Source organism: Myotis nattereri (assembly GCF_964212035.1).
Source record: "Myotis nattereri genome assembly, chromosome: 6".
Taxonomy (NCBI): Eukaryota; Metazoa; Chordata; class Mammalia; order Chiroptera; family Vespertilionidae; genus Myotis; species Myotis nattereri.
In genome coordinates this window covers 20581313-20715491 of record NC_138081.1, presented here as the reverse complement: position 1 = coordinate 20715491, position 134179 = coordinate 20581313, and the positions used below count along the sequence as shown (strand labels likewise).

At 39.2% G+C, this 134179-nt stretch overlaps 3 protein-coding genes across 3 annotated transcripts; all 3 read left to right on the top strand.

The window, feature by feature from the left end:
- Positions 1-9229: 9229 nt before the first annotated feature.
- On the top strand, positions 9230-16483 carry LOC308521369 (cysteine-rich secretory protein 2-like; the record flags this gene model as incomplete). The annotated part of the gene is made up of 7 exons (XM_081094367.1): positions 9230-9322; positions 10478-10594; positions 11927-12014; positions 12700-12845; positions 13263-13360; positions 14805-14893; positions 16356-16483. The coding sequence occupies exons 1-7, from the start codon at positions 9254-9256 to the stop codon at positions 16481-16483; spliced, it is 735 nt and encodes a 244-aa protein (XP_080950493.1). The 5' UTR covers positions 9230-9253.
- A 31615-nt stretch (positions 16484-48098) lies between these two features.
- On the top strand, positions 48099-64382 carry LOC308521583 (cysteine-rich venom protein TEL1-like; the record flags this gene model as incomplete). Its single annotated transcript, XM_081094647.1, has 7 exons — positions 48099-48152; positions 54605-54724; positions 57231-57321; positions 58457-58602; positions 59459-59553; positions 60339-60427; positions 64228-64382. 7 exons carry the CDS (start codon positions 48099-48101, stop codon positions 64380-64382), a joined length of 750 nt encoding a protein of 249 aa, XP_080950773.1.
- A 6387-nt stretch (positions 64383-70769) lies between these two features.
- RHAG (Rh associated glycoprotein) lies at positions 70770-95496 on the top strand (the record flags this gene model as incomplete). The annotated part of the gene is made up of 10 exons (XM_081093592.1): positions 70770-70926; positions 83921-84104; positions 84704-84854; positions 86708-86855; positions 87108-87274; positions 89723-89860; positions 90688-90809; positions 94329-94402; positions 94640-94713; positions 95422-95496. 10 exons carry the CDS (start codon positions 70770-70772, stop codon positions 95494-95496), a joined length of 1290 nt encoding a protein of 429 aa, XP_080949718.1.
- Positions 95497-134179: the final 38683 nt, after the last annotated feature.

The following is a 134179-nucleotide window of genomic DNA, read 5'->3' as shown; positions in this document are numbered from 1 at the left end:
CTTACCTGCCATTCAGGGCAGGTAAAGAACTGCGATATTATTATAAGTAAACAATGAGATATAAATTGTAAGAGGACAAAATGAAGCAAAAATCTGGAAAACAAGATAAGTATTTCCCAACTCAAGCTAATATCACCGTTTGCCAAAGCCAAACATCACAAGAAAACTATAGTCTTTACCCCTCATGGGCATAGATGCAACCTATAAAAAGGATCGTACACCAGGGCAAAGTAAGGTTGTCCAAGTATAAAAGGTTGTTTCAACATTCACAATCAACTAATGTGATATACCATATTAATAAAATAAAGACACGATCATTGGAAATGATGTAAAAAATTGCGATGCCTTTCATAAAAACAATGTTCAGAAGACTGGGAATAGAAGGTAACTTTCCCATCTTAATAAGGAACATCTAACAAAATCCTCCAGCTGACGTTATGCTCAGTGATTGACTGAGTGCTTTCTGGCTATATTACTTTGTGGGTGAGTACACCATTGTAGTACTTTTCAATCTGGAATCCACCATCAGGAATAAGGTGAGGATGTCAGCTTGCACCACTTTGCTCACATTTTAAGCTTACAGCCAATGCAATAAAATAAAGAACAAATAAAGGCATATAGATTAGAAAGGTAGAAACAGTCTTTACTTGCAGATTAAAATGACCTTTCCTGATGTTTCTACCTCTAATAGAACTCATAAACTAAAAGAACTCATAAGCAAGTTTAGCAAGGTCATGAGATTACAAGGTGGAACAGGGAGCACCTTACAAATAAAGCACCAGGGTAAGAAATACAGCGGGCTTCTCATCAGAATTCATGCAAGAACCCACTTCTTCCAACTCTCAGGCACCTAGGACACTGCTCCTTTCGGCTCAGCACACTGCCAGCGTCGGATTTTGTATAAGTACTTAGAGGTAACTGCACTGCCCCCGTCAATAATGAAGATGTGCTTTTCAGGTGCTCACCAACACGAGTCAACTCTCAACCTACAAGGTTTCTTTATTCTAGATTTGCCCTCCATATCAAACTCATCAACACTGCTTTTTTTTAAAAAAAAAACACACACAACAACAACAAAAAAAACCTCTTCACACCCCAACCTTTTGTTCTATTTCTACTGCTTTAAAATTAATACGATAAATTGTCACCACACTCATATTTTTTCCATCACCAATCTCTCAGCTCTGCAAATCACCCGCACAGTACGATCAGGTAGCTTTCAGGAAATAATATTTGATCGTGTAATTTCCCTTCTCTCTAAACATCAGTAAAATTACTTCCCCATGTTATACAAGGAGGCAAATCTCCTTAGACTTCTCTACAAAGCTCCCCACCGCATTTTCTACAGCCTAACATTCTGACGTACATATGCCTTAATGATACACTGATTTGTTTGTTTCTGCTCTTCATACCAAGCATACAAAACTTGTTTTCCTTCCTGATCAAATCAGATACATTTTCAGAGAGGTTCAAATGAAACGCTACCATCTAGTTTTTACCCAGATAATAGCAACTGAAAGAACTTCCAATTGCTGCATATATTTCCTGTTTCAACTACTTAGCACTAAACTGCACTACCTGGTAATGTTTATATGTATTTATCTTTCCCACAGCACTATACACCTTAAAGAAAAGAGGTGTCATGTCCTTTTCTCTAAATTCTCTAAGAATCTAAGCCAGGCTAATATTAAGTCACTGAACTAATATTTACAAACTGCCACCTATCTAGTATTGTGCTAAGCTTTGCAATTATACCGATAATCAAGAGAGACATAGTCAATTTCTCCAATACAGGGGGTGGGCAAAAGTAGGTTTATTGTATGAATACATGAAAGTTTGTTCTCATATTATTATTTATTATTTATTACATTATTTTCTATATGGACAACTGTAAGCCTACTTTTGCCCGCCCCTATATATATTTCCCCGGCAATATCTATCATTACAATATTCAAATTGCTCTCATTATGACGTTCTCCATGAGGACAAATAGTAATCATGGAGATATGGTGCCTCTGAGAATAAAAAAAATAGGACACTCACAGTAAATTATAGCATATTATAGGATAACAATGAATTGTTTTGCACTATAAAAAGAACACATGTACCAAATAATTCTATTTCTAAAAAGTGAGCAGCAATTTTGTGGCTATGTGTTACAGGGTAGTGAGAAGCTAGAAAAATTTTTAAGCAAGTGGAATAGGAAACTAAGCCAAGAAAATTGAACGAGGGCAAACAATTTAGGGAGCTTGAAGCTAGCTTGTAAATAACAAGCCGTTATCTTCTCCACTAAGGACACTTGAGAGCAAATACCCCTCCCCACAACTGAAAGAATCCAGAAGAGAGGGGGAAGGGGAGGGGGAGAAAAGGGGATTATTTTATTGTCTAAAGTTTTACATATGTCTCCTTTTCCCCCAATTGACCCCCACCCCTCACCCCCAGCCATTCTCACCCCGGGCAAGCCCCCACCGCCCCAGTGTCTGTGTCTATTGGTTATGCTAATATGCACGCATACAAGTCCTTTAGTTGCTCTATAACCCCCTCTCCCCTGCCATTTGTCTCTGGATCTATTCTTGTTCATCAAATTATGTTGATCATTATATCCCACATATGAGTGAGATCATGTGATATTTATCTTTCTCCGACTGGCTTATTGGAGAAGGGGATTTTTTAATGTCTCTTCCCCCCAAACAGAGGAAGGAAAGAAGAAGGAGTACTACAATGGGGGGATAAGGACACATTTTTAATACCTTAATCAATAAAGGAAAAAAAAAATCTGTCTCACTAAACAAAGAAGTCAGTGGTTTTGGAAAAGGAAAAACAAAAGGAGGGCAGTTTCTTTCATTCCATGAACAGTGAAGCCAGCAAAGTCCCTGGGCTTGTAAAGATACAATTGCCAGGCATTTCTCATAAATACTGGCAAAGTAAATGAGTTAACCAGGCCCTAACCGCTTTGGCTCAGCAGATAGAGCATCGGCCTGCGGACTCAAGGGTCCCAGGCTCGATTCTGGTCAAGGGCATGTACCTTGGTTGCGGGCATATGGAGGCAGCTAATTGATGTTTCTCTCTCATCAATGTTTCTAACTCTCTATCTCTCTCCCTTCCTCTCTGTAAAAAATCAATAAAATGTATTTTTTTTTAAAAAAAGAGTTAACCAGTACCAAGATATCTAGCAGATAAATTTTAAAATCTATAGTCAGAAAAGTATATAAGGCACACCCTCCCCACCCCGCCCGACCACACTCACTCCTCAAATTAGCCCAAGAGTCCATCCCCACTTTAAGCCGGATGATAGATTTCTTGCCTTACTCTTTACTCATTTGCATGGTTTACTTGCTTAATAAATTTGTTTTAACACAATGCAATTATCTGGAGTCACTCATTTGAATTGATTCCTACGAGTATGACAAGAATCAAGTGGGCTGACCCAGGGGGCTGTCCAGTAACGCCTCTCTGGTGCCTTGTGAGAAGCGCCTGTAACCTAAGTGTCCGAAATGTTAAATTAATAATCGAAGCAAGATTTGTCCAAAACATAAATATAGATGTGAGGAAGATCTGGGAATGGATTTATAAACCCTTAGAGAAACTCTCTGTCAGGAGTATCCTTTGATTTAATGTAACCATAAGAGTAAAGCAATATAAGATGACTTGTAAATCCCAAGACTTGTAAGCCAGTTGTAATTGAACTGAAAGAGCAGAGGAGAATTAAAATAATGTCTGTGCAGTTGTCACTTGGAATTTTAACATTGCAAAGGGAACGTGGCACTCAGCACCATGAAACAAGGCCGGCTTGTTGCAGTTGAGCCTTTGTGAGTTTCAAAGGGCTGGGGAGAAATTTCAAGCCTCTCTTCATGGGCACAGAGAGTTAGCAAGTGATGGGTGATAATCTTTGGTTTGACATCTTTAGATCCAACATATCCTCTAAGCCAGTGGTTCTCAACCTTCCTAATGCCGTGACTCTTTAATACAGTTCCTCATGTTGTGGTGACCCCCAACCATAAAATTATTTTCGTTGCTACTTCATAACTGTAATTTTGCTACTGTTATGAATCGTAATGTAAATATCTGCTATGCAGGATGTATTTTCATTGTTACAAATTGAACATAAGTAAAGCACAGTGATTAATCACAAAAACAATATGTCATTATATATGTGTTTTCTGATGGTCTTAGGCGACCCCTGTGAAAGGGTCGTTTGACCCCCAAAGGGGTCGCGGCCCACAGGTTGAGAACCGCTGCTCTAAGTAATATATTAACTCATTCCTTTAAATCTTAAAAACAACTAAGCATAGCAGAAAATGTATCTATTAACCATCTGCCCTCTGTGAAGAGAGGCAACACAGCTTCAAACCACACCCCATATACCTGCGGAACTTGGAAGCCAGCAGCCTGCCATCAGGAATTCTGGGCATTTTCCTAAGACTCGGTCCTGTGTTCTGTGACTGTCTTTGAATTTCCTGACAACAAAACAGGTGCGGAAAGAATAAAGCAGGACACGGACATAGAGTGTTTATGAGCAAACCCGCAAAATGCCAACTTGGTCTATGTAACCCTGAGCTCACTGTTCCCATCACGCTGGTATAGCACCGAAAACTTAGGTATCAATAGACTTTTCCAGTCTGTTCTTTAAATTCTGGCCCGCGCTGACTCAGGGGATCTTGTCTGTAAAGGGACACCTGCTTTTCAGCCAAGCCCTGGGCATTTTAAATCCTGCTACATCGCCATCCTCTTTGTACGGTCCGGGTGTGTGAGCAGACATGTACCTTCCTCATCATGGTAGTGAGAGAAAAGCCGATCTCTGCTGTTTACAAGGGAGAATGTGTAGGATTTTCTCCAGGGCAGCCCTGGAGGGAGCTGGGGGGCGTTGGGGGAAGAACCGGGTTAGCCTGACTGCACTGCAGCACAAAGCCCTGTGACGTGGCGCCCACGTGGCTGACTGGCCGTTTCACCCGCACAGCAGCCGTAGGAGGGGCCAGTTGCAGCCCGTCCCTGGCTCTGGCCCTGAAGCAGGAAGATCTGGGCCCAGGAGCCAGGGTAGGAAGTAGAACAGGCTGGGAAACTGGAAATGACCAGGGCGGGGGAGGTGGGGTAGAGAGGGGAGAGGAGGATCTGTGATGTGAGGGGTCTTGGGATCCCTAGTACTCTGTCCCTCTGGTACCCATCCTTGGCTGAATCAGTGCGCCCGGTAGAGTGTTTCTCTGTGTTGCTTCGTGCCCATTCGCCAGCGGCTTTCAATGTGCGTGTCTGTGTGAGTCCTATTGAAACTCTTTGCCTATCTTCACGATAAATCATTCTATTCACACGGTGCGCTCTGAGTCATAGCCCAAGCCTAAAGTCATTTCTAAATCTGGCCTTCCACGAAGTCAACTCGAGGAGTTTCGCTTCTTATCTTTTGAGTGCAGTTATTAGAAACTATGTGTTATCACAAACAAGTAGAATTGTGGTTGTTGAATCTTTTGGGCTTTCTGTCATCTCCTGGCTTCCACGAAATGACATGAAGAGAAATATAGGTGTGACCAAAATCTATGTTGTAAATGCCCATTATGTGGGTGTCTACTTACAGAGTTTATCTTTTAAAGAGCATATGGGTTACAGGCCTAGATGAGGAGTTCTGATATTCCAAGGATGTCGGGTGTGTGAGCAGACATTTACTTTTTAGTATTTGAATAAAATACAAGAGCATCAAAACAGTTTGATCTTAGAAGGCAATTATGGTCTTAATGATGAGACCAAATTAATATTAGAGAACAATACTAAACAGTTGTGTCGATGAGTTTGGAGATGAGTGATTCTACCGAGTCTCCACATCTTTATGTTAAATACCCTCTTTTGCCCTGTTTCAGGAATATGGAACCATACACCATGCTCTTCCTGTAGGCACCCCAGCAGAACCCTGATATCCTGGTTTTAAAACATCTGCAACAAAGGGCACAGTACTTTTCTGTTAGTAAGTAGTGGGGGGAAGGAGGGAATGGCAGCCAACCTTTCAACTATGTATGCATGTGGGTTTAAAGGAATAAAAAATGATCATTTTTCTTTCTGTAAGAATAATCTCAGGCTGATGTAAAGGATAAATTATTGATTGTACACGAAATGCTAAATCGAGGCCGGGGGAGGAGAGAGGGGAGCTAAGTACAGGCTGGTCATGATTTTATACTAAGGATAGTTCACTGAGTATGTAATAAAAGGAGCAAGATAAAAGCACTTTGAATTTTCTTTCTTTGAAAATAACTATTTTATGGAAAGGTGATTGAGTTTATAGTACCAAATATTAACATGGGTTTCCATTTTGTTAATGCAGGTTACTTAATCTTGTATTCTCTTTTCAGTAGTTATTCAAAATAAATACCTAACTTTGAACATAATGTTAAAAACACTAGTTACTGAATGAATTTTTTAATGTATTTGTTTTCAAGTGGCAATACCCAGTGATTACCCACCTGGCATCCTGGTTATGTCACTCCTGAGTGCCTCCTATGGGAGTTTCAGAGAGGAGGGTGGGATCGGGGGACAGATGGAGACTTAACCCTTCAGGGGCTCACTGTTAAATATTGTACAAGGTGCGGTGGCAGCACAATGAAAGTACTTGTCATTCACCACTTCAAAGTAACAACAGTAGAGCCGACAGTTTATCTTGCCTGTGTTGGCCATCTCTCTACCTACTGTGTTATTAGCCAACTTACAAAAGTAGAGTAAGAAACTAATTTTGAAAATATCCCTAAATATGTGTTCAGAACCTTAAGAGAGAGCTGAATGACTTCGATTAATAACTAAATGGGGGTAAGGAAGAATGTGTGGCCCATTTCAGATAATGCTGCTCTTAAAAACCTATGCACTAACTTAAAGAGTGTTTAGAAATGAATGACTGTGAATAACCATGTTAATAGCATTAACCTTTCAATCTTAAATGTATCTATATAAAATACAAAGAAACTTACAACATAGATACCGTGGAGCTATTATGGAACTGTGTAATCAATGAATGTGAGCATCTGGCCACTAAGTTCAGTATTTTAACTGAAATTTGAAGAACTTATGAAAGATAATTCTTCATTAGGAATCTTTGGTTAATGGATTCATGGTGTGGTGGTTCAGGTATGGCATGTGATGGCAATTTTTTAGTCATGGATATAAAATCTACATAATTTAGTGCTTAAAGGGTTAATCAGCAGATTATGTAATTAATGTCACAGTAAGTTATAGTTTGCCAGTAGCTCTAAAACATGCTAACCTGACGCTTCCTCTCTAATTTGTATTTAACTTCATTTAAGATAGTACCTGCAACTCAGATATTTGGCTATCCAGTGAAGGCATACATATCTAAAGGTGATCTGAATCTTCTCTCCCTAGAAAACTAGAAACTTTTTGATTGTAGTAGAAGATAATGACCTATGAAGGTTTCATGTTTCTTGAATTTTACTTTCTTCACTTGTCCAACAGTGGCCAGCTTGTAATATTTATATAGTTATACACTGTGCCTTAAATTTTTAGATTTTTATTTATGCAAACTATAAAATCCCCCATACATGCAAAAAATAAATAAATACAGGTATTAGAAACACTTTTGAAGTTAGAAGTTTAATCAAACAACATGCATTTATGGAAGCTCTTAGGAGCCCAGAAAACTACCATACAGTATAAAGAATAATAATGAAAATATTGATAATTTCCATTTATTGAGTATTCTGTGCCAGGCATTATATTAAGGTATTTTATGCCTTTCAGTTTTCAAAGCAAATAGATGATAAGATAATCCACATTTTACAGAAGAGAAAACTGAATTTCCAAGAGGGTTTCCCAGTACTGATGTTTTTAAAAACTATGTTCGCAACCAATAAGCTATAGAAAGTTGTTAACTAGGAAGTCAATGTCACAGAAAGCTGAGCCACAGCAGTTCAGCCACAAAGTAGGACTGAAATTACCTTTGAAGAGATTAACTTGTCTTGAGTGGTTATAAATATACTAGGCCAAAAGGGCGGCATCCAAATATTAGAGTGCCTAAGAAGAGAAGGTTGGTTAGGGAAGAAGGGCATGCTTTACTCAGATTAAAAGCTACATGGGAATCAATGTCAAAAACAAGGTCAGACAACTGGCAATGAAATTTTAAGCTATTGGTGTAAAAAAATTTGTTTCAAAAATTTATTGACTTAGATTTACTGGAGCAACCAGAATTTGCTGAAACACAAGTAGGTGAAATATATATGGTGCTCTGACCTTCTCTTCACCTCCCTTCTTCTACCAGGTAAAGCAGATCCTGCATCCTGCTCTGAGGACCAACAGTAAGTGATGACTCATGTATTGTAATGTGAACAAGTTGTCAATCATTTTTATTTTGCCAATGATAAAATGATATATTTAATCTATCCATGGTTTTCAAAACTTTATGGTTAAATTTTTATTATTGAATCAAGTAAATTTTACTCACTATATCAAATTGAAACTTAAATGAACTCTTTATATTTCATTCTAAAATAGATGCTTTAAATAATTCCCATGTTTATGACTTTGAAACAATTGAACTAGAACTATCTTTAATAGAAAAAGGTAAAAATGTGACAATATATATATATATATATATATATATATATATATATATATTATATGTACTTTAAGGGCATCAGTCATGCTTATCAGTTTATATTTTATTAGAGGCTCGGTGCACGAATTTGTGCGTGGGTAGGGTCCCTCAGCCTGGACGGTGATTGAGGCCTATGGGGGGAGGGTCGCTGGGGGGAGGGGCCCAGAGAGGTTGGCCGGCCAGCCCCCCCAATAGGGGCCAATAAAGGGATTGGGCCAGCCAGGGAGAGGGGCTGTAGGAGGGGGTCAGGCAGAGGGGAGGAACTGCGGGAGGTTGGCCAGCCAGAGGGAGAGGCTGCAGGAGGTTGGCTATGAGAACGCACTGACCACCAGTGGGCAGCTCCTGTGTTGAGCGTCTGGCCCCTGGTGGTCAGTGAGCGTTACAGTGGCTGGCCGACCGGTCATTCCAATTGTTCGGTCGTAACAGTCGCATATATATATATATATATATATATATATATATATATAATCTAACATTGTCCCTACCAGAGACAATGTTAGTTCCATTATTATTCTACTGTCACCATATGGCAGTCTTCTCTTGTTACATTACGAATTGGGGAGTCACAGTGGCTGTGAGATAACCATGATCACTACATTGATTTTCCCCTCTTGTTCATGTACTATTAGTTTCAATGCAGAACTACTTTGTTCTCTTTTGACTTACTTCCCAGCAATGGCTTTACTCTCAGTGGTGGTGTTTCTGGCTGCTGTCCTGATTCCATCTTTACCTGCAGAAGGAAAGGTAATGTTAGAGTGGAAAATTATGCCAGCCCTATCCAGGCAACTTTGATGCAAGACACTCTGAGAGTAGGAAGAGCGGGGGTGTCTGGCCCATCACAAAGTACTCACTGGTTGCTCAGAGCACTTAGCACCATTACCTAGATGAAAGTCCAAGGCTGCACTGTCCAGTACAGTAACTGCTAGTCACATGTGGCTATTGAATGCTTGAAATGTGGCTTGTCTAAAATAAGCTGTACTGTAAAGTGTAAAATACATTCCAGATTTAAAAGATTTAGTATAAAAGGAGAGGAAAATATCGCATTAATAGTTTTTATATTGAATACATGTTGAAATAGTATTTTAGCTACTCATAGATTTAGGTCATTAAATTACATAAACTTTATGGAACAATTCACACACCCTACTATCCCTTCCGACTTAGATCCCCACACACCCACACACAAAGATAAACCAATAAGTATTGGTGATTGATTTAATACCTTAATTATATTTCTGTTAATAAAGGAAACGAATCAGCAAGAGTCCATTAACTGGATGACTTTGCTCCCTCCAAATTACCTTGGAGATTTGTTAATATTGAAAAATTGTCTTTTGAGTGAATTCATAAAATCTGACCACAATAGGTAGAATGAGTTACGTAGAATTTTGAATGCATTTCAACTGAGACTAAATATTCTTTCCCTAATACATTTTAAATACATTCTGTCTCTAAATACAGATACCATGCCAGGTCAAAGTTCTCTCCAAATCTAGGATGAACCTTGACCTCCCCTTTATTCCCTTTGCTGCAGCCTGATCAAATGTAAATGAATATGTCTTAGGGTTCCTATTGTGCACCTTTGTGGTTATAAAATATTATCACTCAAATGTCATATTACGAATTCCCTAGAACTAGAAATGGGCATTTGTGGCCTTAAACGATGTTTAAAATTTTATCATGCCATGAATTACACTTCCATTCTCAAATCTTCAAGTTACTTCTTTCCTATTTTTCATAGCTTTGGCTGAGATTCATTGGCAATGCTTGACAACTAATATTGGCTTAACTGAACACTTTTTAATAGTGGTCCTTGCTTCCTTGAATTAACTTATTTACTCTTATATGTTAAATATTTTTCAAAAATGTTTTAAAAACACCGATTTTATTTCCCTTTAGGATCCAGCCTTTTCTGCTTTGTTAACCACTCAACCGAATATCCAAAAAGAGATTGTAAATAAACACAATGAATTAAGGAAATCAGTCTCTCCATCTGCCAGCAACATGCTAAGGATGGTAAGAAGCAGTAATCTAAGGAAAGTGGTGGGAACAAGCTGGTAGTTGGCATCTGTGGAGAACTTTGTGGCTTACAACATTCTGCCTCTGTTTTGCTATTTCATTTGAGTTATGTTATGGGAAGAAGTTCTTTTACTTTATAATGCTTAAACAACTCATCAAGTTTACAGAGTTAAAAATTTGGGAAGGCAGAATTAGAAACAAGACCATCCGGCATCAAATGTGAAGCTGTTACATTTTTTTCTTCACTCTCTTTCCTAGTCTAAAATAAACCCCCTTTCTTTAAGAATCAGTGCCATTGAGGGTAAATAGCACCCTTTCCAGGGCGCAGTCTCTGAAAACTAAATATCTCCTATATGAAAACAGTGGGCTACAAATGGAATTGGGACTAATCTAGACCAGTTTATTACTATCAAAATCTATAATAATAATCTATAATAATAAAAGCATAATATGCTAATTAGACTGGACAGCCAAACAACCTTCTGGACATCATTCTGGATGTCCTTCCAGACGCAGTCGTGGTGGCGGGGGCTGAAGCAGAGGTGGTTAGGGGCAATCAGGCAGGCAGGCAGAGGGGTTAGGAGAGATCAGGCAGGCAGGTGAATGGTTAGGGGCGATCAGTCAGGCAGGCAAGTGGTTAGGGGTGATCAGGCAGGCAGGTGAGTGGTTAGGGGCAATCAGGCAGGCAGGAAAGTGGTTAGGGGTGATCAGGCAGGCAGGTGAGTGGTTAGGGGCGATCAGGCAGGCAGGCAGGCAGGCAAGTGGTTAGCAGCAATGAGGCAGGCAGGGAGAGTGGTTAGGGGTGATTAGGTAGGCAAGCAGGCCAGCGGTTAGAAGCCAGTGGTCCCGGATTGTGAGGGGGATGTCCGGCTGCCGGTTTAGGACCCATCCTGCTACGGGATGGGGCCTAAGCTGGCAGTCAAATGTCCTCCAAGGGGTCCAGATTGCGAGAGGGTGCAGGCAGGTCTGAGGAACCCCCTCCCCATGCACTAATTTCGTGCACCAGGCCTCTAGTATAATTATAATACTTCACATGATGGTCAGTATTTAGAATAGTTCCATCACTAAAAATCCCAGGTGTGGCTGCTGTGAGATCATAAACAGTCATTGCTCTTGTTAGATACATCACCTATGGACTGTCTTTGTGGAAAATGGGCATTGTGGCAGATAAAGAGACATCAGAGATATTGTAAGAACAATGACAAATAGATAATACATCTACAGAAGTTTTGAAGTAGTGCAAATTAATCTTATCAATCAGATTACAATGCATATGTTTTGTTGGAGTTGAACTTTTAAGTGTATATATTTTTTCCTTATAATAATTAGGAATGGGATAGAGAAGCAACAGCAAATGCCCAGAAGTGGGCAAACAAGTGCACTTTAGAACACAGTGATCCAGAGGAACGAAAAACCAGTATGTGAATTAGTAAATATTTGCTGAATAAATGAAAAAATAAAATAATAGTGGACAAATAAAATATAATGGATCCTTCTGGTGTATTACATTAAGACTATGAATAAATGTTACTTATATTTGGCTTTTTAAAGTCACAGTATCTGTATATGGAGAAATAGTTATGATAAATGCCATTTTGTGCTTATTGATTATTTTTATGCAAATAACATCTCAAGCAGTATCTAATTTGTTCCTCCCAACTTGCTCATGAGTAAACTAGGATGTGGAAGGAATGACTTACCCAAGAACACAACCTGATGTAGTGACATATATCGGAAAGCTAACCAGGCTTTCTGATTTCTAATCCACTGTCCTTTTGTGATATTGTATAGCCATTTGGTGTTCTGAAATTATTTATTTTGTATTCACAAAATATGTTGAATTATGTGGAATTGTACCTGATTTATTTCTTTACAAATATGAAACTTTTTAAAATCAGGATGATATTTTGATTATGTTGATTCACTAAAAAAAATTTTGGTAACAGTCAAGTATTTTGTATGGACTGTGTAACTATAATACATGGAATCATATAGCCTATTCAAAAAACACAGAAGCCATATCAGGGATCCTGGTGTTCAAATAGCTGATTTCTTTTACCATTGCAGCTTTATTGCTTTCCTCATGATCTGTTCCTTCATAGATACAAAATGCGGTGAGAATCTCTATATGTCAAGTGACCCTAATGAGTGGTCAATTGCAGTCCAAAGTTGGTTTGAAGAGAGACACGATTTTGTTTACGGTGTAGGACCAAAGTCTCCCGGTGCAGTGGTTGGACATTATACCCAGGTAAAGGGAACAATGAAAATACTTCTACCATGAATGCTCTAATATAGAAAGCTTCTTCAAATTATGACCCATCCGAGTGTTCAATTTGGGGAAAAGAGCCTGAATAGGTACAATACAGTAACATTGGACTGGTACTTCACCCGCAGCTATCATTTTGTTTTGATGGCTTGTACAACTCTTGGTTGGAAAGTGCACTCTGTATTTTTCCAACATTACAAATGGACAGAGTAGTGAATGCACATAAAAATGTAATATTTTCAAAGTGTGTGACTTTGTTTCAATAATGTAAATATTTCCATAAAATACATGGCTGCAGGCTATAGTAGTAACATTTTTTCAAGTTTTCATTTGGCATTTGTCCTTTAATATTTTCCCTTTCTTACGTTATTCTTTATATATCCCCTTATGCATTTGTAGCTGGTTTGGTACTCATCTTACCGTCTTGGATGTGGAGTTGCTTACTGTCCCAATCAAGAGAGTCTAAAATACTTTTATGTTTGCCACTATTGTCCTGCGTAAGTATACACTCTAGAGCAGCCATGGGCAAACTACAGCCCGCGGGGTTTGATGATTAAGCAAGGGGTGGTAGTGCAGTGGCAAATTTGGGATCAAAAATTGTGATTTCTGCCTTTTCTGCAAAAATGTTTCTGCTCCTGTTTATCTACAAACCATTTACATTTTTACCATTAAAAAATGATTCCTTCTCTTGTGTTTCAATGGTTTTTCAAGAGATCTTTAATATACTTCAGAGTCCAGAAAAAGTTAACATCTTAAGTCTTTGTTTCTCAGCAGTTTTTTTTTAAACATATTTTTTATGATTTCTGAGAGGAAGGGAGAGGGAGAGAGAGACAGAGATAGAAACATCAATGATGAGAGAGAATCATTGATTGGCTGCCTCCTGCACACCCCCTCTTGGAGCCCACAACCCAGGCATGTGCCTTGACTGGGAATCAAACTGTGACCTCCTGGTTCATAGGTTGATATTCAACCCCTGAGCCACACCGGCCGGCCTCAGCAGTTTTCACACACAAAAACAACTCCATAATGAACCACCCCATACTGTCTTGATTTATAGCAGGAAACATGCTGTTTCAGCAAGCAATATGTTTGAAGTCATCCATAATAAAGCCTATGGACATATCAAAGACCGAATCTCAACATATCTCTTAGCTTTAATTCCTTATGACTAGAGACAGGGGCACCCCCAAAACCAAATCTCCCACAGGATTTATTTTGGGATTGTAGATAACCTGGGGATCTTGATCTCCCATTTGAGAAGTGTGGCCTTCACAGTCACTTGCCACTAGAAAGAAGTGAAAAGTCCTGGCAGAATGCACTCAGATTCACTGCCTGGCTGTGGGAGGGGAGGCATCTGAAGTGAGGGGTGGAGTGACTAATGAGGGGAAGCAGAGATGAGAGAACCGCCCCCCACCCAGACACGCCACTAACTATTTAAATATCATTGTTCCTGCCTAGAAGTATTTACTGTCCCTAGTACATATCAGAGAAATCATGATATTTTATCATCTTCCAAATGTACATGATATGGTAGCATTGAGTATTTCCTTTCATACTACAACTCCCTGGCCTCCAAGCCTCCTAGGTAGGAGATGTGTTCTAACCCTGGCCAGCACATTGGGGTGCACTGCCTCACCAATTTAACCAAGACTCGTTGGAGATAGAGTGTTGAAATATCCTCTGAAAAGTTGAGACTGCAGTTATCCCAATTTAGTTGTTCAACCTACAGAATTATAGTTAAGGAGATGGGTCAATGTTTGAGGTATTTTCTTAATTTGGAGGCCATCTGAATTACACATTGGGAATTGTACTTTTTCACTTTTTGGTAACATGTCTGAATATATTTAATAACTAGGTATATTTGGGGACTAATGCTACCCTCTGAGTATAAATGAAACAGCAAAGTGAAAAATATTTGACACTATGTTTTTTAAATTTCAGTGGCAATAATGTGAGTAAAAAGAGTACCCCTTACCAACAAGGAGAACCCTGTGCCAGTTGCCCCGATAACTGTAACAATGGACTATGCAGTAAGTTTGAAGTGATTTTACCTGCTGTTATAATAAAGAGTTGATATTTTCTTTTCTTTTTATGGATTAGGAATTCTCCTAGGGTTACCAATTTAAATACTATCTTGATGCAAAATACAGAAAGATTCCTCAACAGAATGTGTTTAAGGGAACATTTTATACACTTTTATAACTTACACTAGAGGACTGGTGCACGAAATTCATGCACGGGTAGGGCCCCTAGGCCTGGCTGGTGATCAAGGCTGATTGGGGCCTTCCAGCTGCTGGCCAGGGCCTTCCCTTTCCTGGTTGCTTGCTGCTGGCTGGGGTATTCCTTCATTCTGTGCAACCCCCTGGTGGTCAGCGCATATCATAGTGAACTATTGAACTCTCGGTCTCCCGTTCAAACTCCAGAGGGGACACTTTGCAAATTAGCCTTTTATATATAAAGATATGTTTTGTAATGAAAAGAATATTACCACTTCTAACATGATGAAACATCTATCACCAATGGCTTTTGTGACTATGCAGAGCTCATTAATATTAACTATACAAGTTTCTGGTAACCAGTTCATTTCATTAAAGTATCATTAGACAAATGGTGGTATTTTGAAAAAAATGAAAATTATAAATCTACAATGTGAGATGAATATTATGCCTCAATCTAGACAGGCAAACCAAATATTAAATTTATTTTGTGCTAATATGTTCATCATGCTGATTATCATATTTTATAGTATAATTGGAATCATAATGTTTGACTTGACAAATAATCACTTACCCTATAATTTGATAGTAGTTTTGTGTACTTTTTAATGACAAAAATTCAATCTGTATACAAAATTGGTTCATACTGTTGCAAAAGGAGAAAATAAAATAAATGTCATATATATCATTTCAAAGTTCTCATAAATAGAAGTAAAAAAACCTGTTGGTCTTTCATCGTTGGGATACTTTCATGAAAATTATGAACAATAGAGTTGACCCATTCACTGAGATTTTTACCTTTCAAATTCATTCACCTTTAGTTAGCCTTCTTTTTATAAAGCTATAATTCAGAATATTGATGGTATCAAAGCTATAAATCAACTAAAGAAGAAAAAAGTTGAATATACCACTGCTGAATGCTATTTGCTAAAGAGCTTGGAATTATCCTATTAGCATAAGCATTTTACTGAGATGAGAGAGAGAGAGAAGGAGAAAGAGAGAGAGAGAGAGAGAGAGAGAGAGAGAGAGAGAGATAGAGAGAGAGAGAGAGAGAGAGAGACTTTGATTTGTTGTTCCACTTATTTATGCATTCATTGGTTGATTCTTGTATATGCCCTGACCAGGGATCAAACCTGCAACCGTGGAGTATTGGGATGACTCTCTAACCAACTGAACTGCCCAGCCAGGCTCCCCCTACACCTATGCATTTTGAAAGTATGAATTGTTTTGCTGCTACTAAGGAAAATAACATGTAACTAATCTGTTTTTGTTACAGCCAATAGTTGTGAGTATGAAGATCTCCTTAGTAACTGTGGTTCCTTGAAGACAACAGCGGGCTGTGGGCATGAATTGCTCAAGGAAAAGTGCAAGGCTACTTGTCTATGTGAAAACAAAATTTACTGACATGTTCAACGTGCAATGCGGAAGATTAAGTGGAAAAGGGCTGCATTACTTAGACCTATATCTGGTCCAGGAGCTTAACTCTCCTATCCCCGCTGAATATGGCTTCCCAGAGGGGAAATTGTAAGCCTGTTAGTTACAAATTTGATTCCAAACAGTAATGCATCTTTTTCTCTAGGATCTTCACAGAAATCTCTCTCATACATCGATTTACAAAAGCAACATGATACCAACTTTGGACTTTCAGATACATTTGGTACTTTAAAGTTAACAAATTAAATCAAGTTGAGGATGTTTAAAGTTGTAACCACAGGATTTAGGTCACTAGAATTTTGGACTAAAATGAAGAAGCACATGTTCCATGAAACAACTTGGAGAGGAAAAAAAAACACCTGTAACATCATTGTCATTCCTACCACATGATTTTCTGCATGTATAAAGAATGAATTCAAAGATTGGATCTATCTTTGTCTTATGGTGTCCTTTTTTTTTTTAAGTAGTCAGCTTTTAGAATAAAGAACATATCTAAGCAACCACATAGATATGATTCTTGTGCAATATTTTATAGGATTCATAATTACTCTAACTAGACTCAGCCCAGTCAAATGATTATATTGCACAAAATTTCCAAAATATTTACCTATAAAATTAAACTTTAACAACAAAAAATATGTTCTTCTTTCTTTTTATTTTTTTAAATATATTTCTTTATTGACTTCAGAGAGGAAGGGAGAAGGAGAAAGAGATAGAAACATCAACGATGAGAGAGAATCATTGATTGGCTGCCTCCTGCACACCCCCCACTGGGGAACGAGCCCACAACCCAGGCATGTGCCCTCGGCCGGAATCGAGCCCGGGACCCTTCAGTCCCCAGGCTGACGCTCTATCCACTGAGCCAAGCCGGCCAGGGCTCTTTTTACTTTTTGACATTTTGATAATCCTATTTATTTAGTTGATACATTTTTCAAAAGAGGGTACCATCTGACAATATATACAAATATATCCTCCTCCTCAGAAGAAAAACAATAGTAATAAGTATTTTAGAGAGATTTATCATTGATGAGTCTTTGCCTACATTGTAATTTAAGATTGATAAAACAACAGTCAAGTCACGCTATCTTTTACAGGTAGTGATAAAAAGAAAAACGATTGCCTCAAACATTTTTTACTAAAAAAAATTAAAATAAGAAAAAGAACAGTAGAGTAAATCTAAAGTGAAGAAGAAAACGATAGTCAAAAACAGAAACTAATGAAATAGATAATAGAAAATCAAAGTATATAATTAATAAATCAAAATTCTGTGTTTTAGAATTAATAAAATAGACAAATGACTAGGTGGCTTAATACAGAAAGAAAGATAAAAAGAATTTAACAAGATGGCAAGGGAGAAACAGCTATTAAAATGTAAGAAATAGGTAGAGAAAATGGCGGAGGTTTAGACAGACGTGTCGGTGCCTTGTCCCGGAGCAGATAAGGGCGGGCAGCTGAAACGGGTAGCATACAGCCCGAATAAGCAGAGGAGATTCAGCTGAGACAGTCTGCAGCCAGGAAAGACAGAGAAATCCTAGATAAAGGGAACGGTTAGAGGCTGAGGCTGAAACCTCTCCAGGTGCGCCGGCACAGCCGCGGAGACCGTGCCATCTTGGGTGACTGTCACCGGCATCCAGAGACCAGCTACTAACCCGGCAACAACGGCTCTCAAGCAGCGCGACTACGTGAACTCAGAGGAACTCGGCTTCTCCCCACAGAAAGGTTAGACTTTCCCCAAAGGTGCGGTTTGCAGTTTAGGTTGGAGAGTGGAACGCGCGCAGGGGGGTGGGGGCTCTGCGCCCCACAAAGACCGCGGCCGTTGGAGCCAGCGTGACCCACGAGTGTGGAAGGGCACCCCCAGGGCTGCTGGCAGAAGGGAACGCTATAAATAAGCCCACAGTTGGACGGGACACAAACGGGCAGCCTCAGATTACGCCAGTTTGCCGGCTACTCGGTGCCAGGAGCCAGAGCGCGCGCAGAGACTTCGCGCAGATTTGGAAGGTGAAGCGTTGCGAGTTCGCACAACTTCCCAGGCTCTTAAATCTGTGCGTTTGATTGTTGAACCCAGTGCAAGGGACTACCCAGTTGGGGTCAGTCACAGAGCTTGTAAGGGAAGGCTGTTTTGGGGGAGCCTGGGAAACAGAGCGGGGAGTGACTACTGGAAAACCAGCTCTGGGCGGAGGACATTCCCAAACCAGCCTCCAGTACAATAGAGAACACCTGGTCAGAGAGGTCCTATACCCTCGGAGGTCAATCCCGACGCACTGCCACCCAGAGGCAGAGCCATGAACTGACTCTTCTGTAAATACAGATAAGGGCTGTCTGGGAAACCAATGTAGCCTGCCTTAAAATCAGGACTGTGGCTTACAACACAGAGGAACAGTGTATCAGAGGAAAATTCAACATTCTCCTGAATACCTGGTGTGCCAAAAAGAGGAGCAGAAGATCTGAAGCACCTTCATTACAGCCCATTTTTTTTTAATTATTTTTTTTAAATTATTGTTTCACCTTTTAACTAAGAAACCATTTATTTTATTTTTCATCACCTGATATTACCCTTTTAATTACTACATTTTTATTTTTAACCAGTATTATTACTGCTGCCATTTTACCATTTTTTTTTAAGTGTCATTTTATTTTCTCTTTATTTTATTTTGGGACTAAGGTTCTCCATTCTATTTTCATCATTCCTTTAGCATCATTTTCCTCTACCTCAATTGTGCTGCTGTGCTAAAACTCTCTTCCCCACTTTTACCCTTTTGCTGTCCTGTTTCTCTTACCCTATTCCTGCTTTAGATTTTTCCCATTCTTCATACGCCCTGTCTAAATTTCACCCTACTTATATATCCCTTTTCCAATCACCTGCTCTAAATCCTTATCCACCTCTCCCTTATCTTTCTTCACTATCCAAATTTTTTATTCTCTCCTTTTCTCTATTGTTCTGTTGTTGCTTGCTCGATTGTTGAGTATATTGTGTTTTTTTTTTCTTTTCTTTTCTTTAAGGATTGTATGTGAGGTTGTTCTGCTTTTTCTTTTTCTTTTTCTGTCTCCCATTCCCCCTCCCCACCCCACCCCCGGCCAGTTATTTTTGTGCTTCTGCTTTCCCTTGCCTCACTTGATATTATTGGCTGTTTGTAGTTTGTATTCACTCCAGAGATCCGTTGCTGGAATTTGTTGGGATTAGTGGCGGTTCTATTGGAGTTTTCTCCTCATATGAATAGTCTCCTCCCCTCTTCTACTTCATTCTATTTTTCTTTTTTTTTTCTTTTTCTTCTTTTTTTTTTCTCTTTTTTCTGTTTTTCTCTCTATCTTTTTCTCTTCTTTCTTCCTTACTCCCCAACTCTCTTAGCTTCGGTGGCCATCTTTATTTGGGGTTATTAATACCGTAATTCATTTGTGTTCAGTGCCTGGTACGTTGTGCCTTGTTGTGTTGTATTTTGTGCCTTTAAATCAACGCAGCAGATCCAAGCAACAGCGGCCTCCTGATCTCCACACGCTCTGTCTGAGGAACAGCTGCTGTGGGTGAAGCCTCCCTCCACCAGCCAAAAGAGTCACAACAGCTGTGAACAGCACCCATCAGAAGACCCGCTAACAACAGAGGAGCAGCTGATACCACAACCGCCCAAGGAGCAACCACAGCCCAAGGAACCACTGCCACCTAGGGAGCAGCCACTGAACGACTCAATATCTATATACGTCAGTGAGATCAAACATGGGTAGACAAAGAAATCCCCAAAGGAAAGAAAAGGAGGACTCACCAGAAAAGCAGCTAAGTGATACAGAGGCATACAACATGACAGAAAAAGAATTCAGAATAAGGGTCCTAGAGTGCATACACCGGATGGAGGAAAAAATCGACAACTTATCCAAGAAGCAAGAAGAAACAGATGAAAAAATCGACAACTTAACTAAGACCCAAGAAGAAATGAAGTGCGATATAGCTGCAATAAAGAACACCATTGAAAGTATCAACAGTAGACTAGGAGAAGCGGAAGACCGAATTAGTGAATTAGAAGACAGGGAAGCAAAACACACCCAAACTGTACTTCAGTTGGAGAAAAAAATTAAAAGACAGGAGGAGAGCCTAAGGGAGCTTTGGGACAACATGAAACGAAACAACATACGAATAATAGGGGTGCCAGAACAACAGAAAGAGGAACAAGGATTAGAAAACCTATTGGAAGAAATAATATCAGAAAACTTCCCTGAGGTGGGGAAGAAAAAAGTCACACAAGCCCAGAGAGTCCCAAGCAAGGTGAACCCGAAAAGACCCACACCAAGACACATCATAATTACCATGGCAAATGTTCAGGACAAAGAGAGAATCTTACAGGCTGCAAGAGAGAGACGGAAAGTTACATACAAGGGATCTCCCATTAGATTATCAAATGATTTCTCAACAGAAACACATCAGGCCAGAAAAGAATGGACGGAAATTTACAAAGTGATGCAAAGCAAAGGACTGAATCCAAGAATACTCTATCCAGCAAGGCTATCATTCAAAATTGAAGGGGAAATAAGAAGCTTCACAGACAAAAAAAGGCTAAGGGAGTTTATCACCACCAAGCCAGCAATGCAAGAAATGCTAAAGGGACTGGTGTAAAAAGAAGAAATAAAAATCCCAGAAAGAAAACAGCCACACACACAAAAAAAGAAATGGCTACAAACAAGTACCTTTCAATAATAACTTTAAATGTAAACGGGCTAAATGCTCCAACCAAAAGATATCGAGTGGCTGAATGGATAAAAAATCATGACCCATACATTTGCTGTCTACAAGAGACCCACCTCATTAGAAAGGACTCACACAGACTGAAAGTGAAGGGATGGAAAACTATCTTTCAGGCTAATGGAAAAGAAAAGAAAGCTGGGGTAGCAATACTTATATCGGACAAAATAGACCTCAAAGTGAAGGCCATAACAAGAGATACGGAAGGCCACTTCATAATACTAAAAGGATCAATACAACAAGAAGATATAACCCTGATAAACATATATGCACCCAATGCAGGAGCACCCAAATACATAAAAAATCTTCTGGAAGATATCAAAGGAGAGATCGACAACAATACAATCATAGTAGGGGACTTTAATACACCACTGTCATCACTGGATAAGTCCTCTAGACAAACAATCAGCAAAGATACAGCAATACTAAATGACTCACTAGATCAGATGGACTTAATAGACATCTTCAGAACACTTCACCCCAGTGCCATGGAATATACATTCTACTCAAGTGCTCATGACACATATTCAAAAATAGACCATATATTGGGTCACAAGCAAAGTATCCCCAAATTCAAGAAGATTGAAATCATAAAAAGCGTCTTCGCAGACCACGATGGCATAATATTAGAAATAAACTACAATAAAAACAACCCAAAATACTCAAACACCTGGAAGCTGAATAGCATGCTATTAAATATTGATTGGGTTACCAATGAAATCAAAGAAGAAATTCAAAACATCCTGGAAACTAATGACAATGAAAACACAACAATCCAAAACCTATGGGACACAATGAAAGCAGTCCTGAGAGGGAAGTTTATAGCTCTACAGGCCTATCTCAAAAAACAAGAAAAAATGGTAGTAAATCAGCTAACTCTACAACTCAAAGAATTAGAAAGAGAGCAACAAGAAAACCCCAGAGTGAGCAGAAGGAAGGAGATAATAAAGATTAGAGCAGAAATAAATAACATAGAGACCAAAAAAATAATACAGAAAATCAATGAAACCAAGAGCTGGTTCTTCGAAAGGATAAACAAGATTGACAAACCTCTAGCCAGACTCACCAAGAAGCAAAGAGAGAGGACCCAAATAAACAAAATCAGAAATGAAAGAGGTGAAATAACAACAGACCCCACAGAAATACAAATGATTGTTAAAAAATACTATGGACAGCTCTACTCCAGCAAACTAGACAACCTGGAGGAAATGGACAAATTCCTAGAAAAATACAACATTCCAAAACTCAATCAGGAAGAATCTAAAAATCTCAACAGGCCAATAACTATGGAAGAAATTGAAGCAGTCATCAAAAAGCTTCCAGCAAACAAAAGCCCAGGACCAGACGGCTTCACAGGGGAGTTTTACCAAACATTCAAGGAAGAACTAAAACCTATCCTCCTCAGACTACTACAAAAAATTCAAGAGGAAGGAACACTTCCAAGCTCATTCTATGAAGCCAGCATCACCCTAATACCAAAACCAGGTAAAGACAACACAATGAAAGAGAATTACAGGCCAATATCCCTCATGAACATAGATGCCAAAATCCTCAACAAAATCTTAGCAAATCGGATCCAGCAGTACATCAGAAAGATCATACACCATGACCAAGTAGGATTTATCCCAGGGATGCAAGGATGGTACAATATCCGCAAATCAATAAACGTGATACATCACATAAACAAATTGAAAGAAAAAAACCACATGGTCATATCAATTGATGCAGAAAAAGCATTTGACAAAATTCAACACCCATTTTTGATAAAAACTCTCAGCAAGGTGGGAGTAGGAGGATCATACCTCAACATAATAAAAGCCATATATGACAGGCCCACAGCCAACATCATTCTCAATGGACAAAAACTTACACCATTTCCCCTAAGAACAGGAACAAGACAGGGATGCCCCCTCTCACCACTCCTGTTCAACATAGTACTGGAAGTGTTAGCCATTGCAATTCGGCAAGAAGAAGAAATAAAAGGCATCCAAATTGGAAAAGAGGAAGTAAAACTGTCCTTATTTGCAGACGACATGATATTATACATACAAAACCCTAGAGACTCCATCAAAAAGCTACTAGACTTAATACATGAATTTGGAAACGTAGCAGGATACAAAATTAACCCCAAGAAATCTGAGGCATTTCTATACACCAATAGTGAACTTTCAGAAAGAGAGATTATAAAAACAATCCCGTTTACCATCGCACCAAAAAAACTAAGCTACCTAGGAATAATCTTAACTAAAGAGGTAAAAGACCTCTACTCAGAAAACTACAGGACGTTGAAAAACGATATAGAGGAAGACATAAACAGATGGAAGAACATACCGTGTTCATGGATTGGTAGAATCAACATCATTAAAATGTCCATACTACCCAAAGCAATCTATAAATTCAATGCACTTCCCATTAAAATACCAACGGCATACTTCAGAGATCTAGAACGAACTCTCCAAAAATTCATCTGGAATAAAAAAAGACCCCGAATAGCTGCAGCAATCCTGAAAAAGAACAAAGTAGGTGGGATCTCAATACCAGATATCAAGTTGTATTACAAAGCCACTGTTCTCAAAACTGCCTGGTACTGGCACAAGAATAGGCATATAGATCAATGGAATAGAATAGAGAGCCCAGAAATCGGCCCGAACCAATATGCTCAATTAATATTTGACAAAGGAGGCAAGAACATACAATGGAGCCAAGATAGTCTCTTCAATAAATGGTGTTGGGAAAATTGGACAGATATATGCAAGAAAATGAAACTAGACCACCAACTTACACCATACACAAAAATAAACTCAAAATGGATAAAGGACTTAAATGTACGACAGGAAACCATAAAAATTCTAGAAGAATCCAAAGGCAACAAAATCTCAGACATATGCCGAAGCAATTTCTTCACTGATACAGCTCCTAGGGCACTTGAAACTAAAGAGAAAATGAACAAATGGGACTACATCAAAATAAAAAGCTTCTGCACAGCAAAAGAAACCATCAACAAAACAACGAGAAAACCCACTGTGTGGGAAAACATATTTGCCAATGTCATATCTGATAAGGGCCTAATCTCCAAAATCTATAGGGAACTCATACAACTTAACAAAAGGAAGATAAACAATCCAATCAAAAAATGGGCAAAGGACCTAAATAGACACCTTTCAAAAGAGGACATTCAGAAAGCCAAGAGACATATGAAAACATGCTCAAAGTCACTAATCATCCGAGAGATGCAAATCAAAACAACAATGAGGTACCATCTCACACCTGTCAGACTGGCTATCATCAACAAATCAACAAACGACAAGTGCTGGAGAGGATGTGGAGAAAAAGGAACACTTGTGCACTGCTGGTGGGAATGCAGACTGGTGCAGCCACTATGGAAGACAGTATGGCGTTTCCTTAAAAAACTGAAAATGGAACTCCCATTTGACCCTGTGATCCCACTTCTAGGAATATATCCCAAGAAACCAGAAACACCAATCAGAAAAGATATATGCACCCCTATGTTCATAGCAGCACAATTCACCATAGCTAAGATCTGGAAACAGCCTAAGTGCCCATCAGTAGATGAATGGATTAGAAAACTGTGGTACATCTACACGATGGAATACTATGCTGCTCTAAAAAGGAAGGAACTCTTACCATTTGCAACGTCATGGATGGAACTGGAGAGCATTATGCTAAGTGAAATAAGCCAGTCAATGAAGGAAAAATACCACATGATCTCACTCATTCATGGATAATAGAGACCATTATAAACTTTTGAACAATAATAGATTCAGAGGCAGAGCTGCCTCAAACAGATTGTCAAACTGCAGTGGGAAGGCCAGGGAGGGTTGGGGGGCACGAGGGAGGGGAGTAAGAGATCAACCAAAGGACTTGTATGCATGCATATAAGCATAACCAATGGACATAAGACACTGGGGGATAGGGGAGGCTGGGGGACTGTCTAGGGCGGGGGGATAAAATGGACACATATGTAATACCCTTTGTAATACTTTAAGCAATAAAAAAATTTAAAAAAAAAAAAAAAAAAAAAAAAGAAAATAACTAACATTCCAATGTAATTATGAGGATGTTTATAAAGAACTGTACTAGAATAAAATTGGAAACACATTTTTTTTAACGTGGAACAATAATTATGATATATAAAAATTTTAAAAAGTCTTTAAAAAAAAAAAATGTAAGAAATAAAGAGAAAGAGATGTGGCAGGGAGGTAACTATTAAAACCTCTATACAAGTATATTTGGAAACCTAGATAAATAATTTGCTAGGAAAATAAAAATACAAAAATTGACTCTATTAGAGATACAAAGTTTAAACTGCCCATTGTCTATATAGAAAAAGCTATTAAGAAGCTATCACCTCTTAAAAAAAAGTGTGTGTGTGTGTGAGAAATATGATAAATGGGCAAAGAACATGAACAAATAATTATCAAAATAGATTAAAATGGTCACTAAACATAAAATTTTTTTTACTTCATTCATAAAAATAAATGTAAATTTAAACCTCACTGACATAGCACTTCACCACTCAAATTGTAAAAATAAAAAAAACCACATTCTGCTACAGATTTTATGGAGGGGTATTTGGCAATGTCTACCAAAACTACATGTGCATTTACTCTTTAACCTAGACATCTTTCTAGGATTCATCTTCAAATCCCTTCTAGAAATTTTATATTGTTCTTCAACCATATGATGATTCATATTGCAACATTATTTCTTGAAATAGTCTTTGTAATTGCAAAATATTGAAAAAGTCTATAGCCCACACACAAAAAGTTGGTTGAATAAACTATAGTTTATTCAACATATTGTAGTGCCACATATCTTTTATGAAGAACAAGAATCTTTATGAACTTATCTGGAGTGATTTCCAAGATATATCCTATATAATAAAAGCCTAATATGCAAATTGACCAAATAGCAGAACAAACAGTGGAACCAGTTGCTATGATGTGGAATGACCACCAGGGGGCAGACACTCAATACAGGAGATGCCTCCAGGCCACAGGCCCCAGGCCAACCAATGTGGGTGCCAGCAGGGGACCCCTGATTGCTCTGCTGGTCTCCCCACAGAGGGAGGTGACTGGTGGCAGTGGTAGGGCAGTCAGGGGGGGCGGGGCAGCACCAAGGGAGGCAACCAGCAGGGGTGGCAGGGGGCTGGGCTGGTAAGTGGGCAGCACCAGGCCAGCCAAGGTGGATGCCAGTGGGGGCTCCTGATTGCCCTGCCGGTCGCACCACAGATCACCCCTGATTGCCAGCCAAGCCTAGGAACCCTACCAGTGCACTGGGCCTCTAGTTGTTAAATAAAAACTAGCAAAGTGCAAAAATGTTTTTGATAGTATTCTACCTTTTGTGTTAAAAAGGGTAAATTCAAAAATACACCTGTACTTTCACATTTTTGCAACATAGGAAGAGTGCACTAGAAACGAAGGAAATTGGTTGTATCCAGTTGGTGGGTGAGAATGGAGTGGGCAGAGTAGAGGGTATCAAAGGGGTAGGAAAAATTGGTTGGAGGGAGTGACTCTTCTCTGACTTCCTTTTTGTATAGTTTTAACTTATAAATTATGTGAATGCTCACATACTCCTTCAAATAAAATATAACCAACAAAGGGGGGGAAGAAAAATCCAAAAATGGAATAAACACAAAAACAAATTAAACTATACTTTAAATAGTTTTAAAGTATTAAAAGTTTAAAAGAAATTTTATAATCACCCTAAAGGGTGAAAAAACACACACCACAGAACTAATTCAAATAATGTTCGAGTGCCATTTTGGACTATATGTCTTCTATATGTATGTAAACAAATGTTCAACTCTAATAAGATTTTCTTGTTTGTTTTTAACCTTAGACATATGGGTTAGTAGTTCTGGAACTACTATTTATGCTATGATTGAACAAATACATATAAACAATGGGAACCAGGGTTCTCACTGTTGGGAAAGGATTTATGCATATAGAAGAGAGGAAGGTGGAAATGAACCCTGTGTTCTTGTGTTAGAATTGGATATATTGCTATGAATTGATGGTTTTCAACGTATAGAAATAGATGCGGCTGTTAGGGAACTAAGCAGAAGGAATCCCTGCCCTCAAGAATGCACACTTTTTTTTAACAAAGGAGATAAGAACGTAAGGTTTCCCAGCCATGAGAGACACACACCATTCTTCAGGATGGTAAAAATTATTCCTAAATTGATATAAAATGTAACACCAAAGAGAGAAATGCTGGCTCACCACTTTTAAATGGAACACATCATGGCTTTAAATTAAAGAAAGTTCCAGAAAGGACAAGTTCATGCTGGCTTAATGAAGCCTCCATCCTTATCCCCCTGGCACTGGCGGCCAGCAGCAAAGATGAGGATAACTGATGAGTGGCAACTGGAGGCTTCCATGGAATCCAGCAAACAAACAGCTTTGAGATCTGGAGTTACTGGCAACACGCTCACTAAATATTGCCAGGTATGAGTCCTTAGAGCCCAGATCTGTCAAAGAGGCTGAGTAGAAGGGTAGGAAAAGAACAGATGTTATGGGGGAGGTGACAATATTTGTTAGTACACATGAGAAAATTCCTAGGGCCCTATGAGCAACCAGCAATGATTGGGTGAAAACTTTACAGTTTATGGCTCTTTCAAGAGCAAATAGAGGGGAGCACTACCTTTACCTGTCATACACATGCATGAGAGCGCATGCGCGCGCGCGCACGCGCGCACACACACACACACACACACACACACGAAAACATTTTATGGGAACTATTATAAAACCAAAACTCCTAATGTTGGGAAATATAATTGCAAAAGACACTCTTGATTTGTATATAAAATTTTAAAATGTCATCAGATATCTATTTATTTCAAATTGAGATGATTTTTCTCTTTTTTGATTAAGTGAAATAATGCTTGTAATGTACTTAAGAGTAAGAGATACTAATGATACTCAATACCTTTTAATGTACTTGTCTGTCTCCACTTATTGCTACCAAAGTTAATTAGAAACGTATTACATTCCAGATGGTATACTGAATTTTTTATATTCATTTTTGCCCTTTGCCTTCACAATAGTTCAGTGTCTGCATCTTACCGATGAGTAAGCGGGGATAGGAGAGTTAAGCTCCTTGTCCAGATATAAACAGTCAGCAAATGTCAGAGCGTGGACTCAACCCAGACAGAGCCTGGCAAAAGCCTAATGTTTTTAAGCACTGCACAATGCTAGGGCTTTTTTTTTTTTAATCTAGACTGAACTTATTTGACAGTTTGGACTGCAAATGCATTCACACTATTTCATTGGAAAAGGACAATTTTCTTTACATTAAGAACAAGTAATCTAATTGTTCTATATTTATGAAAATGTGTATATTTTTGACTTTGTGACTTTTAAGGCTTGTAGTTCATGGTAGTCAGGCATAAACTGCATCCTTTTAACTTCATAAAATAAGAGAGTGACTCGATTCTGTTGACTTCCATTGCCACTGTCTTAAAAAATTTGGCCTGTAATTATAAAAAAAGATGACAAGACATAGATTGAATCCTAAAGAGCACTGATTGCGTGAGGGCATGAGAAAGCCTTCCAGAGTGATGGATGCAGAGCTACATACATATTGGAAAATTAAATTGGCCATGGACCCTTGATTTGTACATTTGTACATACACTACATTGTATGCAAGTTATGCCTCAATTTAAAAACAATAACAGATGCAGAAAAGGAGGATGGGAAGGAGGGAAAAAAGAACAAGTTAAGAAAAGACAAAAGTCAAAATAGATTGCCATGATATGGCATGGAGGCACAGGTTTGGTAAGAAAATCAGGGTTCAGTTGGGGGCATATTAAAGTGGAAGTATGGAGTGGCAGTTGAGTTTCACTGTATAGATGACTCTTAAAATCATAACACTACATGAGATTCTCTGAGAGTGAGTGGAGCAGTTTGCTAAATCTCAGAATTTGCTGAAGCTTGTGAATGCAAGATCCACCGAAAGTGGCAAAAGTTAGTGTCCATCTCCCATTTTAATTTTTTTTCTGTCAAATAGATAACTCTTTAAACTCTACAGTCCATCACAATTAGCTGAAAGAGGAAAAGAATAATCTGGGAGGAAACAGTCACAAATCATCGACATGCTTGGAGAATATTGAAAATCTTTTCAAGTCATCATGGAATAAGTATCAGTTCAACTGAAAAATGAGGAAGGAGAGCAATGTGCAGTGACTGACATGTGGCAAATGGAAGAGCCAAAAAAATGCCTTGAAAGTTTGATATTAATCTTTGGCTAATATGTGTCATTTAAAATATGTTTCTTTTAATTTTTAGCATTCTTGAACCATGACTTCATATATAAAACAGAGTAATATATAAACTGGAACTTTTTGAAAAATTGTGCTAAACAAAATTTGCTTCTCTTTTTCCTAGTGTATGAATATAAATGGAAATCCCATTTTGTAAAACTACTTGCATATGTGCCCATAGTTCCTCTAAACTTTCAGCAGAATTTTATTCAATTCATATTAAACCATGGAGGCTATTTTTATTTTTTTATATATTTTTATTGATTTTTTACAGAGAGGAAGGGAGAGGGATAGAGAGTTAGAAACATTGATGAGAGAGAAACATTGATCAGCTGCCTCCTGCACGCCCCCGACTGGGGATGTGCCCGCAACCAAGGTACATGCCCTTGACCGGAATAGAAGCCGGGACCCTTCAGTCCGCAGGCTGACGCTCTAGCCACTGAGCCAAACCGGTCAGGGTGTGGGGGCTATTTTTAAATATAATGGGTATAATGGGTACTTGAAACAGGTGAAAAACAAGGCAAAATACCAATCTACTGTTCTCTGTACTGGATTTGTTCTGCACAAGATTCTGACCTTGATTAGAAGTTATTAATCAGTGGTTCCAGTGACTTCTATGGAAGCAGGCAATTAGGCAGTGCTTTGGGTCAGCAATGAGCAACCTCTCAGGAATTCGTAAATAAAATTTCAGTTCTTAGTTAAACCAAGTGATACTATCAACTTCAAGTGAAATGTTTGGGAAACCTCAAAATTCCAGGCAGGGTAACCTAGATCTGCTGCTGCTAAAGATAAGATTGGAATGTAATTGCAATTTATGAAGTGGAAACGAAAGGAAAGACTGTAATTAGACGGTAGATCAGTATAAGGCAGTGGCCCTTACAGAGTCATCTCTCAACTGGTAGTAGCATCACATCGAATCAGAAACTGGGGTAAAACCCAGAAATGTGTGTTTTAATATGCTCCCCACTATGCTCTAAAGTCCAGGCCAACTGTCCCATGGTGTGGGCTAGGGAGGGCAGACAATGCATTTGGCAGACTCCAGTGTGGTCATTGGAGGACAGTATTTCCCATAAGGCAAAGCTCTTTCATTAGTCCCATCATGACTGGAATGAAATGGCTCTCAAAATTCTTTCCCTTTGCTCTCCTTTTATGTGCAAAAACCCAACATTGTTATTGCATGCTTGGCCTTCGAATTACCCTGTCCCTGCAAAGGAGGAGCCCTTAAAGGGCAACATAATCATGCTAAACTTGGACAATTAGCTAATATTTTAAGTGACAGAACCAAGTGTAGCAAGCATTTGCAAAGCTGGACTAAGAGTAACTAAAGTCTCTCTTAGCTATTTAGTCACAGTAACTAAGAGAGACTTTAGGTTCAAAAATCAACTGTGGAAGAACAGGTTGAGCAATACTTGGCACATGAGTATCTTGTTTGAAAAAGACCTAGAGCTTTTCTTTCATTAATTACAAATGTGCCATGACAGCTGGATGACAGCATTACCAAGGTGTGGACACAAGCCTAGGGGCATTTATAGGAAAATGTTCACTCAAGGCAAATAAAAGGCCCATGCTACTGTGCATTGTGGAGAACACAACCAGAACATTAGAACATTCTATTCTTTCCGGATGTCAAACTTTGACAGGGTATTTGAATTGATGTCCAAAGGACAGTAATAAAGAGGTGAGGTGTGTTAAAACCATATCATCTATCAGGACATCTCACACCAAGCCTGCTGCAACCCACATCCATGCGCATGGCTGCCTCTCACCCAGTGATCACTTCTGGGAGTCAGAGACCTTCTTATGGTTTGGGCACTATGAAATATTGAGTGGCCAGTTGCCTCTCTTTATAAGTAACACACCTTGGTAGGAGGGATTCAGTGGGAAAGGTAGTGACACTGTTTCTGCTTGAATTGTGGTGCTCAGAGCATGTGGGGAAGGGCTGGCTCTAACGGTGAAACACATGACAGGGAGAGTCTGGACCCAGCAGGAGTCCTCAAACTATGGCCCGCGGGCCACATGCAAATACAAATATTGTATTGTTCCCGTTTTGTTTTTTTACTTCAAAATAAGATATGTGCAGTGTGCATAGGAATTTGTCCATAGTTTTGTTTTTTTTTAACTATAGTCTGGCCCTCCAACGTTCTGAGGGACAGTGAACTGGCCCCCTGTTTAAGAAGTTTGAGGACCCCTAGCTCTGGAGAGTCAGGCTGGAGAGTCTCACTTCATTTTTTAAAATATATTTTTACTGATTTCAGAGAGAAAGGGAGAGGGAGAGAGAGATAGAAACATCGATGATGATGCCCCCTACTAGGGATCGAGGCTGCAATCCGGGCATGTACCCTGATTGGAATCGAACCACGACCTCCTGGTTCATAGGTCAACACACAACCACTGAACCCTGCCGGCTGGGCCTTACCTCCTTCACATTAAATCTTGATGCTATCATATTTGCCCCCCCTCAATTGCAAATGTCCCAGCCATATAAAGAAAGAGAAGGGGCTGGGAGGGGGATAGAGGGAACTAGTTATGATATGAGACAGTAAGCCTCAACAAGTAACTTTGTTTTGCTTCTACTTATCAGTTGTTTTTTTTTAAAAAAATAGCAATAGAACTATCAGGATATTTTTTCTGGAAAAGATGGAATCAGGAGGAAGTTTTTATTCCCTAGAGGTTCAGAGGAGGTGTATCCCTATAGAAAAGCAAAATCTATCCTTAAAGTGAAGTTTCTTGTAATGTGGCCCCCTGCTGAGAGCACTGCTCATGCAGGTTGTGTGTGCCTTGTCAACCTGATTGTAGATAACCTCTTTGGGATTGTGGATGACATTTTGTTTGTGTCCCCTAAAGCACTTAACACCCTATAGGACAATATTTGATTTTCAGGAAATATTTGTTGTGTTGAATTGTTTCTAGTCACCTTATCTAGTGTCTTTATTTCGGATTCTAGTGTCCTTATTGTTTTTAAATTCTGGATGGATTTTTGTTATACTCACCCTTCAAGTGTGAGAAAAGAAAACATAAAAAGACCTTGAGAGGTCGTGTGGACTGCACTCTTCTTAGAGACAAGAACACTGGAACCTCAAAAAGCAAGGTTACTGACATAATTAATGGAAGTTACAAGTGTAACTGATTCTAAATCCAAGCTCCCAGACTTCAATTTTAGTAATTGTTCCACTAAAATGATACTCATTCTTCAATATCGTCATTTCTTATCTATCTGCCGTAACAATCCTTGCCTATTTCCTTAATAAGTATCAATCCTTTGATTGTCTGTTGGGCTTTTTTTTTGGGGGGGGGCACTTCCTAAAGTATATCTTTATTCATTATTAAATTTGGTGTGTGTTTAGCTAGAACTCTGCTCAGTATCCCACACACAGTGCTCTGCTGGACATTAGCTACTGAGTAGTAATTTAATGAATAGATACATGAAAAAAAGTAAATAAATGGAAGAATAACTGAATAATTGCATATGACTATATTTTGTGAGCTGACATAGACACTTTAAAAAGCCAAGTAATTCCAAAGAGTAAGTCTCTAACGAAGAATCCTTTGGCAAAGAAAGACATTGTCAAAGAAATTCTTAAGGTATTTTCTGTTAGAATTGTATGTGAAATAACACACCCGCTCTTTAATTTATTAAAACTAAAGAAGACAATCATTGTCATTTCCATGTCTTTGATAGACATGGAACATCACCTCTATTTCCATGGGAGGAAGAAATAAGAGCCAACTTCCCTTTGATACATGATAGATACAAGGAAGAAACATAGCTAAAAGAATCATGAGAGTTAATTCCAAAGTTCTCACTCTCTCTTTTTAATACTATGTTTATTATTGTAAAATGAGTTTTATGTATTGGTGGTTTTGAGGATGTAAAATTGAAAGAGAAAATATCTAAAAATTTTAGTGTAAAGAAGCATAGCACAACACATTTGATAGAATCTTATATAATAAAAGCTAATACAGTGGGGCCTTGACTTATGAGTGTCCCGACTAACGAGTTTTTTGAGATACGAGCCGTCTCTCGGCCGATTTTTTGCTTTGAATTGCAAGCTAAAATTCAGGTTATGAACCAGCTTCAGATACCCCACCACTAGTTGGCACAGCAAACATCACAGCGAACGCCACATCAGCCCAGCATCACGTGTCTCACTTGTTCACTTTAAGATTTGACATACGAGTAATTTGAGTTACGAGTTCTGTCATGGAACGAATTAAACTTGTAAGTCAAGGCCCCACTCTATGCTAAGTGTCCAGTCATGCAGTTGGCCATTCAACTAATCAAAGTATAATATGCTAATGAATGCTAAGACCTCTCAACTGCTTGCTATGACATGCACTGACCACCAGGGCCAGATGCTCAATGCAGGAGCTCCCCCTGGTGGTTAGTGTGCTCCCACAGGGGGAGCACCACTCAGCCAGAAGCCAGGCTCATGGCTGGCAAGTGCAACGGCAGTGGCAGGGGCCTCTCCCACCTCCAAAATAGTGCTAAGGATGTCTGACTGATGGCTTAGGCATGGGGAGCGGGCCTATGCTTTCAGTCAGACATTCCCCAAGGGCTCCTGGACTGCAAGAGGGCACAGGCTGAGCTGAGGGACTCTCCCCCGCAAGTGCATGAATTTCATGCACTAGGCCTTTAGCAAGAACATAAAAATAATTAAAAGGCAACTTTGGGCACTGATATATATCAAGTTGTATTCCTAATTGGATATATACTGGGTATCCAGCACCATTAAACATATCTCTTGTAAGCAAAAGATAGTCTTTCACTCAATCAAATATATTGAATGTCTAATGAGGATCTACTATTTCCCACATGTGCTTATTAGTTGTATTGGAAAATCCTGACTTCATGGAAAGTATGAATCTCCTGAACATCTTAAAAACTGTAAGTAGGTATTATAGTAATCCTATATAATAAAGAGGTAATATGCAAATTGACAGTCATGCCCTTGCACAAGATGGCCACCCTAATTTGGTCAAAGATGGCCGCCCCCATGTGGTCACAAGATGGCACCACAAGATGGCTGGCAGGAGAGGGCAGTTGTGGGTGATCAGGCCAGCAGAGGAGGGCAGTTGGGAGTGGCCAGGCTTGGAGGGGAGGTCAGTTGGGGGCGAATGGCCTGGCAGGGGAGGGCAGTTAGGGATGACCAGGCCAGCAGGGTAGGGTAGTTGGGGGTGACCGGGCAAGCAGGGGAGGGCAGTTAGGTGTTGATCAGGCTAGCAGGGGGTGATCAGGTTGGCAGGCAGAAGTGGTTAGGGGCAATCAGGCAGGCAGGCTGGCGAGCGGTTGGGAGCCAGCAGTCCCGGGTTGTTTAGGAACACAGGGATCGGGCCTAAACTGGCAGTCGGACATCCTTGAGGGGTCCCAGATTAGAGAGGGTGCAGTCTGGGCTGAGGGACACCACCACCACCACCACTACCACCCCCCCCCACAGTGCACAAATTTTGTGCACCAGCCCTCTAGTTTCTAAATATAAGGAACTCCATTACTAGAGATCATTATTATTACCAGGGAACCAAATTCAGTCCAATTTTTTTTTACTTGCAACTTGAAGTTAGTTATGAGTTAGGGTGCTTGGAGTTGAGAGTTAGGTTGAACTATAGCTGACAACATGAACAAATAAACTCAAAGTCAAGAAGAAAGTGACTAATGGGGTAAAGCCAACTCATTTAGAAAAAAAAAGAAAATAAAAAAAGGGAAGAAAGAAAAAAGAAAAAGCAGACAAAAGGGCTTTGATTTGGGCAGACTTTTGGGTCATTGAGTTAAGGTGATACAGAATTAGCTGGGAAATTAAATTAATTTCCATCTCCCTTAGTAGAATAAAATAGGTGCTGGCCCAGTCTGCCTTCTTTGAAGCCATGTGGAGAAATGAAAAGCCATGGATCTCTAGAGAAGAATGATCCTCACCTGCTCCCATTCTCTGAACTCACACCTGATAGAATTACTTAACTGTCTGTGCTGTTTTCCTAAGCTTCAAAATAAAAATTCTTGCCCATATATTTCAGTCTTGTAATATCACAGCATGATATTACTGAACATTTCATGACAGTAAAACATTATACACATATAGATATTGTTATTATTCTCAGATTTCATGAGTATTATTTTCTGATGCATTGTTCTGCATAGGAAACTTCAATAAAGAATGATTAAAGGAAAACCACTGAAAACTATAGATTATTATAAATTCTTGAAGCAACAAAGAAAAAAATTCAAGTTGTCAGGTTATGACAGCCATCCCTGAATATCATTTAACTCCATTCCTTGGACTATTAATTATGTGTCCTTACTTATCTCATCAAATCACCATATACGCTGCAACCAATCTGTACTTCCTAGAACATATTACTAGTATGTGTTTCCCTTCTGCTTAAAAGTCTTTTGACAGAATCTTTTTATATATATAAAAGAAAGCATTTAATTTGAAATGTTTTGACCTTTCATAAATTGGCTATAAACTCTAAACCCAACCTTTTCCCCTTCCCATGGTAGGATAATGCAATCCTCAGGGAGTCCCCAGAAGACAGCATCATAAGATTAAGTAGAATTTCCTCTTATTGTAATACCCCAAGCTATTCTGCTTCATCTTTGAAAGGGAGAATGTGATGTTTTACTTTCTTTTTTATGGCACCAATGTCACCAGTATGTAGAGCATACCTTGCATTTAATAAGAATGCAAGAAGTATAGTAAAAATACTATGCATTCTGATTCTTTATATTATTCATCAGAGTGTGCAATTTCAAAATATCTGCTTTTATGTATAGCCTTAATTAACTATATAAATATATCACTTAGTACTCTTATTGTAAAAAAATATTTTAAATCAATCCAAAATGACTTAAATAATACAAGGGCTTTTTTTTTTTTTAACTTATAGGACTAAAAAGACAAAGTAAGAAGATCACTGAAGCCAAAGGTTTTCAGTGTTCTCAAATGACCAGATTCATTTTTCTGGAGCCTTCTCAATTTGCCCTCCTCCATGTATAGGCTTTATCAGCAGGTTATGCTATAATCTTATTAAAAACTAAAGACACAGTGCACAAATTCATGCATGGGTGGGGTCCTGCAGGCCCGCCCCGATTGGGGCAATCAGGCTGGGCTGGCTGAGGGGAGGGGCTGTGGGCAGTTGGCTGGCTGGCCCTGCTCTCGATCGGGATGGGGTTATCAGAGGTAGGGCCAGCCAGAAGGAGGGATTGTGGATGGTTGACGGGCTGACCCTGCCCTTGATCAGGGTGGGGGGACTTTTTGGGGGTGGAGCTAGCTGGGGGAGGGGCCACAAATGGTTGGCATGCCGGCCCTGCTCCTGATCAGACTCCCCACCCCAATCATTTTGGGTGCCCCCGATTGGGGGTGGGGCTGGCCCACCAGCCTCCCTTGGCCCCTTTCCCCTGGCCCTGCTGGATTGGCCCCCATGGGGGTGAGGGCTGGCTGGACACTCCCATGCACAAATTCATGCACCAGGACTCTAGTTTTAAGTAATTGAGGGGGCACTTTGGTTGATCAAAGGGAAAGTGTTTCCTATTGAAGCTGTACATATAAGCAAGGCTAAGAATCACAAGGAGTTTCTTATTTGTTTGTTTTGCTTTGGACCCCTCCTCATTTCATTCACTGAACAAATACTTATCACTTACAGTGTTTCAGGCACCATTACTAGTGCTAAAATTTGTAAGTAACCAAACATACAACAGTCCTTTCTCTTGTGGAGCTCATATTCCAGTGGATGGAGATAGACAAGAGGACACTTCAGAAAATTCAGAATAAGGTTCATAGTAATGAGCCTGGAGTTGAGTAAACAAGGTGGAAAATAGTTGGAAATGGATTGAAGAAGTAAAAAGTGGGAGGAAAATCATGTAGGTTATTGTGGACCATTGTAAGGGCTTTGGTTTATCTTCGGTGAGACAGAAACTGTTGAAGAAACTATTGGAGGAAACATTGGAGAGTTTAGCAGCGGAAGGACATAATTTGATTGTTTAACAAGATTATTCTAGTGCTGTGAGATGGAACTAAATATGGGCAAGAATTGAAGTATGAATGTTAGGAAGTTATGGTAAATATTACAGATAAGAGTTGAAGATGGCTAGGTGGTTGCTGTACAGTGATGAGAAACTATAAGATTCTGGATATATCTTGAATGGAAGGCTTATGAAATTTGCTTGAAGGATCTGATGTGGGATAGAAGAGAAAGTGGAATCAAGAGTATCCATGAAGTTTTGGGGCTGAATAACTAGAATTATGGAATTGCTATTTCTTGAGATGGAGAAACTAGAAGAGGATCAGGTTTTGGGGGGAAGATCAGGAGTTCAGTTTTAGATAAATTGTGCATGCCTTTTATGTAACCAAGTAGAGATGTTGAGTAGGTAATTGGATATTTGAGTCTGGAGTTCAGGGGTGAACTCCAGAATTGGGACATACAGTTGGGACTCTTCAGCATATAAAAATGAGTATTTGAAGACATGATATTTGATGCAATTAAGGAATGAGTGTAAATAGAAAAAAAGACTAAGCCTAGCAGTGGGGTACTACAACATAAACAGTTTGAGAAGGATACTAAAAAGCAGCCTTTGAAGTGTGAGTTAATTTTACCTCACTGGAAATCATGTGGGTAAACAAAATATTTTAAGGTTGAAGGGTAAGCTGTCAATACATTGAATAAAAGAGGAGAACAAGTCATTAAGGTCACTGATGTCCTTGAGAAAGGCAGTTTTCATGGAAACATAGGGGCAAAGTTTTGATTAAAGGTAGTCCAAGAAAGAATGGAAGAGTGTGAAGGTAACAGTGACAATCGTAACCATAGCTATTCCAGCCACACATCCAGATTACATAACATCCAAGGAGAGAAAGGTAATTATCTTTATGCTGGCATGTAAACACATAGGTTGAAGTTCACTTGACCTGGGCCTGCTTAAGTCACCTGTATCAATCACTATGGAATGAGATGGCCTGCATAGTGGCCTGATTAGCTTAGCTGAAATCACGTGTTCTCCCCTCCCTGCCAGTAGTCAGGTGTGGAGTCATACTTCCCAGAACCACAAGAAACCCCAAATAGAAATAAGGACTGCTGGAAAGAATAAGGCTAACATGATATTGAGAGATGAGAAAAAATTATTCACAGTTGGTGTATTATAAATCTTAACTATAACAATATGAGTTTAACACAACACCTGACCGGTATATCTACACCAAAAATGTTTGCTGATTCTTGCTTTAACCATGTATAAAAGAATTTGTTCCTTTAGTTCAGTCCATTAAAATTTATGAAGAGAATTATATTTTCAGCATGAAATATCTTTTAGAAAAGTATATATAGCTAGCTATAAATATACTAAATTGTTGTACTGTTTCTGGCTATAAATATCAGAAGCATAGAATAACTCTTAGAACATTCATCTCTTATTAAACTCTAAAGACTAATTTTTAAATAATCCATAACCTAGAACATAAAATGATACTTTTATTTCCATTACCCATTCTTACTAAATGCTATCTACTAATGTTTTTTTCTTTAAAATATCTCATGAATATATTGAGTCAAAATCATAGTAAGCAGATAATTTAACTGCTTTGATTTAACATGGTAATGTGTAATTGGAATGTAAACTTACTTCTCAATTTAAGTTAAATTAAAATAAATCATGAATGCAAAATTGTTTCTTACCTTATTTTCTCCTATTCCTTTGCCAATACAAACAAATTTTCTCCAACTCACTATGAAAATGTGAATATACCTGTTGATTTATTTTACAGAACAAATTTTGCCTTAATCTTTCCCAAGCATGTGATCCAGGACAATTCTGACCATGAATGAAAAAGAGGAAGACCAAAAAAAATATATAAATTAGAGGAGGAAAAGAGGAAGTAACACCTATTGTCATAATTGGACACTGGCATTTACCAGTGTCCAATATAAGAACCAACATAAGCTTTGGAATTGCAGAAAGTATTGTCTGGTCCATTCCAAATTCATCACAATAAATCATTATACTTCTGCTCTAACACAACATTTGGATCACAGTTATTTAAGCATTTGTCACATTGCATGCTTAATGTAAAATTTATTTGATAATTTTACCTATAAAGGCGTGTTTTTTAAAACCACTTTATTAAAAAAATATATTTGAAAGCATAAAATGTTCTAAAACTAAAACTCTTATGGGGGCACAGAACATCCTTAGGAATGGAGTTATGAGATGACTAACAGGTCTCCAATAAGATTATTCTATTGGTGCCATAGCAGGTTTGTGGACAGAGCATTAGCCTGCACATTGAAGGGTACCAGGTTCGATTCCAGTCGAGGGCACATCCCCAGGTTGCAGGCTCAATCCCCAGTAGGGCATGTGCAGGAAGCAGCTGATCAATGATTCTCTCTCATCATTGATGTTTCTCTCTCCCTCTCCCTTCCTCTATGATTACTCTATTGGAGTTGATATTACTTGTTAGAAGTCCATGAAGTTTGAGGTTAATGGTAAGCTCATATGGATCTTGATTGAAACTCCACGGGCAGAGAAAATTCTTGGGCTCAGAAAAAGTTCTTACCAAGAGAGTGCAATGTGTAATTAAAGTTTTTAAGAAAGTACATGGAAAGGGATGTGGAAGCATGATGGATAGTGAAAAGGGTCAAGTTCAAAATCTATCTGATTTTGAAGCCCCATGGCATCAACTTCCTTATGTCATGAATTGTTAAGTCTACTGCAGATTTTCTCCATAAAAAAATAGCCCAGATTATATTACAGAAGCATATGACTTCCTCATGTTGTACAGTGCAAATTGTACCACAGCAATGCCCCTGCCCTGTTTTATTGAACTTAGTTTAAAAAACACACATGGTGGTATTTTTTCCCATTTTTTTACTTGAATAAATAAGATAGCAGCAGAGTGACTAAAACCTCACCGGAGTCATCAAAAGAGGAGCAAACCTTAGAAAACTACTCTGTATCAGGCACTTTCTTGTCTATCTTCTTATTTTAGCCTCTTAATTAAATTGGAAATAGGTAATCTCTTGACATATTAGAAAATTGAAAGTTAAAAAATTTTATTATCACACCTGGGTTTATGTATTTTTTAAGTTGGACCTGGAATATGATTCCAGTTTCTTTGTTTTAGTTACTTTGATTTTTTTAAATATTTTTTAAAAAGATGTCTTCTTATGACATCCGTGAAAATCCTTTGCATAGGTACTTTACATCTATAATGAAAGGTACTTTTATGTTACTAAGAAAGAGACCCAACAGCATGGATTGTCATGGCTTCTTTGTCATAAAACATCACAGTTTTACAAAGTATTACTGAAAAACCTTCTGGACTTAACATTTTCTTTCACATACAACTTAACCATGAGAAGGAAAACTATCCTCATTACTTTTTCTGGTGATTATTTTCATTTTTCTTTGGACTTTAGGCACGTACCTAACAAACACAAAAAATATAGTTCATATAATGACACAGCATCTCTTTCACCATTCTTTCGTTTGCTTGCACCCAGGAGCCTGTCTTGTAATTATGATTACTAGGTCATCTCTCCATTCCATGTGTAAGTATTTACAGAGTTATTCAAAAGTTATGACTAATAAACAGTCTCTTTGAAATTAAAGGCTGAAAATCATTTGATATATATTTGTAAAACCTAAGTTGTGGGTTACATTATCAAACCAGGAAATGAGAACAATAAAAAATCTTCAGTGTTTTCCAAAAGGTTGGGTAAGGACATCATTTTTTAAGGGAAGTATTAAGCAATCTTGCCCTGAATAGTTGCTAGTCTTAGGTGATGCATTTTAATTGCCTAGTTTCTGGAAGTCTTCACTCAAGAATTTGATAAAACTGCTTCTCTTGTAGCGATTCTATCATTCCATCTCCACAGTCTAACACAGGGCCAGGCACATTTACATGCTTGCCTGTTTCTTGATTATGTTTTATAATAACTAAAATTATGCTTGTATGGATCAGGAGGCTTTATATTCATGTTTAATGATATATAAGTATTTTGTTATAAAATACTTGTTCTAAATTAGCCAAGCTGTTTTAGAAGAATCAAACACATCGCATCTCCCTTATTCCTTATTTACCCCATTTCTAGATTTCTTTTCTTCAACATGACCGTAGTTATCTCTTGTCCATCTCTCGTTTCTGTTAGTCATGATTGGTTCTCAGCCTGCAGGTGCCTTTTCCAGAACTGTTTGCTATTGCTATCTTTGAAATATTGCCTCCTCTGATTAACTTTTACCAGTAACTTTTACTTTTCTCCTGTAGCTTTTATCACTATCTCAAGTTAACTTTCTTAGTGAAACACAGTATTTTCCATATAATGAATTCTTTCCCAAATTTATAAGGTCAAGCCTCATTCAACTGTGTGTGTGTGTGTGTGTGTCTGTGTGTGTGTCTACAAACAGAAGAAAGCTCTCTCCACATATTCATCTGTATTATGGTGCTTCTTGATTCGTATTTCTTCCTTCATTGTTTTCATTACTCAGGTCTGAGCTCTCAAACTAGATTGTAAACTTCATCAGAACACTTAAAGTAGTATTCATCACAATAGGTGCTCAAACTATATTGAAGTGTTTAATTAAAGTTAAAATATTAATTCCCCAGTAGATTAACTTGATCAGTCTGCTACTACAATATGAGCTGAGATTTTGATTCTCCATCAATAATGCAAAAATATGGAAGAGAACACATGTTTAACCTGCCTATGTAGAAAGGGGAGACTTAGTTCTTGGTATCTGATATACACACCGAGGTGAATGAATACCAGATATAATCTTAGGAGGAAATGATTCGCAGAGATGACCTTCTCTGGGAAACATTCAAATCCTCAGTACTGCTTTGTGGCTAAAGATGCTTCATCAGACTGTGAGGTTGAAAACTTCACACACAAGAAAATACTTTAAAAGTTTAAAGTACTGAATTAGAAGTTCATGAAGAGATACTTTATTATTGGTATAATTTATGGATTTGAGGTTATTGTTGTCATTATTCTTTGGCTATATTTGCAAATATGCCACCAAATGTCAAGAGATATGGAGCATACAATAAATTGCCAAGACCAGAGTCAACAGAGGTGACATTTCTTAGAGAGGGACAGGATCTGTCCCTCCATGGCTAACTGTAAAACCAGTAGATAGGTTACCTGACATGGAAGGTAAAAATAAGTCTCTTCCTTCCAAAACTAATATTTAGTAATCACATGGGGGGAACTGGATTTGCAGGCTCTCATGGAGGCAGAGCCCTTTGCCATGTACAGCTCATCTTGACTGAGAAAGAGAGAGGAAGGATCACTCAATTACAAATAACGAGTCCTGAAATTCTTAGTATTTTCATTTAAGCAAAACTGGGATTTTTTTCTTCTTATTTCATTTCTACTGTAGTCAACTCTATAAAGTAGAAGTGTAACATTATTTCCATTTATTCTAAAGTGAAAACAATATTCAACAAGATCATTAGAGACCCCATGTCAACAGACAGTTCCACATTACCTGACCAAGTGGTTTTACTTTTTTACATTCACTTTCTCTCTTCTCAAATAATCTTGCGGGGGGGGGGGGGGATAAACTAAATTCCTCAATGGTCCTCATGATTATTAGGACATATATAAATAATATCTCAGTGGAATCACCTTAGAACTCAGAGATAAGCCAATAGATGGAGGAGGAAGAAGAAATAAAAGGAAGATGAAGAGGAGGTACTATGATAGCTGATCTTATTGAGCCCCTATTTTGTGCTCTGTCCTAAGTGCTTTGTACCAAGTTACATCCTTTCATTTTAGCAACCTATCCTCTAAGGCAAAAATCATAATTATCCCATTTAAAAATTAGAAAAATGAAGCACAGAACTTTTCTCAAATCAGCTTCTAATTAATGTGGTTTCCCCATTGAGAATAAGTTCTGTAATCAGCAAAGGGCTCAAATGACAGTCTATTTCTATGTGAGGTGGCTCCACAACTATATTTTTGTGAGCATGTAAAGTTGATATTCTGAATGGGAGATGAAATTATGCATACTGCTGAGCAATAAGCTCTTAAAATGAGTTCCTTTTAAGAATATTTATGGTTATAACATTTTGCTTACCATAAATATCTATCTATATATATATTTGTATAGTCCCATTATCCCCAAATGATCTCATATCTAGCCATGTCAGACAGGTTTGGTGAGAACTAATAAGTACATGCAAACATTTTGCAATATTAAAGATCTAAGGAAAGAAATCTAGGCCAAATGTATCAGATTTCAGGTAGTTATATACAATATAATTTTATTCAATAAGCTTTACTGACTTAGAATATAGGAAAAGCAAAGATGGGCCAAGTTTCCTCTTTACTTCAAACTATCACACAAGGCATTTAAGTACATAATTTGTCTTCTTAATAGGCTATAATTTTATTATGTGTACAATCTCACATATACTTTTAAAAACACTTTTTCTTCTTTAAAAATCATATTTTGCCATTCTCAACTAATTTCTTTTTTAAAATTGAGATATAACTGCCATATAACATTGTGTAAGACTAAAATACACAACATATTTGATACATATATATTGCAATGTGATTGTGATTGTAGTGTTAGCTAATACCTTTGTTGAGTCACTTAATTATTTCTTCTAGTAATGGAAACAATTAAGATCTTGTCTCTTAGCTTAGTTTAATGTGCATAATACAGTTTTGTTGTCTATAGTTACTGCACTGTGTATTAGTTCTTCAGGACTTATCTACTAGTTGAAAGTAGGTATCCTTAAACAACAACTCTTCCATTCCCATTCCTCAGCCCCCAATAACCACCATCCCACTCTTTGTTTTTTTTCAGACTCAGTTTTATTTAGATTCCACATACAAGAGATATCATACAGAATATTTCTTTCTCTGTATATGTTGAATGGATTAATTCTGGGCTCTCTATTCTGTTCCATTGGTCTATATGTCCATTTTTATGGCAGTACCATACTGTTTTAATTACAATAGCTTTGTAGTATAACTTAAAATGGGAAACTGTGATGCCTCTGACTGTGTTTTTCTATTTTTCTTTTCCTTTTGTAAATTGTATCCCTTCCTTTTCATTTCCTGCTATGCTATCTCCCTGAATTGTGCTTTCCTACATGCATCATGGTAGTTGAATGTTCAACTTCATTTACCTGATGTTTTGATCTGCTGTTGAGAGACTGCTATAAATTCCTAATACTAGACTGTCCAACTATCTTCTGGGCCATGCTCTTTTATCTCATTATTGCTTTAGCAATTCAGGGTCTTTTGTGGTTCCATCCAAATTTTGGGATTGCTTTTTCTATTTGGGAGAACAAGTCATTAGGATTCTGATAGAGATTGCATTGAATCTATTATGTTTCACAGCTGATACCGAGGTTTATCAGTATCTTGCCAGCTGCACTGGTAGGTGAAATTCCTCACAGGACTGTTGGAGTAAAGTACTAGACCCCCAAATACCCATAATGCTGTTTTTGTTCAAGTATGGATGTCTAATCTATTGATTAAAAAGGGGGGTATAAAGGAGAAACATCTGTGCTGCCCTGTTGCTATCACTCTTTCTGTGGTAGGCAGTTAAGACCTGAGCAGAGCAAGGATGATGGGCCAGATAGAGAAGGTCACCCAGGAGGAAAGCCTTGGGTACCTAGCAAAGGAGGATTGATTGCAGGGTGGGACCCTTCCTCCCCTAGAATATCACTGGTCATGTGGTTTAGGACCCCCTGACCTTTCCTTCCTAGAGATGACATCTAGGCCTCCGTTGTATTTCAGTTCCAGGCCCAGAAAAGCAACGAAGAGGACATGGCTGACTTCAGGATCAACAGCATTGAATAATGACTCCTGCCCCGGTGCCGACCAGCCAATCAGTGGAGACCTAGACCCTGTAAGTATACACCTGGAAAGCTGCTGAATTAAGATTTTCCCCTGTGACCTCCCCTGAAATCTTCATCCTTAAAACCTTAGGACAAAGGATTCAGTGCACTCTCCCTCCCCTGGGAGCACACACAAGCTTTTCCCTTCCCTTCCCTCTCCCTTTCCCTCTCACCCCTGCCCCAGGTGCATTGCTATTACCTGCCTCACTCCCAAGCTCCAAGGGCCCTTCCGTTATGCCTATAACTTGTTTCCTGAGCCCATTCCTTCTACAAATTACTACCTGTGATTTACCCAATAAATGTTCCCTTATAGTTGGAGTCTTGGCTCTGAATTCTTTCCTAGCCAGAACGCAAGAACCAAGGTCCAGTCTGACGCCACTGGTCAGACACCAGGTGCCCTTCCCGCCACCTACAACACTTCCACATTTACTTCTTAATATTCTTCACAGTATCTTGCTTTGTTCAGTGTTATTAGCAAATCAATTAAAATTAGCAAAATATAATGATAACAATCATTAAGTGCTTATAACATTGCAAGCACTGGGTGTTTTAAATGAAATGCTATTTAATAATAATTTCAACATTTCATGGTTATTAATATTACCCATTTTACAGATGAGGAAATTGAGGCTTAAAGAGGATGATTAAGTTTTCTCAGTGAGTGGTGAAGCTGGGCTATGAACAAGAGTTGCTTGCTCCAAAGCCCACCCCCTAAAACACTGTGGCTACTTTTCCAATTTACATTAGCACAGTCGGAAAGCATGAGGAATTAACAGTAATTAGAACAAATTTATTACTTTTAAAGCTATTTTTTCCCTTTTGATATATTTGGGAGATATTTTACTAAATAATGACATTATATTTCTAAAAATTTACTTGAACATTTTGTTTTGATATTGTGGCATTTGATAATAAAAGTAGGTAAATTAATTTTCTGTTAATCATATCTCCTATTAGAGAGTATAATTAATTTTAATAATGGAAGATAGTGTTGGATTTTGTAACATGTATTATATAATCCTTAGATTACATAAAGGCAATTTACCGAAAGCTAATCAATGAGCAATTCCATGGAAGGCTGTTGAGAACAAAAATATACAAATCACTACCTAGCTAAATAGTGTGACACTCTCCAAACCTTGTAGTAAAGCTTAGTCCTTCCCTAACCCATCATTACTAACATTATTAAACCTAATTATAGCAGGACAGCAATTAACTTAGTTCCTTGTAGAATTAAATGATGGGCTTATTTAACACTTAAGCAGGTGATAAGATCTTTGAGGACGTTTTCAGTATAACATATTTCAGTCCTGTATAATTTAGAGTAGCCAAACAAGAAAGAGAAGTGATCTGAGTCCCTATATATACTGCCATGCTGAAGATCAAAATATGCTCATCTCCCTTGGGACGTAGGAACATCTTATCCCTCCCTTCTGCTTATCTCAGGTAAAACGTTTGCTGCATCATTTAATAAGAGGTATCTTTGGTGGGAGAAAAACCTTTTATAGCCTTTAATTTTATCCTCAACTTTACTACTAGTAAATGGGAGTGTATTAATTATTAGGATTTATTTAAAATACTTTCCTAGCGTTGCCTTGGTGTAATGCACCAAATAAACCAAAAGATGGCTCATGCATGGAATATTCTGTTTATAGTTGGCATACCACTTTGTAATGGGGTTGCAGGTGAACGGGAGTACATTCAGGACAAAGCCACTAGGGAGCTCAAGATACTCAAAGGCACATGGTAAATAAGTTGAAGGAGGCAGGTTGTCCAACTTTGCAGACAGGGGCTCTAAAGGGGCAGTGATAGCCAGTTTTCATAGTTGATGGTCATAAAGAAGATGTAGAACAACACTTAATAGAAACAAAAGGTATTTCAAAATTAAACTTTCGATGTAAAAGGGGGAATTATTAAAAGTAACACTTGGCAATTGTTTAATAATAATAATGATGATAGAAGAAAATTATAGGAACTAAAAGTGAAATTGTAATGGAACTACACATCCATCACTCTTTAGAGGTAGCCACTGTTATTACTTTGGTGTATAACCTTGCATATCTGTGACTTCCTTTTTTCAGTGGTGCATTGAAGGTTGAGCTAGAACAGTGGTTCTCAACCTTGGCTGCACATTAGCATCACCTGGGAATCTTTTTAAAATCCTGATTTCTGGGCCTCATCCTCCAGAAATTGTTTCTTTGTTATGGGGTGAGGCCACAACATTAGTAACAAAGAAACAGAGTTTCCAGAGGATGAGGCCCAGAAATCAGGATTTTAAAAAGATTCCCAGGTGATTCTAATGTGCAGCCAAGGTTGAGAACCACTAAGCTAGAGAAAAAATTAAAAAAATAAACAGGATTTTAAACTAACTTCCCTGCAATTGGAGACACTCATCAGTGATATGAACCATTACAGATTGAAGTTTTACTCTTTTACTTTGGTTAGGCCTCAAATGCTTGTCTTTCTAAAGTATCAAGGAACATTGCTACTATATTCCTGGTTTCCAGTCTAGGAATGGGTCACACAAGAATAAAACCTACATTTGCAGGTAAAGGATGACACTGATTTTTATCCTATCTGACCAAGATAATTTATTCTTATGGAAAGTTTCAATCTACAGAAAACTATACTAGTCTATTCCTTAAAATTATCATGTTTTTTTTATAAAGTAAGCTATTTTATGTACTCATAAATCTCATAAATGCTTCATTTTTTTTTTTTTCTCAGAGACAATGATGCTGGTGGGCATTTGCTTCATGGTACTGCTGCAACAAGCAGCCAGCATGGTAAGAATTCCCCTTATAAGATAGATTTTAAACTCTATTAAGAGGAGTATCGCCAAAACCGGTTTGGCTCAATGGATAGAGCGTTGGCCTGCGGACTGAAAGGTCCCAGGTTCGATTCCGGTCAAGGGCATGTACCTGGGTTTCGGGCACATCCCCAGTGGGGGATGTGCAGGAGGCGGCTGATCGATGTTTCTCTCTCATCGATGTTTCTAACTCTCTATTTCTCTCCCTTCCTCTCTGTAAAAAATCAATAAAATATATTTAAAAAAAAAAAAGAGGAGTATCTTACCCATAATTCATGGTGACTGTGACATCAGCAACAATGATGGTTGCAAATCTCCTGGGATGGGGACAAAAGCCTCAGTTCTCACTAATGTGTATTTTTACAGCAATCAGTAAATTTTTTTACTCATTAACACTACTAAGCAATAAGACAGTGGGCCAGCAATTACAGGAATTCATTTTTATCATGAGGAGCTTGTTCAGTGGAAGAGTTTAACAACTGCTTGGAGATTTAGTTTCTAGACCCTCAAAAATGTATTTGATATTACAATGTCCTAAACCAGTGGTTCTCAACCTTGGCTGCACATTAGAATCACCTGGGAATCTTTTTAAAATCCTGATTTCTGGGCCTCATCCTCCGGAAATTCTGTTTCTTTGTTATTGGGTGGGGCCACAACATTAGTAACAAAGAAACAGAATTTCCGGAGGATGAGGCCCAGAAATCAGGATTTTAAAGATTCCCAGGTGATTCTAATGTGCAGCCAAGGTTGAGAACCATTGTCCTAAACAAATATGAAACTATGATTTTGGCTTCCTAAGGTTAGCTTAACACATTTTAATTTCATTCAATTCATCAACCACTTATTTAGTGTCTCCTATAGGAGACATGGTGCCAGAAGCTGGGAATAGTGCAATAAATTAGATTAGCATGGGACTGCCCACATAACACCTCAGAGCAGTAGAGGATTTAATGAGTCAACAGGTAACTTGAAAAGTATGACAAGTGCACTGTGAAGGTTAAAATGGGGTTCCAAGAATGTTATTACTGAACATTGCTATTTAAAAAATATTCTAAGCATTTTGTCTTTTTCATCTCATTTAGTCCTTATGATAATATAATTAGTAGGATTTAGACCAATAATGAGAGAAGGTAGAGGTGTAGAAGGGAAAGTACTTGAGGAGAAAGTTGCATCTAGTTGAAGCATAACAGATAAGAGAGCATGGGAATTTGGGCATAAGTCAGTTTGGAGTAAGAAGAGGTAAGAGACAATATTTTTTGGTGTGGTTAGAAGAGATGCAATAGGCAGCAGTTCTCAACCTGTGGGTCGCGACCCCTTTGGCGGCTGAACGACCCTTTCATAGGGGTCGCCTAAGACCATCCTGCATATGAGGTATTTACATTACGATTCATAACAGTAGCAACATTACAGTTATGAAGTAGCAACGAAAATAATTTTATGGTTGGGTCACAACATGAGGAACTATATTTAAAGGGCCAGAAGGTTGAGAACCACTGCAATAGGGGATGAGGCTGGAGTAGTAAGAGCAGGCCCAGGTCCCAGGGGCCTTATGAGCAATTTTAAGTGCAATCAGGGAGGGTCTGAATAGAGGGTGATAGAGAGATTTGCATTTCAGGAAGATTACTCCATCACATGGCAGGGAGCAAGACTGGAGGCAGAGGCTAGTTGGGAACTTGTTCAGTAATGTAGGTGATAAACTATGATAGTGGCCTGTACTTAATTCTGAGAATGAGGAATTAATTCCAAAACACTATTCGGCTACTTTTCCAATCTATGTTAGAAGCCACAGGACAGACATGGGTTAGACACGGAATGTGAGGAGAAGGTGGCAATTTCTCACCTGTATTCCTGGGAGATTGGTGATGACATCACCTGGAATGGGAAGGACCTGATGATAATCAGGCTCTGAGAGAAGCCAAGGATGAATTCCTCTGGGGCAGGTAGGTTTCAGGTGAGGCGTGGATAGGATCTGAGCTGGAGATAAGAGGTTTAGGGATCATTGGCATACACGTGGCATTGAAACTACAAAAGTGGGGATGGAAAGAAACCACAAAAGTGGAAAAACAATAAAGTGAAAGAATTGTGCAGAATACCAAAATTTGAGGGTGAACCAGAGAAAGGGAAGCTGAAAAGGAAGGAGGGTGAGAAGAAAGAGAAGAAATAGCAGCATCACAAAGCCAAGGGCAAGAAGAATGTATGCAACATTTCCCAGTGCCACCTAGACAGGTAAGGTAAAGAAGGAGAAGTTTCCATTAGATTTACCACCGATGAGGTTGTGATGATCTTGGCAAATGCCAGTTCAGCGGGGCAGTGAGGACAAAAGACGGAGTGCAGTAGATTGAGAAGCAAGTGTAACATGAGAGGAGAAAGTGGAAGCTTTGAGAGGAGAAAACGATATCCTTCTCCTTAGTAAGTGGGGAAATTCAATCAAGCAGCGCAAAATTTGGCTTCTAAGGTTCCACTTCCTTTTATCCTCTTTGGGAGAGAAGTCTTGGCATGTGGACTATAAGACCAAGCAGGAAAAAGAAAGGCAGAATATTCTTATAATCTGACTTTGTATTTATTTAAAGGGATCATTTTTGCTTCTAAAGAACTGAATCTTTTTTAAAGACTAGCAAGTTATTTGAGGAAACCAAAAAGAATAATGCAACTTCCATATTTCTCAAAAGAAGATAAGTAAAAACAAGTTTCATTGAGTTGTTTGCCTACAAAGCTTTCTTAGTATAGTCACCAACCACATGGAGTGATTGGTATTCACACGTGGGAAGAAGTTGAAAGTTTGGAAATGCTGTTTCCTAGTCTAAAGTTTAGAAGTGCTATTTCCTTAGTTCCAGCAGTGCATTCCAGGGCCAGTTAGTCGACTTAGAAAGACCCTGGGATTTAGTTAGTGTCAGAGAATTTGGTTCAAGTTCTGGGTTTTTGGCTCACATGATTTTTTAAGTTTAGATCAGAGAACTTTAACATGCTTAATTTTCAGGGTCCTAGTCTCTAAAATGGCATACAGTTTTAGTCAATGTAGCCGTTTATTCTGGGCAATGCCAACTAAGGAGAGGCTTATCTGCTCTGGAATATCCATGAACCTTGTTTTTTATTTTTTTATTTCAATTCTCAGTGGGGATAATAAATCTTACCACAATACATTGCTTTGAGAACTGAATTCTATAATAGTACTTCCATGAAGTGTAAAAATTAAAATTATTTTACATATTAAAAGATGCAAAGAAAGAAAATGTGCCCTTATTATGAGCATCACCAGGGTTGATTGTAATGAATCAGCTACTTAGTACTCACAGTGTGTTGACTTCCAGAAAATCCATTGCACCCTCCAAGGATGTCAGTTATTCTTTGCTTTGGCTTCTTTTGTCAATGGTGTGAGCTACATATTTAAAGGTATTTTTGGCACTCAGCTCTCACTGTCCACACAGCACTTGAAACCATAAATCAATGTTTTTACTGCCGAGTTTGTTAATGTTGTAATTGGAAAGGCAATACTCGTGCATATGAGAAGATGAATGCTAGGTGATGTCTAAGTGAAAGGTTGCAGTAAGCAACCAGGGGTTAAAAAGATCATCAATAGATCCAAAAAGTAAGAAAGACACATGAGTGTACTAATAGCGAAGTGCTTAATGTGGAAGCTATTTTCTAAGGATATGATGGTAGCTTTCATATGTTGCTCTCATTATTAAAATAGAACCTATAAGCACAAGGGATATGTTGTCTGTTTATTAACTTGCACTTCCAAATTTAAAGTAATCAGCTTTAGGCTACAATGAAAAAAAGAGATCCTTACATAATTCAGCTAACCTTTCTGATTCTCGGTTTTATTAATGAGTGAAAATAAGAGAGCTTTTTTTCACTCAGAGTCTAGACAGGGAATTCAACACAGATGTCTTGTTTGGTGTTGTTCCAGCTTTATTGAGATACTAAAGGCCCAGTGCAAGAATTCATGCACCAGTAGGGTCTCTCGGCCTAGCCAAAAAATAGCTCTCTGACATCCCCCCAGGGGTCCCAGATTGTGAAATGGTGCAGGCTAGGCCAAGGGACCAAACTGGTGGATGATCAAGGCCAGGGAGGGATGTAGGAGGTTGGCCAGTTGGGGAGGGACTGTGGGAGGGCTCTAGGGCATGTCCGGCCCATCTTGCTCAGTCCCAATCAGCTGGTCCCCAACAGCAAGCTAACCTACCAGACAGAACATCTACCCCTTGGTGGTCAGTGCACATCATAGCAACTGGTCAACCAGTCAACTGTCTGCCCCCTGCTGGTCAGTGCTCGTCATAGTGAGTGGTTGAGTGGCCTTAGCATATCATTAGCATATTACGCTTTGATTGGTTGAATGGCCAACTGGACAGTTAGCATATTAGGCTTTTATTATATAGGATAATTGACACATAACTGTGTAAATTTTCTCAGTAATGATTTGATACACTTACATACTGCAAAATGATTACCACCATAGCTAATACCTCCATCTTATCACATAATTACCATTTCTTTCTTCAACACAGATGCTTTTAATGAATGAGCAGTAACAAAGCAATATTTATAGAGGAAGGACCAGGGTTAAAGGAACAAAATAGCTACTAGTGGCCATGGAAAGCCATTTAATTGCTAGGCCTGCTGGACTAAAGGAAGAAATAACACCAGGATCAAAATGGAGCTATCTCCTCCCAGAGATGGAGTGTGAAAGTAAGAAGGAAGTGAGCAGGAAACGCTGTGACCTCTGCTTCTTCCCACCCCCTGTTTTCCCTGTGCCTCGCTTTGGATCAATCCATCCAGAAAGCACAAGACAAGGGAGCCTAGGTGGTGTAAGCCAGAGGGTCAGCTCCAGGCCAGGGGATGGGGCAGAGAAGGGTAGAGAGGGCACTAGTCCAGTGGCATAGTAAACAGAGAAGAGCCAGAGTAGAATTTACTAAATGATTTCCAGGGTTTCTTTCAGCATATTTTTTTCATTAAAAAATACATTGCCTTCTAATTATGCTCTTATTAAGACAGAAAAGGATAATTTTTGAGGTTGGCTTAAACATAAGTGTGCACACAATTCATAATCTTTACAAGATACTGAATATAGTTGGCAGATACACCACATATTTAAAACACACACACACACATATTTTATTGATTTTTTACAGAGAGGAAGGGAGAGGGATAGAGAGCCAGAAACATCGATGAGAGATAAATATCAATCAGTTGCCTCCTGCATACCCCCTACTGGGGATGTGCCCACAACCAAGGTACATGCCCTTGACCGGAACCAAACCCAGGACCCTTCAGTCTGCAGGCTGATGCTCTATCCACTGAGTCAAACTGGTTAGGGCATATTTTTTCATCTAAATAATATATCAATATACTACAGTCATATATATAATATTATCTATATATATAAAAGCCGAAGTGACTGTTACATCCAGTCAACTGAACTACCAGTTGACCAAATGACCAGTCAACGAGTTGCTATGACACTCACTGACCACTAGGGGCAGATGCTCAATGCAGGAGCTGCCCCCCTGGTGGTCAGTGCACTCCCACAGCCAACCTCCCACGGCTGGCCAACCTCCTGCAGTCCCTCCTCCTGGCTTGCTGGCCCCAATTGGCCCCGATTTCCAGCCAGTCCAAGGGACCCCACCCATGCACAAATTTGTGCACCAGGCCTCTATACATATATCCTAAAATTTTCTGAAGTGTGAGTAAATATTTTTGCTGGATATCATTTAGCTCAAATTTTGGTTTTGCAGAATTCCAGGTACTGTTGTTTTGTCCTATTGGAACTTTCTGGTACTAATTAGGCTGCTGATATGGCTTTAAGTTCTTTCATGTTATCAGATAAGGTCATGTGTAAACAGCCTTATGAATCAATTAATCTATTGTTACAGGCAGAGCAAATGTTGATATTCAAAAGGACACTTTCAAGTTCCCCACAAAAATTCTATGACTTACTAGTAGACTACCAAATTATAGTCCCTGAGAACTTGTTGGCCCTACCTAATCTTCCTGAATCAAAAACTCTGAGGGGTGGCCATAGCTGGTTTGGCTCAGTGGATAGAGTTTAGGCCTGCTCTCTATCCACTGGGTCCCAGGTTTGATTCCAGTCAAAGACACATGCCCAGGCTGTGGGCCTGATCCCAAGTGGAGGGCTTGCAAGAGGAGGCCAATCAATGATTTCATCTCATTATTGATATTTCTATCTCTTTCTTCCTCTCTCTTCCTCTCTGAAATCAATACAAATATATTTAAAAACAAAAAAACAACAACTCTGCAGGGTAGAGCCCAGCAATCTGTATGCTAACAAGCCCTCTGGGTGAGTTTGATGGTAAAGTTGAAGAACACAAAACTCAACATTTTTTTAACTTCCATGTTGAAATAAATCAGTTGTTTCATTAACTTGATTTTCAATATTGTAACATTGTTCTTACTTTTTGCTTCATTTTAAAGTCAAATACCTCAGTTTTCTCTTTTTTGACTCAACGTCCATCTGTCCAAATGGAGATTGTTAATAAGCACAATGACCTTAGAAGGATGGCAAGTCCCAGTGCCAGGAACATGCTTAAAATGGTAAGTCCTGTCTGATTGATAGATTGTTATCAATTAGCATCTCACCACGTAACAATGAATATTAAACTATGATCTATCTATGTAAAATACTCTAATCTCTTTATTTCCCTAGAAAAGTCACCATATTGGTTGGTAGTTAAATGTAACACTGCATTTGAACTGGAAAACATTGACTCTCAATAAAGGATGAAAGTATAATTAATGGGCAGTGAAAGAAGCCTTGTAAATTATATTACTTGAGTAATTAGATGCTAAACGACTAGTAAAAACTTAAACTATATAATAAAATATGGTGGATGGGTCTAAACATTATATTCTTTCTGTTATTGGTGGGGTATCTCTGTGTCCCCACCTGCTACTGGTGGAAGTGGAATTCTTGTGATGTCATGAGAAAAGGAATTTTCTGAGACTCGTACAGGAAAACGAGTGCTATTTACTTGCATGGAATTAAACCTCTGGGTTTCCAAGGTCTCATTTCCCTTCATCTCACCATGGAAAAAGTCCAGCCTAATCTTCATCAGAGCTAGAATTTAAGCCACTGCCTAGCATTTCTGCCCCATATTAAAGCACAGTCCAGTGCAGTCCAGCACCTGGCTAGGTCAGCTTGTGTTCCCAGCTGCAGTCCATTGCCTGTAGGGTCCCTATGGCCATGGGCCATGCAGCTGATAAATTTACATGGCTTTGGGAGTGCACAGTGAGTGATGTTCAAGGAGCAAGAGAAAGCAAGGGAGCAAGAGCACAAGAGCAAACAAGCAAGAGGAACAAGAAAGAGAGAATTCTTTGTCTGGGGATTATAACCGGGAGCTTAACCAATCAACCCTTCAGGATTTCACTTGTTTGCAGTGTCTCTGCCTTTTTAGCCAATTATTTTTTCCCCAAGTTAGTACCTTCCCTACATCACCCCAACTTCACTGCACATGTGCCCAGCTTCCTTCCCCCAGTGATTTGCAGAGAATGGACCGCTGGCTCCCTGGGGAGTGTAAAGTTGCAGCTTCCTGGTTAAGCTGCCCAGTTGACCATGCCTATAATGTCTGACCTTCCCTTTGCTTTCTTCCTACTATTAATATGAATAAACATGTTAAGAGGGTAGCACTGCTCTTCAGCTATGGTCAGGTCATATGTTATAGAATGTGTATGGGTGTAGGCAATACATTATGAAAGGGAGCATACACAGAAAGTGTTGATTAGCATGGTGGGGAGCCTGGAAACTGAAAGGTGAGGCAGTCTGAGGTATTTAGATTAAATATTATCCCAGGAGAATATGATCACTGACTCTAGGCTAATTACTTAATCTGAAGGAGCCTCAGCTTTCTTAGCTATTACTGGAAATGATCATTAAACTTTGCTAACCTTTGTGAGGATCAGTATAGAAATGCTATTGTAAATAAAATTCCATTAACATATGAGATGTTCAGTAAAAAGTAGTTACTGTTTCTCTTCCCATTCAAGTACTTAAAGTGCTATCATATGATGAATTAAATGTGTTCTGAATTTCCTCAAAAGGCTGAGCTAGAATTAACAAATTATAGGTATTTGGAAGTTATATTGTATATACCTCAAGAGATTTAAAAAAAAGTCTATTTAGAAATTAGCTGTCTTAGGAGGTACTGAACATATACTTCCATTGCAGACAAAATGTATATTTTTTTGGAAGAGAGTCCTATAATAAATGAGAAATAGAATCCATTATCTTTCTGGTTCATGCCATTGCTGAGACACTGTAAAAGTTGTTGCTAAATCTAGGCTATAGGAAGGAATTTTTCTACTGACCCGTATGTTTAGCTTTATTTCTGAGGAAGTATGTTGTGCCCAATGTACAGGACAAATACCTCCTGACCATAATAGCTAATTGACATTGCCTTCTCAAAGGTACAGGCTGCCTGCTCTGTTCTGAACATCTCTTCATCTTAGACTGGAACTTTCCCCCCTCTCTCTAGGAAGTAATGTATAGTAATTTTGGTTTAACTTATCTGAATTATGCTAACAATTCCTATTTGGATTTATTTTCCTATATCTTTCCTATTTTTGCATATGGGATAAGGGTAGACATTTATTTTTCCCCATATTTTGTACTTCACCTTGTTTTATTTTATTTAGTACAGCACAAACTTATTAATGCTTGTTATAGCATCTGGCAATATATTAATGTATATGAAGACTGGTGCAAAGGCAACAGACATTTTGAGAAAAAACAGCACATACTTAGTTCTCATTTCTAATTAAATATCCATAGCCACAAGCTGTGCTTATCCACTTAATTGGGTTTAAAATATTTTTTCCCTAAAATATTTAATCTGTGACCCCATATGGTAATGTGCTTCCTTATAATTAAGTGCTTTAGAAAGGCAAGAAATGTATCTTTTGGTAGAACAATGGAAAAATAAGAAATACTAGAAAACAATTCATCAAGTAGGCATTTGTTTTAAATGTGATCATATACATCATGATTGTGTCATGAATACCTAATATTTTTATATGTTTTCAAATGTTTGTCATTTACATCAAGACATGGAATGACGTAGTTGCAAGGAATGCTGCAAACTGGGCAAGCAAGTGTAGCATGTCTCACAGTCCTTCATCTGAACGACGAATCAGCTGTAAGTCACACTTCATCAATCAATAAAAACCAACAACTAAGCTAAAATTCACTGAAGCGGTGAGCTATGGCAGCTTGGGAAGGGTGATGGAGATTTTGTCTGTTGGTTTTAACATCATGACCTGTCCTCTCACACAGGAACCTTGCTTCCTTTTGCTTCCTTTCTTGTATTCCTTTGTTTTCTGTTTTTAAAACTCTTGTCCTGAAATGTCATTACTCCTGCTCCTCCAAGAAAAAAGAAAATGACTCTAAGTTAGAGATCCAAGGCAAAAGCTATGGGGGAAGGAGGAGGAGACAACAAAAAACATTGTTTTAATTTTTTTTTTCTGAACTTCAGTTCATGTAGATACTCGTCATTCTTATTTAGTCACAAGCCAAGTTTATTCCTGAAATCTGAAAAAAACAAACAAACAAAAAACCCTCTCACTTATTACATTGTAGTCAAATTTACCAGACTATAAATTCCTGGTGAAAAGAATTATTTGTTTTAATATAACTTTCCAGGGCATGAGTGTAAATTATGTTCATGAAGAATTAACTCTCTGCCTTACTTTCGAGGCCCTCAGTTTGCTTCACTCTGCAAGCCCGCCGTGCCCAAGCCTGTCTTACACTTTTTTGCTAAAATCTGATGGGCCTCCTCGTCACCGCTCTTGCATTCATGGCTTTGATTTCATTTTCCTACGGGATATGCCATCTTATGTCTGATCTATTTGCTGTCTGCTTCACATGTGCTCCTCTTAATTCTCTAGCTAAAGAGCGGAAGGTCAAAATCATGTCCCCTATATGCATACTATGAAGGCATAGCAGATAATAATAAATACTTACTGTTTGTTAATTCATTTACTAGTGTTGCCAAAATGGTATCTGTGACTGTGTTAACCTACACCATCAGCTTGAAAATGAATCATTATTTACATATTTTTAAAATGCTATTCATATGTGGTCGGGAGGGAGGGATTCCAATTCATAGAACTGAGCTTTGGAAATTGAAATTAGATTTATTCAATCAGTCAGTGAAAGATTTTGAAGGTGATATTGATCACAAAATCTAAAGTATAATATTCTAGTAGTTTTCTATGAGAATTATTTGAAACTACTGGTTTCACTATTTTTTCATTGTCTTTTCTAATTTTTAGCCATTGATTGTGGAGAGAATTTATACATGTCCAGTAGCCCCAGATCATGGTCAGAGGCAATCCAGTCTCTTTATGATGAAGTTAAAGATTTCAAATATGGGTATGGAAGTACGCGAGCAAATGCTGCGACTGGCCATTACACCCAGGTAAAAATGCAAGGACGGAAGTTTAATGTTCTTTTGTCAACTACCCTCCCAGAATTATTTATTCTGCGCAGGTTATTCTGGAGATGCTAAGCATACATCTTAGCTATGCAACCTATATGTGAGTGTAAAAGCTGCCCTATTTACAAAGTATGTGCTACCCATTAATGTACATAAACATCAACCCATTATCTCTTGGGTACCCACCAACTTCATCTGCTTATTGTGATCTCAATTTACCACAATGGATTTTTTTAAATGACAGCTCTGAGAATAAAGTAATGAATGACCTTAATTATAGTTAAGCAACACTTTGAACAAGTCTCAAGCTATTTTCTCTAGACTATCACAGGATGAAACACTGAAGAGAAAAATAATAAAAAAAATTAACTCATATATGCAAGTTATTTTTAGTCGTTCAATAAGTATTTTTGTATTATATATATTGGTCCCCTAAGATTATTTACACACACACACACACACACACACTCACTCACACACCAAGATCAATAGTTTCTTCTCTTTTCCTGCAAAAATCAAATTGTCCTTAAGTGACTATCCCCTTATTGCCAGCATGCCATTGTCCATATATTTATGAATTTGAGTGTGATTCACTGTTATAAAAAGGTATCATGCATATATAAAGCTTGTTGGATGTTAAATGAACCCCCATAGCTGGAAGAGATATTTTAAAAGAATACTCATCAAGTTTATAAATTTAAAAAAACTGAAGGCAACATTTTTCAGTTTTTAAAATTCCCTTCATTGATAACGTCTAATAAGCAATTAGGAAACAAGCCCTACGATGTGAACAGCATGAGCTTAATTAAAAAGACTATTTTAAACTTTTCTCTTACAGCTCGTTTGGGCCACTTCCCACCAACTTGGCTGTGCATTAGCCCATTGTCCTCACAGCAGCTTTCAGTATTACTATGTTTGCCAGTATTGCCCTGCGTAAGTATAGCCCAGAGGGCCACTTTGGGCAGATGGTAGGCCAAATGGCCTGCACCTTGAGCTATAATCCAACCCCTTTCATCAATCTGAGGTTCTAAGGTAGCTTCATGGAGAGCTTTGAGGGTGGTTTTGAAGAAAGGAGAAAATTGGAAAAGACTGGAAAGGCCAAGCAGTGCATTCTAAGGATTGAAAGAGCCATGGAGATATTGGTAGCAAAGTCCAGAAAGAATGGGCTCTGTGGTCCACAAGGCTCAAGAATAAATGTTGGCTTTGTCACTTACTAGTCGTGTGACCTTCAGTTCACCAATAACTTAGCAACTTGGAGCTCCTTTTTCCTTTTCTAAAAGAGACAATGGCAATACATTTCTTGCAGTGTTTTGTTTTGGTTTTTTTTTTCTGAGAATTAGACATAATAAGCTATTTTAAGTGCTTAGCATAGCTCATGGCACATATTAGATTCTCAATGAAATAAAAATTCATCCAGTACAGAAGTAAGAAATACTCTGTGAGATGCCAAATCCAAAAATTCTTAGGAACCTTGCTACAAACCTGTCTTCTGGTGGCATACCTTTGATTTACTGTGAAGATAGTGGAACCCCATCTTCTTTTTTCTGCATATATTTAAATCCTACCAATTTACCTTAAAATTTTCTTTGTGGACCTAACCTTTATAAATGTCTCCATTTTATAACATGTGACTCTTGCTATGTATTTTACTCCCATGGCATGATACTATATTACTTCGTGTTGTCACTGCTTCTGTCTTTCAAATATTCCATCGCCAGCGGGAACGTGTTTAATACCATCAGGACCCCATACAAAATAGGGAGACCATGTCAAGACTGCCCTCATCATTGTGATAATGGGCTTTGCAGTAAGTACTATTCATTCTGCATCTTTATGTGCTGATGTCTACATGGGCATGACCTTGCTGAGTATAACAGTCTCAGAATCTGCCCTGATATATGAATGACCTCATTCTGCTTCTGCCCCCCACCCCGCTTTCCTACTTCAGTCTTTTTGATCTTGGCAATAAAAAATGGAGCTAAAGTCCAGTTGGTGTGGCTCAGTGATTGAGCATTGACCCATGAACCAGGAGATCATGGCTTGATTCCCAGTCAGGGCATATGCCCAGGTTGCAGGCTTGATGCCCAATGGGGGGATGCGGAAGACAGCTGATCAATGATTTTCTCTCATCATTGATGCTCCTCTCTCACCCTCTCCCTTCCTCTCTCTGAAATCAATAAAAACATTTTGTTTTTTAAAAAAAATAGAACTAAAAATGAAAGTGGTACATTCAGCTACCATTTGAGAGTGATGACTACTAAATTAAGATAGACTTTGAGGTAGTCATGCAAAACAAAATAAACCATGCCAGTGTGGAGATGAAATTGCCTTTTAAGCCCTTCTAGTAGTCAGTTCTCAGTCAGGGTGGTGAAAGGTAAAATTACTTGAAACTCACTATACAACCCCAGAGAGGCTCAGGCTTGATTTGCTGTTGCTCCTAAATAAAAGCCAGGGAATAAAATAAAGGGAAACTCCATGTTGTTCTCTTCAGTATGACCACCCCTACACACACACACACACAGTCACACACACACACAGTCACACACACACACACACACACAGTCACACTCACACACTAGCATACACTCACATATTCTGCCAACTACACCACTTGCTTCCTTACTCACAGCTGCATTTCCTGGGAAGCAAGCACCTACAAAAGAACTTTGGATTGCTTCAAGCACATGCATTAAATGTTCCTGCCAGTCTTCTAGGAATCCCCAGACACTACATACACATATAAATATATCCACCAGAGCTACTGCTGGGATAGGATACTAATCATTTGTATGGTTTGGTAAATGGGGTATGAGTAGGATTTGTCTTCCATTTGCTGCCCTTGCCCCTTTGTACAATCTATTCATTTCACAAGTAGATATGGCAGCACTCATACCCACAGGGCTAAATAAGTAGCACCTGAAATATATTGTTAAAAATAAAAAAAATAATTATTTTATTTTGTTATTTTGTTACTATGCACCTTGTTGGAACATGATAGTGAAATTTATTTGATGTCATGAAGTTCTGGGTGTGTGAACTCTGTCTGCCACATCAGGTATATTTATTAAGCAGTTTAAGGCTATTAACCCCCATGTGTGTGGTGAGCTTTGAATAATAGAGTATATAAAGAATAAATGGGGTTCCCCTGAGATAATGTAGTTTTGGATAACTGATCCTTCAATCCAAGAAGCAGCATTTAATTTACTTTTTATTTCATTTTAGCCAATCCCTGCATGAAGGTGGATAAGACAACGAATTGTGAATATTTGGTCAGACAAGTAGGGTGTGATGACACACTCACAAAAGCAAAATGCCAGGCCACCTGTGAATGCCCTTCTTCAATTAAATAAAACACATTTTAAGGCTGATTCTTCATCTCAAGAGCAAAGTGACTCCACTTAAAAACTACTATAAAAATGTCATTGTCTTTTTCTAAATGATCAAATAAATTTTGAAAAAAAAATCTTCTATTGACTATGTCCTCTTTCATCCATTAAATGTGAGGATATCTGAATAAAGGAAACCAGGTAACAAAAACAGTACATTTAGTATCTGTGAACTATAAATTAAAAATATAATGCTGAATCTAATAAATTCTTTAGTCATCATAATTGGTAACATGTGCTAAAAGCTTTTGTGCAACTTATGAATAAATGTATTCAAAGCTTTTAAAACAAACTCTTTCCTTCACTAAGGCATTAAACAATCCATTGATGAGCGTATGCACTCGTATCCTAGAAGAGCTCTGTTTTGGCTGGTGTTCATAGGACAAAGATGACAGGGGAAGATGCCGATACCAATGATAATTTAAAATATAAACATATCTAAGTCTGTTGGCAGAAACATAAAAGAATTTGCTAAAGTGATAATTCAAAAACATTTACCCAGTCACTAGACCTAAATTAATTCATGTATTTGGCTCCCCCAGTTGAGGGGGAGGCCATGGCTATGTCCCTAGAGCAGTGATGGTGAACCTATGACAAGCGTGTCAGAGGTGACATGCAAACTCATTTTTTTGGTTGATTTTTCTTTGTTAAATGGCATTCAAATATATAAAATAAATATCAAAAATATAAATGTTTTACTATGGTTGCAAATATCAAAAAATGTATATATGTGACACGGCACCAGAGTTAAGTTAGGGTTTTTCAAAATGCTGACACTCCGAGCTCAAAAGTTTTGCCATCACTGCCCTAGAGAAAGGACCCAGCAATGACATCATAACATATTCCATGAACTTTTTGTTAAGCCTTCACGCAAAGGAACCCGGGCTATCTATCAAGGTAACTGGCAGGAGTGGAAAAAGATTTTTGTGGTTTATTAGATCTGGACTTAAAACTAATGCTGATCTCCAAAGACCTCAAATACTACCATCGCACATAGATCAGAATAAATCTTAGAAAGGTCAAGATAATAAAGTCCTGGCCCAAGTGTATCTCAGAGTAGCAGCAGTAGGATGGCAGACTGATGCCGTGGGTAATTCTCCAGTTCCAAAAGATGGAGTAAAAATCCATACACTTAGCTTGGCCAATGTTGAGCATCAGCCATGAACTAAGAAGTCACACCTTCAATTCCCAGTCAGGGCACATGCCCGGGTTGTGGGCTTGATCCCCAGTGGGGTGCATGCAGGAGGCAGCCAATTGGTGTTTTACTCTTATCAAGATTTCTATCTCTCTATCCAGCTCTTTTCCTCTCCCTCTAAAAAATTCAATAAAAACGTATTTTTTAAAAAAATCAATACACTTAGAAAGTCTCAAATTCACTACATTGGTTTTCTGACCCAAGATTTAGAGCTATCATGGTAGCCAAGGTGGAAAGGTGGAAGTCCATGAAACTAGCAAGATAATAAGCCAAAAAGAAATTTAAGTGACTGGGATACTACCGAAATTTATGTTACAATCAATACAAAATTCAGTGGTCGTAATTGTGACCCCATCCTTGTCTATTTAGCTAGTGTAAATGCTAAATGGCTTATGGATAATAACTGTAGACCAGCGAGCAATTCTCAAAGCTTTCATCTCATAGCACACATAAACCAATTACTAAAATTCTGCAGCACACCAAAAAATATATTTTTGTCCTAATCTGACACAAAATAATATGCTTTGATTTATTCACATTGGATGGCTACTATTGTATTGGTTATTGTCATTTTTTTATTTGACCATCTAAGGAGGAAGTGGTTAGTGCATCTGACTAAATAGGCATTGCATGTTTTAAAAATTCTTACAACACACTGGTTGAAAATCGCTGTTGCAGTGGACTATTGCAAACTTAACCACACAGTGGTACCACTCACAATGGTGATTCTATATGTCAAATCTTTATTACAGAAAATCAACAGATTCCCTGGCACCCGGAATACATCTATAGAATTACAGTTGCTCTTATTCTATTACAATCAGCAAAGATAATCACACACAGTCTCCCTCTATATAACAAGGCAAATAGTACATACTATACCTTGGTACATAGTATACCGTTGCTATCTGTCTACTCTTCCAATAGTGCTTCTATTCGATTCACAAGGCATCTTGTTTAGTGCCATAGTACTGCATATTGCTGTGGCAAAAAGATAAGGTTTTGTGTATATTGTGTATATTTCAGAGACCAATATAATGAACGCCCATGTGTTCACCTGCCAGCTCATGAAACAAAATATTGTGAAGTTGAAACTCACTGTAGCCACCATGACCCCTGACTCTTCCTGCCTCTATCTTGAATTTGTTCCTTCTCATGCCCATGACTTGGTTACTACATAGTTTGTATCCCATATGTATATTTAGTATTGTTTTTCATATTTTTAACTTTTATGTAAATGCTGCCAATACTGTACATACCATCTACAGCTTGTCTTTTTATCTTAAAACTAGAGGCCTGGTGCAGGAAATTCGTGCATGGGTAGGGTCCCTAGGGCTGGCTAGCTATCAGGGCCGATGGGGCCTTCTAGCTGCTGACTGGGGCCTTCCTTCATTCCGCACTACCCCCAGGTGGTCAGCACACATCATAGCAAGCGATTGAACTCCCGGTCTCCCGGTCAAACCCCCAAGGGGACAATTTGCATATTAGCCTTTTATATAGAGAGATTGTTTGGGAAATTTATTTATTCTTATGCTATCAAGCTGTTCACACTCATTTTCACTTTTGTATAAACATTTAATTGTGTTCTCCAACACTACATAGCCATCCTCTTTTTCATGTACACTTAGAAAGTCTCCAGTTTTTTACCCTGACATATAAGTTTACACTGAACATTCTTACACAAGTTCTTGTAAACATGCTCCAGCATTCTCTGGGACTAAAATTGACAGGCCAAAGTAATTTGCATCTTCCTCTTTACTGGAACTTGCCTAATTATTCTCCGAACTAGCAGGACCAGTTTACACTCCCAACAGCCAAATTAGGATTCCCAGTTTCTCCATGTCCATAAAACACGTGGTTTATTGTATTTTTTAAATTGGCAAATATGATACCATATTATGGTTTAAATTTTTATTTCTTTAACTATTAGTAAGATTGCAACTATTTTTATGTTACTTGGACTTTTGGCAATTCCTCTGCAGTGCACTGCCTGTTCTCAAAGTGTTAATATTTTTTTTTAGCCCACACAGAGCTGAGATTAAGAAATAGTTATATAAGGAGATTTAACCTGAGGTTTTCTTTTAGTTGATGAGAAGCTGGGTTTGAATTGAGTCAGAAGGAAAGAGCCTTGTAGGCTGATGGTATTACTTCAGGCAGAAACCATTCTTAATAGATAGACTGTTCTATGCAGAATAATCCAATGTCAGTTTGATGGGGAGTTCCCATAGAAACTCATACAGAAATTGCCACATTATTACTCCTGAACAACATGTGTTTATATGGTTTTCCTACATGAAAAATTGCTTCATTAGACTTTTTTTTAAAAACAACAACAACACACAACTCTTTTTAAAAGAGTGATACATAGCCATTTAACTTCCCATTTACATTACAATTGACTTTTCCCCCAAAGTGTGTGTGTAAATAAGCAGCCTCATGATTCCAACTCATAAAAATGCCCTAAATCCAGTGACAGGTCCAAAAGTGCATTGCAGCTGGGACAGGGTATCCTAATGTGAATGTATTTTTTCTAGGCATGTCCTTGAATTTGTTAAAGAGGAACAATTTCACAGGCTCTAGCGTTCCTGTCAGACACAGACAGTCCTCAATAAATATTTTGAGTGAATAGTGAGATTAAAGAAGGATACAGAGGGGATACTGCATCATCAAGTTCCTTAGTTGTAAACTATAGAAACCAAATTTTCACTTAAAGAGAAAGTGGGATTTGTTGGACGGGTACCAGGCTGCTCAGAGAACCAACCCAAATGTCAGGAAACAAGTCTGACCAAGGCAAGCTGAGGTCACAGGTAGAGGCACCACAGGAACCTTCCAGTTAGAAGACCTACTGTGTTTACAAGCAGCCCCCAGGTGTCAACTCCTGTGTATTTTGCATAGCTGATCTCTAAATTGACTGAACCCAGGTCACAGGCTTGAACTGCCAAAGTGAGGTGGGGGAGGGCTGGAAATATCCACCCAACTTGAGTTTCTCCACAATGGAAAGCAACACCTTTATTTAAAAACTCCCTCGAAATAGAAAGTGTTTGAGTGTGGGTAGGCAAAAGTGACAGTAAGAATAATAGTTACACTTAATGTGTCCCTACTACGTCCCAGGCTTTTTCTTTCATATGCACTGTGATTGGGATCCTCATTATGACCTCTGAAGTAAACAGTACCCCCATCTTTTAGAGAGAAAAACCAACCACAGAATGTCACTTACTCAAGTTTACATTGCACTTGGGACCAGAAGCCAGACAGTTTAGATTCAAGTCTGAGGTACTAAACACTGAACTGTACTATATATCCCCAGATGCTTCCCAACACCCCCTTTCCCTGCTTGTCCTAATGCCTGAAGTTTCCGAGTACAGTTTGGGTTGTAATCCTCTAATAAGAATCACTAGTGATCCTCTATTAAAAACTTCAAAACCTATGGTTCATCTACAGTATGAAACATTTTACCATCTTTAAAACTCAAGAAATAAAAGTGATATTCTAAGACATGTGGTTAAACTGTAATTGAAAAATAAAAAAAATATTAAAGTCAAATAAATAACATATATGGTTAAGTTTTAAATGAAAGGTTATTATGAAGTTACTGATATTAAAATATAAGACATATGTGGCTATCAAAACATATTTACATATAAATATATAGAGGGAGCCCAGAAAGATGAACACCAAACTATAGATATGGGAGTGGCATTGAATGATTACAAAGTTTCAAGTGGTATGAATGATTTTAAAAAGACAAATTTGTTTATAGCTTTCATCATTTGAAAACTGAAACTAAACCTAAATATGCATACATATGTATGTATACATATACAATTATTATATTCCTATGAAGGGGAGTACTTTTTCTAGGATGGGAATAGTCCCCAAACAAATTGGCAGAAGAGTGCCAAAACCAATTAGTCAAATACAGAGAACAGCAGTTTCAGAGTCAGACAGACTTGCATTTTACTTCGGGTCCTGAACTTTTCTAAATGGTATTAGACTTTGGGAGTCATCTGGTGTCTGGTTTTCCCACTTGTAACATGACATTAAGAAATGAACCCCCCTGGCTGGGCTGTTTTAAGGGTTATAATTAGCAGGTGTAAAGAGCCTGGTAGCTGTCTGGTGGCAGGGGATGTTAAGGCCACAAAACATTACTCTAGTGCGTGGGCGCCCGAGGCTCAGCAAGCTGAGGCAGATTGATAAAATGCTATGGGGAAAGGACCAAGTACTGGAAAGAAAAAAAATAATAAAGGTCTGTCATATTTTCTGGGAGGCCCTTGGTTCCAACCTTATCTCTGAGCAGCAGCTTGCCTGGTTTCTGGGACTTCCTTTCACTTAAGCTGTCTACTCCCTTGGGTGCAACGGCCACTGCACTAATCGGGCGGGATCTCTCTGGAACTGAGGTGCAAGTCTCTGTCCCCTGCCCTCCTCCGCTACCTCCTTCTCTTTTGTTCTTTATTTTAATCATTACAGTGGGATAGCAGCTACTGCACACATATTTATTATTAGTGAAGCAAGGGAAGCATGTTTGGGACGTATCTTTTCTTGGAAACACTGTGGAGAGTGATTTTCCCCCCGCCCCCCCAGTTACAATTAATATTCAATAGTGTGTTAGTTTTGGGTGTATAGCATGGTGGTTAGACAATTATATAATTTACAAAGTGATCCTCCCAATAATTCTAATACCCACTTAGCCTAACATGCAGTTATTACAATATTATTGACTGTATTCCCTATGCTGTACTTCACATCCCCGTGACTATTTTGTAACTACAAAGTTGTACTTCTTCATCACTTCACCTTTTTCACCCAGCTCCCCAACACCCCTTCCACCCAGCAACCCTCAGTTTGTTCTCTGTTTCTATGAGTCTCTTTCTATTTTGTTTATTTATTTTGTTCTTTATATTCCACATATAGGTGCAATCTTATGGTGTTCATCTCTCTCTGAGTTATTTCACATAACATAATGCCTTCTAGGTGCATCTATGTTGTTGAAAATAGTAAGATTTCATTATTTTTTTATTGCTGAGTATATTCCATCATTTACATGTATCACTGCTTCTTTATTCAACCTATAGATGGGCACTTAGTTTGTTTCCCTATCTTGGCTATTGTAAATAACACTGTAATGAGCATAGAGGTGCATGTATTCTTTCAAATTAGTGTTTTGGATTTCTTTGTGTATATACAAAGAAATAGAATCATTGGATCAACAGGCAGTTCCATTTTTAAGTTTTTTAGGACTCTTGATATTGTTTTTCATAGTGGCTGCACCAATCTGCATTCCCACCAACAATGCATGAAGGTTCCCTTTGAGAGAGAGGCCGGAGTAGGTGAGTAGGTAGGAAGAGATCAACCAAAGGACTTGTATGCATAATATGCATAATCTATAGACAACAGCGTGGTGGAGGCCTGGGGCAAGGGACTGGGGCAGACTATAGGGGGTCAATGGGAGAAAAAAAGTGGACATATATAGTACTTTCAACAATAAGGATTTAATAAATAAAAAATAAATGGGGAAAAAAGCAGCAGTGGTCTAATTTTGATCAGTCATTGATATCAAAATAAGCAACTCTAATGCAAGTTTATAATAATAACTGTTATCCAAATGTGCATATATTCAGAAATTGAGATAAAGAAATTGTGTCATGCCCTGACCGGTTTGGCTCAGTGAATGGAGCGCCGGCCTGCAGACTGAAGGGTCCCAGGTTTGATTCCGGTCAAGGGCATGTACCTTGGTTGCGGGCACATCCCCAATGGGGGATGTGCAGGAGGCAGCTGGTCAATGTTTCTCTCTCGTCTATGTTTCTAACTCTCTATCCCTCTGCCTTCCTCTCTGTAAAAAATCAATAAAATATATTTAAAAGAAATTGTGTCACTTACTTGAAGCCACACAGCAAGTTAAGGATCAACATAGGTTGAGAACATGGCTCACTCATTCTTGATCAGTTCACATTTACCTCACCCACTGAAAGTCTCTGAAGCTCGAGAAGAGAGCTGTCTCCCATCATCGACACTTCAGAACCGCCCTGCTCCCAGCCTCTTCCTTTTGTGGTTCAGAACTGGCAGGAGAACTTTCATCACACTACTCTTTACCGTCTGCCAGACCTTTGGTTCTTCCAAGCTCCGTAATTTGAGCTTGATCCTCAGCCCAAGAGATCAAGATGAGAAGCCCTGGCTGACTGAAGTAATGAGAGAGTGAACAGCACTATTAACATTACTGTTGGGATTCTATATGTTTATCATTTAAATGTAATTCCTTACAGCATGGTTGTCTCTATTTCCCTTCATGACATGATTGGATTGCCTTTGAGCTGTTTTTTTCTTTTCATGGAGACTGCCCTTAATTTAATTCACTCAAATAATATTTACCAATTGTCCACTCTGTGGTAAGCACGGTATTGATTCTAGATAACAAAGATTTGCCAGTGAAAAAGAGGAAGGGATCACAAAATACAAATCGGTAATTACAAAATAGTCATGGGGATGTGAAGTACAGCTTCGGGAATAGAGTCAGTGATATTGTAATAACTATGCATGGTGTCAGGTGGGTGCAAGACTTACCGGGGGGCAACACTTCATGAGTCATAGAAACCATTATGTGAGCCAGTCTAGCCAAGACGCTGTACACCTGAAATTAATGTAATATCGAACATCAACTATAATTTCAAAAATTTAAATGCTGTGCAAAAGAGACACTGCCGCTGTCTTCAGGAGCAACAGGCCAGTGAGGGGAACAGCCATTTAAAACGTGTCAGCTAAATAACAAGCACCACATAAACCAGTGATGGCGAACCTATGACACGCGTGTCAGAGGTGACACGCGAACTCGTTTTTCGGTTGATTTTTCTTTGTTAAATGGCATTTAAATATATAAAGTAAATATCAAAAATGTAAGTCGTTGTTTTACTATGGTTGCAAATATCAAAAAATTCCTATATGTGGCATGGCACCAGATTTGTTAGAATTTTTCAAAATGCTGACACGCCGAGCTCAAAAGATTCGCCAGCAGTGACATAAACACACACACAACCACCTATGGGAAGTGCTGTGACAGAAAGGTCCTGATCCCAGGAGAGGGAATAGTGAGAAGCTGGGTTAAGATGGGAGGCCAAGGAAGGCTGCTGAGGATGTCACCTTTCACCTAAGAACTGAAGGATGATGTGTGTCTGGTGCAGGATGTGGGGAGAGAATGTGTGGAAAGAATGCTCCATTTACAAAGAATAGCTTGAGAGAAGAGCTAAAGAGAGAAATAATTATTTTCCCAGATTGTTCATGACTCAGCTTATTTCAATAGGAAGTTCTCTGCTCAGAAGGGCAACAAATGTGAACTACTCAACCAGTCAAATGCTGCAGTATACGTAGCATACTTTATTATTTTGTTCAATTTGATTAGAGAGCATAATTCCCACCAATGGGCGGGACATTTTAACCAGTCTTGCCCGTGCTTTTTTTCTTGCAATGTCATTGGTGTACCTTTAACATGCAGTCCACACACAGAGCAGTCCCTCTGCTTTTATCAACCTCCCGCAGCCTGTGAAACCCACAGTGTGCCTCTGTCCTTTGCCACCAACATGAGGTTCAAATTCCCTCTCATGGCCATTGGCCTGGAGGTTGCCATGATTGTTTTATTTGGATTATTTGTTCAGTATGAAACGGATCAGAATATTCGCCAGCAGCTCCGCAGCTCCAATTCAACAGATGTGGACAGATTCTTTGAATTATACCCTCGTGAGTAGGCAATCTACTTCTTATACATTTTAGGTTCTTCAGGTTCTCAGAATGTGAAATTTTTGAATGCTGTAGCCACTTGAGCTCCACATTGGAGCCCCTCATAGAATTATGTGACAGTTGTAAGTACTAAGGGTATTATAAGTCTATGCTGTGGCATCTGGTCTCTGTAATTACGGTGTTTGGATAGAATATGTGTCTATTAAAATATCAGAACAAGAAGCTACAAATTAAAATAATTGATAAACTTTTTGTGTTGCCTACCCATGGCTAAATGGCCTTATTTTTCCTTTGAAGTATTCATTAGTCCTGCAAGGTATAAAAATATCACATCCCACCGAAAATAAAAATAAATAAATAAATAAATAAATAAATAAATAAATAAATGGAACTTTGGAAGAGAGAGAGTAGAAACAAATTGAAGTATTTTGAAGAGCAGCCAGGATTTTTTGGAGCCCTAAGATATAAGAAGTAGTCATTTAGGATCATATAGGATATAAATAGCGCTTTAACTGAAATGAATGTGCTCATGGTTTTATAATATTCTGAAAGGAAGGAAGTTTGTTCCTTTGAGATGAAAATTGTGAACACCTAACATTTTAAAAGCAGAATCCTTCCCTGAAAATCGTGACAGAGGAAAGAATGAATTTAATCTCAAGTTTGGAAGAGCAAGCTATGACAATTACTACCATACATACACTGATAGCCTATGACGAAGCAGGCCTGTTTGATACCTCAGTAACCATGAAAGGCAGTAGCAATATATTTTTCTTATCTAGATTGTTTATTTTTTTAAATGAGGCTCAAACAATTTTAAACAGTTAAAATTATTTAAAATGGTAGCAATGCTTATTATAGTTTTATAAAAAATGTATAAGCTTTTAAGAAACAATTTGACATTTGTTTTCTCATTTATATACATTTCGAAGGAGTTTTTAAAGTGGGGAGTATTCTTATGTAGAAATGATCTAGAGCTACATGACTCAGCTGAAATGCACAATTGCAAGTTAAGAGTTAGAACCATAAATTGGAGAGTCAGACTTCAAGTCTAGTTCTATGTACATTATATAGATGTCTAAGAAGGTTCTTGATTAAATAATTTCATAATTTTCAAGCTAGAAAATAAACACAAATCAGAAGTTTGTTCAAATCTACATGCTTTTGTACATTTCACTTATTAATCTAATAAGTGTTTTTATTTCATACCAAGCACGTGCTACAGCAAACTTATTCAAAGATAAAAGAAATATGATCTCTTTATTCTAAAACTCTGTTATCTGGTCCACATGTAAACAAAATATACCAGATAAAATGCCAAACTATGATCTAAGATGAGTGTTATTGAAATAAGGTTATCTTGAGAGCCTCATAATTTGCATAATTCAAGCTGAATTCTCTAAGTTCCAGCATAAAATTTCCTAGGTAAAACTTCAATTCAAAATTTGAGGGGAAAAAATAAGTTGGAGAGAATTACTAAATATGCTCATTTTGTCAGTTGCTTAGCAATCATATCACCCTTATACTTTGCTTGCAAAAAAAATGAAAATTAATTCATTTCATGATTTATTAAGAAAATATTTATTAAGCTCCCAATTCTTGTAAAACAATCTTCAGAGCTCTAGGTTCTAGGAAGTGAATAAAACAAACGATGTAGGCAATGTCCATGCCCTTATGAAGTTTATGTTCCAGGAAGACTGACTACAAACATACAAATATATATGTATATTAATATTTATAAAAATATTTATTTTTAATTTATATATGTACACATACATACACTCACATTTAGATGGTAATAAAATGCCACAGCGATAAATGAAGCGATATTAATGAAATAGGTACATCTGAACAAGGGAGGATGTCTTTTCAGCCTTTCACAACCAGGGTGATGTGACAGAAGTAAGTCTTAATAGGCCAAGCTACCATTGCTTGCAATTAATTAACTTCTATCATATGCATCTAGAATGATACCAATCCTGTAATTTCCTTGAGAGAATTATAAAATAGTCACTTAAATTGTCTTATTGTCCTGTGGTTTAAATGAGAAAGCTGGTTGAGACAGGCAGTTAATGTATAAGCTAGATCAGCGATTTTCAACTGGTGTGCCACTGCACACTGGTGTACCACAAGAATTTTTAAAATATGCAATACCTGACCTCTTTTTCCTTTAGATTGTAAAATTTTAAAAGTTTCAATGCTCAACAGAACAAGAGCTGTCAGGTGTAAATGTCCTGTCTTGAACCATAAATATATTGGTCATATAATAGAGTTGCATCTTTTTGGTTATGATATGTAATAAGATTGCATCTGGTTCTTGGTACCAAAAATTCTTAAATACATTTATAGACATTTGATTTTTTAAAGTTACTTTGGATCAAAAAGGATATGTAATTACTATTTTTTTGTAAATCAATCAACATTATATCTATTTTTTGTCACATTGGCAAAAAATATATTTTTTGGTGTGCCGCAGAATTTTAGTAATTAGCTATGTGTGCCATGAGGTGAAAAGGGTTGAAAATCGCTGGTCTAGATAGTTCTTTCTGCTTTAAAGTGACAGTAAATAAAACTAAAAGAAGCAAGAGAGTAAGCCATACACTAGATATTTGGAAAAGGACATTTTATGTGGAAGAAACTGCACGTGCAAAGGCACTGGGGTATTTAATGTAAAAAGTGAGCTAGTGGAGAGAATAGTCAGAGGTGTATGAGCCTGGGTGCTGTTTGAGCATTTTAAGTTCTTTGTTTTTATTCTGAGTGAGTTGAGAAGCCACTGGAGGACTTTGAGAGGAGGAACTGTTGTGACTTAGGTTTTTAAAGCTTCCTTCTGGCTGTTAAGTAGAGAATAGATTGCAGGGGGTGACAGAGATGAGTAGAAAGGCATATTAGGAAACCAGTCCAGTCACCCAGCAGAGAAATGATAGCAGGCTTCACCAAGGTGGTAGTGGAGGAAGTACTGAGAAATGGTCAAATGTTAGCTATAATTGAAAGTGTAGCAGGCAGGATTTTCTGATATATCAGTTGTGTCAAACAAGATAACAAAAAGAGAGGAATCTAAAATGATATCAAAGGCAGGATTCCTTTTCACTCTTTAAAGGAAAGATCAAATTATGGCTAATACTAATCTTCTAGGTCAGATATATTATCCCTGGTTAAAATATTGTGTAGAGTAGCCCTAGGAACTACATGATTGTGGTTGTACATGTATATTTTTTTCCTACATTTTAAACAATGAATTTGCACAAAACTGTGGAACAGCATGTCGTTGGAGAGAAGATTATTAAATATTAACTCATTAAGAGGCAATGTTCAAGTCAACAGATGTTTTGGGGGCCTCCTGGAGCCTTATACTGTGCCAGGTGCAGGGATTCAGAGAGGTCAGTCCCTGCCTAAGAAGCTACAGTGTATTTCTTTTCTCTTTTTTAAAAAAAATATTTTTATTGATTTTAGAGAGGAGGAGAGTGGGAGAGAGAGATAGAAACATCAATGATGAAAGAGAATCATTGATCAGCTGCCTCCTGCACACCCCACATTGGGGATCAAGCCTGCAACCTGAGCAGGTGCCCTAACCGGGAATTGAACTGTGACCTAGTTCATAGGTTGATGCTCAACCACTGAGCTATGCCGGCCGGGTTCACAGTGTATTTCAACAGTTCTCAATTGTAATGTGGTAGAACTTATGAGTTTTTCACAAATAAGTAAAGTAAGATATTTGTATTTTAAACAAATTCAATCAGATATCTCTCTCTCATTTCCTTGCATACTGCCAGGCTTTTGTGAATAATAATAATTAAAAAAATGATGTTACTTACACAGGCCTGGGATTAGCATTCATCCCAGGGCACAACCATGGAATGTGTGGCACTCCTGAATGGCACTTCATGTCGTGAATAACCCGAGATACGCATTTGAGAAATTAGCTTTGCTGGATGCTCTTTGGCTGCCATGGCATTTAGCAAAGTGTTGGTCACGCTGTTGAGGCAAAGAATTTGACAAGGAATAAAGCTTGACCATGACTGTGAGCTAATCCTTGCTAACATGCACACAGACTGGAGAAAAGTAAAGTTTAAGAAGAAAGCCCTTTGAGGCTTGTTAACATTTTATTAGAGATTCTACAAACACAGTGATGCCTATGAGACAGTAAAACTATATTAATGATCTTTTGGTACTTCATTACATTAAAATTCACTGGTCTATCTTGCACTTTGAATGAATCATTTACCTATGGGTGATCTTATAGCATTCTATATTGTTCATAAGAAAAATATTAATTCATGGCTATGCAGGTATTCCAAACGTTGACATATTTCATCCATATTATTTTTTAAGTATACTTATTAATATCATCAATAATCTCATCAGGAAATCCTTGGGAAGTATTAGAAAGCTAATAAGCTTGTCATTGGCAGATACAAACTTTCCAAAACTCTAAATGTTTAAAAATTCAGTCAGTATTCCTGGCAACAAGTACTGTCATTTTTTTTTATTGAAATGATAGCCTTCATTCATTTTTCAGGAAACATCAATACCTATCTGAAAAACCATAGTCTACATCAGTCTTTGTTCTAAGTAAAAATGGAATTCCATGAAAAAAGGTGCTCTTTTCATTCATAACTCTGACAATAACAAAAGTGCCTTTTGTTCTGAGAAAACCATCATGTTTCAGTAGTACTTTGTGTGTAACTGCATTTCAGCATACAGATTCATAGATAATATTAAAAAGACATGCATGAGAAAGTCAATAATTAAAATGAACAATTTTTACTGCTTCATCGAGGAATTATTAAGAAAAACTGGATTTTCCCCCCCTGCAAGTGTGTGGTGGTAAAAAAAATCCCATGACTACTTGTACAGTTTGGTGGCACTTCTTTTATTCATGATAAAATGCTAGTAATTTTGCATACCATTATGTTTCACCATCTGTGGAAATACCAATACACTGAAAGAGGCAAATAACATCTTAGAATTACATGCAATAATTTTAATCTATCAGACCCCTGATAGCTGCAAATTACATTTTGATAACCATGTTAGATATGGGTAAACTGGAAAAGGGTGTACATAGCAATATAAACTATCTTGTGAATTTTTATATTAACAATGGATTAAATACAATTGTTTATTTTTAAGTCTAAATCTAAGAATTTGTTCCTATATTTATTCAGATATCATTCAGTTCATTTGTTACCAAAAGATTTAGCAAATCTAGATGTATGTTTCAGGCAAAGGGTAACTCATTTGTGCAGTGAAAAAAATTCCTAGGAAATTGCTGCCATTCTAAATATTACCTAGAATTGTTACAGTGCCTATATTAACATACTGTCTGTGGTTTATGACTTTACAATAAGATACCAGCCTCCAATAGATCCCTGTGTGCTGCCTTTGAATTGAATAGTTTTGTCTACTTAAAAAAAAAGCAAAAGGCAAAAATAGAACCCAAATTTTGGTTTTTACGTACCGTTCCCCACTCAGCAACTCTTTGGAGAAATTGCTAGTTCCAGGTCAGGGTAAGCCAAGTGCATAAAGGCTAATGGGATGGAGATATGTCAAAAGAAAGCAGTGTCCTCCTTGAGGGAGCACTAACTACACAAATTAGGAATAAACAGGATATTAAAAATAATAATGATAATAGTAATAGTAATAGATCATGACACACTGAAACAAACAAGGAGCTCATAGATATATTCCTTAAAAGGAAGTAGGGAAGAAGAAAGAAGTTTTTTTTACAGAGAATGCCAATTCATTACTTTAATTGAAGTAATAGATATAGAAAATTAACATGTTGTAATTAAAAATATAGTAATTGATTCCAGCATGGTTTATCAATGGCTGTAAATGATTAGGTGAAGAGTTATTGGAGAATACATAGTCTGAAAGAATTACCCCAGAGATTACTTATTTCTTTTTTAAATATATTTTTTATTGATTTCAGAGAGGAAGGGAGAGGGAAAGAGAGATAGGAACATCAAAAATGAGAATCATTGATTGGCTGCCTCCTGCATGCCCCTCAAAGGGGATCAAGACTGTAACCTGGGCATGTGCCCTGACCGGGAATCAAACCATAATATCCTGGTTCATAGTTCAATGCTCAACTACTAAACCATGCCCTGGAAGGCCAGAGATTACATATTGATTAGAGGGCAAAAAGTACATTCATAAGGAAGTGATCTCCCAGAACAATCTTAACCAAGTGCTCAAACTTACCATCACAGTAACAGGATAAAGGAATTATGTGTCACCTGGTGTGATAAAATGGGAAGTACATAATACCAGTTGTATCAAATTCCTATGAAAACATTTTGTTGAATTCTAATTATAGTGAAGCAATCAACCAAATGCAAACTGTGAGACAGCCTATATAATAAAAACCTAATATGCAAAGTGTCTGACCGTTCATTCAACTGTTCAACCAGTTGCTATGATGTGCACTGACCACCAAGGGACAGACACTTTGACCAGTAGGTTAGCTTGCTGCTGGGGTTCAGCCAAATGGGACTGGGTGAGTGGGGCTGGACACACCCTGGAGCCCTCCCATGGTCCCTCTCTGGCCCCAGTCATGTACCGGCGGTGTCCCTCAGCCTGGCCTGCGGGAATTGGGCTAAAACCTGCTCTCTGACATACCCTGAGGGGTCCCAGATTGCAAGAAGGCACAGGCAAGGCCAAGGGACCCCACCGGTATATGAATCTGTGCACCAGGCCTCTAGTCTATATATATAAAAGATTAATATGCTAAGTGTCCATCCGGGTAATGATGTCACGTAGCAACACCCAGCTTCCTCTCCCTAGCAACTAGCCTCCTTGCAATTTCTTCAGCCCAGGAACACGACTTGCTTTATAGCCAGGTTAAAACATTTACACTTTAACTAAATGTCTGTGAAGCGTTTTTCCATTCCTCATCTCATTTGATCCTCACAGAAGTCCTGGAGTAGGTAGATAGGAGACTCGGTGGAATCCTATTTTCTTTTCATTAGCCAGAAAACGGAGATTTAGAAAGCTTAGAAACTTGACCCAACTGAAAAGAAGAAATGGTGACTTTGCAAATGACTTCAGGTTTTCAGGTTTTCTTACTGTGTAGATATATATATAGCTAAACACTGCTGCAGTTAAACATTTTACCCTTTGTTCTCTCTGAGTGATCTACAATAATAATCTGCTTCATGTTGATATTTATTGCTGTGTTGCTGACAATTACTTGAAAGAGAAGTTGAGGTGCTTCACTGGGCTGAAAAAAGTTTAGCTACATCAGAAAGCAGGTCTAATTAAGCAAGTTTACTATATATATATGGCTAAGTTGACTTGCGCATGCATGATACATATAGAGCTCTTGCTAGCGCCAATCACATGTGTGTGTTTTAATCTGTCATTGTCAAGTGTGAATTTGGTTGACACTTCTACTATAGATAAAGGGCAAATAGCGATATTAAATATATCTTCTAACTAATTTCCTTTCAATGTGCACGAATTAGTGCACTGGGCCACTAGTACTACATAAAAGACAGAACTTCATGACCAATAAAAAGCATGTGAGAAAACTGATCTAAATTAAGGGTCTAAAGACATATAACAAAGAAAATGTATGAAATTTGAATGAATAATGGGTCAAAAAATCCTATAAAAGGACAAGTTGGGACAGCTTGAGAAATTTAAATATAGATTCTATATTAATGATATAATTGTATCAATATGGTATTTTTTGGATGTGAGAATAATATTGTGGTTATTTAGGAGAATGTACTTTTGCTTAAGAGATTCATATTGGTTGTTTGGAGCAAAATGACTTTCAAATGGCTTATAAGAATATATACATGTAAACCTGAAGAAAACATTTATAATTGATAAATCTAGATGGATAGTATAGTGTTAATTATATTATTTTTCTAAATATTTGAAATATGTGAAATTAAAATATTTGGCAGGTGGAGGAGAAAAGATTCTATCTTCAGGATACTATTCTCTGAAAAAAGAGTTCAGAATACAATCCCAATGGCTCAAAGATTGGAACTCACTAAGAGCAAAAAGCTATGTGGATGCAAACACCTTGTTGACCCTCAACCACTGAAAAACAAAATATAACAAGAAAGCTAACAAATGCCTAACTAGAAAGTGAGCTGGGTAGGTTTTAACACTTGATTCAGAAAAACAATATCCTATCTAATAAAAAGGTTATATGCAAATTAACCATCACTCCCTCACAAAGATGGGGATCCCCTCAGCCCCGCTGGAGTCCCCCAGTCATGGTAGGAACAGGCAGAGTGAGCAGCCTGGCAGAATACTTACTTCATCGCCATGGCAATGAGGCAAGCATCCCACCCCGGCTGTGGAGGGCCTCTGGGCAGCGGGCGCAGAGCGGCCAGGCCCCGCAGAGAGCAGAGAACCATGAGGAGTTGGCCTAAGCCGACAGGGCTCCCCGATTGGAGAGGGCTCACCTGAGGGCTCCCAGATCAGAGAGGGTGCAGGTTGGGCTGAGGGACCCACCCTGCACTGGGCCTCTAGTTTCTGAATAAAGTCCTACAGTCCCAATTAGATCAATTATCAGTGGCCCCCACCAGTGGTCCATTTATTCACACATGACAGGCATTTCCTGAAAAGCTACACATGCCAGACTTTCTGTGGGGATCTATCATGGACAAGCACCTCATGATTTTGACCTTCAGACTTGCACTCACTTTCTCCTGAAAGAGTGCCTAACTGGCAGTGCTGGCTCATTTGTCTATCTGAATAAATGATAGGTGAGCACATAGAATAACAAAACAGGTAAACACATAAACAAATGAGATAAAATAAGAGGACATGCACAGTGTTACAGCCGGGTCTGGTAATACTGTGTAGAGTATGTGGTTGGCCAGGTAAAGAAGTTTTGGGTGTGGGATGGAGAGGATATTGTAGGCAGCAGGCATACACAGGAAATAGAGGAAAAGAAGAGTTCCATTTCATTTTGTCTGGCTGTCAGTGATGGCAGAGGTGAGTTGGAATAATCAGTTGCATTTTTAACATGTTGAGTTATCAGGGCTTGTAAGATATTCTATTGCAAAACAAACATGGAAGTAAGGTAGAACAGAAACAACAGACATTTCCAAATTTATTTTGGAGGCTAAAATCACCTCTGATTGAGAATATCTGATGTAGATGAGTCTTGGCAATTCTTAGACCTGTCAGAAGACTTCACATTCAAACCACTAAGGAAATTCCTTTTTTCCTCTACAAAGAAGGTTCTTTATTCCTTTAATGGAAGTCTTGCACAAGAACACTAAACTTGTGGCCCTATTCCTAGTCCCCACCCACAGAATCTTATGGCAGAATGAAAGATAATACATTATCATAATTATTTATAAACCTTTTAATCCATATATTTTATATAGAATCATTATCTGTCGAGAGCTTTCACAACTTTGTTAGCTCTCTTTAGCAACAAAATAGGTGAGGTCCTAAGCCCCCTTGGAGCAGAAAGTAGTAACAAGAATTAAATCAGAGAGGAAAAATATTGGAGCATAGTTAATATGAGAAATTCCTCCCTCCATAGAAAATGTCTGGTTTTCCATCAAAGGGGAATGGGGACAGAACCTGAAAAATTATTGCTACCAGTGTGAGCCATTACAAAATCATATAAAACAGTTTTTTCAATAGTTGGGTACTGACTGCTTTAAAATCATGCCCTGGCCTGTGTGACTCAGTTGGCTGAGCATCGTCCTGTGCACCAAAAGATTGCCGGTCTGATTCCTAGTCAGGACGCATGCCCCAGTTGCAGGCTTGATCCCCTGGTGGGGAGCATGCAGGAGGCAGCTGATCCATGTTCCGCTCTCACATAGATGTTTATCTCTCTCTGTCCCTCTCCCTTCCTGACTCTCCAGAAGTCAATAAAAATATTTTAAAAATAAAAGAAAATCGGTAGATCACAGGAAGAACAAGAGTACTCTAATTTATAAAAAAGCAAAGGATGTTCAGGAAAATAACTTTGTGTAATTAAAAAACAACAGTGAAGTCAGTAGAACTGGGTCCTTATTTTTGTTCTGTCTCTGTAGCTGTAAACAAATTGTGGAGCTGAAAGAGACTTTGGACTTCATGTAATCGAAACCTTCCTTTAAGGAGGAAAAATTGTCCACAAAAGACGTAGTAAAGCCAGAGAATAAGCTATGTACTAGAGTATATTGACTTAGTTTGTTCTCCAACTTAGCTGATGATCTATATTAAACGTCTACATAAACAAAATAAATGGCGGAAAAACAACTTGTAAAGAAAGAGGAGTGTATATGGTCACCCGTACTTCAAAAATCAAACAAGTTGATGTTAGGTGACATATGTCCAGCAGCAGGTTAAAAACTGCAGCATTCTCCTCTGTGTCTTTCCTCAAAGCTGCTGACCAGGGATGATTCCCAGAGATGGATTGTTTCCTTTCTCACCCTCCTCATCCTGTCTCTCTAGGGAGGGGGCTCCAAGGAACAACGAAATGGCCAGAGTCTCAATGTGTGTATGGGGTCGAAAGCATGACTGACACTAAAGTGTGCCTGGATCATGAAAGACTGGCCTGGTTTCTGTCTCTTTATGTGATCATTTGCTGCACTCATACAAAGCAGACTCGCTGTGAGACCAGCAAAGGACCCTAGTGACGTAATCTATGATGTCTATTCTGTTATTTGCAATAGAGTAATACTTGATGTTAAGTTCCCAGGCCTCCAGGGGCCCTTTTTAAATGTTGGGAACCTTAGGAAAGCCAGGCTCTTCATCCACATCTGGGTGTGATCAATGCCACAGATTAGTTAGTCGGATTTAATTGGCAATGTTTCAAATAAATGGGGTATACAAGTTGTGTAGGGGAGAAAGTCAGGAAAGTTCTGTGGAGTTGGGGGTGGGGAGTGAAGCCCAAAGGAAAGATGCTGCAGATTGGGTTCCTCAAGAAACAAATTCAAAGACAGACGTTAGCCTGAAAGAGGTTTCTTAGGGAATGCCTGAAGGATCCACACCTGTAGCAGAAGGGTTTGGGCAGAGAGAGGTGCGGCTTCAGCTGATCCCAACAGGAAACTCTGAGATTAGGATGAGCTAACAGGAGATGTACATGTGGTCCTTTCCTGTGGCAGGCGATGCTCATGTGAATTAGTCATTGGGCACAGGTTACCCTAAGAAAGGACTGTGACATTGACAAGAGAATTGAGAGCTTAGGGCTATCATCTAGCAGCACTTCCTACGGCGAGGGAAAAGGAAGGAATAGATCTTTCTTTTTTTTCTTTTTTTAAAAAATATATTTTATTGATTTTTTACAGAGAAGAAGGGAGAGAGATAGTTAGAAACATCGATGAGAGAGAAACATCGATCAGTTGCTTCCTGCACACCTCCCACTGGGGATGTGCCCGCAACCAAGGTACATGCCCTTGACCAGAATCGAACCTGGGACCCTTCAGTCCACAGGCCTATGCTCTAACCACTGAGCCAAACCGGTTAGGGCAGGAATAGATCTTTCAGTGCTAAGTGGGGGATCTGCCCAGTGCATCAAAGCCTCTCCTGCAGGAGACAGACCCCAGGATCATCGTCTCCCACCCTAAACTCACCGTGGGCTAAGCCTGATGGGAGAACAGAGGTAGAGAGAGGAAAGAGGTAGTAGCAGGTCTCCGAGTGCTGGCGAGGCCAAGACTCTGCCTTGGTTATCCTTACACCCCACAGTGCTCCATGCATGGAGGAGCAGGTGTCATCAGGCCTGAATTGAAATCCTGTGTCCACCTTTGGGTAAATTAATTGGATCCTAATGTCAGGTTCCTTTGAGATATAGCTTCTAGGCATGTTCTCCCTCATGCCTATTTGCACTTAAACATCAGGCTACAGTGGTTAATATTAATTCAACACTTACAGGTTTAATTTAGCTCTGGTTTTATATTTGTTCCCAGTTTGGTCTTAATTTGCTTTGTGTATCTATTGAGTTGAACCATAAGAAATTGCCAATAATCCAACTTTCATTGGTAAATTCAATGCAAAAATGTCAATTTCATATGGTTCTACCAAATATATGTCTCACCAACTAAGCTGTAAATTTCTGGAGGAAAAGGCCTGTGTTTTGACAATCTCCATTTAGTCATGTGTTTCATTTAGATAGCACATTACTGATACTCCCTCCCACAGAGGATTATCCCACTCAGAGTCACTCTGTGAAACAGGATCTTTTCAGTATTGCAGATGAGAACACTGACGCCCACAGAAAATAAATGACTTGCCCAAGGTCACACAATCATGTGGTAGAATTTGGGAACCGGAGCCTACATCTCCAGATATCAAGTCCAGTATTTGCTTCCCTGAAAGATACAGCCTTCCTTCCATCAGTTTAGAAATTGCTAACAAACACATTATCTCATTTGACTCAAATAGTGATTTGATAAGATTTCCAGGGCTGATACTATTATTTATACACATTTGATAAATGGAGACTAGTTCATTCACTTAACCATTATTGCCTTTTTTATTATATGCAGGCTTTTATACCAAACCCTGGGGAGTAATGAGTGAATATGTCCTAATCTCTTAAATAAAGAAACTCGCTATATAGTGCAGAAGGACACCTCATTGACCACCTGTTACAGTGTGACACGTGCTAAATAAATGCCAACACAATGTGACTGATGCTAAAGCTGAAGTATATACAGAAAGCTGTGTGAAAGACACTAGAAAATATTAATTTTCCCTTGTAGTACTGGGAAAACCTATAAGAGGGGGGTGATGCTTGTACTGTGCTTTGTAAAGATTTCTTCAGGGGAAAGGTAAAGGGAAACTCTTCATGCAGAGGATGAAGAACACACTATGATATTACACAATGTTCCAAGAAAAGGTTCAAACACTGAATAACTTTCCCAGGGTCTCATGATTGCCATTGGAACCTGGCCTTTGGCTGCCCAGTTAATGTTCTCCCTTTACAGTGTCTTGCACAAAGGCTGTCGCATTAAATAAATGGGATATTCTATGATATAACACTTCCTTTGTGCTCCCCTAATGCAGATTTCCCCCCTTTGCTTTTTTGCAGTGTTCCAAAATGTGCATGTTATGATATTTGTTGGGTTTGGCTTCCTCATGACTTTCCTGAAGAAATATGGCTTCAGCAGTGTGGGCATCAACCTACTGATTGCTGCTCTGGGCCTCCAGTGGGGCACTCTTATGCAGGGGATCCTGCACAGCCATGGACATAAAATCCACATTGGAATAAAAAAGTAAGCATTTTTTACTTTTCAAACATTGTGTTTTCAGAGCAATTGTTTCTCTGCTTATTCTCTTGACAGCCAGTCTCTGAGCTAGCAGGCAAATTGTCTGCCTTACACAATAGAAGATGGTTGAGATCCAAGGAGGCAAATCTATGTCTTGCTCTACTGAGCTGGATCATACATGACTGTCTATGTCTTCTCTGGTCTGACTTTAAGGCCATAAAATTATTATTCTTTTAATGTCAGCTACAGGGAACGCAAATCTACCATTAGTCATTTTTCTAAGTTTATTTTTGAAATGCAAATACTCTAGAAAATAGGTCATTTATCAGATCAACAAAAATAAAGTAAAACCCTAAATGAGGTAAAGATCAGGTAGGTTAAAATAAAGGAAATGTTAGAGTGACTGAGGAGTGTACAGTGAATGGAAGAGAGGAGGGGTTAGGAAGTGGGAGGCGCCAACAGCAGGCCTGGGACAAGTGACTGATGAGGACTGGCGTGGAGAAGGGCCTTGCACTCTGTGTAAGGTGATGCTGTAGTTTATTACAACTCACAGTTTTATTTGGGATTTGCATTATTCTTTAATGTATTCTTTCTCTTTCCCTTAGCATGATAAATGCAGATTTCAGTACAGCCACAGTTTTGATTTCTTTTGGAGCTGTCCTGGGGAAAATAAGCCCACTCCAAATGCTGATCATGACAATCACAGAAATTGCTGTCTTTGCTGGTAATGAACATCTGGTTGCTGAGATATTTAAGGTACGTGTTAGCGGATTTATACTCACCTAACTTTGGACATGGTTTGTGGTCACAACACATAATGGATGCCCACTCTATGTAGGGACAGGCCCTGGCAAGAGTTATATCACAGAAAATAGTAAAAACAGTCCTCATTTATTTGAGTGCCTACTGTGAACCAGGAGTTTTGTAGACATTTCTCGTTTTGTCATCACAACGCTATAAGGTAGGTGATATTTTTGTTAATATTTACACAAGAAGAAAAACAAACAATCATGAGCACAGATACTAAATGACTTGCTGGAATCTAAATTCAAACCCAGATTTTTCTAACTCCCAAACTCTTCTTATTGCATTATATTTCCTACCAACGACCGATTCCTATTTCTTTCTCAACTACTAGGTGAATAGTCTTTCCTAAGTCTTTTGTTAAGGCCTAGGTCAAATTTCTTCTTCTCCATAAAAATATCATTGAGTAGCCCAAGAATTAGAAATAGGATATTCCTGGGCACTCTTCAACAGGCTGCATATGCTTCTATTGAACATTTCATTCAACAGCAATTATTTTGACAACCTTCTAGGTATCATGTGTTGGTGCTTCCATAACAAGCAAAATAGTTAAGGTCCCTGTCATTACAGAATTTACAATATAATTGGGGAGACAGACATCAAACAAACAAGCATACACTCACAGGCATGTGCATATGTGTGCATGTGTGCATGCAAACACACACACAAATATTACTATAAATTATAATACATAGGATGAAAAAATGAGTAGAGGGGGTCATGAGAGAATGTAACTGAAAGACCTGATTTAGATGGCGGAGACAAGGGGAGGCTTTCTGAGGAAAGGACAGTTCAGCTGAACCTGAATGGCACATAGGAGTTTACTGAGTAGGAAAACCTTAAGTAAATTAATATAGTATCATATTCCTGTCTTCGTAAGGACAGAACAATGCCTCGGGTTTGGTACTCTGAACTTTCCCTCTAGGGGCAGGAAAGGCAGAACATTGGATCAATGCCACACAGTATGCTAAAAGGGACCTAACACATATGCAAATAAATCTTGGACCTCTGGCTGGCTGGTTTTCATGTCATCATATAGCAGAGTGAAAAAAAACATGGGAAAGACCCAGGCTTTTTTAAAAAAATGTATTTTTATTGATTTCAGAGAGAGAAAGAGAGGAGAGAGAGAAACACCAATCATGAGAGAGAATCATTAATCGGCTGCCTTCTGCATGCCCCCTGCACACTCCCCACTGGGGATCAAGCCCACAACCCAGGGATGTGCCCTGACTGGGAATTCAACCCAGACCTCCTAATTCATGGATCATTGCTTAACCACTGAACAACACTGGCAGGGCAACCTAGGCTTTATGAAGCTTCACATCTTTAAATTGCAATTAGGTGAGTTTTATCTGTAATGTCAAGTAAATGCAAACATTATCTTTGTTTTGTATCACAGGCAAGCGTAATATTTCATGGAGACTTACCCTAACCTGGAAACATAACCTAAAATGTATTGAGTGCCCACTAAGGACCAGAGTACTTTACAAACGTGGTCTCATTTATACTAGCTGGGAAATATTTGCCCATTTAACAGAACCTGAGATTCAGAGAAGTATAGTAATTTGTCTAAAGCCACATCACAAGGAAGTACCACCTGACCTAGAATTAAAATTCAGTTCTATGTGGCTCCAAAGCCTAGTGTTTCTATTTAAATATCTTGCTTTCTCCCCTTTTCTCTGACAAATTCTTTCTCTCTTGATCTACTTTTTTTATTGCTAAACCCATAAAGCAGTCCTTTCATTGACTTTCCTCCTGTATCGAGATTCAGATTCACCTTCTGCATGAATGTTTTGCCCCTTCAGGCCACTGATATTGGAGCATCGATGACGATTCATGCCTTTGGGGCCTACTTTGGTTTGGCTGTAGCAGGCGTCTTATATCGACCAGGCCTGAGACGGGGACATGACAATGAGGAGTCTGTGTACCACTCGGACTTGTTTGCAATGATTGGTGAGTAGTGATGAACTTGCTCGGTTCTTGTCTCTTTGGTCAGGCACGAGGGAGGGTTAACTCCAACACAGCTGTGAAGGTCTTCAAGGAGGAACGACCTCTGAATACTACTTTTGTTTATGCTGACTCCCCTCCTAACTCTTAGGTAACAAAGCCTAAAAGTAGAGACATTATCAGTCTCCAAGGTAAATCGCCTCCCCTGGATTGTCTCTCATATTAAGAACTAATATCTCTTTTTGTGGTTTACTTCAGGGACTCTTTTCTTATGGATATTTTGGCCCAGCTTTAATTCGGCCATCGCTGAAGCTGGAGACAAAGAATACAGGGCCGTGGTAAACACATACTTCTCTCTTGCTGCCTGCGTGCTCACAGCCTATGCATTCTCCAGCCTTGTTGAGCACCGAGGCAAGCTCGATATGGTGAGTGTCATATGAACCCCTGTGGGGAGGGAAAACATTGTCTTCTTTTCCCTCTGAGCTCTTCTGGCTGGGCCTAGGAATTAAATTGACATGAGACAGATTAACAAGAGAAAATAACTAGACTTAATTATGTATGTACAGATGGGGATCCACACGACTATGTGATCTGAGGACAAATGGGACAGCTGAAGCTTATATGTCATTTTGAACTAAGGGGGAAAAGGGATAGTGGTTTGGACTTCAAAGGGGAAGAAAGCAATTCACATGGAGATGGAGAAGCAAATGTTTGCTGAACAAATGTTTATTGGACCATCTTTAAGAATAGGACACAGAGAAGGCTGAGCAAAAAGTCCTTGCCGGGCTTCTCCCTATCTATCACACCTAGTTCATATTGAAAGTAGAGTTATCAATGATCATAGTTTCCTTCCTGGACCAGATTCTCTATCTAAATTCTTTCGGTAGCTACTGGGAAGATCCAAGGTTTTTCTTGAGTCTTTTATTTCTTAGAATGAGCCAACTTAAAATACACAACATCCCAAGGAAAAGCATATGTTGGTGTGGCAAAGGCTCCCCTTTAACCTCATGGAAGTTTCACTAAGTGACACGAATGGTTGGTCATTTCTGCGTCTCTGCTAAGCTGCCAGGACAGATCTCAACACTGCAGACCTTGAAGAACATTTTGAAGAGAAGTGTTCATTCTTTTCTTCATCAAATTGGTACTTTGGAAAATTAAAGTGTTATCAAGAAACTTACAGTCTAGGAGTGAATATAGTCATGCAAAAATAAAAGATTTGAGGCATTTTTCTCTACTAATAAAGCTAACTGTTAATAAAGCTATCACCAAGTTCTTAGAAAATCTAAAACAGGACATGTCAAGAGAAGCAAAAAGAGAGTAGAGAAGGAAAGTTGATTCTATTTTCCTAACTGCAAATATTCCTCTCAAAGAAATAACAATTAAATGCAATGTGGGATCCCGAATAAAATTCTGAAAAAGAAAAAGGACATTAAGTGGGAAAACTACTGGAGTTCAAATAAGGTCTTTAAGAGTATTATAGCAATGCTAATTTTCTAGTGCTATGATTATGTATGATGTTAACATCCTGAGAAACTGAGTGAGGGATATATGGAAACTCTCTGCAGTATTTTTGCAACTTTTAAATAGTCTAAAATTATTTCAAAATAAAGCATTTTTGCCCTGGCCCATGTGGCTCAGTTTGTTGGGCACCATCCATGCACCAAAAGGTTGCTAGTTCGATTCCTGGTCAGGGCACATGCCTGGGTTGCAGGCTAAATTTTTGGTAGGGGGCATGTAGGAGGCAGCCAATCGATGTTCCATTCTCATATTGATATTTCTCTTTCTCTCTTCCTCCTGTTTCCTCTCTCTCTAAAAATCAATAAAAATATTTTTTAAAGAAAATAAATAAACTTGTTTTTTAATGCCCCAAGTTGGTCCTTTGGCTTTGTTGCCTGTGAGCTAGAGTAATGGCAGTGAAGGAGTGGTCCTCAAAGCAGCCACTTTTCTTTTCCAACTGGAGGGAGGAAAAGAATATTGTCCCTTTATCAAGCAATGCTCTACAGATTGCTTCATGAAGGAAAATTGGGGGGGAAATTATGTGCAAGTGGTTCTCTTTTTTAAAATATGTTTTTATTGATTTCAGAGAGGAAAGGAGAGGGAGAGATAGAAACATCAATGATGAGAGAGAATTATCAATCGGCTGCCTCCTGCATGCCCCCTACTGGGGATCAAGCCCACAAACTGGGCATGTGCCCTGACCCAGAATGGAACGTGACCTCCTGGTTCCTGGGTCAGTGCTCAAACACTAAACCACATAGGCCGAGCTTGTTCTCTTTCAAAAGTACTGCGGACCTTCCTCCTCGTCCAGGAAGCAAGAATAAGATTTTCCTGAGGAATTCTGGTCAACAGAAATGGGCGACTCTCCTCCATCCTCAAATGTCCTCTGTACAATGGCACTTGGAAAGCTGCTGTCTTTCATGTGGAATGCATGCCTTTAAATGTCTCTATATTCCCTCTCGAATCCTGGAATAACAGAGACTCAGAAAGCACACAACAGCCACAGGACTCTGTTGGCTCATGACAACCACGAATGTGTTCCCAAACAGCACCAACAGGCAAAACCTGGATAGAATGATTGCTTTGCTCACTCCTCACCCTTCCACTACACGTTCTCTTATTTCCGCACATCCCTCCCCACACTGGTCTCTGATCACTCATACACTCCCAAGAAACCCTGGCAAGAAAGATACTATGTGAACTGCTTGGAGGAAAGGCTTTCTGTAATTATATATTAAAAAAAAAACTCATTTGAAAAATAATTCATAGTCTTTTCAACTGAATATTGTGCCCTGGGGTCCCTGAGTCCTCGATTCATTCAGTCCTGAACTTTGCCTGTTCAGCTCACTTCACTCATGTTTCTGGGCTCCCTACAGGTACACATTCAGAATGCAACCCTGGCTGGAGGCGTTGCTGTGGGCACTTGTGCTGACATGGCGATCCACCCGTACGTTTCTATGATCATTGGGAGCATCGCAGGAATGGTCTCCGTACTTGGATTTAAGTTTCTGACTGTAAGTATGACAGATGCTGAGTGAAACATTGATTCTGCACCATCATCTTCTCACATCCCACCAGCAGAGAAAAGCTGTGACAATTGCTTTCATAAGCATCTCACCTTGTTGCGAGTCATTTGCTTTCCTGTCAAAGGCCCCATTCACATCTTGGTGTCCAGTGTTTATACTCTTTCCTGACTTCCTTTGTGTAGCTGGAAAGAATCCAATATTGGTTATTTATCTCTTGGTAGGATTGAATGTCAAGTACTGTGTTTCTTTCCAAAGTACCATTAAAGTTTGTTTTTTTTTTAATTTAAATTCTTTATTGTTTAAAGTATAACATGTCTCCTCTTTCCCCCATTGACCTCTCCCCGGCCACCCCCACCCCCCAGCATGTGCCCTCACCCCCCCTCCCCATCTGTATCCATTGGTTATGCTCATATGCATGCATACAAGTCCTTTCGTTGACCACTTACCCCCTCACACCCCGCCTTCCCTCATAGGTTGGACAGTCTGTTCGATGCTTCTATGACTCTGGTTCTATTTTAGTTGATGATGTTTGTTTTGTATAATTAAGAACTCTGTGCTTTTTCAAAGGGGACTTAGGATAAGATCAGTAAGTAAGAAGGAGTAGGAGTTCAAATCACTTGCCTTCAAATCCGTCCACCAAACACTAAAAGGAATAGTTTTGCTACCAATGTTTTCAGATTATTTGGCTTAAGTCGGTTTTAGACCTGGATGGAGAAGTGGACTGTAGATAAAATGTTTCTTGCATTATCTTTTATTTCAATTATAGAGTCCTATATATCTAATGCAATAAGCTTTACCCTTTTTTACTATTTCAGCCAGTTTTTGCTACTAAACTGAGGATCCATGATACATGTGGGGTCCATAACCTGCATGGCTTACCTGGTGTGGTAGGAGGCCTCGCAGGCATTGTGGCAGTGGCCTTGGGAGCATCTGACACGTGAGTGAAACAGTGGGTTTTCCTGCTTCCCCTCCCACCATCCAATAATGTTTTCTCTCCCTCTGTGAAATCCAGTGATGAGAGAGTTTGTTCTTTAGCAGTCCAGGCCAAAGCTGTAAGTATTGTCCTTACTGAAGAGAATAGAATTTATTGGAAGATGTCTTAATATTATTAATATTTCGGTTTTGTTTTGTGGTGTATTTTTTGTGTAAATTAACAGTGCTAATTTAAATTTATATACCATAGACACTGTCTTCTAGTAGATAGGGCAATTTGATCATCACCATCAGATTACAATAGGCTTACTCTTTTACTTGATCCCAGCAAAATGGGGCATATTGAGCATATGTGATGAGCTCAGCAATAGTTTCCATCCAACTCACACAATTAAGAATGAGTCTGCTGAAACCAGTTTGGCTCAGTGGATAGAGCGTCGGCCTGCAGACTGAAAGGTCCCAGGTTCGATTCCGGTCAAGGGCATGTACCTGGGTTGCGGGCACATCCCCAATAGGAGATGTGCAGGAGGCAGCTGATCGATGTTTCTCTCTCATCGATGTTTCTAACTCTCTCTATCTCTCTCCCTTCCTCTCTGTAAAAAATTAATAAAATATATTAAAAAAAAAAGAATGAGTCAGCATAACATGGAAAGCAGTTTGATCTGGAGAAGCAGGAACACTGGTGTGAGGCTCCAACATGTCTACTAACTAGTTATGTGGCCTCTGACAAGTTACCCAACCTATATCCTCTTCTGGCTCTGTATCCTCATCTGTAAAACTAGAGAATTATACCATTTGTTCTCTAAAACCCATGCAGATGTAGATTCTTCCCAAAGGGGGCCTAGGTGCTTATTTAAATGGGCAGAAGAACGGCTATCAATGAAATCCAGGAGCATGGAAGTGATATCATAAGCCATCAGATGTCACTTTTAGGAAACCATATTGAAGCAATTTGATATGAGTATCATCCATGCCAAACAGCTAGGAAGATCATAGAGTGCAGATCACTTAGAGAGCAAGTAAGGAGGAAACAAAATGCTCGATTTTTAAAGACCGCTCAAACCATGAAGAAAAAGTGAATGTGTGTTTGAAAATGTCTCAAGACAGACAATAGTGAAGTCAAGGCTTGAGGGGTGGAGGGGGGAGTTGGGTGGAGGGAGTCAATGGGAAGTAAAGGGGGGGCATCTGTAATACTTCCAACAATAAAGATAAATTTAAAAAAAATAAAAATAAAGAAAATGCCTCAACATTACTACCAGCTAGAGTTGCATAATTTGAAAAGAAAAACCTCTTCAATTTTAGCAGATTAAAATTTAACCCTGTTGAGACCAATAATAATAAATATTTAAAAAACTTGCTTATTCACATTTCCTACCAGATAAAATGTTTCATTCTTCCATTTGTATATTTGACTGAGTTTTCTGTATGTTTTATTTTTTTACCCCTTTTACAAATTTGGAAGGCATCTCCAAAAATATGTACATATTATTTCAGTTCTCTCCAGAACCTAACAGGCTTTTAAGACCAAAACTAAAGTGTTTTAATGCTTTAAATCAAGCATGATAAAAGCATGTATCAATGAGTCCAACTCCTAGGGTTATAGTGTATAAATACTGCAAACACTCTAAAGAGGTGCCTCATGATTAAGAACAGAGGAATTATTGAGCATCATTCCTAGACCAGTCCCACAGATGCAGTGAAACAGTCTATCTGGCTCATGAGCTGGATCTGACTGGGTGGCCAGATTTGGGGTAGGTTTCAAGGTTGAGAGTCTAGTCCTTGGGTCTAAGTTTAGCAACAACTTCTCAATTTACTCAGGAGGAGTTGTGGTAGGGAGGGAAATTATGGAAGGCCCATTCAGGGAGGTAAAACTCACACGCCCTGTGCACCAGTTCATATACTTAGTCCAAGAGCCAAGACTATTAACCCACATTGTGTCTCTTGAGAATACTAAAATGCAAATCAGGTTTCTTAAGCATAGGACAATGAGAAGTTAATAATGCTGTTAACTTCTTTTTAAACAAGTGTTTTTCAAGCTTATTTTTATCATGGAACACTTTTCATCAAATATATCTTTTAATATCTTGTAAAAGATCTTGGCAAATTCTGGTAAAATTAACAGTAATCTTACAATAAAAGAAAGTCAAACAAATAAGTATATATTAAATGTTATATCTCATTAGTAATCAAAGAAATTCAAATGGAAATGTTACCAATTCTTCAGTTATTAAATTGACAAGATTAGACAAATGACAAAACAGAATGGTAGCTAAAGTAGAGAAATGGGGACATAAATGTACAACTTTGAATTAGCCCATGTGTAGTTTATTAACTTTTACCAATAATCTCATTTCTAGATAAGTTTCATTTTAGAGAAATTATTGGGCAAGTTCACAATGTTCATAAAAGGATGTATTCTCACAGCATTTAAAAATATATAAAACACTGAAAGCAATCCAAATATCCCTCCTATAGTTGGATAGTTATAGTACATTTGTACAGTGTAATACTCTGTAGCAACTAAAATTATGATCCAGATGACATTTACTGCCATAAAAAGACATTGAGATATAATGGGGACATTAGTATTATAATATGATTGCATTTTATAAAACTACATGTTTTATATGTTATACTGGTAAAATTTGAGGGAAATTAGTTTCCCTTATTTTTTAATTAATGTTTTTAAAAGTATTTTTACAATGATTATGTATTATTTCTATAATTTTTATATAGTAGAAATATTTAAACCCTTTAAATAAACAAATCAAAAGAAATCTGAATTTAGTGCACCTTTCCCTTAAATGATGAAGATGAAACCCCAACACACTCTCATTTTCCAGTTGGTTACTTTCATACAATCACTCCTTCAATCTTTCAAAAAGTGTTTAGTGATTGCCTGCTAAGAGAGGCATGTGCTAAGGAGATTCCTACATTCATAGTACATTTGTCATTCATGTAGCAACACCTTATGCATTCCAATAGCTTACTATTACAGTCTTTAATTTCCAAAGTTGAAGTATATTTTTTACACATTTCATTTTAAGGTCACTACTTCTAAGATGACATATAAAGATATACTTTAGTGTCTTTAATGAGTTGTCTCTACAATATTTGCTACAATGAGCTTTTTTGACCTTACTGACTTTTTAATTTCATTGTAATTGCTGCTATTGGGATGGGGTAAGAAGAGATAGAAGCTCATGTTTGTTGTATACATTACTCTATCCTCAGTGCCTAGAAGAGAAACTGGCATGAGAAGCTCAATGAATACTTGTTGAATGAATCAGATCACGTATCAAAACCCGATACCAAGTTTTTCAGAGAGAGAGTAAGAAAGAACTCATGGACATGGAAAGCAGTGTGGTGACTACAGGGCGGAGAGGTACTAGTATAGGCGGAAGAAGTCGTAGAGGGGATAAATGGTGACGGAAAAACTAAACTAAAATAAATAATCATAATAACAGGAAGCAAGATTTTTAAATTTATTTTATTTTATTATATTCTATTTTCTGTTTCCTAGGTCTACCCCAATCATGCAAGCAGCTGCTCTGGGTTCTTCCATCGGAACAGCTGTTGTTGGAGGGCTGATCACAGGTCAGCATAAAAATAAACACTTCCCCGTAGCTCATGCTCTCAGCATGATGGATTATTCATAAACATATCAATTGGTAAATTTGAAAATGTACTAAACTTCTGACAACAGTCATGTAAGTGCAAGGGGATGCTTTTATAACAGTAATTACTTTAATGTAAATATTTACTTAATTACTATGCAGGTACGTTTTCTCATCAGCGTCAGTGTCATAACATGACTTCTCCCCACCTTCACAGGTTTGATTCTAAGGTTACCCATCTGGGGACAACCATCTGACCAGAACTGCTATGATGATTCTGTCTTTTGGGAGGTACTGTTCTCTATTCTAAATAAGGATGTAAATGATGACTCCACTAGTGAGTTTTGCTCACCTCAAGCCTAAATGTGTGTATGTGCATTTGTGTGATGAAAGTAAGTGAAATCCTATTAGATAGAGAGAAACTAAGGCAATGTGTGCAGACAGATAAAATCAGAAGTAATGGCATTTTCCAAAGAAGATATTATACGAAGAAAAGACTGAAGCAAGTGTCCTTTCATTCCTCTGAGAGTTATTTAAAAACCTACTCATTAAAATAATAGGGACCCTGGGCATGAAATTTTATAACATACAGAAGCATAGGCAAAAGCTGGTGGAACATAAAAGGTTGGAGAATCTCAGTGAGTTCACAATAAGAGGTTCTTTGAGTAACAAAACATCAACCTCTTTCTATCCTCCGGTTTCTACCTCTTTATTGCACTGTAAATAATTTCTCCCAAATTATTTCTGCGAAGCTTAAGAGTGAGAGATGTTTGGGTGTGTTCAGCAAGATTTCTGGGGAGAACAGACTTGGGAAAAGGGAATGCAGTCAGGGTGGGTGTGGTAAATATTTTTGTTCTTTCTTTTTTCCCCAACAAATTTTATAACCTATTCTTTCTAAGCATGGAAAATAATTACAGAAAATACCTTATTTCAGTAGTAATCTCTGACAGGCCCAGTGAAAGAAGCTTATAAAATGTCCTAACCTTGTTTTCTTTTAAGGTCCCTAGGTGGAGAGAACATGACCATCATTTCCAAGAACATCATGGCCACAACCATTTGGAACCTGAACTCTAAGTTTCATTTCTCCGCCTTAGCTTCCTTTCCCTTCATCTAGAATCAAGTTTAAATGGACAAAAAGCATCCAACGAAAATATGGACCAGAATGGAAGATCCTAACCTGAAAATGTCCAGTGTAAAAATGTCTTAGCTTAGTGTTGTGTTTTCTCTTGATATTCACTGATTGTTTAGTTGAGGGCATATGACTCATAAAGCAGATGGTCAAGCCTGGCCAGTGTGGGTCAGTGGTTGAGCATCAACCCAGGAACCAAGAGGTCACTGGTTCAATTCCCGGTCAGGGCACATGCCCAAGTTGCTGGCTCAGTCCCCAGTAGGGGACAGCCAGTCAATGATTCTCTCTCATCATTGATGTTTCTATCTCTCGCTCCCTCTCCCTTCCTCTCTGAAATCAATAATCTCTCTCTCTCTCTCTCTCTCTCTCTCTCTCTCTCTCTATATATATATATATATATATATATATATATATATATAGTTATATATAGTTATATATAGTTATATATATAGTTAAGACTACTCTTGACCAGTGGGTAGATACAAGATGAATATTTGATGCATATTCATATATATTCCCAATGGAAGTAGATTTATATAGAATCCACACTTTCTAATCATATCACTTTCTTAAATGTAGTTACTATGTCTTCAGTCCCAAAGATTATACAACTAAAGCCAATGAAACAATAATGTATACATGAATCCACTTAAGAAATATGTATTGAGAGACTAGTTTTAATTGCAAGTGCTTTTATCTAATGAAAAAGAATACCAAAAAAGAACTACCTACTATCATTATTTCATATTAAGATAAAAAGATAATCCTGACATCACAAAATGGTGTGGACATATTCAGAATAAAAGACAATTATTTAAATTAAATAAAATTTAACCTTCATAAAAAACTAATAAATTCTCAAACGTACTTAAAAAATAAAAACTGTAAGGAAGCTCCATCTATTTTATTCTTTGATTTGGTATTTACATACCTAGCTAATTGATTCTCTCTTCCTCTCTTTCTCCCTCAAATCTCCAGAGAAACATCATGCAAACACACATGATGTTTGATCCCTGTACAGATTCAAAAACTAGAAATACATAGAGCAGTAATATGATTGTTTTGGTAGTGCTTTCTTGATTTAAAAAATGGTAAAGTTAGTAATGTTATGTCTTTGCTTGAATATTCTTATGCTTAATTTCTTTTGTATGTTTACTATTTGCCAAAAGAACTCACATGCTGTCTGACCAAAGTCTATTTTGTATATAATTTCAATGAGTTAAATATTATTATAAAATATAGCATTAGTCTTTGGCTCTCCTTTCTTTCTTTCTTCTTTTCTTTCTTACTTTATTTTGGTTATAGGAATTCATTTTAATAGCAACCACATACACACACATGCACGCGCACACACACGTACTCATCATATTTAATCCATAATCAATCCAAATAAATTGTTACATTATTATGCATTCACTATAAAAATTAAGCTAATGTTTTATAGGATAAGTTTTAAAGAACTGAGTTTTAGAAAAGGTAACTCATCATTATATTTAGTCATATAAAATCATTTCTAGGAAAATAAAATAAATGTTTCTTCTTTCTGAAAGCTTTTAATATTTTTCTTCTATTTCTGGTATCCTGGAATCTTTCCAGGATGCACCTAAACATCACTAAGAAAAACAGCTTTGTTGTAATTAATAGAACTTCAATTCCTGAATGCTAGAAATTAAAAATTACAATAGCAAATTATTAAACACTAGAGGTTGGGTGCATGAAAGTCACACACTGAGGGGGTGGGGGAGTAGGGCGTCCCTTAGCCTGGCCTGTGCCCTCTCTCAGTCTGGGAGCCCTCGGGGCATGTCTGACTGCCAGCTTAGGTCTGCTCCCTATGGAGAGCAGGCCTAAGCCAGCAGTGGGACATCCTTAGTGTTTCTGCGGAGGCAGGAGAGGCTCCCGCCACCACCAGCACTCTCGCCAGCTGTGAGCCCGGCTCAGGGCTTCTGGCTGAGTGGCGCGCCCTCTGTAGGAGCACACTGACCACCGGGGGCCAGCTCGCATCATAGCGACCGGTCATTCCACTGTTCGGTCAATTTGCATATTAGCCTTTTATTATATAGGATTTTATTCCTCTGGACAAATAGTTTATTTATAGTATTTTCCTAGACACATAGATGGCTTCTTTTACATGTACATCAGTTTCTCTTTCCTATGAGCTTTTGGAAGTGTGCTCATTTATAAATAGGAAGCCCACTGTCCCTTCCTTGCTGAGCATCACAAAGAATCATTTTTGCTACCAGGATGTCCCAACACCTTTCCTTCTGTGCTGGTCATAATGCAAAACTTGCGTTTACTCAGGTACTCTGTAAATTTGATGTGCTAAGGAAGTGGGAGGTGATGGTCATCACCTCTGACTTGTGAACACTCCCTCCTATCTTCCTGCAATGCAGTTCTGATAAACTGTAACATTTTATTTTATTTTATTTTTAAATTCTAAGTTAGTGGTCTTTATTTCCAAATAGTACATATCCTCTTTTTATCTGTGTCGCCTGGAATTCAATGATGCATTTTAATCTGAAGATTTAAGTCTGCTTCTGCTCAGATAAGCTCTCATACTATTTAATAACTTCATCTGCTTCATCTCTTCATTTTTCTTCTTTTAGCACCTTTTTATTCACTCAGAAAGTCAACTGCATTTGTTATCCAAATCTATTATTTTCTTACCTATTTCATTGGTTTTAACAGAGAATCTCTGTTCCTTTTATTCATCTATTGTGTGTGTGTGCGTGCGTGAGTGTGCACACACACAAGTTATGGTTCATCTGTAGAGGTCCAGCAAAGTTTTATTTTTTTTGTCTATGTGTGGGGGCATGCATGCCTGTGTGTGCTATGGTTGAATCTCCTTGTTTTTATGATTTTGCATATTGAGGAGCAGGAACTTCTTTTTGTTCAAGTTCAAAATCAAAATCTAACCCAGCCCTGTCAACACTTAAATAACATTTATATGCTATCTGGTAAAAAAATAAAAAGCAACAATAAGCATTTAAGATGTCCAGTAAGGTGCAAAACTGCCATTCTCTGGAGCATTTTCTCAATCCATTGAGATTTTGGCTTCCCGGCAATTGACATCAGTTTGGCTCAAATAAACTCACAAAAATTCTCTACAGGTTTGGACATTTCTTATATTGAAAGCACAATTAACAAACATGGTAATTTCTATATTGGATATATTAGAAAGACTATAAAGACAATTTACTAAAACTACAACAAAAAGGAAAAGAGAAATTGCCTTTGCACTAGGTACGAACCAGACAATAATAAAGATTGGAAAGTATACAACGTGATCTAGAATGTCTCTTCATTCAGATTGCTTGTCAAGTTTCTTCATGCTATTTAAAGAGCCTGAAGCTGAACATCTTAGATACCTGAACATTTTAGCTGAACTACTTTTTTGTAATGTATGCCAGGAAGAAAATGGGAAATTTTTATCAGCGGACTCAAAGGAGAGCCCTTGGCCTTACAACAAAAACTGGTGAATGAATACATACGTATGGATTTTTATTCTCTAGTGCCTTTTTTTAGTTTGAAACACATTTTTAAATAACATGCCAATCATTAGATAACAGGGGTTTGACAATGATGACTTTTACATCAACTCTGTGCTCCAGGAAAGAGCAAAAGTTAACAGAATCCACCCTTTTATGTTTCACAAAACAGCTTATTGGGGAAAAAAAAAAACCCTTCCCCACATAATTTAGATAAAACTCACACAAGCTCTATGATGATGTCAGGCACAAAACCCTCCAAATTCCCACTGAGGAGGAGCAAAGTCTGTTGTCCCAAAATATGCCTTTTGAGGATATTGATTAAGCTGGTGATTTTTAAGAACAAAAGACACAAAAAAGAGCCTTTTACCTCCTCACTTGTGAATTCAGATGGAAAAATCTGCTCTGGGAAGAGAGATCACCTTAGCATAAGTGTAGCAGATAGGGAGGAACCTGGCCAAGTCTGTTAGACTCCCTTCTGCATCCCATTGTTTCTGGGGGACCCAGAAATAATTTGTTTACCAAATGTTCACTCCTTCTTGTCTACCTGTGGATTACCTATCTTCTCTTTGAAGCTCTAGACCATTACCCCCTATTCCTTAGCTCAGGGTGGCACTTGAGCCTCAACTGTCTGATATGTCCTCAGGTTACATTTAAGTCAACTCATTACCTGATTTGAATCAATTCTTATGGAACAGTTGAATGTAAATATGTAATAAATTTGGTTTTCTGTCTTGTTTATCTGTCTCCTGTCAATTTGTTTATTAATCAGCCAGAAGAACTAAGAGAGGAAACACAAGATGATGCTGGCTTCGGGGTAAAATATTCTCTGAGCTACTACTACTACCTCATCAAGCTGCCCTTTCATCCCACTTGCACACACCCTAGTCTTTCTGCTCTTGCTCACTCCTTTCAATATATTTCTTATATTAATTTCAGAGAGGAAGGGAGAGGGAGAGAGAGATGGAAACATCAATGATGAGAGAGAATTATTGATTGGCTGCCTCCTGCATGCCCTACTGGGGATCGAGCCTACAACCCAGGCCAGTCATGGCATAAGAATCGAACCATGACCTCCTGGTTCATAGGTTGATGCTCAACCACTTAGCTACGCCAGCTGAGCTCCATACTCTTAAGATACTTGCAGACTTTATTATGATCACAACCTTCGCATTATCACAATAGTCCCTTTCTCTCCTTTGCAATAATCATTTTGAATTAAGTCTCTGTGTACTAAATCTGTTGTGTGTGTTTTATTTGACAAATTTTGTCAAATGCTGAGATAATAGATTTTTGGATTACATTGATATACATAAAGTTAGGTTAAATTTTGCACTAAGGAAGAACATGGGGAAAAATCAAGTTTGTTAAATTAATTAAAACAGGAGGTCATTAGAACAAGGTGGCTTTAATGCCGAGAGGCCTATGTAAGCAAACCAAAATCTAAGCCTGTGAACACCTCAAGGTTACAAAATCAAATGCTAAGGATAACCAATTACAGACAGACAGCTAGGCTTTAGGCTATAGACAATTAAATAATTACCTTATTTTTGGTATTGCCTTTTCTGTAAAAAAGTCTTTCTCCAACTTCCTGTGTGTAGAGCCCTCCTAACCACTTCTGATTTAGGATTACCTAATTTGAATCAATTTTTGCCTCAAAACTCTTAAAAGGTTTAATATGCCTCATTTGATCTTTTAATAAGTTCAAGGGTAAATGTGAAAATGTAGATAGAGATTTCTACTCATTTGCTTTAAAGATTCTGAGGGGATATTTATGTAAATATTCATAACCTAAAAGTATAAATGCTGTATGTCTACCCATAAACCCAAAATATATTTTATTTTAGTCTCTTTTTAAAAATGTCTTTCTAATTTCCTTTTTACTGTTTCCTTTAACCTTTCATTGCACTAGAAGGCATCCCTTTCTCTTCTCTATGGCTTCTTTGTGTCACTGCCCCTCCTTACCCCATCTTACCCCCTCACCCTCCTGGTTTCAGGCTCCTCTACCTGAGGGAGAGCCCCAAGGCCTAGCCCAACTCCACGGCACTGAAACAATGATTTGGGGGGGTATTTATGTCTTATCTTTTCATAAATCATAAAAAGTGGAAAATAACAGTACTCAGATTCATTGGATGATTTAAAAATCTCAAGCTCTACTCAAATGGCCTGTTTCTGGAAGTTTTTTTGTGTTTTGTTGTTGTTATTGTTCACATTTTAAATCTGAGACATTAGTTTATAAATTATTGACTGTAACTATAGACAGTTGGTGAAAATTTACCTGTTTGTAGACTTTACCAATCTTTGTTTCCACCAATAATCTTAAACCCTTTATTTTATAATTTGAGAAGGTTTTGCCTAGGGAGGGAAGGATATGCGACTATACTTTATTCACCAGGGGATTTTATCAGAACTGAACAAATATTTTCAAGAGCCATAATTTACTGATTAGGTAGCTACTTTCATCAATGGCTGGTTACATTTTTGTATAAGAGAATATATATATATATGTATATATCCTCTATTACTCTATTTACATAAAGTACCTAGTAGAGTGCTTGGCATGGAGTAGATATTTTTTTAAATATAAGCTTCTCCTTTTCTCTTCTTAAATGCATTTTACAGAGATGGATGTGCTTAAGAGAAAGGAGGCCTAGGACTGCCTTTCTTTCGGGGGCGATACACCTTTCATTTGTTTTCTATCCACAACAGAGCTGCTTCCATCTCACTCAGTGATTGGCAGAAGGGAGAGTACGTTGTCCAAATGGTGTTATTAACTTAGAGACTGAGATTTTAAAAATTTGAAACACAAAGAACTAGACTCAGCATGGGAGCTCTCTGCAGTTATATTCTTCAGCCACCTGGAAAAAGCTGATTTGAAAGAACCTACTTAATAAAGCATACAGAGATGCAAAAAATCCACAAGGATTTTTAAACTGATGACGAATCATTCCTGAGTCCCAGCTACCCATGCATTGCTACGTTCCTTAAGCATAAACATGCTCATAAACGTGGGTTTCTGAACTTGTAACTGACAGAGGGAGAGTCAGGGAGACATCAAGGACTATGCACTCTTGTTGAAAAGATGCCATGGCTCCAGGCTTTCTAGAAACCCACTGTGAAATCCTCCAGGATTTCTAGAAATCCTGAATCACAGAAAAGGAGTAAGACGCCACGGTGACGCTCTCAAGCTGTGGTGCAACACAGTTCAGCTCAGTGTGGAAAAATAAAAAATAAAGATCATTGGTCCAACTGGCTGGAAGGGGTCGCTGTGGAGGCAGGATGGCCGGACCAGGGCTGGTGCTCCTGTGCCGCGGGTGGAAGTTGTGGTGCCAGGAGCGAACGCCAGGTGGCAGTGCTGTGCCTGCGCTAGTAAGCGCCCAGCGCCAGCGGCGATTGTCAGCAAGGTGATCCTCGGCGCCTTCTCTGCTCCCAGGGACACTCTTCCCCGCATCCTGGCGCTGTGCGCAGACTCCCACCGCCGCTGCGCGCCCGGCGCGTGCCCCGCGCCTCACCCCGTCCTCCCCTCTCCCCAGGCGCCGCCTCTCGCGCCTGGGCACCCGCCAGTCGCCAGTCGCCAGTCGCACCGTTGCCAGAACCATTGCCAGCCCGCCGCTGTGACGCAGTGCCTCTACCTGTGGTCCTCGCTGCGGGTCGCCTTTGGAAAGTACTTGTTAGATGCAAGTCAGCCTCTGCCAGTGTCCTATGCGCACACTGTCAAGGACACCATGCCCATGGGGTGGTCCTCCCTGCTGATCCTCATGAAGGGGAAGCAGAGGACCAGGTCCCTCATCAGCATCATCAGCGGCTGCCTGCTGGCCGCTGTCTCCAAGCTGTAGTGTGACAAGCTGGGGCTTCTCGGTGCGTTCTCATCCACACTGCGCTTCCTGCTGCAGAGTATTTTCTCCATAAAGGTTCTGAGAGAGTTGTGGATCTGCCATTCCCAGCTGCTGAACATCTTGGGCTGCCACACCTTCTTCTTTGTGATCCCCACTTGGGTCTTGGTGGACCCCTGCTTTCCTGGTCAGCAGGGACCTGACCTAGTGTCCCAGTGGCCCTGGACACTCCTGCTCCTGCTGTCAGGACCTCCTCCCCATCAGGACGGGGACACGAGCAGTAAGGAGCACTACCAGAGCCCCCTGGAGATGTCCCACCACAGCGTCCTCTTCCCCCAGCAGGTGGACTGTCCAAATGACCACAGTAACATCTTAGCAGACCACTTCCCAAACTCAGACAGTTTGAACCACTCTGACGTACAGAGCCTAGCGCCGTGATTTTCAACCACAAGAATTCTGAAAACATGCAATACCTATTTAGGCAGGGGCACCGACCTCTTTCCCCTTAGATGTCACATTTACAAATGACAACAGCCAACACAACGATAGCTGTCTGGTGTGAATGAATCAAAATTATACCCCCTTTTTTGTCAGATCGACAAAATTTTTGTTGTTGTGCCGCAGAATTTTAGTGTTAGTTTATGTGTGCCATGAGATGAAAAGGGTTGAAAATCGCTGGCCTAGGAAAGGGTAGACCATTCTGTGACTCCTCCCCCACCCCCAGCAGGACCAGAAACAAATGATAACCAGTGAATAGAAGCCCAGCCTCGGGGTTCTGCACAGCCATCAGAGGACTCTGGGGCTCCTGGCCCGGGTCAGCAGGAGGCCCTCCCTGCAGTGAGGACCACTGCCTTGTGGCTCAGGCGTTTCCTGCCTTCTTCCTGCAGCGATCATCTGTGGGTGGGGGTGGTCATCTGTGGGGGGGACACTACGGACAGCTTGGCCAGGTCTTACCTCCCTGTGAGCACTTACTGCCCAAGTATGTATTTCAGAGTCCCTGTTCTGCTTCCCAAATATCATTTCCGGATAATACCCAGGAAAGGTGGGATTGCTGGGGATACAGACCTTGGAGTGGGCAAGAGATGGACTCAGTTTCCCCATCAGTCCCTTGGCCATTAGCAGCTACTGGCAAGTGCTCCCAGGAGAAGAGCTATTGCCGGGAGCATGGAATTCTTGGAGGCTGATTCTTTGACCTGCAAGTCAGAGTCCTCTGTTTTGGGATCCAGAGGGAAGGGCTGAGCTGGCCAGAGTTCCTCTGGGGGCATTACGGAGGGGGTGACTATGAGGCTGGGAGAGGGGTCATTAGGAAATCTTATTCAGTGTTTCAAGCTCTATTTCTGTCTTTTCTGGTGGGTTTTCACTGCTGTGGCGACCTAGCAGGATGCTGATTTCATGAGGCTCTCTCATTTTTGTAGGAATGTTTTATAGTTGAGTGTATATAAATGCACACATCCCCAGGAGGGGATGCATGAGGACTGGCTTTTGGACTGGAAACCTTTTGTTTTTAAATGTTTCAGAACAAGAAAGTTACTGCTGGTGATGCCTGTCTTGAGGCATTTCAGCACTGGGTAGGAAGCGATGAGGTGCTGAGAAGCACCCGCCGAATGACCACAATCGCTGAAAGGGGAATGATCAAGAATGTCATCTCCAGGGCTGGTGTGACAGACAAGAGCACCGTGCTCTGACTCCATGGCCTGTTCTTGTGGTGTTTACACTGGGATCTGAATCGTGTCCTGGTGAAGGGGAGAAGGGGCAAGTACCAAGCTGGATCTGGTTGGCCAACTCAGATCCTTTGGTCAAGAAAAAGTTTGGGTTTTGGCAAGTTCAGATCATTGGGAGGATGATGTGAGCCCAGCGGGTCCCCCTGTGTGCTGAAGTCCAAGTCAGGGACTCCGTCAGTCCTGGCAGCACCAAAGACTGTGACCTTGCTCCTGGAGGAGACCACTGGCTGGACTGGAGGTCTCTATGGTGATGGCTGCTTTCTTTCTTTAGCACAGCCCACAATAGATGGATGGGGTCACCATTTACCTCCTGGGGAGTGAGGCATTTCCGTACAGAGAGGAAGTGACATAGTTTATGCTTAACTCCTCCCTGGTTTGCTTTTGATAACTGGTATTTTGTACCTAAGAGGTTCTGTTTTGCCAGAGCATGAATGGGCTGCTCCTGAGAGGTCTCAGATGCCGTCTGGCCTGTCAGTTTATGAGCACCAGCCTCAGGAGTCCCTGTTGGTTGTCCTCGTGCTTTACGGTGATAAGTTTCGAGATGATTGCTGTGCGAAACCTTCGAAGGGTGCGATGGGTGCCAAGAGCTAGCTGAGTGCCCTCCGCAGAGGCAGTTGAATCTACAGTGTTTTTCTCTTACAGGTGAATGACAAGCGGAGGTAATTTTGCACTGCAAAGATATTACGGTGGTTGTCTTTATGATTAGAGTAGCTGACTCCTTGAACATATACTTGAACTCCAATATGGATTAGGCCTCGATGCAGGTTTCATGAAACTTCTGTGTTGCTGAAAGTTGTATATTTGTGTGTGTGTTTTCTAAAGCAAGATCTGCTGGTGAGGGGAAAACAATTGACTGCTTTTATTATGGTTTAGAAATTAATCAATGGGGCACTTAATTCTATTAAAAACATAAAATGAAGATCCGTGTGTTTGGCTCACTTAGAGCATTTCTTATTGGAGATGCCAAACTCCAACGCATTTTCATCTGTGACAATCTGTAATACATTGACTCTGAGGTGAGAGTCATGGCATGAATCTACTGAATTTTATATTTAATGTGCCTTCCAAAAAGAAAACATTACTTATTTCCAATGTTCTACAAAGAACATTTTGATATTTGTAATATATCACTCCAGTTTGAACCTAAGCATAATCTTGACCTCTTAAGAAGTAGTAAATAATATCCTTCATTTATACCCATACCTGAAACAGACTTAACTAAATATAACATAAAATCAATTAGTATGTATGCATCAGGCAGCTGGCTTCTGGTAGCTAGGAGGAAGTTATTTGTTCTTCATTTTTCAAAAGTATATTTTGACAATTGCCAGATGAATAGTTAGTATGCATAAATAATGAGGTGCATTATGAAGAGACTTAGAAAATTAGCAGAATGCATTCACTAGACTTTTCTATATGAAAAGAATGAGAGAAAGCATAGTCTATTCAGGAAATGGCTATAGGCATCAAGGAGGTCTTTTGAGAAACTAAGCTAGAAAGATAGCTTGTACAGGTGTTCTCAGTCCTGGAGTCATATTAGAATTACCTGGGTGTCTAAATATATGCTGATGCATACGATCCTCTACAGAACTGTTACAGGCAGGACTCTATATTTAATTGCCCCAATCTTGCTTTTTTTTGTTTTTTAATAGTTGATCTACAGCAAGAGCCTTGCTCCTCATTGCAACATATTCCAGTTCTTTCTCCTTTCTCATCATAGAAAGTTGCATATTTGCCTCTTATAGTGCTTGATTTTCTGTTTCCTTTTCTCTTGATGTTTCTCCAAGTTTTTCATTTTTCTGCTTTAGTTTCCACATGTCGATTTTGAAATTCAGTAGTCTCTCCTCCAATTAAGTTGCCGCCTGCCTCAAAAGTTCATTTTCGCTCACTTTATTAGTGAAATTGTCACTGAAAGAAAAGAATTAATCACATTTTGCTTTGAATAAGAGCTCTTTTTTTTTTTTCTTAATAGGTTTTGTCAAACATCTGGTTTCTCCTTTAGCTGCTTAATTTCTGAATCAATTTGTTCACGGTCTTTTCTTTTAGTTCAGAGGTGGCAGCAGTTGAATCAGACAATCTCAGGTCATCTTTCTCTCTTTCTCGAGGATTCTAATTGTTGCTCCCTTTTCCTGCATTGATTTCCTCAGCCCTTGAAGCCCTTCGGGGAGCAATTTAGAAGGCTCACTGAGTTCATCAGATTTCATTGCCTTCAGAGAGAGTGCATTCTGCGCTCACTGACCCGGTGGGGGGCTGTGGTGAAATAAGCTCAGACGGACCTAAAAGAGCGATGCTGGCATTGCAGAGCTGCCCTACACTGAGCTGAGTTAGTGCTGGTTCCTTCTCCAAATGCTGGCTGTTGTCAGTGAGATTGTTATCCTGGTTTAAGCCGCTCCATCTCAGTATTTTATTTTCCGCAGCCGGCAAGTGCTTGTTGCACTGTCGACGCTCCTTCCGTGGATGTACTTTGTACAAGGCCAGCTCCAGAATTTCCTGACCAAGCGGCTGCCTGAAGTTTCTGCAGCGTATTCTTTAGCACGGTTTGTTCTTTTTTTCCAGAAGTGTGATGTCTAAGTCTTTCTATTGAAAACAGCAGAGGCGTGAGGGTTGGTGTCATTAAAGCGTGGGGTGCGGGGAGCGGATCTCCCCCCTTGCGGGTTCTTGTCTCGCGAAGTTTGAAGAATAAAATCCGAGGACTGAAAGGACTTGTTAGTTAAAAGGGTGGAGATTTATTGGAAGCAAATACAGACTCCCAGGTAGGGAGGAGTTTCCAAGGGAGTAACCCACCAAGTTCCTTTTTTCTAAGATTTATAAAGGCTGCTGTTCTTTGTCTGTTCATGCCCCCTTCTAATTGGACCCCTTCCCCACTTCATGACCCTGAGCTTTTCTAATTGGTCAGTCTTTTGCAGATATCAGCTTCAAAGTCCAAAACCCACATGGTGCCCCCCTTTTTCTCTCCCCCTTACCTTGCAACATTCCTCTATCTCATATAAACACAGGTTTCCCACTTTGCAGCATCTGTCCACATTTCTCTCTCCTCTGTGAAAGTGTGTTTCCTTTCCCCCATACTCTGTGACTTTTCTTTATCCTCTGTGAATGTCTTCTTCTCCCCTTATCCTGTGGCACCTTCTCTGTGAATGTATGTCTTCCTCTCCCCTTATCCTGTGGCACCTTTCTCTTCTCTGTGAATGTATGTCTTCCTCTCCCCTTATCCTGTGGCACCTTTCTCTTCTCTGTGAATGTATGTCTTCCTCTCCCCTTATCCTGTGACACCTTCTTTGTGAATTTATGTCTTCCTCTCCCCTTATCCTGTGGCACCTTTTCTATTCTCTGTGGATGTATGTCTGCCTCTCCCCTTATCCTGTGGCACCTCTTCTCTTCTCTGTGAATGTATGTCTTCCTCTCCCCTTATCCTGTGGCACCTTTCTCTTCTCTGTGGATGTATGTCTTCCTCTCCCCTTATCCTGTGGCACCTTTTCTATTCTCTGTGGATGTACGCCTTCTGGCAGCTCCAAGCCCTCACCTATGTATTCCTCCCCATGGACCCTCTTTATTCCTAAGACTCCCTAATGCTGCCTATTTTATCCCTAGAATTCCTTTTCTCATCACCCAGGGATGGTGATGCAGTGGTTTGTTGGAGGCTAATTCCAGCAGGTCATAAATGAAAGAAGTTTCATCAAAAGGCTGGTGGAACCTTGAGGCTTCAGCAGGGCTGAAGATAAATATTATTGCCTGCTGCTGGAATAGCTGAAAGCATTTCCCCCAACCTGAAAATCTACATGTTATTACCTGCTGCTGGCCAAACAGCTGAACAGCTGAAGGCAGTTCCTCCAACCTGACAATGCCTACTGTATACCAAACCTTACCTTTTGATATGTATATCTGCTCTGCTATAGGCCAAAATGTGGGAATAAAAAGCCCTGGGTCCAGAGATAGAGAGAACTTGTTTACTGAAGCTAGTTCTCCTCTGGCTCCCCAAAATGTCTTCCAAATTTATATTTCATGCCTAGTCTCTTTATTAATTTACACGCAGCCCCTTCTCCAGATTCCTGAACCTTTCTAGATGCTCAGAAAGACCCTGGCAGTTGTTGATGGTTCAAAGCCTGCTCCAGAATTTCCTGACTGAAGCGTCTTCAACTTATTCTTTAGCGCTACCTGTCTTCCTTGCAGAAGTGTGATGTCCAAGTCTTTGTGCTGTAAGCAGCAGCAACATGTGGGTTGATGTCATCACCACTGAAGGTGATGCTGGTGTTGATGGTGTAAGTCCAGCTCCAGAATTTGCTGTTCAGGTAAATGAACTGAGTAGGGACTTTTCTAGTAAGCTTTAATTTTTCAATGATGGTAAAGTTTAAAGAACCCTTTGCCAATATTTAATTTAAAACAGGGTTTTTAGCCCGACTGGTATGCTCAGTGGTTGAGCATCAACATAGGAACCAGAAGGTCACAGTCCCATTCTTGATCAGGGCACATGCCCAGGCTGCAGGCCAGTAGGGGGCGTGTGGGAGGCAGATGATTCTCTCTCATCATTGATGTTTCTATGTCCCTCTCCCTTTCCTCTCTGAAATCAATAAAAATGTATTTTAAAAACAAACAAAAACAAAGGGTTTTACATTGTTACTGAATAATTTTAGATTTGCATCGTCAGGTAATTTACTTGAATTATAGTAAAACAAAACACTATTTCAGTTCTGTGTTTTTTTCCTGGTTTACATTGGAAAGTGACCTTTAATTCATTACTTTATTACAATTAAAAGGAAAAAAAGCTGGTCATACTAGCTAGACAAATTAGACTTGCTTGGAATAAGTTATATTTTATTTAATTTTGCTGAAAATATCTTACCGTTATTCTGTCAGTGCAATTTTGGGAGCGTAAGAAGAGGTTTTTGCCTTCTTATTGGATTTGATATACCTATTTCACTACTTACGGTTTATAAAGTGAGGCATGGAACTGATTTATTTTTTTAAATATATAGAAGGAATGAGAGTTAGAGAGCAGACACACAGCAAGGCAGTCTACCACGTTTGATTTAGGCAATGCTGAACTCTCTAATCTTCTCAGTCTGGCATTTAGTTAAGTCAGTTACCAGAGGTTACTCGGGGGAGGATCACACTGTCTGAGGCCCTTCCTTAGCTGGATTTGATTCACTATTGATTCAGCCTCCAGTGTGCTTTATTTTTATGCTGTTTTTGATTGAACACATTCTTTTTGTCTTTTATTAGGTGTTTATACAATATTGATTATCAATTATTTTTAATGTAGAAAATCCAAATGCACATACTTAGAAATGTCTCAAGCTTTTAACACATTAAATAAGGTCTTAAAAACAAGGGAATGCTTATATAAATCTAAGAGAATTTGAGCAAATTGAGGAAACACAGATGTTCACCTTTAATCTTTTCTTTGAGAGTCCTGAAATGTCAAGAATGAAAGCTACATATATTTACTAGCTGCTCATTTTAAAAAACAAAAAAACAAAAAGTATCTTTCTTTTTTCCTGCTTCCCCTCCCCACCCCCCACCCAACTCAACTGTAAAACACAGTGAAATGATGCAAATGAATCTTAAACTATGGGATATAAGACAGCATGTTTTTGTTCATCATTAAGATATGTAGATTTATATAACTCTGATAATTTTTGAGATATTTCAATTTTGATCAAGGAGGTATTTTTTCAGATAGAATAAATTTGTTCAAATAGAATAAATTTTGACCTTTTGTGTAGTTGTTAGGATTTTATTTTATAATTTTAGCAGGTAGGGGCTGAGGAGAGATGTTAATATAATTTTGATTTTTAATGATCAGTTTATTTTAACCATATTTAATATAGGTGTTGAACTGTTTTCACCATTATTATTTTACTAAAAACCAAAGAAACCACCTCCCCCACCTCCCCCTCCCTCCCCCCCCCCCCCCCGCTAAGGGTCCAGGTATGTAAGAACACCATTATTCAGTTTGCTGTTTTCATATCTGTAAGTTCTAAAATGGTAAAATTGGGTCTTAGCTAAACCATGTATTTTATTACCCCAGAAACAAATATATGTGCTACATAAAAAAATTTAGATATATATATAAAAATTGTGTTTATATGCATTAATATCTGTCATTACTTTTTAAATATAAACTGTATAAAGTAGGGATCTTAAAAATAATATGTATACTTTAGTTCTATATAATTTTGAGTTAAGAAAATTGACTAAGTTTAAATCTGCTGACAAAACTTAATATATTGACCTGACAAATTATTCTAATTTTTCAGATGAAACCCATTTATTAATGTGTCAAACAAAAACTGATTAGTTTATGTACTCCTTTTTGAGAGAGTGTGCTACGATGAAACATATCAGATTTTATTTTATTAAACAGTTGAATTAAACAAATCTATAAGAGTTTGCCAGGGTAATTGTTTTATAATCTATAAATTTCAATCTCCAATTTCTGATTTTTTACAAATGCAGTACAGTCTTTTTTCTTGGAAGTCTTGCTTTTAGGGGATGTATGCAATACTTTCAACAATAAAGACTTAATATATACAAAAAGAAGGTTTTGCTTTGCTCTTTTTAGGATAATGGATATCTTCCTTTATTCAGCTTTGTATTTGCACCCAATCCCAGAGCAAGGAGAGCACAATATAAAAGTAATGGTTATAGTGGATAGTGTTGAATACTTTTTAGCTACTAGTTAAATGGGACTTTTAAAATTAAATAAAAGAGCATTTTAAGCATTGAAAGATGCCCTATGCTGAGCTGAATTTGTGCTACTTCCTTCACCAAATTTTTGACTCTAGAAAGTTTCTTTTCATTTTGTTTAATATGTTCCTTTAGCTCAAAGTTCTCTTTTTGGATATTTAAATTATATTTTGGTGACAGGGTTAGCTGATCTACTAAATTTTGTGTTTTTTCCTCAAGCTTCTGCTTGGTTAAATACAAATCATTAACAGCCAATTCACTTTGAATTTACTTTTCTTTCTGCATGCCTGACTGACTCTTTATAGTGTAGTATATTTTATCATCTTAAAGTTGATGAACTGTCTTTTTTTTCATCATCAGAGCTTGTTTTAGTTCAGTGATGATGCTGTCTCCTGCCTTGTGCTGTGCTGTTAGCTGACCTTTTATCAAAACGGGGTGAATTGTAGGTTTTTGTTTCTGTTGGGTCAACTCTACTAACTCAGTTACTATCTGATTAAGCTTGTGGTTCTTGGCCTCCAAGTCACATCTTAAATGACTTAATTCTGATCTGAATTCATGTCTCTTGCTGTTGTACTTTTACTTCCTTCAATTTCGAAAGAGATAGTTGAAATTCTCCCTTTTCTCAACTTAATAATACATTTTCATCTTGTAAATCTTGAACTCGTTCTTTAAGTTTCAGGTTGTCATCAATAAGATTGTTACCCTGGTTTAAGCCACTTCATTTTATCATTTCATTGTCAGCATCAGACAGCGCTTGCTGCACTCTGAGCACTTCCTCCATGAGAAAACAGGCTCAGAAAGGTAAGCAATTGGCCAAGGCCACTAAGCTAGTAAGGGATAGAGCTAAACCCAGACAAAGGACTTCTGAAGCCTGTGCTTTGATCATACGCTATTCCTACACAGATAATGTATAAAAAAGAAGAAATCTTAATTGGGGTATTTTTCTGGTCTTAGTTCTTTCATTCTTTGTAATACTTTATAATATCTCTATCAATTTTTTTTCCCCCCATTGGTAAGGAAGTTAGACTAAATAATTTACAAAATCATTATTTTTGGAATTATTTAAATAATGGTCTGTTTAGATTTCTCTGTGTGACATGGTTATACATACGTGATTTTTAGGGAATATTCTTTCTTTCTTAGTGTACACCTATTTGCAAACAAATGATTTTCCTAGACTTTCAGCCGAGGTGTGATAAACTAAAACCCTACTTGGCTTCCATAAAGAAAATGACCACTAGATGGCAGTCAAATACAGCTCAGCTTCCTTTCTGTGCCGGGTAAACCACAAACACAAGAAGCTGCAAATAAAATCACAGAGAGCTCCTATCCATGAAATTCACCCAGAAAAAAGACATAACCACTGCACGCTCCTAGCCCGCTAACTTCTATGTGATTGAGTGGAAGACCTGAGGCCTTGGAATCGGACTGATTTGGCTCTTAAAACTTCTCTCTAAAAATTAGTAGCTGTGTGAACTTGCAAGTCACTCAAATCTTGTGACCTTACCTATAAGAGGCCCCCCAAAAAGCAGTGCTACAGTTTAAAGCCTTTCCCTCTTATCCTATACTCAGAGAAGAGTGGGAAAGAAGCCCCGAGAGCTTTATGCTTGTGTTTTCCCCTGGGAGAGCAATCATGTCGCTACAGCAGCCACCAAACCAACTTGCCCTTGTTCGTCATTCCTGTTGGAGGTGGGTGCCATGAAGGCTCCTTTGACCCAGGTGGCTGGGTCCTCCCCCTTCCCCACCCATGTGACTTGCCATTGCCTGCCCTTGGCTCTGGGAGCTGCTCCTCCTTCTGTTTGGTCCTGCAATATGTTCCTATATCCTCCAGGCCAAAGAGAACAAAGTCCCTCCATGGTCATTTGTGTGACAAGGTCATTATTTTTGGAATTCTTTAAGAGATTGTGGTGGAACATGTCTCATTTTGCCACTTCTGTCTTTCCCCCAAGGGCCTAGTATGATTCATACAGAGCTGACCTCTAACATGACAGCCCCAAGTGGGTGGCTGGTGGGATGTCCACAGTGCCATGATTATGCCTGAAAAAGCAAATCCATTTTCAGCTGATATCCTAAGCAGACAATGACTTTTCTCTCCGAAATGGGTGAATATGTCCATTTCATGCTGATGACATGACTACAGGGTCACAGAAGCAGAGAACAGTACTACCCCAGAAAGGTTAGGGTCATCTGAATGACTTCACACATGGGACAGGTGATGTGGGATGACAGAGTGAGACAGCATCACACAGCTTTCCACTAACCAACAACATCACAGCCAGCCATCTGCGGGCACCCTGGGGAGAAGTAAGTCCTTCCATGGGTAGCAGTTGGTAAAGATCAGGGCTCACAGTCATTTTGAGCATGTGACAAAACTAATAATTATGACTCCTAATAGTGATAAAGGCCCCAGTGAAGGAGACAAACAACAGGGAACACAGAAAAGTATTCAGATATAAAAGGGACCATTTTCTTAATCTCATGAAGATTATTACCTGCCCCATGGGGAGAGAGAAGGAAATGAGAATGAAATTAAATAATGTATATTCACTTTAATCCATTGCATATGTTAATGTATGTGTAGTGCAAAATGTTTTATGCCTATTGATTTTATCTTGATTTAAATCTCTTCTTCCCACTGATGGCAGGAAAAAAAAAAACAAAATTAGTCATCAAAGGCAATAATATCACCTGGTATAAATTGTCGTATATATTAAGTAACTATTAGAACCAAGTTCTTTTAAGGCTGTTTCTCCCCACCTGGGGGCCTTTGTTCTTAGTGTGTGGCTGCGGTAGGAAATCAGAGGCATCATCCTGGCAGCAGAAAAAGGTGAGACCTCTGGTCTGTATGTGCCCCTGAAGCCTTCTTTGGCCCCCAGAGCAGTATCCTCACTGACCAGCTCTGGGCCTCCTGTCCTGTGTCCACTGAGGTGTCACTGGTCCTGACTTGTTGTTTATGGTATCACTCAGAATGCACTTGGTTCCCCCAAAACCTCTCGTAAAGGGTCTCTGAATGCAGTGCTCCCTCACCCCACCCCAATTCTTCCAACAGCTCCTGAAGTTTCCCCTAACTAAGGCATCCAGAGATGTGTGGGCCAGGTTATACCCAGCCAGGAGAAGAGAGATCGTTATCAATCACCAATTTCATTTCATTCTTTCCTTTGCGTAAGCAACATGCTGGCTCCTCTTGAGTTCATTCCAGAAATGCTCCATTTCTCTGCACAACATGTCCTGGGAAGTGGAGCATCAGCCCCTGGTTCTTGGCTCACCTCAAGCATCGCTGTGTATCTGTGAGCCCCTTGTTTCCCTCCGCACTTTTCCTCCCCAGTTGAGTATTCACCTGAGAAGATACTTGCCTCTCATCTCTTGCCCTGACCTTGCTCTTGCTCTCTCATTCAGGCCCCTCCTGTCCCAGAGCCAGAAGGGCTCTGCATTTGTTTGCTTTTGCTGCTGTGATCACCACAACATGTGTCATGAAACATCAAAAAAGTCTTATCTTACCTGCTGGACATCAGAATCCGACCTGGGTCTCACTGAGCTAAGTTCAGGAATTGGCAAGGGTGAGTTCTGTTCTGGAAGTGCCAGGAAGAATTTGTGCCTTGCATTTTCCGGTTTCTAGAGGCTCCCTTTCTCTGTCCTCAAAGCAGCAATAGTGGGTTGAGTCCTCGTCACATTGCGCCCCTCCACCTTTTTGTGCAGCCACTTCCTTCTCTGACTCTGACTCTCCCCTCCTTCTTTCTTTCCAGAATCCTTTGTGATCTTCATAATCCCCGGAAGTGAAGAGAAAAGAGAACAGAACAGAACAAAGACCCTTTACCTCTTGTCTCTTATGCAGCCGATACCTGGACTGGCTGCACACCACATTTCTGGAGATCTGTAGTAGCCCCCAGGAGAAGCCCAAGACTCTGATGCCCGGCATGGGAAGTTGTAGGCCAGTAGAGACTCTCATAGTATTACCACTTTTGAAATTGTGTTGACTACATGGCATTACCACCACTGCAGTTGTGAGTAAGGGGTTGGCAAACTGCAGACAGAGAGGTGGCAGGGCCGGCCAGGGACCCGGGGTCTCCCCCGCACCTGAGCAGTGGGGCTGCTGCTCTGAGGCGGCCTCTAGAGAAACACTGGCTTAACCGTGGTCCTTTGTCTCCCTCAGGTGCAGCTGTACCTTCCTAAGCATGTGGTTTTCCTCCTGCCCCTTTCCTCCCTGCAGAGTCCTGAGAGTTGGCAGGGCTTCCTGTTGGCTCTGTGGTTCCTAGTGAGCTCATGGCAGCCCCCTGGGTGGAGCTGCAGGCTGCAGTGTTTGGTGGCACCTTCCTATTGTTGCTCCCCAGCCCTCCCAGCAAACGTGTAAGCCTCTACTTCCCTGGATTAAAAACCCTTCGAATGTGGAATGCCAAGAGCTGCCCCTCTTTTCTGAACTGCATCCTGACTGATGAAGAAGGTTTTTGTTCTGTTTTGTACTTTTTCATTGTGAAAACTTGGAAAATATCAGCGTGTAAAATTTTCCAACAAGCTCAGAAACCAGAGAAGAGATTACTACTACAGACATTTTCATTTGCTTTTTAAACTTTTGTCTATGTTGTGCGTGTATATTAGCTATTTCATGACTTGACATTTTATTGCCCCTCCCCCCTACACACACACAAAGTTAAATAATCCTGAAAACATGAATTTACATGCTGTATGATATTCCATTGCATGGTTATACTATATTTAACCAATTTCATTATTGTTTGATTGATGGCTGGACATTTATATGGATTTCAGTTTTTTACTTATTATAGACAACACTGCAATAAACATTCTTTTTCGTGAATATTTGGATACATCCCATTCCCTTAAGATAAATACCTAGAAGTGGCTGAGTTAACGGTATGAACATACTTAAAGCTTTTGATGCATGTGGCCGTGGTCGTCTACAGTAGTTGTACCAATTTATAACCCCCCCAAACTCTTAACAAGGCTTGTATCAGTCTGCATGGACTGGAGTACACAGACCCTACGTCCCAGGTTACTCTGAACATCTGGTTTACCCTGAATGAAAAATTCTTTGGTAACTCTAGCTCTAAATGACATCAATACAAAGCCATGGTTAGACAGGGAGAAGGTGAGATAAAAGGCCACTTTAATAAGCTAATTCCCTGCTCTACTCAAAACTCCTTCTGACCCTGATGCATTGTCTCTGAATAAGCTTTTCTATCTCACCTGGACGTTTTCTCCCAGTAGCATTCATTCTTTATCATGAAACATTGAACTCCTATCTCACTGGTCTTCTTGACCCATCTTAGGACCGATTGTATTCACGAGCTGCTACATAGCACTTGGATGCCTGATGTTTAAAGCGCATCCCAGTGTGATCTGTACCTCCTTTTCCATTTTCTTTCTTCTGTTACACTCATCCCCTCCAAGGCACACACACTCTGAGCATGTCTACCCACCAACTCCTGTGAAGGCAGCAGAGCAGGAGGAGGCTTTTGCCTGCAACCAAGACAGAAAAGCAGCATCCACACTGAATCTGTGTGGTGGGAAGTGCCTCTGGAAGTGAAATATAATTGTAGAGGTCAGTGAATATTAAACATCACAAAGAATAAGCAGAAAGGACCAGTCCCTTAAAAAAGATCTCCATCCTCTGAAACTTGCTGTCTGTCAAGGTGTAGCTCTAATATACTTGGCTTTGCTTGATCAATAGATTCTTCTAGTGTGTTTTGGGCAGTTGATGTGTCAAAAGTGAAGTGTTGCTCTTATGTATGAAACAAAAATGTTACTTTATTTTGTCAGAAATGATTCCACTGTATCCTATCAAAATGCCCTTACATTTTGAATATTGGATTAAATGTCAAGATTTCCTAGATAGAAGAAAGAGGGTAAATCAAGGCCCAGCGGTGGGAAAGAGCTTAGTATGTTTCTGGAGCTGAAAGGAGGCACTTACATCTTCATCTAAGTGGACAGAGGATGAGAGGCCCAAGGCGAGGCTGGAGAGGCAGGCAGGTCCCCAGCCAGCTGGGCCTTCTAGGCCATGTGAGGCACACAGACCTTATTCTAAGTGCAAAGACAATAGGTTTTATTCTGGGGAATTATATGATTAAATATATGTTTGAGCTTTCTGAAAAACAGATTGGAAGAGGGGACAAGCAGAAATACAGGGAAACAATAAGAAAGTGTTTGTGTTAGTGCAGGCAAGAGAAGATGACGACCCAGATAGGATGGGAGTAGAAATAAATGGGCTGATTTGAGATATATTTGGGGCAGAAATCCTAGGACTTGCTGACATGTGAATGTGGAGCTGAAAAGAGAAATGCGGCCTGGAGATCTAAGCCTTGGACGTAGATGAGCTGCTCTAGGGAAAGACAGAGGAGGAATCAGAGGAGAGGAGTGTGAAGTGGAGAGATAAGGAGGGGGCTTGGGAAACTCTACACTCCAAGGTCTAGTGAAGAAGATACCATAGAGGAAATCTGAATGTGAGGAACACATGCGTTTACAAAGACACCCAATTGTCCACTGACAAATCAATGGGCATATGTGATACATACACCCAGTGGAATATTATGCAGCCTTGAAAAGGAAGAACATTTCACCACATGCCACAACATGGGTAAAGCATAAGGAAATTTTGCCGAGTGAAATAAGTCAGTCACAAAAAGACATATGAACCCAATTATATGAGTTTTCTAAAGAAATTGAACTCATGGAAACAGAAAGTGAAATGGTTGTTAGAAGGAGTTAGGGGGAGGTTTAATAGAGGATCATTGCTGAATGAAGAAGAAAAATTGTAAAGCTCTTATGCGCAAACGTGTGAATATATTTAACACTGCTGAATGCTAAAAACTGTTAAGACAGTGAAAGTGACTTACCACAACTTTAAAAAAATAAAAATAATCAAAAAGAGAAAGCTGTTTCAAAAAAGGGAGAAGTGGCCAACTAAGTTGAGTGCTGCCGAGAGACCAAGCAAGAAGAGAACAGAGTTAACATACAGACTTTTAAAAATGGCGATCATTGGTGACCTCTACACACCTGGTTGCAACGGTATGACAGGGAAAACCAGACTGAGACAGAACTACAAGGTTAGAAAGTGGAGACAGCCCAAGTGGACATTTCTCAGGAGAAGGTTAGCAAGGAGTAAGACTTGGGGCAGAGTCAGTAGGAACTAAGGTATTCGTTTTGTTTTGTTTGAAGAGGAAGCTATTTGAACATATTTGAATGCATGATGCCTTGTACAGGGAAAGATTGATGAGGCAGGGAATAAGAAGTCTTAGGGAATGCTGCCCTTGGGAAGTGTGAGGAGAAGGGAACAGCTACTGAGAAGGAACAAGTTTTGACAGGAAGACAGACAGTTCCTCTAAGACAGGGATGGGCAAACTTTTTGACTCGAGGGCCACAATGGGTTCTTAAACTGGACCGGAGGAACAGAACAAAAGCATGGATGGAGTGTTTGTGTGAACAAATATAAATTCAAAGTAAACATCATTACATAAAAGGGTACGGTCATTTTTTTTTTTAGTTTTATTCATTTCAAACGGGCCGGATCCTGTCCGCGGGCTGTAGTTTGCTCACGGCTGCTCTAAGAGGACAGGAGGAATACATGTAGGTGGGTATGTGGGTTTGAAGGTGAGAGTGGATAGAGTTTACATCAGATGGTTTCTATTTTCTCTTCAAAATGTCAGGTGACCTTGATAATGTGAGGGGTGGGGAGAAGTTCTATCAGCACTTTGAAGAGATCATATGTATGTCATTAGTCATCCAGGATCATGGAAAAACGAGCCTGACAGTGAATCAGAATCACAGGAGGATTGCCCAACTGCATGGCGGGCTCTGGAATTCGGTATTCATTATTTTAAAGACAAACGACCATGTTTCATGTTGGTCCAATCTAAGAGGCACCTCTGAAACTGGGACACATTGTACTGTTGTCCCATAGTTTTCTGGCATTGTTTCAGTTTAATTGTCAGCATTGTTTTTTCTTAGTGGTCCATAAAACAATGGGCATTTTATACTCTGTGGCATCTTAGAGTCAGTGAAATATGGTCATTTTATCTTTGCCAAGTTCAGCCACTTGTGTGAAGACATGGAGAAGGCATTTTCTTCAGGGTTAGCTTTAAAAAACAAGATGACTAGATAGCAACTCCACAATAGCTGTCTATCACAAAAGCCTATTTGAGCCCACTCACATTTAATGTAATTCCAACCTCATTATAAGCACTGTCTCCGGAGGTGATCAGCTCTATGTTACTGCAAGTGTTTCATCTGGAAGTTTGGTCTACAAGGCCAGCTTCTATCTTTTGCCAGTTTAAGACACTATCACAAAATTGTCTTAGAAGCTCAACTCTCATGAAACAACAGTTCGGAATTCCTTGGCCTAGATGTCCAGTATTAGATGCTCAGAAGTTGTATTTTAAGTAGAAAGGTGGTTATAAAGAAGGGATCCAGAGAGCATGTGTATCCATTTACCTACTATATGCCCACCGATATGTTAGATTTGGGGGAAATAAAATAATAAAAGCTGGGTCTCTGACATAAGAGCTCACAGTCTATTGTGAGACAGACAAGAAACAGAGAGTTGTCACCAGAGGCATTCATTCTTCTAAGCCCTTGTGTAGCACATGTTTATTGAGCTCCTACAAAGTGTCAGCCACTGTTCTAGGTCCTGGAAATACAGCAGTATTAAGGTTCCTGCCCCCATAATCCTTAGGGAATAAAATTAATAATGTTGCCAAGCACGATTATTTTGACCAGTTACATAGATAAAAAGTAAGAGAGAACTACTGGGGTGCTGCTATTGACAAGGTGGTGTTAGGAGTATCAATTAAGGTACTTTGGTCACAATAGAAGACCTCACAATGGCCGAAGTCTTAAGAGCATTATTATTTTTAAAGGCCAGAGGTTCTTGATCCCAGAGTGGGTTTACCAATGTAGTGCTGTCATTAAGGACCAAGGCTTTTGCATCCTCCTATTCCCCTACCCTCTACATTTTGTCATTTTCCTCAGGCTTGTTGCTTCATGGTTGCAAGATGGATGCCATAGCTGCAGACACTACATTCTCTCATAGGTTTGAAAGCCAGAAGGGAGAAAGAAGTAGGGCAAGAGAGGCAAGATCATCTTTTTTCTAGTGTCACTCTCTCATTTCATCAGGAAAAAGTCCTTCCTAGAAGTTCAGTCCTCTCCCAGCTTCTTAAACACAGATGGTCGCCTGTCTACATCTAATTCAGAAAAGTGGCCAGAATTGGTGCAAAATCATAATGAGTCGTCAAATATAGATATTTGGCAACAAAGACAGACTGACCTTGAGTAGGTAAATGGTGGCTGCGAAATCAGGGAATGCTTCTCTGAGGAGGTGACATTTGAACTCAAACAATGAGGTAGTGCCAGTCTTGTGTGCCATGTTCCATGATGGTACAATGGAGTAACTGGGTCAGGGTGGTTGGTCATGGAAGGTGAGGCAGTGGAGGAGACACTTGAAGACAAGGATGAGTCAGCCAGGTGAAGCTCTGGGTAGAGCTGGGTGGAGTCCATTCAGGATGTAGTTGAGGCCAATGGAAAAGAAAAGGAACGTGAACCAATTTGACATCAGGCTAGAGCAAGGTGGACAAGACAGGGCAGATTTTTGAAAATGACTTCAGAAGGGAAGATTCAGCTTCCAACATTACAACAGGAGCACAAGAGGAATATGCGCAAAAGGAGGGGTCCTCAGTTTCAACCTCAGGCTTTGGAGGACACTTTCCCAAGAGACAGTGGGTTGAATCATGACTGAGGACAAGGAGTTTGCCAGTAAATGGGATGGAAGGTTATCCTAGGACAGTGATGGCGAACTCATTCTTTTGGTTGATTTTCTTTGTTAAATGGCATTTAAATATATAAAATAAATATCAAAAATATAAGTCTTTGTTTTACTATGGTTGCAAATATCAAAAAATTTCTATATGTGACACGGCACCAGAGTTAAGTTAGGGTTTTCCAAAATGCTGACATACCGAGCTCAAAAGGTTCGCCATCACTGTCCTAGGAAGAGGGCACAGCATTCTCAGAGGCCTGGAGACTTGAAACAACATGATGAAAACAGATGTTATCAATGTATATATCACGTGTGAGACAGGGAGTGACTGCTGACCAGACTGGAGCTATGCTTGGGAGCTCTGCTTTATTTAGATGACGCCAGCACTCTCCTATCAAAAAGCTGAGAGTCCCAGTTAATAAAAGCCACGCTGGTTCTCTGGTTTATGCAGTGTGAGGTTGGGCTTGGGTGAGCTCCAAAAACACTTCCATCTTTTATATTTCCCATCTCTAGTAGATGCTCAATACAAATTTATTGAGCAAATAAAGTATGTAGGAGCCTCAGCCTTTCCTGTTGCCAAAATTTGCTCATCAATAGGAATTGGGTGTGTCCTTCCACGCCTGGGCCACTGGCCTCCAGCAGCCTTTCCCTGCTTCAGTCTTTCTGCTTCAGCTTTCAGTGGGAAAGGCCTTGCAGATTTTTCACATTTATGTTTCTTCTCTTCCCAATAAGATTGTGACCTCCTAGTGGATCACATTTTATGTAAAATAATATTCCCACAAATATACGGTCCCTTAGGTACCTGACATTTAATGAAAATACTGAAATGTCCCACCTGATAGACACCCTCTACTGGACCTAGGCCAATAGGTGCTTCTCAAATCTCTGGTCACTCCCTAGAAGATCCAGAGCAAGGGGTCCTCAAACTACAGCCCGCGGGCCACATGCAAATACAAATATTGTATTTGTTCCTGTTTTGTTTTTTTACTTCAAAATAAGATATGTGCAGTGTGCATAGGAATTTGTTCATAGTTTTTTTTTGAACTATAGTCCGGCCCTCCAACAGTCTGAGGGACAGTGAACTGGCCCCCTGTTTAAAAAGTTTGAGGCCCCCTGATCCAGAGCAAGGCATTATGCAAAATGAAGACGAGGGAGCACTGCGAGTAACAACAGGGTGCCGCTCCATGTGTTGCAAGAACTTCTTAGGGAAGGCTTTGAAAAATGCCACACCCTAGATAGAGCTGAGTGTGGCTGGTTTTTGAAATATGGGCTTTGGAAAGCCAGAAAGTCTATGAATGCTGAAAAAAAAGAAAAAGAAAAAGAAAAAGAATTTGAGTGTTCAAAATTAGAAAGCTATATTACTGTCCATGTTGCCTTCCAAGAGCTTCCTCCTTGTGTCAATAGAGGGTAGGTTATGCTGAGTTAAGAAATCGCTCCCAAATTTCAGCAACTAAGAACAGTAGTCATTTTTGCTCAGGCCCAAGACAGGTCCGCAGGGCCTTCGGTTTATCACAGTGACTGAGGGACCCAGGCTGATGGAGTAGCTACCAAGTTGAGTTGCCGGTTACCATGGCAGCACAACCCACATGACCCCATCTAATCACAAAGAAATTAGGAAACGCAATGCTGCCTTGTGCCTGGAACCGGGGACAGCCAGAAGCAGTTAGAGAACCATACTCCCAGATCCTAACGACCAGGACACCAGACAAAGGCAGAGCTCCAAGCACAGGCTCAGGTGTTTTCCGTGTTTCATTTTCAGGTCCAGGCAGATTCCTAGGGATGTTAACAGCCACTGCCAAGTGCCGCCACCATAGGCCTGGATCCCTTGCCAAAAAGGGAAGCCTTTGCTGCTTATGAGAGCCGGTGTGTCACCCAGTGTGTGACTCATTCGTTTTTGGGCCCTGTGCCCCTCCCAGGGCAGAGCTTCTCCCAGGCAGGACTGGTCTGTCAGGCTGCACGGTCCCTGCATACAGGGCTGGCTGCCTGTGCCAGGGCAGTGCCCAGCCTGACTGCCTCAGCCTGGGGATCTGCCATTTGGCGTGGGATTGACTGCTTGGAGATATAGGAACCCAGCCTGCTGATTTGTGGCAAGATATGACAAAGGAAAGGCACTGACCCCCCCAGTCTTCAGCTGCCAGGGATCAGGGCAAATTGGTTGGTGACTTGTTGGCTGGCCACAGTGAGTAGTCCCATGCCTTTCTTTTCCTCCTGATGACGTTCTTCGGAGAAGAATTTCAGAAATGAGAAGCCAATTACGATTCTACAGTGGCAAGGCTTTGTCGTTTGGGGTTTAATAACATACTAAGTGAGTAAATGTTAAAAAAGAATTTGGCAACTTGGAGGCACTTTATAGAATGCAGCCAGTGCACTAGTCTGGTATGAAAATATTTTTGTTTTCATTGATTACTCTCTGCTCCTCTGACCCTCGCCAAATATGGGAGTCCAGGAGATTGGAATCCTTGAAGGAATTTTCTTTTTCTGATCATCTAAAAATGATGTGCCAATACACAGGTTAATTGACTGTTTATACAATAATTTTAATCTCTTATCAGACTTTGTAATGTTTTGTCTACAATTTTGAGTTATTATCAAAGACAGAACCAGACTTACAGTCTCCTTGAATACAGAGGAATATTTTTATACCACACACACACACACACACACACACACACACACACAAAATACCTTGCATTTTTCTGTGACTAGCCTATGGCATTAAGAATTCCTGATCCTATACATTATTTTTCTCAGATTGGTCTTTCTTTAAAGAAATGTAAAGTTTGGGGAAATTATTCTTGGTTCATAAGCTTGTCTATATTGTGTCATTCTATGTACGGGAGAAGAGAATGCCCAAATATCAATATTTTCATATTATTCCTTAAAATATTGTTGTAATTGATACTTAGCTCTATTCCTTCCTTTCCTGAAGGATTCTTTGTCATTATTTGTTGTGTGTGAATTTCAAAAGTCTGGCTTTGCTTTAAAAACTTTCATCCTTTGAATTTTGACACAATATGTTTTCCTCCCTGAAGTAAACTTACAGATAAAAGAGTGAGACTTTGATTAATCTCACATTATTTTTGGCTTACTGAATTTCTCCTTGCCAAGTTCATTCTTATAGTTTGGGAAAACTAACTTATTTGTAGCTCAGAGGAATGATTTCAAGTATATTCCTGGGCAAATGATTAGCCTTAAAAGACTGTAAAACTTGTATTTTATATCTTTGGGGATTGTATTCTAAGATCACACAGCCCCAAATCCCTTTTTGACAATATTTGCATGATATAGAGTTACTGCATCATTGTGTTTTTGCAAAATGAATGAAAATTTGTAAACAGAAACCAAGACTCTTCTGCAAAGATAATGAGAACAGTGAACAGCAGCAAGCCTGGTCTCCCCAGAACTGGACTTGAGAGTGGGGGTACAGGAGCTGAGGGTAGAATTATTTTGCCCTGGGCCCAGGCGATAATGGGGTGCAGGGTCTACAGAGAATATGTCTAAGTATAGCTAAATAAATAGGACCAACTAAAACTCGATCTGCCTTTTATTATCAGCATGCTAACTCTCAACCATATCATTTGTAACAAAACACTTCTTGCCACTGGGACAGAGCACGACCATGGCCCCACTCCTTCCCTTTTTGGTACAGCGCCTGTGTTGTGTGGGATTTGTAGCTTAGCATGTTGTCTCATTATCTTTAATCCCATTATCTTGGGACCTCATGTATTTGTTTCTTTGTGTGTGTTGGTTTTAATGTATTTCTCTTAACACCATCTCCATCTTTCTAGCCAATAAACCCTTTCTGGTTTTCTTTTTGTTTAAGGTTTAGGCTATAGAATCTTCTTGCTTCTGTATATCATTCCTGAATCTTTTGATTTCCATGAACAAGCTCGTAAGTCACACTACTTTAAGCCCCAAAGGTGATTTTATTATCATGATTTCAGGGTATGCAATACATGATCCTGCGTGTCACCAGGACCTCTTTTTGTTTGTCCTGGGTGTATCTGCTTCATTTTGCACTGTCTGTCCTGTCTGTATTTGGGCTGTTCCCCATTACATATTGGGACTGTTTTCAATTTTGTATGTTAATATCACCTGGGGAGGTTTTTAAAAAGCCCATTCATCCGTAGATATTTACAATTAGTTCAATGTAGGTGAAGGAGTATATAGGTGTCACTGACTCTTCTTTCAACTTCTCAGTAGTAATGAAATTATTCAAAATACAAAGATTTAGGGGAAAATCTTAGTGTCTGGGCCTTACCGCATAAAATCAGATTCAGTGGGCCTGGAGTAAAATCCAGACTGGTCATTTTTTAAAAAGCTCTTCTGGGAATCCTCATGTGCAAGGTTGGAAATTGCTGCTATGGGATGTTGTCTTTGTCAGCTTCTCTAGAAGAGAGTGGGTCCTTTTTCTTCTTCTTGTCAAATTTTAAAAATTCCTGGAGTGAGGACTGGGGGGCTCAGCTTGGGTCAGCTTCCATCTCCTGACCCAGTCAGCAATGGCTGTGTGCACACAACACAAGGTAGATTAGCATTTTCCAGATAAGTGTGGGTGGGGTACTGGGACAGCTAGGCAATAATAATGATAATAACAATAGGTGTTCAGTGAATTCCTCCAACAGAAATGCAAATTGAGTCCTGAACTGCTAAATCTGAGGACATCTGACCAAATAAGCCAAAGCCATTATTTCTTACTATAGCAATGTTTCAAATTATGTCATTGTTTGAAAAGAATGGAATGGTGGAGAATTATTCTTTGTCAGTTTGAAAGTTGTGTATAGCAAAATACGAATTAAATATATTTGATAAGAAAAATGAAAACTTTGTCCACATCCGTGTGGGCCTTACAAATTGTTATGCATTAAATAATATATATTAATAAATACCATTAAGGAAGGTCACTCCTAGGCCTAATGTTCCAACTGTAGCAAGTATACATTTAATTCCATAACACATCTGGTCTTTAAAATCCCTCACATCCATAAAGCAATTCTCTGGACCAGTTAGGCTCTGAGTTACTCTACTCCCCACCCCACAATCTTGCAGGAGATTCTACTGCACTCTTGTCCTTGAAGGGGCTGCCTCATGACAAGGGTCTGGCCACAATTCTGAGAGTCCTACACAGTGTAAAATTGTCTTGTAGCTGGAAGAGAGTGGCACTCTTCCTTCTGTACAAGCTTGGGCATAGAGCCTTTTGTGATGGTCCCTAATTCCAGGGACCTCAAATTTCCAGTCCTCCTTGCACCCTGAGTCACCCACAGGAGGCCCTGTCACCTCTAGGGGGATTGGGTTGCCAATGACCAGGGCGTCTATGTGCTTTAGGGGGATGGTTTTGGTGGGGAAAAGAGGAGATGCATAACACTGATGCACAAGGGCTGAATGGTGACAAGTTTCCAGCTGGCTCTGAGAAGACAACTAGGCTTCCTGGAGCAAAAGCTGGACTTTGGGAGAGAGAAAGGCTCTGTGATTTCTGAAGGAATCAGAGTAGGAAAAGAGGGGGAAAAGAATGCATGAAGATGGAAGAGGAGTTTTCCAGGCCCCTGGGAAGTGGCAGCGACTGGGCCTGGCCCAGACAGTCTATGCTTATTGAGATGTTAAAGAATTAGGGTGATCTCTGTGGACCTGGTTAGTAGAGAGGAGAGTGGGGAACAATGGCTTCAGTGTGGGCCAAGTGGGGCCAAGCTCTGAGGCCCAAAGGCTAGCACTGATTGTCCATCTCAGCAGAAACTAGTGTAAAGGGAGGCGTATCTTTGCATGCCTCTCTCCCAGTGTTGATGTCAGAATATCATCATTCCCGAGGAGAATGGAAGAGGAGAAGAAAGAGGAAATGCTGAATTGATCAAAAGAGACCTAGTTTAAACTGACGGTCAATGAGTTACCTTGCATGGGAAAAATTACTATCATTGGATCAAATAAGGGCTCCAGTGCCAATTTAATTTAGTTAGAGTGCTAAAAACAGTTACATCTGTTTCATGATTGTTAAATGTGTACTGCTAAACATAGGGTCTTTGTGTACTTGTCCCAAGTATAGACTAGGTACCGATTCTTCCTGCACAGATTGATCCAGAGGCCAGCTTCATCTGGCCAGCGTGGCTCAATGATTGAGCACCGACTTATGAACCAGGAGGTCATGGTTGATTCCTGGTCAGGGAACATGCCCGGGTTGTGGGCATGATCTCCAGTGAGGGATGTGTAAGAGGCAGCCAATCAATGGTTCTCTCTCATCATTGGTGTTTCTACCTCTTTCCCTCTCCCTTCCTCTCTGAAATAAATTAAAAAAGAAAAAAATTTTAAAAAGAAGGCCGGTTTGCATCCAAAATGCTGGCTGTGCCTGAGAACCTGCATCCCTCTCACCCCAGCCTTGTGTGTCTTCGTCTTCATGACTGCAGTCCTCCTCCTGGAATCTCATGTGGTGAAAACCATTTCAAAACTTACGTGGTGCAAAAGTCTCTTCCTGCCCAAGAACTAAATTGCAAACGAAGTGCCCTTTGCATAGACACATTGACACCTTGGCCATTCACTTATTCATTTAACATTGAGAATGAGAGTAAATTAACAATGTTTCACACATTCAAAGACTAAGAAAATTTTCCACCGAGAAGTCTTCACTAAAAGAAGTTTGAAAGGATACAGTCCAGCAAGAAGTAAAGTGCATATAGAGAAAAGGTATGAACTACAAGAAAGAATGTGAAATGTAAGGAACCAAAGGACAAATGGTGTCCTTTTCCAATTGATCTGGATGAAACATTTCTTTCACGTTTAAGAATTAGATAGTTCCTTGTGTTCATATTGTTTTTATTTTTTGTTTTTTGAATAGCAACTTGGGGGGCATTTTTCTTTTTCTATTTACATCGGAAAATAATTATTAATGGCTCTTCCATATATATGCGTGATGAATAGTTATTTCCACATATATAACATAAATGAGAGAATACCAAATGTCAAATGAGATAAAGTTCACAAAAATATCATAAAACTATTTCAAAAGTAATCTGAAAGTCCAATGTGGTCTAATGAAAAGTATGTCTGGTTGAATGCATAGGCATACTTTAGTTTGGTTATTAAGGCGTTGAGCCAAGAGGTCCACATTATTAATCCCTTTCCTGCCGTGCTCATCAGAGGGAGGCCATTTAAGCTTTCTCACTTTAATATTCTCATTTTGTGAAATGGAATAGAGTCATTACTCATCAATGAACATAATGATGAGGACTTATGCTACATAAATATTCAAATGTAATGATTTCATGGACATACACAGGTCAGAAATTATTCTTATGCGAAGAGCTGTCATATATTTTCATCTTATAACAGTTACCTTATAACCATTATATATATATATATTTATGCTGGGTTCTTTCACTCCTGAGTCTTCACTCATGGGAACGATATAGTTCTGGGATGCTTTTGCAGAGTATTAAGCAGTGCAGCCCGATGTGCTCCATGGTTATCAGTTATGGAAAATGAGAAGGTTTTAATAGTAAAAAAAAAAAAAAAATGCTGGAGTCCATTGAAATGTGAACAATGATAGAAGTGCTCTGGGAAAAAAAATTGCATTAATGGGAATGCATAAATCTTGAAATAAATTTTTCCGGCTAAATGCAACCTAAATATCAGCTTGACTGTCTCATTTACTTTTCTTCATTTTGAGACTTACTTCTCCAGTATTTCCTTTCTCCAAATTCACCCAGATACTTGGTCTAGAGACATCAACATCATCCTTTTCTCTGCTTCCTTTTCACATATGCTTCATTCCCTAAACTTCTGCTTATTCTTATAAACCCAACTTTAATATATACGTATATATTGATTTCAGAGAGGAAGGGAGAAGGAGAGATAGACACATCAATGATGAGAGAGATCACTGATTGGCTGCCTTCTGCATGCCCCACACTGGGGATCGAGCCCAAAGCCTGGGCATGTGCCCTGACCCATAATTAAACCCTGACCTCCTGGATCATAGGTCGATGCTCAACCACGGAGCCACACTGGCCAGGCTAAACCCAACTTTTAATAGTTTCCTGCTCTTCACTCCTTTCTCTTACTCGTTTGGTCATGAGATCTTCTGAATCCATTCCTACCATTGCTGTGGTTCCAGACTTCATTGTTGTTCACCTAGACTAAGGAATTGCGTCTTCCCTGGCTTTCTGGCTCTTGTTTCTGCCTTCTGACCTCTGTTGGTACTGTTGGCAGAATAATCTTTCTAAAATTAAATGCTGTCATTTGATGGGTCCTTATTTTCCATGGAAGAATCCTATTGCTTTACCGTGACACAGAACCTGCCTCACGTTGGCATCAGCGTACTTTAGCTGGTGTGCTCTCTTTGTCACTCTCCTATCACACACTTGATGCTCCAACTTAGTGACCTCAGGCATCCCTGAACACACCTGGCTATTTCACATTCCCTGCTTTGGACCTATTGATTCTCTACCTGGAATACTGTTTTTCCTTCTGCCTTGGCCATGTCCTCACCAAATGCCACCTTATTTATGACATTTCCCAACACCCCTTTAGAGAGTTTGTCACTTTTTGCCATACATTTCTAAAGTATCTTTTGTATACCTCAAGGAAGATACTTAAGACATTATACCATTTATGTTATCTGTTTTCCTCTATTAGATTGTATATTTCTAAAGGGCCAGACCATGTTTTATTTGTCCTCATAACCATTTCTAGAGCCTAAATTTTAATTGCATGAAATAGGCCCAAGGTATTTCAATGATTTTTTGAGTGAATGAATGAATAAAGAAATAAATCCCAGAGAAGTTACGTATCTTGCCAAAGGTCATAAAAAGGATCGTGACAGAATTGGGGAAAGAACACAGATGTTATTACATGCAAGAGGAGGGAATCACTGGATCCTGGTTCACACTAGAGCCTGAAAGAGAGAATGCCCAACAGGAATCATTCCCAGAAGAGAGCAATCACTGTGGATGGTGACCACAGATGGAGGGAAAAGAGGGGATACACACCCCCATGTCCCTATTCTCCCCACCTTCCCTAATCTGCTGATGACTCCCATTGGAAAAACCCAGCTGAAAACCAGAGGCATGTGCAGAAGTTGGCTGCCGAGGTGGCCACAGCTCTGTTCCTGAGATTTGGTTAAGTGTCTTGTACTAGAATTGACTCCATTTTTCTGGCTGGTCTACTAATAGCAGATGTCCTTGGCCTCTGGTTTGTTTCTCTGACTCAGGATCATTCTGGAATTTTTTATTTCCATCAGAGAGAGAATGTCTCCATTCCTTTCCCCATTTATGGCGTGTCTCCATCACCTAGTTGAAAAAATTCTCTAGCTAGAAGAGGAAAAAAACCAAAGGATTCTCACATTTTGCTTCTCTTTGGATTTCCTGGCATAAATGAGATTTCTGAAAAAAAAATTCTACTCTATCATTTTACTAAAAGGAGAAAGAGGGAAGGAGAATGAAGTTTAGGAGGAAATGTGTTCTGCTTCTACAGCTACTCCACTTCAACATTTTCAGTTTCTTTTCTTCAACAGTTTTGAAGTTATTCCCTTGAGTCCTGCCCACTTTCTCAAGCTGTTACAATTAGTGACATTTTTGCTGGTTTTCAATATTTTGTTAGTGTTGAGCAAAATATTCTATGATTCATTTCCGACCAACCAGCTTACCTGAGAAATCCCAATAATGTTTTTCTATGGATGTGTATATTTTACAGAATATTTTAATGACTGTTTTTCCCACTAATATTATAAAGTTATAATACAATATACTGCTACCTCATACAGATATGTTATCAAATCTCTTAATAAATGTTGTTTTAATGTTTGTGCAATTTTTAAATGTTCACTCAAGGATATCTTTTTATTGATTTTAGAGAGAGAGGAAGAGCAAGGGAGAGAGAGAAACATCAATGAGAGAGAGAGGAATGTCAATTGGTTGCCTGCTGTACACAAGCCAACTGGGGATCGAACCCATAACCTGCATATGGGCCCTGACCAAGAATTGAACTCACAACCATTTGGTGCACTGGACAATGCTCCAACCAACTGAGCCAGGGCTGTGCACTTTTTCATATAGACTTATCATTCTTTTCTATCGATTTTAATTGTTTGGCACCTGTTTTGTTTTCATATTCATATCTTTCTATTTTATTTGCAACTGCCATCAGCATGCTTACATGCCATGCTTTTCTGTACTTTAAGATTTTCTAGAAGATAGAGTCCCCAAAGTGCTGCAGTGCTGCAATAGTTTGGACTTACCTGCTTCCTTCAAGTTCATTTGCAAATATTGTAAGCTATTACAATCTTTTACATTTATCCTGGCTGCCGCTGACTATCAGATTAGATTGATTCTCTCTTGGTTTTGTGGTGACTCATGAGGTGGGTGATTCTCAGGGGCAACTTGCCAAGTGCCTGACATAGGTGCCATCAGCACTGCCTGAAACCTGCATGCAAAGAAGGAAAGTATCCGATTCAAAAGAGGTTTTAGAGGAACTGGCCAAGGCTCAGGGGAATGAATGAAAATGCTTTAAAGTTTTAAAAAACCTGGGCTTTCAGAGAAAAGTGAGGGTTTACTTAAACACATGGGAAGGTAGCTCTGTGGGTGTGGTTTGGAACATGGAGAATCATCTTTGCTCTCAAGAATTTGGCCTGTTGACATAAGTCAGTGTCTAACTTTCTACTGTTGGAGAGGTTACCTCTAGAAAATCTCTTCTTAAACTGTACACTCACCTGGGATTACTAAAATTAAATATATATATATATATATATATATATATATATATATATATATATCATAGCTCAATTTTGAAAATGAAATCTATTTTAATAAATACTGCCTTTATAATTATTCAAAGTGTGTGTATACATTTTTTGGACACTATATTATGCTCCCAAAAATACATTATGTATTTTTTTTCCTAGACGTGGTGATCTGCAATTTTGCTTTTCCAGTGAGTACAGAAATAAAGACTGAAGACAGGGACAGAGGATGTAGTTAAAAGAGCTCTAGATAGGAGTCAAAAGAGAGTCAGGTTTTCCAATAACTGGGGGTGTGACCTTGGGGAAGTCACTTACTAGTTGGATAATTTCCTCTGTGATGAAAAATGATAACTTCCTTGTCTACCTCATAAAATTTTGTGATGTCAAGCTAAAAGTTATATGTGAAAGTGTTCTGAAAATATGAACCCCATATAAAAATCAGCTCTTTCTTATTTTAGAAAAGCCATATGACATAATAAAAAAGTCACAAACCTGGGTTCAAATCACAAATATGCCACTTAGTACCTGTGAGGTTGGGCAGGGTTAACTTTTATTTGAGAAAATTATGGAAGTGCCTTCAGTTGCAGAGAATTACTTGATGGCATTAGAAGAGCGAATGCAGACATCGTGCCAGACACACAGTAAACAAACAATAGCTGTTTGTTTCATTCTCTTCCCTTCCATCATGTCTGCATTCAGGCAGGAGGAACGGGACTGGTCATTGACTAGAGGTGAAGCAGTGGGATGGTTAAATGATAGACATTATGGAATCTTTCACCCCTGAGATCATCTGATGTGTATTCCCACAGTCTGGCTGGGAACCTTGATAGCATTTTGTGGAACTTGCTGGGAGCCTCAGGAATTCATTACAAAACCTAATTGTGCAAGTGGTAGCCTCAGACGGTCAGCTGACAACGCTGGCGATTGAAATGCTCCTGGGTGGCTGATAAAGTTCTGTCTGGAGTTTTGTTGACCTTTGTTTGTGAATGCTGTGATTGCTATTCCAATAATTTCTTTCTAATCAAGATTGGAGAGATCAAGTTGTAGAGTTTTTGTTTTTCTTTTTCCAAAACCACCCTATACAATTGTTCTGGTCTCTGTCACTTGTGTGGGTTAATGTGTGTTTAAAATAAGCAAATGTTTGCTCTGATGGGGCCATCCACAGAACACATTCCAGCATGCTGCTCACATTTACCATTGTGATTAGCTAGTTATTAGTCATAGGAAAGGAGCAAAGGGGGAAGCCATACATTATTAGCAAATTATTTGGTCAGCTTCACCAAGAAGCTGCAGCTTTGCACTCCCCAGGGAACCACCAGCCTATTTCCTGCTGGGGGAAGGGACTGGACAAAGGAAAGATAGACACATGCCCAGTAAAGTTGGGGTGACATCAAACCTGGAGACAGAGATGGTTGGCCAGAATAAGCATGGCCACTGCAAGCCCACGAAAAATTGGGAATATATAATCTCCTAGACAAAGGAATTCTCTTTCTTGTTGCTCATGAATTCTTTCTTCTTTCCTTCCTTCTTTCTTTCTTTCTTTCTTTCTTTCTTTCTTTCTTTCTTTCTTTCTTTTTTCTTTAAAATATATTTTATTGATTTTTTACAGAGAAGTAGGGAGAGGGATAGAGAGTTTGAAACATCGATGAGAGAGAAACATCAATCAGCTGCCTCCTGCACACCTCCCACTAGGGATGTGCCCACAACCAAGGTACATGCCCTTGACCAGAATCAAACCTGGGACCCCTCAGTCCACAGGCTGATGCTCTATCCACTGAGCTAAACCAGTCAGGGCTTTCTCTTTTTTTTTAAATAATGATTATATGTATATACATATATATATATATATATATCTTTATTGATTTCAGAGAGGAATGGAGAAAGAGAGATAGAAACATCAATGATGAGAGAGAATCATTGATCGGCTGCCTCCTGCACACCCCCTACTGGAGATTGAGCCTGCAATCCAGGCATGTACCCTTGGCTGGAATCGAACCTGGAACCCTTCAGTCCACAGGCCAATGCTCTATCCATTGAGCCAAACTGGCTAGGGAGAATTCTCTTTCGTGTTGCTTTGGTTGCTCTATACTCCTGGCTCATCATGGGTTTCTTTTGCTCCTGCTTCCTTGCATTTGCCTGTGCTTCCTCCATAGCAGGTGGTCCTGTGGACCCCACATGCAATGGGCTGATGAACTGTACAGCTGGAAACACAAGCTAAACTAGCTTGATGCTGGAATGGACCTCTGTTCCTACATGGAAAAGAAACTCCGGACACTGGCTCTGATTTTAGCTTTACTGAAACCACAGTGACACTTCCTCTATGATTGGGCAAACGGAAATGGGACTTTGGAAACTCAGGGATTTAATTCCACACAAATAAAAAATCACTCGTTCTCCAGTGCAAGTCTTAGAAAATTCCTTTTCT